General features: G+C 40.6%; 2 protein-coding genes across 4 annotated transcripts; one reads left to right on the forward strand and one right to left on the reverse strand.

The window, feature by feature from the left end:
• Positions 1-22,864: 22,864 nt before the first annotated feature.
• On the reverse strand, positions 22,865-32,901 carry TMEM130 (transmembrane protein 130). Its single transcript, XM_041401857.1, has 8 exons — positions 32,775-32,901; positions 30,052-30,342; positions 28,451-28,619; positions 27,892-28,061; positions 27,159-27,243; positions 25,290-25,492; positions 24,186-24,298; positions 22,865-23,437 (listed from the first exon to the last, which is right to left on the reverse strand). Exons 1-8 carry the CDS (start codon positions 32,842-32,844, stop codon positions 23,261-23,263), a joined length of 1,278 nt encoding a protein of 425 aa, XP_041257791.1. The 5' UTR covers positions 32,845-32,901; the 3' UTR covers positions 22,865-23,260.
• A 910-nt stretch (positions 32,902-33,811) lies between these two features.
• LOC121334459 (transformation/transcription domain associated protein) lies at positions 33,812-110,469 on the forward strand. Of its 3 annotated transcripts, none has more exons than XM_041401632.1 (72): positions 33,812-33,969; positions 34,172-34,246; positions 34,785-34,935; positions 35,292-35,341; positions 36,239-36,349; positions 36,901-37,005; positions 37,611-37,694; positions 38,436-38,492; positions 39,090-39,215; positions 39,539-39,616; positions 39,845-39,933; positions 40,807-40,903; positions 41,270-41,408; positions 41,906-41,984; positions 42,882-43,116; positions 43,868-44,195; positions 44,308-44,405; positions 45,075-45,269; positions 45,806-45,997; positions 47,408-47,573; positions 48,819-49,075; positions 49,670-49,870; positions 51,693-51,871; positions 52,871-53,070; positions 53,823-54,040; positions 54,160-54,357; positions 54,797-55,057; positions 56,009-56,170; positions 56,481-56,577; positions 57,027-57,148; positions 58,577-58,747; positions 59,463-59,531; positions 63,221-63,340; positions 63,659-63,778; positions 64,123-64,287; positions 64,690-64,871; positions 65,143-65,341; positions 65,760-65,888; positions 66,496-66,762; positions 67,289-67,495; positions 68,370-68,528; positions 68,615-68,749; positions 68,922-69,032; positions 69,864-70,010; positions 70,322-70,535; positions 71,225-71,350; positions 73,019-73,165; positions 74,347-74,549; positions 75,225-75,346; positions 76,279-76,492; positions 77,295-77,474; positions 77,800-77,946; positions 78,565-78,684; positions 78,976-79,263; positions 79,820-79,957; positions 80,336-80,448; positions 80,959-81,094; positions 83,428-83,619; positions 85,472-85,667; positions 86,286-86,551; positions 87,291-87,391; positions 89,560-89,761; positions 90,893-91,057; positions 93,823-93,913; positions 95,377-95,576; positions 96,332-96,593; positions 103,070-103,295; positions 103,674-103,891; positions 104,610-104,794; positions 106,933-107,136; positions 108,136-108,330; positions 109,163-110,469. In XM_041401632.1, exons 3-72 carry the CDS (start codon positions 34,836-34,838, stop codon positions 109,445-109,447), a joined length of 11,541 nt encoding a protein of 3,846 aa, XP_041257566.1. In that variant the 5' UTR covers positions 33,812-33,969; positions 34,172-34,246; positions 34,785-34,835; the 3' UTR covers positions 109,448-110,469. The 3 variants fall into 3 exon arrangements, with proteins under 3 accessions (XP_041257566.1, XP_041257568.1, XP_041257567.1); XM_041401634.1 differs by having other exon boundaries at positions 51,693-51,844; XM_041401633.1 differs by lacking the exon at positions 34,172-34,246.
• The last annotated feature ends 33,710 nt before the right edge of the window (positions 110,470-144,179 follow it).

The following is a 144,179-nucleotide window of genomic DNA, read 5'->3' on the forward strand; positions in this document are numbered from 1 at the left end:
GATTTTATGTTTCCTCTCTGCATCTTTCTGCAGAGATCACGGGTCTGTTCCAGCCTGCAGTGGCACAGCCTGGCTGTTGTGTTCTATGTTTGTAGTTTTAGAGACTTTTGCAAGAGTTTAATAATTTGGGCAATAATTATTTTTGTTTCAAATTTGTTTTATGGAAAAATGAAGTTTTGGGTGAAATGTAGGCTTGTTTGAAGCAAATGCAGTCTTCTATCTGCTTCTGCTGCCTGAGAACTGAGTAATTTTTTTAATGTTAAATATTTTTGTTTCCTGCTTTGAAACCAGGCTTCCTCTTAGAAGTTAGATCAATGTACTCTTGTGAAAATAAAAAACCTGCCTAGATGCAAAAAAAATGCATTTTAATATCAATTGAACAGAACTTATTCTAACTAAAATAGAATCTTGTTTATTTGTTTCGCTGTTTTCAAGACCCCATTTCATGCTCAGTTTTTGACTGCATGAAGATAGAGAAAACAGTAAATACCTGATTCTACAGAAAAATAATGGTGAAACTTAGGTTTATTTAGTCTGCATTGGCTCACAGGAACCTGTTTTCCCTTTCTGGGCCAAGCACAGCAGAGGGCAGGAAGGCAGCAGAGCCTGGCCCCTCACTGTGACACTGGATTTTGGCCAAGAGCCCGCACTGTGCAGATTTGGAAGCCTCCTCAGCTCTGCTGATTTCCACAGAGCCACTTTGAACACCCAGTGGGAAAACTCACGCAATGAAGCACATCTCTATGTCTCCGCAGCCCCTGAATCTGCTCTGTAAATCTCTTCGTTATCATTGTATCAGTTTAATTACAGACTTTCAGCAGAGGCTGACATGCAACAGGAGGGCAAATTGCGCCTTGGTTTTCCGGGATTGCTCACTCCCAGCAGGGGACTCCAGGCACAGATGGTGGCTTTGGCCGGTGGCTCCAGCGCCGCCTTCCCGTGCGCAGCATCCCGGCGGCTCCGAGCGCAGAGCGAGCCCGGAGTGATGCAAAAGCAGCCCTGGGCACGGAGATGATGAGCACTGAGACAGCTCGCTGCAAGCTCTGCCTCTAATGATGTAGAGAAATGACTAATGCTGCGAGTTCCAGAATACAAACTCCAGAGGTATCAGGAGTGCTAAAAAAAAAAAAACAAAAAAACTTTCTGACAAAGAGGTCAGGAGGATATTGGTTCTGAGGAGGGTTTGGATTCAGCAGCGTTTTTCCTTAAGCATGTTTAGGTTCTTGCAAGGTCAGAGCTTTGCTGAATATTTCTATTTATTATTTGTGTCTTGCTAGTTGCTATGTACTGCAGTTGTATACAGGATCTGTTGTGCTGGGGGTGTTTGAACATGAGAGAAAAGTAAAGATATATTTGAGGAATGTATTAGGAGTGTACTTAACCCTACATTATCTCGGCTCTGGAACTTGCATGAAGTAAACTTTTATGGGTAATTAACTTTTCTGAGCATTACAAAGCCAATATTTGAGTGTGTATTTATGGTGTTTTTTATACTGAAGAGGTAGAATTCCCCTTTGTAATTCTTTGTCCCAGGAGACACTTACAGAAACTGAGTTACAGGGGTTTGAGAAACCCAGACTGAGGTGCTGGGACTTCAGTGATGCTTCCTGGTATGCTGGAGAGACTGATAGGAAAACTGTGGCCATTCTTGCAGACATACAAAGTTAAAGAAATCACCACTTTTGAATTGGGAAGGTATTTTTCCTGTGCATTCCCCAAATGCTGTTAGGTGCTGCACATCCTAAGGCTGCCCACCCCACTGATTCTCTAACCCTGCAATCCCAGTGAATTTAGAAAAAAGCCCAGTGGGTAGATAATTCAGCTTTCTGTGTCTGCAGGTGAAATGCCATAACTTGATGTCAGTCCTTCTGCCACCAGGACTATGATTCTATTTGCAATTACATCTGCACCTCCACAGCGCTGGAAAACACGGTCAGCAGCAGATCTCCTCTGCCCTGAGATCTTTGCAACATGCCCCAAACCCACCCAGAAACTTCCAGCAATGGCAAATGCTATTATAGCATTGCTTGGTTTCACAAGACATTGCTCCGTGGGTGACACCCTCCAGACAATAAAAGGGTTGGCTTTGGCATATAAAGCTCTTCCTGTTTAGGATCCTGGGTGCCTGGGCACCGACTCATCTCAAGCTGACAGCTGGCGTCGATGACTATTTGAGAAACTTAGGCCTTGGGTACACAGAGATACAGCACTTTTGTTTTTCATGTCTACTTCTCCTCACATCTATCCATCTCAACAGTGATGTTATTTCTGGCCTTCATTGTTTTGTTTCTGCTTTCAGCAAATAACAGAAGAGAAAGGTCTGTGACAATTTTAGGAAGCTTTATAGAAGGAGGTTATTGATGGCTGCTACTTCTTCCACGGGCACTTGGAGAAATCCTTGAAATGATGTTTGCTGGCGTTGTGAAACGAATTATTACTATGGTAACAGCTGCTGAAATGTTACAGGAAAGTTTAGCTCTACTTTTCCTTTTTTTTTTTTGTTTATATGCTGACATGAAATCTTGTAGCCTTATTGCCAAGATGGTGGCCTATTTGTTATGCACCTCAGAAAAAAAGAAATAGGAGAAAGCTTGTCAAAATCTCCATATTCAGGATCTGAGCAGCAGCAGAAATAAACACCCTTCTACCTAAATAAACTAAAAATTGGGGAAGAAGGATCTATGCACATTGAATGGAGGAATCTTATTTTAAATGCTAGTGATTTTTTAAATTAAAGTATTATTTCATACTGGATTGATATCCCAATTCTACAGTTATAACTGTGCTTGAGCTAAAAAATAAATTGCCTTTACAGTATAATTTTCATCTTTTTCCCAGCAGGGCCAAATCTGCTGTTTGGTCTGTGGGTAAGCAGTAAAGAAGAGCTGAATGCTCTGCCTGCTCATTCTGGGGCTGATTTGGCACAAAATGTTACATCCTCCTTGCTGGAATAAATGGTCCTAAATTATCAGAAGTGTAAATGTCTGCATGACCACACAAGGGACAAGAAAGTAAGCTCTGGGCCTCTAAGTGTAGAAGTCTCAGTTTAGTATCACAGTGGACACTAAAGGACATGAAGTGTGGAAGTTCAAAACAAAAGTTGATAAAAGTTTATTGCAGCCTTTCTTAAGTGAGAAGAAAAGGTTTCCTCATTCAGCTCTGGCATGTAAATGATGAGGACATAGAAGTGGTTGACAGTGGAGGTAGACACAAAGAAGTAAATGGGCTGTCTTCAACATCCAGATGTAATGTCCATCATGGACAGACCCCAGCCCTGGCAACTCATCCTCCTGTAAGGGTGAAAGGAACCTTGCCAAGCCAGGTCATTTATCTGTTGTGAAGTAGAGTCTGCACTTGTGAGCACCTTCTGCACTCAGGAAATTTCAGCACTGACTCAGTTATGAAAGTAGCTTGAGAAATATGGAGCTGTTTTTCCTTATGAGATTGGAGAAGCTTTGTAATGAAGAAATGTACCCACTGTGCTGGGTACATTGCAAGCTCTGCACAGTGGTTTTCACTGCTCATTCTGGAAGAGCAGTGGAATCCAAGTCAAGGGCAGAAGCTCTTTTTAGCACAGAGATTGCTGATGCTGGTGCTCATGACCAAAATAGGATGTCAGACTCTTAGGTTTTCTCCAGGACACTTGATTTATTACATGTTGCATTGCCAGAAACAAACCCATGCATCTGAACAAGGTGGAACATCACAGTCTCTGAGTTTCAAAACTCAAAGGTGGGGCCAGCCCCAGTGTTGCAGGTGATACCAACCCAGGAGCCTTTGTCCAGGTGTCACCAGCCTTGGACCCCCAGAGTTTGGGCCACATGATATCCTTTCTTCTCCAGGCTGTATTAGCACTTGCAGAGCTGCTGTGGAAGTGTAAAACCTGCCATGTGTAGTGTAATGACAGACAGTTCAACTTAACTTTCCTTATTTTTCACTAGTATTTTTGGATTAGGACAATGTCAGGAAGATGTTATTGAAGACACAGCAATCTCAAGAGAACTGAGGGCAGCTCTGAGTGTAGGCAGTGTGAGCACAGTCCTGCTGCTTAACCACAGATGTGGGGAAAATCCTGCAAAGGGACATGGTTTAAGGATCTAAACCCAGGTTTGAGACAGAAATTTATCATGGCAGTGGGGAGTGAGGCAAAATGGAGTCTGCTCCCTGGAGTGTTCTCTTGGAGTGTTTCTGGGAATGTTTGGACAAGCTGATGCACAACTTCACATCTTGTGAGGCTCAGCCTTGGTTCAGTGGCCTGACCCTGATGTGTTAAAAAGTTATTGAGGTGTTTTATCATATAACTTCTCTCTGAAATTCCAGCCAGACTTACTGTATATGCAAGTAGCAGCTAAGTAGAAGCCTTCATCTCAAGGAATGACTGCTGCTCTGTCCTTTCCTAAATCGCATCTTTAATGCGCTTTTTAAAACCTTTTGTGATGGTTAAGGTGATGGGCTTTGTCCTAAGCCACAATCACTTAGAAACATTTGATTGTATATGACCCTAGCAAACTTTGGGAAATTGCTGGCAGTTTTACTCCATTATTTGGGATCTTAGTCCTGCAGCAGCACAGCACTTCAAGCAATTTTGCTTTGTGTAGCAAAGGCTGCTTGGGGCTGTCTGGCTACTGCTAATTTAAGCAATGGATTGAGGAACTTTGTGCCTGGAAAATGAAAAACTACAAGTGGATCAGACAGTGGGAGGAAAAGTGGGTTTGTGTATGCAAACACCCCAAAGCATTGGCACCAGAGAAGTTTTTTGGCAAATCCTGAACCTTATCCTCTATAAATTTGTGGCAATTAGGAGCAACTCCAGTGAATTAAATGGGATTATTCATGTAAATAGAGATGAGATCATATTTATGCTTCTGTGCCACTAGTCTTAGCAGGGAGTGGTTCCTGAACAAAATGAAAAAATGCAGGTTTGAATGCATTTTAACTACCCTTCCTATCACTCCTGCCCCTTTAAATCCAAAATAAAATATTGCATGGAGTGCTTTCATAAATAATTTACTTTCTGCCTGACACCAGTCAGGGAGACATAAAGATTTCTGTGTGTGCATGCTGCTTCCAGAGCTCAGCAGTAACTAGATCTGAATTTAAAACAAAAAATCTGAAGACTTTTGTTTTTCTATGAGGATGGAAGAAGTTCAGGGACTTTGAAAGAGTCAATTCAGGCCCCACCACATCAAACACTCTCTGTGGTGCTTAAAAAAGCACTGTTCATTCATGCTGAACCCCCAGATGGGAGAGGGATGACGTGAGGAGAACCGGCCTTGTGGTTAAGGAGCTGGGTGGAACTCCTGGGATTTTGGCTCAAGCCTCTGCTCTGCTCTAGGTGATGTTGGCCAGACACAATGCACTCCTGTGCTGAGATTTCCAGGCTACTTCCAAACAAGCTGGGAAGCAGAATAGCTGCATTGATATGCTGTGTTCTGGAAAGATACCTGCTGCCCACTGGGGCTTAGCTAACACAACGGGTGTGTCTTGTTTTCCCAAATGACTGTGCAAAATTGCCAAATTTCCACTTTTCAGAGGGAGAGTAATTACTGGGTGAGTTGTGGAGTTGGGAGGTGTTTTTCCAGAAGTCTTTTATGACCTTGGGCAAAACACTTAGGCAGAAATGTAGTGAAGTATTAAAGCATTTCAGTCCTATTGAGGACTTATCTCTGGTTCATTTCAGAGGGATTTAGGGTTCCACTTTCTATTTAAGTACCTAAATTTTTTTGTGATCCATAAAAATCTTCAAGTTTCTCTTTGGGAAAAAAGGGAATAATAAAATATCTTGTCTCACAGGGGTGTTTTGAGAAGAAATTAAAGATTGTGAAAAAACAAAAAAAAAAAAGACTATGAGGCTATGTAGATGTGATAGAGAGAATGATCATGTAAATCAAATCCTGGAATACACACTTGGCATGAGTGTTGTACAAGTGTTTCCATGCTGGCAAAAGCACCCGGCCCACAGTGCACAAAGTTAATTCTGTAATTTACAGCAAACCTCTGGAAAAACATTTCTTTCACTTAAAAAATCCAAAAAACTCTGCCTGTGGCGTGGCATCTGGAACATGCTTAGCAAGCAGCAGGAGCTCTTTATAATTCATCAAAAAGGCCACACAGATAATGAGACAAGGTTCCTCACTGTAGCTAAATATTTCTTCCCAATGCTGCTTCAAAACCAAAAGTACCAGGGTGGTGGGCGTGGGGAAGCCTTGCTCCAGCCCCAGGGTCTGCTGCGCCCCAGGCAGGAGCAGTGCCCAGAGCTGGGCTCGTGTCTGGGGCCACCATTTGTCCCCCAACTCCAGGGATGCTCCAGCACAAAGTACCAAACCATAAATCTCTCCTGCCCGGCTCTGGCACAGAATTTGGGCTGAAGTGACCAAACTGAAGCTAAATGAGCTTCAAAAAGCTGTCAGAGCTGTCTTGGGAGCTCTGCTGCTGCCCTCTGCCACCACTGTGCTTTCAGCTGGGCTGGGTGGGAGAGTTGTCTGGCTCCAGACAGACCCAGAAAATGATTTGGGAGAGAGGACAAGCTGGGTTTGGGCTTGTTTTTTTTTTTTTTCTAGGAGACACTGTGGACAGGGCTGAGCTGAGCCTGCCTATGGCCCTGGGGAAAGAAAACGTCTGTGGGAAATGATGCTTTCACTTGGCACTGTTTCCAGTGGGAATCAGCAAGGATTTCAAAGATGTTCCCCCTGATGTGCTAAAGCTTAGCTTAAAAAACCAGAGAGATGAAAGGGCAGCCTCCTCTGGCGTGCACTGAGATGTGACAGGGAGAGTGGCTGCTGCTGCACTGAGCTGTAATGAGCTCCTGTAAAGGGAGTCACAAGCACTAAAAAGTCAAATGAGCAGGAAGGACTGTGGGCAGGGTGATTCCAGCCATTCCAGGGCTGCCTGGGCACATGGTGCCTTCAGTGTCTGCCCCTTTGTATGGCTCTGGAATTCCATGGGCTTGGGGGGGCCTCTGAGGTGTCTGGGGAGAGAGAGAGGGAGAATTGCTGTACCCCAGAGGCTTGCTCTGCATTTTGGCCACCTTCCCTCACTGTGTTTGTTCGTTTTTTTTCTTTGTCTTTAAATGCAAACTGCAGAGACTTTGATACTCTAACAGAAGAGGAAAGTGAGGCTCCTGTACTCCACTGAAAAGCTGTTAGGTTATTTCCTACTCTTACAGCTGTCTTTTCCAGTCTGCTGTAACTGTGGCTGAAGCTGTAATGCAGAGATAGGGAATTTTCCATCATGTTGTGTGAATCTGGGAGGGTTGTGAGACTCTAATTCTGCAAGCTTTTAGCACAATCTCTTTGTGGGGTTCTGTGTCTCTGTTCTCCTACCTGTATTGTGGCAATTGTAGGTATAGTGTGTGTTTATAGCAATAATTCTTTTTCCTTTTCTCCTGTTTAGTTTCATGAATCTGTTAGAAATTAGTAAGAAAGACTAGGAAATTGCCCCATCCCTCTGTCTGTGGGCTATGATGTCAAATGGAAAAGGGCACCAAAGGAGTAAACAGAACAGTGGAGAGTATGAGGGGATGGAAGTGCTTCCACCTGCTCTGCTTTCCCTGTGGAAGCTCTGCATCTAGTGGTAAACTAAGAATGGGAGAAGCAACATTACAGAGATGTGTATGAATTACTTGCTTATAGTTGAAAGCAGAGGTTTCCCTTTCTCCTCTGTCAGTTTGGAGCATGCCTTATGGCCTCAATAACACTGACTGAGAGATGTAAAATCCTGTCTTGATAAATGATGATAAATGGCTCTCAGTGATTAGGAATGGGACTACCTTCATGTCTGGGGTAAGCAACCTCCATCTGCACACAGTGGGGATGGAGGAGTTATTGTGGCAATAACCTGTTGAGCCACCGCTTTTTATTGTACAATTATTTGTGTTCAGGTCTGATGCCTAAATAATGTGCAATACTGAAACCTTGCAAAAAAAGGAAATGAATGCAGAGAGCATTGCTTCACATGGCAGAATGTCCCTGCTGAATAAAATCTATAGCTATTTCCCTTAAGCTCTAGTTAATAAGGTTTAAAAAATGATGGCTGGACTCCTCAGGGGCTGACATCTGAGTGCAGTTCAGAGGAGTAGCCTGAAGTTCAGACACTGCTCTGAAGTCTCTCAACCATTTGAATGCCATAGGGTCTTCAAACCTGAGCTGAAAACCCTGTGAGGACACACTTCTCAGGTACCCCCTGAAGCAAAGGCATGCAGAACTCATGCCATTTCAAGCCTGAAAACAGAAGTTTGTGGTGTGTTGGTAATAGGCAGAGTTTTAGGGCGGAGGAGCATCTTAATGACTGGTTTCAAACAATGGAAGATCTCACCTTTGTTTAAAGTATGGAGTGTGCAAAACTTCTTAATAACAAATGAGGGAGGGCTTTGCAGCCTGTCCCTATTTATGCAATGTTCATCTGCCTTATTACCTATCCTGTTTAGTGTAGGGCTGGCTATCATACCCCAGCCCAGTGTCAGCACCCTAACACAAAGATAAAACACACTCCCATGTCTGAACTGCTGGGATTTCTCTAGGTTTCTCAAATAGCACAGGCACATCCTTCAGCACACAGCGCCCCAGGGTCCAGGGCTTTTACATGGACTGAGAAACAGGCAGGGCCCTCCTCCAGGGCAGCAACAGCCACACCCCTTGGATGTGGTGCACACATGCCTGCGGGACATGACCTGGTCACAGATAGATCTGGGCTGTGGCTTTCCACAAGACAGCACCCTTAGGAGGCATGGCAGGTTTCCATAACAGATCCACTTTCAGTAGGAACCTTCTATTCTGATGAGATTCTATTTTTTTTTTTTTTTTTTTTTTTTTTTTTCTTTATGAGAGTGAGTGAGCAAGCAAGCCACACAGAGCCTAGCAGCTCTTGATTTCTGGATTGCATTCCTCAGCACAAGAGCTGGCAGGCTGTCAAGGATAGTCTTTAAGTATGCACATATATTTTTGCAAATTGGACACTAAATATCTTAGCAGAAACCTGGTACAAATGGGAGATGTTTCCAATCAAAAGTCAACATGCTGCTGATCCAGCTCACCTCTGTATCTTGCCTTTGGGGAGTAAACACATTGAAGTACCTGTGTTACATGAGAGGACAGATAAAGGAATTGGGTGGTTGGGACCATTACTTGTTGACTCACGTGCCTCTCAAGCTGTCATGGTTCCTGCACCAGCCCTGCAGCACACTGCTCAAAATTCCAGCTTTATCCCCTTTCCCATCCCTGGTTTATCTCCAGTCTCCTGTCCTGGGAGTCCTTTGACACCAGTGTGAGTTCTGAAAAATCTTTGTCTGAAACATCATTTAGACAATTTAGAAATTGTGTGACTAAATTGTGTGACTATGTGTCAGATCTGTGAATGTTGTCTGGGGCTTTGAAAAAAAGTACACATGAAGGAGCGAGAAGGAAGTGTATGAAAATCCTTGCCTTGGGTTTAAACAACGATGACTAAGGATTGTCTATGCAGGAGTTTCCTGTGCAGTGAGGTAGGTTTAGATGTGAAATGCTTTACTTAGCTGCCACTTCCATCTGCAGTGTCTGGATCTATCCCTCCCACAGGTTTCTGAGGTAGGAGCATAGAGGAGTTTTTCAGGGATAAGAAAGTGGCACCTGAGGTGCTGTTAATGGAGACCTTGCACAGACTGTACACAAAACTGGAAATTCCTGTTCCTGGGCATTGCTGAAAAATGTGTGTTCTTTAGAATATTGGAACAGAGACTGGGAGAGTTCATCTGCAGTGCTTATGGGGCAGTCAGAGGCAGGTGGAACATGCCCCTTATCATAGGATCCACATATATGTTTACTGTATGTCTCTAGAGCTTTGTATTCTAAGAGCACCTTTGCTGCTTGCCTTGAGTTACTGGCAGACCTGCAGTGCCTCCAAATACCTGAGATTGTACAGCTAGCATGGTACTCTGACAAACATTCTTAATAACTTGTTACTAAAGTCTGAAAGGGCAAAGAACTGCAAAGGTGCATTCAAAATAAATGAAATTCTGCAGTTCTAAGTTGTTTATTTCACAAAAACCATCTTGATAAGCAGGAAAGTAGAAGGACAACTTTCCAAAGCAGATGTAGGGTTGTTCCTGGCAGGACCCCTCCTACATTATTGGCTTTCAGAACTGCCCATGGCCTTACGTGCTCTCTGGACTTCTGAAAATGTCCATGCCCTATTGACACAATTTTTTGGTAAAAGATAAAAATGCTTTATTGTGTACACTTTCCTCTCAATCCACTAAAACAAAGCCCCTTTTTTTGTTTTGTTTTCTTGTGAGATGGTCTATGTGACATTCATCTTCCAGGCTGTGACATTAAATGCTGTATTCAGGTATTAGAGAGAGGAAGATAATGTCAACAGCAGCTATCAGTACTTCAGCTTTCAGAATATTTTGAGGATTCTCAGGCAAACTGAATTCAAGGTGTTGGAATGTGAGGACCCTTGTTTTCCTCCCTCCCCTCATAGTGTCTCTGACTCTTGCAGAGTGCCAGAGCTCATCCTCCTTGAATCCAGGGAGAGAAGGTGAGGAGTTGTTTCAGTGCACCTTCCTGGATCCTTGATGCACTCTTGAAGGGTCTTTGATTGCAGTGTTATTTCCTCTCAGAGCTGATGTGATTCTCTCTGTGCCACAATAAAACTTAACAATCTTTTTTCCCTTTCAAGAGAAAGGAAGCAATTTCAAAAAATATATAGCCACATATATCCCCAGCATTTCTAGGCGAAAAAATATATCACATTTAAACTGTTGTGGCTTTGGCTCTGCAGGCTTTCCCACATCTGAACAATACAGTGTCATGCTCCAAAACTTCATGAGCTATAAGATTCAGTGCTGGGTTGGTAACTTATATGTTGTATTTTTTGAAATGTTGCAGTGTTGTATATCATTGGAAAGAGAAAATACTTGTTTGTCCTCTGATACGGAGCACTGATTTGTAGCCTTGTCATATTTGAATTAGAAATATTTTAACTTGTGGCACTCACCAACATATAAAAAGTATATTAGATTATCTTAGAATGCTTTTATGGCTCCATGTGAGTAAGTCGGCAGATGGTACAAAGGCACTCAGTTATAATGTTAAAGGAATGTAAAAAATTGTCTTGTTTAAAATAAGAAAGTAAATTCTCTACAACACTTTCACAAGTGTGCTATGTGCTGCATAGATAAAGGAGTGAATGTGAATCCTTAATGCCATGCCTGCCTTAGAAACTCAAGTTTCAAAATCTCAAAATCCCATGAAAGTAGTAATGTTGTCCCACATGTACACTGAGAAAACATTTGCATTCCATGGCTCTGTATCTGTCTTGAAGATCAATGTGCATATGCAGGTACAGGCCATGTTCAGAGAGTACATGAGTTAGGGAAACATATCCAGCTGCTGTGAAATCAGGCAAAATTTGCAGCACACAAATTAGGTGGAAATTTTCCAGATTTGTATATAAAACCAGCATACTCAAGAGCTTTGGAACTAAACAAGCCCCATCTGTTTTAAAAATTATACAGCACTATGAAACAGCCACAGTATACATCAAAATTCAGGTTGTTGTATAAGAAACAGCAATTTCTAGGGTAGAAAGAAGTTTTCCAAAAAATGATTTTGTATGTCTCTTCTAGAAGTAGTTGATTAAATGCACTCATTGCCTTAAACAGTATACTAAGTTTTCCATGTTAATTGTGAACTATTTCCAAGACTGATTCTCTGATGGATGTGTTCCCTCACACCTTATGGCTGAGCTTTTATTAGCTGGTGGGTCCTGCTGAGCTAGGAGGGGGAATGGCACCAGCCATGCCATGGTTGGCGTTGAGTGAGAATTTCCAGTGATATATGTATTTTCCACTGTCTGTGTCACATAACTGGTCTTCCTGGGACACAAGGAGGAGAAAGAAGGTGGTCAGAAGCAGTCATCATAGATTGAAGAAGCAGGCCTGACTGACCTGATTGCCTTCAGTGATGAACCAACAGCATTTGTGGATGGGTGAGGAGCCTGCCTGTCATTTACCTTGACTTCAGCAAGGCTTTCATCAGTCTCCCAGACACTCTGGGCAGTGTGGGACATTACATTCTGGATGGACAGAGAGCTCAACAGATGGACAGAGAACTCAAAGAACCAGATAACTTAGTTCATTGACCCCAGGCACACCCATAGGCATATACCAAGTGTGGCACTCTGGTATCTGTCCTGGGACCTGTCCTGTTCGTGACCTTACCAGTGACCTGGGAGAGGGGATGGAGCATGCTTTTGTCCAGTTTTCAGGCGGCACCAATTTCCAGGTGCTATCTGTCTGTAGCTTGAGGGCAAACCAGCCATTCAGAGGGACCCTGACAGGCTGAAAGGCCAGCAGGAGCCATACAAAAGTCAATAAAGATCAATACAAACTCTTCATGTGGGAAGAAAAAGCCCCGTAACAGTAAAGACTCCAAAAGGCAGAGCCAGACTCTTCAGTGTAATTGGTGGAAGGATCAGAGACAGCAGGCATAAACTGTACAAGAGAGATTCACACTGAGTGTAAGGAAAACTGTTTTCCCCAGGATGACGCTCAAGCAGTAGAGCAGGCTGCTAGAAGGGCTGTGAAGTTTCCATTCTTGGAAGCCTTCAAGACCCGACTGGACAAAGCTCTGAGCCACCTGGTCTGACCTCAGGCTGGCAGTGCTTTGAGCAGCAGGTTGCACATGGAGATTTCCTGGGCTGCCCTCCAACCTGAATTACCCTCTGTGATCCTCTAAGAGCTGAACATTTGGGATTGAATATTTTTTAGTCTTTTTAGGTGATGTAAACCAGAGCTGACCACAGGGGAGTCAGACCTTCATATATTAACCTAGGATTTGGTATCTCAAGTCTCCCAAAGAGTCTGGGACATAACAGGAGATGCAGCTCTGTAAAATGACAAACTTGCTGTACATTTATTGACTGAGTCTAACAGGCCTGCTCAGCTCTGTTTTCTCTCAAGTATCTCTGCTGGCTCAAACACTGGAATGTGTTACTATAATAAACAGGTGGCCACTCATCTGGGGTTTGCAGCAGGGCATCTGTATGTTCATTTTATCCAGGAGACACTATTGCCTGAATTACTGATAGTAGATTTGCTGTTCTAGCAAGAGAAGGAAGAAAACAGAAAAGTTGACTCAAAGCTCCTGTAAACAATTAGTAGCAAGTAGACCAGGGTGTGAACTGAGAGCACATCAGCTAACGCCCTGAATTCCTCTGTGTGAAGCAGCTGACTTCATCCAGAAGGTGCAGCCAGCAGGTTCAGCTGAGCAGACAGAAGAAGCTACAGATGCATGTGTTCCTCAGCGCTGCTGTGCCAGAGGCTGCTGCCCCTTCCTCTTTGCTAGCAGAAGGGTTTTGCCCAAGCACAGACAACTTTGGCCAGGCAACATCAGCAGAGGTGGCACAAAGTGGCCGTGTGGTGTAAGCTGCTCCCAGGGGACAGCTGATGTGGCTCAGGGAATGCTCCCGTGGGCTGCTCAGGGTGGCAGAGCCAGTGCAGGGACAGGTGCCAGCAGCACCTTGCATGGAGGAGCATCTACCTGGAAAAGGAGAGGAACAGATGAGCTGTGAGTTCACACCCCTCTCGCTGAGCATTGGCTTTGTCACTTCCAGAGGGTGATTAGGTCGCTGTGTCACTGCCAGTGAGCGACGGCACCCACCCACATTTTCTGAAATGTTGTACACAGGCCTTGATTATCATTGTCTTCCTCACTGACTCTCAAGAGTATGAATGTTTTACAGAAGTACAGATGTTAACCAGAAAATTCCGAAGTTGTAGAATTGCCTCATACTTATAATGCTTTTAGCTTCACTTTGATATTTCCCTGAAGGATGCAATGCCTTCTTACATCTTTTTCTGGACAGAAAGTCCCTTTCTAATGTCCTTATACTGCTTCTTCTTTTCTTTTTTTTCTTTTGTTCTTTTTTTTCTTTTTCTTTTTCTTTTTCTTTTTTTTTTTTTTTTAATTTAAAAGCTTGCTTTGGGAGTTGTTTCACCTTATATGACAGTAAGTCCCCACGAATTATTTCACTTTTACATAATGTGCACATCTGTGTTCTGTCTGTGGTGTGAAAACCAGCAGAATGCTGGCTGTTAATAACAGTACAGTATCTCATATATGTTAAAAACATATGTCCACTGCTTTCCTATTGCCCCTATGACACTCCCCAAAGTCATTGACAATTCATCATCTTGTAGTAACTCCTAATGAGCAGCATGCGTGGGGTGAATTCCTGATGGTTTAGTATGGCTGTTGAGCATCCTCACTGGCCCTTCTGTCCTGAAGAGTTCTGTACTCTAAGGACAGTTTCAGTTCACCTGTCACCCAGCTGTGACCGCCTCTGCAACAGGCATGGCAAGTATTGAACAGGCTCCATTTGATCAAAAATAGGCTCTAAGGGTAGGATCTCTTGATGATTATTTGTGGCAGACATTTACTTGTCCTGCAGTGACATGGGAGAACAGTTCCTTAAATCACAGGACTGTCAGCAGCTGCAGACATCTGTGGATGTGGCATCTGTAATCTCTCCTCTCAGACCTTGACATTGCTGCTTAATCTCGTCCATTTGCGACTACACTTTCATTTTTATTTTATTTTTTTTTATAGGAGTCATATAAAATCCACTGCAGGAAGAAATCACTGCACATTTCTCATTTGAATGGCAGTAGATGCTGCAGGAATACATGTATATGCTTGGATATGTGTATCTATACACACACATATATATATATGTAAATAAAACCACAGGAAGCTCATTGCAAACATTACCACATACTGTGAGGCTAAATGGAGGCAATAGATATAGAGGCATGGGAAGGAGGTGTTGAGTTTTCAGGGGGTACAATAAGGAAAAGTTGATGTGCCTTGGTGTCCTGGTGGTGACACCCATGAGAGCCCAACACATGCCTCAAGGACAACACTCCCAGAGAGGTGCAATCGCTCCCTATTAAAGTGCTCATTGTTTTGGAACACAGGACTTCCTTTACTGATCAAAGAGCTGCCTTTGATTAATCAGTTTTGAAATGAATGAATTTCTAAGTTTTTATTTTTCGCTTTTCTTAGGGGAAATATTTCAAAAGCCTTTTGATCCTTGGTGATAGGCATTTAGTAAAAGGCAGGAACGCTTTTACAAAAAGAACCCAGGAATTCTTGTTGTAAAGGGTAACGTGTATCAGAAAACATTCAGAACATGTTCAGCAGGTCTGTTGGCTCCAGCAGACCCCTGCACACTCGCAGAATTGCTCTTATGCTCATTCTTTAACAGGATCAACGGTTTTAAAAGGTAAAATCAGGCTGCTGGTCTGGAAAAAAAAGGGGCAATATCTACTTTAAAGGTCAGAAAATATTAATGTGGCATCTAACACTAACAGAGTACAGGCAGCACAAATCTCTACAAATAGGCATCCTGCTGGTAACCAATTGAAATGTAGGAGGTAGTTAATGTCTTTCAATTGTAAGTGTCATTTGATCCCCAGGGAGACATTTAATGGATGGTATTTTCCTACTGAGTCTTGTCTTTTCCTTCTGTACTTCATTAGTAATAGTTCAGGGTCCTCATGTTAATAAAAAATGTATGCGCTGCTTACCTGATTTTTCACATTTCACACACTGTATTAGGAAAATTGATGTTTTTCTTACAGAATTAAATAGAATAATTTACCTTTAATTATACCGTGTCTTCTTGTCTGCAAGCAGGTTTTCTCCACTACTTATTAAGCCAAAGAGAAGGATAGAACAGAACAGAAAAGATAACAGTACCTGAATAAAACAATGGCTATTTGCAAATCAGCTTCCTGTGAAAGTTTCCCCCCTCCCCATCCAAGCTGTGTGGTCTGGACTGGTCTTGGGAATTGTCCAGAATGCAGGGCCTATCTCAGGTGTCTGTGGGAAATGGATGCCTCACTTCTGCTGTGGAGGTGGACCTCTGATATGGAACACCCATTTAGTGAGTATGAATAATTTTATCCATAAGTGGAATCTTGCAGTTGTTTGACAGGGTAGAGCATTGATATCCTACTGCCATTAAAGGGGAAAAAAAAATCACTGAACGAACTCAAAATTCCACAAGTAGAGCTACCTGGAGTAATTTCAGGTTCCAAACTCAAGCTGTTTCCCTCCAAGTGTTTCCCTGGTGGCTCAGGGAGTCTATACTGACCCATCTCTCTTCCCCGGGATCAGGGGCTGGCATTCATTTTCTGATACTGTCTTGGGTGACTTCTGTCACGTTTTCACAGTGTTTTAACTCAAACTTACTGTCTGGAAATCTTGATGAACTCCCCAATAAGCAGATAATTTAGTAACAGAAACCTCTTACTTTAATGATCTGACTAAATACAAAAACCCAGTCCAACATGCAAATAAAGAGCCTCCAGGAGCTGTTCTGTGTTGATGGGGTTCAGTTCAGAAGTGCAGCTCAATCCATGTTAGTGACTGCAGTGTTCCTGCGTGGGGCACTTGCCTGGGATGGCAGAGAACAGGCCATGCTGTCTGTCATAAACCAGCCCCCTGTGACCCACAAAAATACTCTGGATTCATTGCAAGTGAATTCATTGAGGGTGGGAAAAACCTGATGGTGGCTAAAAAGTGGTTTTTTTTGAGTAAGACATGAGCTCTGCAGGTGCAGGAGCACACTGCACATGTACAGTGTGGTCCTGAGCACTGGCTCTTCTGCTGCTCAGCTTTCCATCGGGACTTTCCACACCACAGGGAGCTGCTCCTCCTGTGTTTGCACTGACACATGTGTCTGACTGCTCTGCTGGAGCAGAATCAAGCGACCAGTTTCAATATTGACTTGTTTTTGTAAAGTTGAGCATGTTGTGTTTCGTTACATAGCTTGCAGTGGTGAGAGAAATCCATTAAACTTGAAGCTAATTAGTATGGGAAGATTGTAATTTATTGAGATTGCCTGAATGGAAGTAAGGGCATTGCAATTTAATTAGCAAGTACATTTGGATTTTTAGATTATTTTTCCTTTTTGATTTTATTCAAAATATTGTAAGTGCTTTGCATATAATGAAAGAAGAATAGATTAAGGACAGGCAACTGAAAAGACATTAAAAACCTATGGCATAATATTAATTTTTTTGCTATTAAGTGTGTGCTTTTGATCAGATAAGAGAACTTTTATTGCTGTGGTCTATTCTCATTTTGTATCTTAATTATGCCTGAAAAGATTCCTTAAATGACAAAGCCCTAATTTATATTACCACAAAGGACCAGTCTTAGAGAGTTATTAAACCAGAACGTGCCTGTTTGTTCCTCCTTCTGCTTCCCTGCTTCTGAGACCTTCCACTGAAGTCATGGGCACCTTCAGGTGATTTCCATAAATATTTACACTCAGATGTGTTTTATTCTGTGGGCTGCTCTCATTGTTTTCCTTAATTCAAGTCATTGTAGATTGAAACTCCACTAACATCACTACTTCTCCAAATGAAAAATGATGGGACAAGAGGAAATGGCCTCAAGTTGCACCAAAAAAAGGTTTTAATTGGATATTAGAAAAGATTTCTTCACCAAAAGTTTGTCAAGCCCTGGAATAGGCTGCCCAGGAAAGCAGTGGAGTCCCCATCCCTGGAGGGCTTTAAAGGATATGTGAATGTGGCGCCTGGGGATGTGATTCATCGGTGGCCTTGGAGGTGCTGGGGGAAAGGTCAGACTTCATGATCTTGTTTCCAGCATCAGTGGTTCTAGAATTCACAGCTGCTCTCCTCCATGGAGAGTGAAGCTGCTGCTGCTCACAGGATGGACCTTGTTCCTCAGTTCCTAATCATGCAGCGTGTTGTACTGAGGGATGGTGGGATGGGGCACTGAAGAGCACTGGACAAAGCAGAGAAAATTCTCTCTGAGGAGCATGCAGCATGCTCAGTCCATCCATCCATCCATCCATCCATCCATCCATCCATCCATCCATCCATCCATCCATCCATCCATCCATCCATCCATCCATCCATCCACCCATCATTGCCTCCCAGTGAAGGACACAAGCCTTGCACAGGACAGGACAGCATTTTGCCACAGTGTTGACCCCGACCTTCGGGGCAGTGATGACCCTGAGCGTGGTCTCAGGGCTGCACGGGGCGCCACCGCACCCTCGCCGCTGTTTTGCGGGACGGCGGCCGCCCCTCAGCCCGTCCCGTGCCCCGTCTCCCGTCCCCAGTGTCCCGTGCCCCGTGTCCCGTGCCCCGTCTCCCGTGCCCCGTGTCCCGTGCCGCCGCCATGGCTCTGAGGCGGCTGAGGGAGATCCCCGCGCGGCGGGGGCCCCCTGCCGGCCGGCTGGTGCGCGGCGGGGCCCGGCCTGGGCCCGGAGTCGGCCCCGCTCCGCAGGCCGCAGCAAACCCCCGAGCCCGCCGGGGAAATAAACTCTAATAGAGCCTTTTTAAACCCTCCGGGGTAGATAAACCCTCTGATACCTTTTAGTGCCAGCGAGGAAGGTGTTGCTTTATTTTTGCTCAAGAGAGGTGTGTGTGTGTGTCTGTGTGGCCGACAAAATTTTCCAGCCTCCACACAAGGTGCTGATATAAAACTTCTTCACCTGCGGCAAAATTTTCCAGCCTCCACACAAGGTGCTGATACAAAACTTCTTCACCTGTTTGTGTATTTTTAGTAAACAAAGAGATTAATGTTCACTGATTCCAAATCACACAATTCGTTCATGAATTAGTATTCTGTCCTCTCTTGGTTATGGATTTCTCACTGTTCCTGCTAATTCATATTTTTAGTCTTTTTAGTATCTTTTTTCCTTCAGCAGGGATTTTCCAACACAAATACACTGAGTCTTTGTTATCTTCTTCTTTACCTTCTGGTTCCTGAAAAACATCTATGTGGTCCATAAATTTTTCACTTCTCGTATCCGATTTCAACAATACATCACTCTCTCCCAGGCCTTGCTCACTGAAGCATATCAAAGATAGATAAGCAAAACTTTAAGTTTCTGTAATTTCCCCAAGCTGTATTCCCCCAATACAAATTTAGCCCATGCTAAATTTTGGCTAAAAGTAATTTAATACATTGCTTATAATTAATACACTGGTTATGATTAAATAAAACCAATTAATTTAAATTAATTAAAGCCATTAATTAAAAATTAGAAAAGTTGTATAATTTCCAACAGAAGAACAAGGATTTGGTAGATGGTTGTAATCTTTTTAATCTGGAATTTTATGCAGGTATTTGCAGCTGCCTGTGCTCGAGCAAGCTCCATATCTCTGCACGGCTCCCTTCTGCCTCCTGTGAACAGTGATAATATCACTTCTCTGCCTCCCAAGACTGCTGTGAGCAAATGCATTAGAAAATAATTTGGCTGGGCTAGTCTTTTCTCTAGTGCTCTAGTATGATTTGCTCCTGTAGTTGGGAGAGTTGTACGACTGCAGTATTTTATAAAACACCATTTAGAGGCAGGGGATTCTCCACCCCTCAGGTGAGACCCCACCTGCAGAGCTGCCCCCAGCTCTGGGGGCCCAGCACAGGAAGGACCTGGAGCTGTTGGATGAATCCAGAGGCGATCACTACAGGGATCAGAGGAATGGAGCAACCCTGCTGTGAGGAAAGGCTGAGAGAACTGGGATTGTTCAGCCCGGAAGAGGGAAGGCTTTGGGCTGACCTGATTCCCCTACCTGAAGGGAGATGATGAGAGAGGTGGAGAGAGTACTTTTTACAAGAACATGTAGTGACAGGACAAGGCAGAATGGCTTCAAACTGACAGAGAGGAGGTTTAATTTAGACACCAGAAAAGAATTGTTTACTGTGAGGGTGTTGAGGCCCTGACACAGGCCCAGAGTTGTGGATGCCCCATCCCTGGAAATGCTCAAGGTCAGGTTGGTCAGGTTGGATGGGACTTGTAGCAACCTCATCTGGTGCAACCATGGCAGGGGTGTGGAACTAAATGATCTTTAAGGTCCTTTCCAACACAGGCCATTCTATGACTTCATGATTCCATGATCTGCTGTGACTGCTCTCTTTGTCCACACTGCTGTAGGAGTTACACATGCTGGTGATGAGTATACCAGCTCTGAAAGAAGTTTCTGAAACTTCTGTGTTCTCCACTTTCGTGGCTGCAGTTTAAAAATCCACATTTGTAGTGCACGGTGTGCTGTCAAAGCTGAGATCTGCAGGATCTGAGCAATTTTGTGACAGCTGCAGGATGGCATTTCAGTTTCCACGGAAACTAGCACAAAAATCAAGGTGAAGTGTCGGCTGATTATCTAATAATAAAGCTGAGCATTTAAATATGAAGTTCTTCACCTTCCTTTTGCTGAGAAAACCTCTGTTCCTACAGCACCCAGCAAATGCTACAGAGGCCTCGTGTGGTCACAGCTTGGGCTGTGTAATCTCCTTTCCAGAGAGGACAGACAAAATTCAGCCTTGACCCATTCAGCCACGGAGCCTTATGCTCTGCTTTTAAGATAAAAGGCTGATTTGTCCTCACAATTACTGCACAAACCAACACCATTGTTTATATGACAAATTACAGAGTAAAAGAAGTTCTTTTGCTTTGCTGTGTGTTTTTCTACTGTGCATTTCCAAAACCTTTCTGTGCTCAAATGCATTTCCTTGTAAAAAGTTCTCATTGCATACATTTTTTATCTGCCCACACTCTTGCTTATCGCCTGAATTTAATGGCTCTTTGGCTTTGCACTCACTGGACTCTTGTTTTGAGTCAGTGAGTTTGATCCTTGTGCTGAACATTCCTTTTTCAGGTCATTGATTTCTAAGGTTAACAAAATGAATCCTCCTCCTGATCCTTGCTACGTCCCACTAATCTCATTGCTATATCCTGAACTGCTCAATTACCTTTTGTCTTCAATTTCAGATGCATTTATCAAACCCACAGAGCAGTCTTTTGTGCAGGAAGCAGTTTCATATTGGATTCAAGAACATATTCGTGTGAATATTTCTCATACTTATATTTCAATTTGCGAAGGCTGTTTAAATTTTCTTGGTTAATTGGCTTCTTGACATACCCTTTTAAGTGTACTTTCTCCACTGCTTATTTTTTGCCAGAGATGTCTTTCTTTCTAACCTCTATTCTTGTCTGCTCTTGAAGAAGTGTCTTCCAGTATTTGATACTGTTGACTTTCTACTTTGCAGCACCTTATCTTTTCTACCCTCCTGAATAATTTGATTCATTTGCCATCCTTTCTTCACTCCACACACAGGCAGAGTAAGAGCCAATGTTCTTTTGAAGGACATTTGTTCTGTTTTTCTCAGTAGGAAATTGGGGATTTTCTTAGGCCTGTCTTTTGTATCTCTAACTCCATGTCCCACTTTTTTGATGGGGGTTGATGCCTACTTTGCCAGATTTGGCATGATCAGTGGTATCTTGGCTTATACATATGGAGGAGAACACAAATGCAAAAAGCCAAAGCAGCAAAGTTCATGGCCTAAGTCCCCATGCCACTCTGGATCACCTGGGTATTAATTCAAAAGGGGGCCAAAGCATAAGTCTTGTTCCTTTCAAATTACCTGTTTGAAACCCAAAGGATGCCAGTTTCATGTATCTATAACTGAGTCTGCTCTCACAGATATTGTCTTTGCTAGTAGTACAATATGGAGAAGAAAGGGCTTTTTACACATCCATTAACATGTCAATGGGTTGTCTTTAAGTGTATTGCAACAGCAAGGGCCACATGTCTTTCACAAATGTAATAAAAGAAGCCCAAAACCAATTCTGGCTGCAGAAACCCCTGTGCAGTCTCAGGACTCTGTCATTCTGAGCTGCATTTTGCATATCAGAAATCTCTTCTTTCCACTGCCCAAGGACCATGTAGCCATTTCCAAACTACACTGACATCCCAGAACAAGTCACTGCCTTTGGCAGTGGCTCAGAGGGGTGAGATCTCAGGAATAAACAATGAATCTAAAGCTCTCAGGCACAGTAGCTTCTTTGCTAAAGAGAGGCACATTCTTAGCAGTAACTGAATATGGCTGAAGATAAGAGTTTGATACCAGAGCACTGAGAAAGAATACAAAGAACACCACTCTCAATCAACAAGCTTGCTTAGAAATATCATTTCTAAGGAAGAAAAGCTGAAAGAAGTTCTGCTTTGGAAGGGACCTTTTGACAAAAGCTTGGGTTTATAGGATTTGTTATCTTACATGATCCTATTCTATTTTAAATGTATTGAATTAAGGGTCATGTAATTTCTTTCACATAAGAACTGAAGATCTGGGCTCCTCTGAGGAAGCATAGAAGTTGAACATGTGAGATGAGTACCCCAAAAACCTCACGGTAAATCCCCTCACATTCAGACAATTACCTTCTCATCATTTGAGATAACATGAAAAACCTTAAGTCCACAATACCTGTAACATATGCTTTAAACAGAGGTGGGGAGGGTGTGTCACATTTAAAAAAAGAAGTGGACACAAAGGCACTTCTGTTTAAAAGCCTCCAGGGTACTCTCAAATGCCAGTGGGCAAAGCCTGGCTGAGCAGGAAGCTGATAGTAGATGATAGTCTGCAGCAGGCATGGAGTTTATACAGCCTTGAACATTGATTAAAAATTTCAATTAAATATGTTTTGCTGAACAGATTTGAGCTACTAGTTGTTGCTTTTTTTGGAAGAGGACCTTTGATGGCTAATTGGGGAGCAATATGAAGTATAAAAGAAACATGAATAGCCTAAAAATAAAGCTAGTTATACAGATTAGAGTGGTATTCCATTTTAGAAAGTGGTGGGCATATGGAGGTTTATGCAGCACCAAAATACTGCTAGCAGGTGAGCATGTCACTGCCACTGCAGTCTGACAGAAGTCCATTAGCTTAAAAAGGGGTTTTTTAAGACAGGGAAAAGGACAACATAATTAGGTAGTCTGGTTCATTGGAAACACCTGTTTTCAATGTGGACACATCAGTTCCTTGATAGAAGAAATGCACATTCAACAGTATTTTGGGTGACTTCCATTTCCAGTAATGCTGTTGTACATAGGAAAGGAGGTATGTTTGTCTTAGGCATTTTCTTCTTTGGAACAGAGAACAGAAGGAACAGAGAAATTACAAGAGGTAGTGAATTTAGCAAACCTGCACATAAAACAATCTTTCATAAGAATAAAATGCTGCATTTACAGCTGTAAATGTACACACCCGTATAAGTTAAAAATACAAAGCTACTTTTACTGTGTTTCTTGTTCTTTTTAAGTTCAGAAAATGAAGTACTCAAGTGCTGGACTTAAAGTGCTGAACCTCATTGCATTGGCAGAACCAAACCATTCATGCAGCACCAGGCTTTTGACTTAGCCTAAGTGAGAAAGTTAGACAGTGCAACCAAAGTGCAATTGTGTTCTTCACAGTGTGTACATTTTGACTGGCTTGTAAAGTGAATGTAGAAGTTCATGACTCTCCCAGGCATCTTCTTTTGATGGTTGAAGAAAACACGATCTGCAACATACTGGGCCACAGCCTGACTTGGAATGATTAGACCGGTGTTCATCCGACAGTGGAGAAAAGTCAAAGTCAGCTACCTGGGAAAGGAACATCAAAAAGATAATTTTTAGTTCAGCTCCCACTGGCTCAAATCCAGCAAGAGCACATTGGGCTACAAATGGCACTTGGTCCTCAACCATTTTCACTCAGTCACTAACTTCAAATAGGCTTCTGATTTATACCTGCTGTGCACATGGCTTATAGACAGTGTCTCTAGAGGTATATAATTTATACTGTGGCACAATGTAAAGGGTATTAGGTACTTTCCAAAGTATCATGAAAGCTACTTTTGATTTAAGAACTCATGCTTATTGCAAGCACCTTTTGTAGCAAGTGAAAGTATATTAGAAATGGTGGAGAGGTGGGGAGATGAAGGCCACATACAAGGGGTAGGTAACAATTTAGGGCTGCTTTAGGTTTATTTTTATTATCCTGTACCCTCTTGCACTGTCTCCTTGCTTTCTTTCATGTAACTACTCTGAGACAGATCCTCTCGAATGGATACTTCAATGCAAGCATCTGCTTGGGAATATTAAAAAACTGCCCATTATTATTCTGGCAATTCAGAGCTCTCTGCATCAAGCCAGAAGCATGGCTGTTTCTTCATCTGCCTACACTGCTTGGATTTTTTTTTTTTTTTTTTTGTGGAACAGATCACAATTAGCAGGGAAATTCTCCCTCCCACTCTGTTTGTCTGGGGATTAAAGAATCTTTCATATCAGATACCTTTCATGGCTGAAAGCTACCTAATTACTATCCCAGCTCAAAGTAAGAGTAACTGAATACCTCCACGAGATCTTTTTGTTGTGTGTGACTTCGAAAAGTCATGTACAGCACCAGTATTAGCATCACTGAAACCAGAGCAGTGCAGAGCAGGACAAAGAAAGCTGGGTGGATTCCTAGGAAGAAGCACAAGGAGGCATTTCTGGAGTGACACAATACCCCAGAAAAAGGCAACAGTGAGAAGGAAACAATAATGAAATTTTAGGAGTATTTTTAGAAAAAGGAATCTGTGTAAGAAGGAATAAACTTTTCAGCTCCAATCACTCCAGGTGTTTCTGAAATCTCAGGAGTGGGAGAGGGGTTTGTAAGGGTCTTTCCCTTTATGCCCTCTTTTGCACTGAAGACCCTAGAAACCTCTACCCAGTTACATATGTTACCCCTGACTCCCCAGAGTGTTTGGGGTACCCCAAGACGATGGGAAGGACTCTCACCTCCCCAGCAGCCAAGAGCCTCCAGCACAGAGGATTCAGCCCTGCATGCACACCAGTGGAGTGAGCTGCCCTGTGTGTACACAGCTGGCTCACAGTGACATGGTGTGTCACTGTGTCACTCTGTGTCACAGCCTGGCTGTGCCCCGTCCTCTTCCCCTGGCCACCTAACCACTCTCCCAGGTGGTTTAGGGACCCAAGAGGGCCATGTGTGACCACACATGGGGGAGCCAGCTGGGGTCACTGGCAGGAGGGACAGAGACTTGGAATGAAACAGAGGCCTAGAAAAATCTACCCTCAAAATTCCATAACTGAACTAAGCAAAAAGAATTGAGACTGTTTAATTAAGGTAGCATTTCAGATGCTTATGTTTTCCTAGTTATCCTCTCTAACTACAAAAGCTGGACTATTTAAACTGAAAAATATTTCGTCTAAGTAATACAGCCTTCCCAGTGTACTTAGTAGCTTCAAGACACTCTTGGGACTGAGGGTTCAGCAGAACACAAGAAGCTCAGGGCAATTGCAGCAGGCACATTATAAATTCTCATTCCCCTTTTAATTCCTCTCATTTTAGGGATCTACACCACATTCCTGAAACCTCATCTGCAGGCTGGTTAATCCATGCTTGTTCCTAACCTGTTTGGCACTCTCCGTGCTGCTCAGACTCCCTGCCCCTCACCTGCTGGCCGCACTTTGATCCCGTGGTAGGTCTGCAGCATTGTCGCGCCGTTCTCCACCCTGACACTGAGGCAATACTGCCCCGCGTCCCTGAAGGTGTGGCTGAGGTTGTAGCAGGAGCCACTGATCTCCACCAGATGGCATTTGTCACCTTCAAGTGGAATGCACTCGGATTTTATAAGCCAGCATAATGCCAGTGGTGGGCTGAAACGACAAGAGCAAAAAGGCAAAATAAAAAAAAAGGTGAAAACTCTGCACAGAATTTCAGCAAAGAGCTTGGTTAAAATAGCAGAATAATTTTTAAACTAATGAAGTTAATTTAAATACAAATTAAGAAATAACAAACTGCATTGTTGTTTGGTTTATAGCATATGCCAAATGAAAAAGTTCTTTGTGATGCTTCTATAAAGGCAGGTCTTTCAGCTGAGAGCTGAATACCTGCAAGGGTCATCAGTGGGCCACTGGGTGTAGAAAACTCCGTAGTCCTTCCAATAAAGTCCTATCCAATAAAGATAAAAGGAATCTTTTTTCCTGCACTTCCAAGGGAAGGTATTTTTTTCTTTGTCCTTCTCACACAGAGACCACTGTCTGTACCACCCAAGACTGTTTTATTTAAAACACCCTGCACATGAACCTGGAAAGAATATAAGATGAGCTCTGCACAAAGGACTAGTAGATGGAAAATGTAAGTACATTTCAAGGATCACAGCATTCCCTTACAATAACAAAAGGGTTTTTATTTGCTATCCAGCAATTTAGTGCACTTCATGGCCATGTGGCTTCTCACCACATCTAATTGAAGCCTTTTATTTACCTTTCCAGATCCCTGTTTCAACTGATTCTGCTTGAACTCACCTTATGCACTATAGACTTTGATTCTGACAACAGACAGAGCTTTTCTTTACCCTATTTTATTAGTTTTTTGTTTCTTATCTCATTACAACATTCTTTGCTAAGGAAAGCATCATGTTTATGTGTTTAGCTCATTTTCTAGCTTTGTTTTTGATAACCCATCTCTTTGTCCCTGCAGCTCTATCTTAAACTCCTCTTGCATCAGCCCCAGTCCTATGACTAGGAGGTCACCAAGCCTGCTCTTAGTGATCTCAGGTTTGCCTGTCACAGTATTTGGCTGTTCCCCTTTACTGGGATGCCATCTCCAGTTCCCATTCCTGCCAATATGCCTTTCACTTTCTGAATGGAAACTGTGCTGCTTTTTCTGTTGGGACTGTTTATGCCTTTGCTAAATGATTCTGTTTGGGTGCTGCTCACTCCAAAACTCCAGTGTGCTCTAATGCTGCAACTTGAGGGAGCTTGTGCTAGGACTGAGGTGCTCACAACCCTCCTATTTTTCTATGATCCTTGCTGCATGGGGCTTCTGTGTCTTGTTCATCTTGTGGCAATCTGAACTTTGCCAGAATCACTACCCAAACCTATTAATCCCCGATGCCAGTCAGACTTTGCTGCTATGCAACAGGGCTTGGAATATATTTCAATTTAATAACAGGGAAATTGATGAAGGAGAAAAGTTCACAAAGAAGATTTCAGATGTATTTTCCCCCACTATTTCTCTGGCTACTTGTCTTTTAACATTACCTTTACCAAGACTGAAAAAAAAAAAGGCATTTGCTTTACCTAAGAGGATTCTACTTTTCTGTAAAGATGCAGGGTCTTTCAGGCTCTTAGAGCTCATGGCATTTTAAGTCAGGAAAGTGCAATATTCAGCACTATTTTTGAGGGGGAAGGAGGTGGTTCTGGTTTTTTAAAAATAATTGTTCTGTGGGGTTCAACAGACTATTTTTAGTAAACATTGGGGAAAAACACTTAAAGAGACAATTATGGGGGGGGGGAAGAAGTTGTGTTTGCTACTTACGTGCCATTGATATGAAGAGATAAATTCAAGTTTTCCATTACGTGAGTCTCTCTGGAGCCCACTATGTTAATACTTTTAACAGCATCTGAGAAGAAATGAAAAGCCAAGGATGTCACACTACACATGTAAACTTAAGTCTCACTGGTTTCCCAGTGAAGGTTTGTTTCCACAGCATAGACTTGCAGGTTTGAGCTTCATCAGTCACACAAATAATACTATTTTTCTCACACCCCAAAAGGAAACCTACCACTAGAGATGTTGTAAGTTTCCTGACTTTTTGTCTGATTCCTTTTTATATGCATAATCAACTTTATTAATTATTTACATTTTTAATTCTGTGTTTATTTACTCTTGAAGCTGATCAAATCAATGAGACTTTCCTAATGCTTGATTTAACGGATTTATTGTTTAGGGATAGCTGGTGTAAATTGAACATATCCAGCATAAGTTACCATGAACACTTTGTTGTTTGAATTGTATGTAAGACTTTTATAAAAGACAGTAAAATTGTCTGCAGATTAAAAAGAAACTGAAGATTTTATCTGTTTTCACCGATTTTTCCACCCTAGAAGAGCACGCAGTCAATTCTGCAATTGAAATACTTCTCCGAATGATGTTGACCAGTCCTTGCAGGTGAAACAATGTTGAAGTTGTGTTACCACATCAAAGCTAGATTGTATCTGTACATGCAGGGCTAGTTCTGCATTGGAGGTGCAAAATGTTTCATAATTACCCAAGAGCTCCAGAGCTGTGGTAAAATCACCAGTTTTCTGCATCATTTCTCTCTCGTGTATGATGCTTCCAGTCTGCTCCCACTCAGCTACGACCTTCAGATGGACCGTGCGGTTCCCCCTGGAGGAGCAGTTGCAGTAGACAAAGGGCTCCTTGGTAATCTGGTAAACTCTGTGTGCAACAGGAGAACATTTAGCATCAAAACTGCCTTTTACCAAGTGCTTGCATATTTCTGGTTTAAAAAGGGACAAGTTCTAATATATTTTCTTTACAGACAACGTTCCAGTGGCTGCGATTCTAATACTACTTTTTGTCCATATAAACGAGGATTTATGTCTGTGGCATTACCTATAGAACTACAATTAGTGCAAGATCCAGAGTTAATCTCCACATGTTTAATTAAAGAAACTAAAAAAAAGAATTCACAAAATTTATGAAAACAACATTTATAGCCTGCAGACTATTGGCTAACTGATTTTATTGGGATTTTTTTCTAGATGAACATCTGCATCAGAGCCATCCTGAATACTCATTAAAGCAAACAGAGTAACCACACCTACCCATCTCCAAAATCCCAGTTGTAGACAAATGATGCTGACTTGAAGTAATGACTTGGGTCATGAAGAGAGAAAGAAATCCGGGTCACTGTGTCTGTGGAGGAGCTAGAACCATGTGTGGTAACTCTGCTGTCTTCTATCTGGGCTATGGTGAGGTTCCCTGTGATAAATTCTGAAGAATAAAAGAGGGGAAGGAAGAATGACAACATATGTGACAGAAGAATGACAGCATGTATGGCAGCATATGTGACAGAAGAATTGCAGCATGCTTCTACAGTATGCTCTGTGTGTGCATGAAAACATTCTTTCAGATGTACTGGGTAAGTCTTGCTGTGTCCCAGTCCAAGTGGTTAAGTGTATTTTACATCTATTACTCAGTGTTGTCATGCATGTGAATGAGGCAGTGAATGAAAATATTTATTGAGGGTTATACAATGGGTCATGATAAAACATCAATAGAACTAAGATAAATAATCCTGGACTGATTGAGCTCAATATAAACTTTTACTATTTATTTTAAAATAACTGGTATCAATATCAAGCATCTAGTTTCAGAGTCAGGCCAGTACACATGCTCATCATGTCTGGGATGGTGGTTTTTGTTTGTTTTGTGGAGTTTTTTAATGTAGCTTTTTTTCCCCCCTTAGTTTTAGCTATTTCTACAGAAATTGAAGATTTGACTACCATGAATAACAGACGTGCTATATATTGTGAATACAGAAAGGGGGGATGTTTTTGTCAGTGAGAGGTTCTTTGTTGGACAGTGAGTGGCAAGGACTGATCTAAAAAAATCCTCTCTAACCTATGATCAAAGAGATATGATGAGACACCAGCTCATTATAAAATTAATGGGCTATTGATTACCAGTAACAGACTCTTATCCTGTTAACAATTCATTAAACCTGGTTAACAGTTTTTTTGGTGATGCACAAATAATAATTGCAGTTACTGTTGGAATGGGGCTGTCAATCCCTGTATCAGAGATTTGGTTAACCATAGCACACCAGTGGTTAATTTGTAAATAAAAAAGCATATTTATGGTTATGAATATTCTCAAAAAACTGAAGTTGGACTTAGCAACATTTAGAAATGCAGCCATGACTTCAGATCCAATTTCAGCACACTCAGACAGACCTTTAAAAGAAAATGTAATGCTCTGCTGTGCTGATGGGCTAAGATTTGCTGTGTCATGCAACAGGGAAAAGCAGCAGATTGGCACTGCTGATGGTCGTCCTAACTTTAGGTCTAGAAATGCTGGGAGGCAGTAAAAGAAGCATTGTTCTAGGAGTTTGGACATCACTGACCCATGCTGATATGTGAACTGCAGCTGCTGAAGCATCTGGTTTCCAGTTCAGTTTCTCTAAGTGACAGAGGCAGGAAAACATGGGCAGCACCACACTTTGCTCCTGGGTGTAGAGAGACTAGAGCGTGGCTGTAAAGGTACTGATTGCACCACGCCCCCAAAGCCACCTTCAGCCACAGGGCTACAAACCAAACTGCTGTCAGAAGCCATATCTACGCTGGCTTTCTCCCTGATGCTGCAGGGGCATGTATACTGAGTTCCTGGAGAGGTACAGGGTGTAAAGCCATTTTGCCCATTTTACCTGTAATCTGGAGCACGGTGATGTTTCTTGCAATCGGCCGACACAACCAACAGTTTTTGTGAGTCACCCAGACAGACACAGGGAAAGTGCCAGGGAATTCACCAGTCACATTAATTATGGAATTAAACTGCTGCTCGGATTTCTCTATCAGAATCAGAGGAGCATAGACCCAGTTAAAGTGATACCAGTTTGATGTGACATTTTCGTTCTTCGTTCTTAGCCTGGCTTGAACAGTAGCTTGAGCTCCCGTTGTGATGGGACCATTGTTGGTTATTTCCAGACTATACAACTCTGTGGAAAGCACAAGAAAATAAGTAAACCAAACCTTTTTATATGGCATTTAAAATTTCATTTATTTATTTATACATTTGAATTAGTCAGCTCTAGTAATATGACTTACAATGACACTTATCCCAGCAAAGAATTTACCACCATAATTTTTTACTGTTTAAAATCTGGAACAGAAACTGTTGCGTGTGTATATGTGTTCAAATAAATAGCAGTAAACAACATGTCAGACTGGGTGCTAGAAATGTTCATAGTAGAAGACAGCTTCAGTCCAGGACATCACAAAATCTTTGATGAGGTTTTACACCCAGAGCTGGGTGCTGGCTATAGGTTCATTGTCACTAATGATCTAATGTGATCACTAGACTTCCAGCTACTGGAAGAGGCTCAGCTCTAATCTCTGTCCTAATGATGTAAACTTTCAAACTCAGGTGAGATTTCATTCACTAGATGCCTTTGCCAGCTCTGTTGAAAAGTTTATCTAACTTTCCTCATAAGTAAACATAAAAAAACTCAGTAAAAGCATTTTCTGTGCTATGGTCCACCGTAAATTTCCTTTTCCAGGGAAGGACCAGAAGTCCTAAGGCAAATAAAAGATGTACCATGCTGTAGTGGCAGCTCAGTTGCTGTCCACAGGGACCTGGACAAGCTGAAAAAGTGGGCCCATGGGAACCTCATGGGGTTGAACAAGGCTGAGTGCAAGGTGCTGCAACTGGATTGGGGTAACCCCTGGTGTTCAGTACAGACTGGGGGATAAAGGGATAGAGAAGGACTTGGGGGTACTGGTGGATGAAAATGTGGATTTGAGCCAACAACAAAAAAAAAAAAACCAGCCAGCAGGTTGAGGGAGATGTTGTTTCACAATGAGGGTGGTGAAACACTGGCACAGGTTGCCCAGTATAAACATCCATGGTCAGGTTGGACTGAGCTCTGAGCTACCTGACCTAGCTGAAGATGTCTCTGCTTGTAGCAGGGGGTTAAACTTGGTGATCTTGAAAGGTCCCTTCCAACCCAAACCATGCTATGATTCTATGAGACATCAAGGCATGAGAGGTGCAGGACCTGTGATGCTGAGCCAGCTCTGCTGCTCTGAATGACTCACCATTATCTTCTCTGCCATGTTTACTCAAATTACTTCAGATTTCCAACTACTGCAATAGACAGTGTGGAGTTTTGTGGAAAGAATACATTAAATTAAAAAAAAAAAAAAAAAAAAAAAAAGCAGTGCAGAAGCATTAAAGAATGTGCGTGTGTTAAACAACAAAATCAACCCCCAAGCCCCAAAACAAAAGGAAAAGCAAAATAGCTGTGGATTGGGACAGAGCTGGGAGCAGGACCCGAAGTTCCCTGTATCAGAGCTCTGCCTGGCTCTCCTCTCATCAGCAGTGCTGGGCAGAGCAGCAGAGCTGGGGGGCTCTAAGGCAGGTGCCTTTCCTTATCCCCTCTTTCAGCAGCCACCAGAATGCTACCAGGCACCTGAATCTCTGACCTTTAGAAACTGCATTTCTCACTCATCCATGGCCTCTGATATGAAGGGAGCACGGGGCTAGCTAACTCCTGTGCTAGCTTTTCTGCACCCATCATCTTGGGATGAGATGAAAGAGATGGCATTTTCGTGCCTGCATTTTATTTTACAGATCACAGATGCCGAACAATTCTGGAGGCAGAAGAACTGTGAGAAATGAACTGTAACGCTACTGCCTGAGAAAGAACTCCACTGTTCCCATTTCACAGCACAAGAAATGGCCCTGAGTTCAATTTTCTGAGTTAAAAGAGAAATGCTTGTGATTTGATGAAATCTGGCAGAGGGAGGTTTCATGTCTCTAGAAGATTCAGGCTATGTTCCACTTAGTTCCAGCAGAATTCAGGGAAAAAATAGCTGACTACCTCATGCTTATCTAGCCCTTCTCCTTGGAGGATATCGCGGTGCTTTACAAATCAGGGCCATATCATTCCAACAGCTGCAGCAGCTGGGTTCAGTGGCTAACCCAAGGTCACCCAGGGAGTGACCGGCACAGCAAAACACTCCATCCAATTCAGGGATTTCTCCGACCTCTCTCTGCAGAGCGGAGCTCTGCGAGTGCCACAGCGAGGGACAGCAGCTGCCCATGTGCCCTGTGACCTGCGGCGTGGGGTCAGCGGGTGAATCAGAAGTGCAGCTTTTGGGTCAGAAATGCAAATCAGAACCCCGGCTTCCCGGGGTGCCCCACCTTCACTGCAGGCACCAAGATCGCAGAGCTGGAGAATAAAGTCTGGAGAGGTGGGAGCGTGCCCAGAGCTGCTTCCATCCCTTGTCACATCTATCAGGCTCGGGCAGGGAACCACCCCCATCCGTGATGCAGCTCACTCCTGAGGTCTGAGCCCTCGCCCCCAGCACCCCGCGCCCCTCGCCCTCTCCCCAGCGGCGATGCCAGCGCAGACCGGCGACCCCTTACCTGCGGCCGGGGAGCGAGCGCGGCCGAGCTGCAGCTGCAGCAGCAGCAGCGCGCAGAGCAGCCGCCGCATGCTGGGGAAGCGGGGACGGGCTCTGGGGCCGGCTCTCGAAGCGGGAGCGGCTCTGGGCGCGCTGGGGCCGCGCTGCCCCGCGGCACTGCGGCTCCGTGTCCGCGGCCCCGGGACGCTCCCCCGCGGCAGCGCCCAGCCCGCCTCTCCCGGGGGCAGTTCCTGCGGGATCGCGCTGCCTGCGCCACCGGGATGCAAAGCCGCCGGCGGTTTCTACAAATAGTCAATAAAAACCACAAATGCCTCCCATCTGCCGAGAGCGTGAGGACATCCCGGAGCGTTTGGGAAGGGGTTTGTGCTGCTCTTTGGTTGCGGCAAGCACATATAAAGTATTCCTGCGGTGGCGCGGGGATGCCTCTGCGGGGACAGTTCGGCTGCTGTTACCGGTCCCGCAGCGCTGCGAACGGCCTGTAACGGGTGCGCTGCTGGAGAGGAGCGACAGCAAAAGCGCCGGAATGTGGTTTTCTAGTGTTCTTTTTTTCTTGCTTTATTTTGTTTTTTCCTGTTTTGTTTTGTACATTTGGGTTTTCATTCGTTTACTTTTATTTTTTTTGTTTTCTTAAACTCAACATTCGAAGCTCTTTCTCGCTCGCTCTTCTGGCGGATCAGTCTCTCTGCGCGCTTCGTTTCCGGTGGTGCCGCCGCTCCCCCGGGTTCACCGGCGGGGCGGAGCGGGCCCTGCGCTGGCCGGAGGCACCGGCCGCGGCCGCCCCTGCCCCGGTAACTCCTCTCCGGCTGTTACCGGCGACCGCGGCGGTAGCGGAGCCTCCGGGGACGCGGGGACGGGCGGGGCCGGCCTCAGGCAGCGGCCGCCGGCAGCGCCCCGGCGGGGCGGGTCAAGGCGGGGCTGTGCGAGGGTCGCGGGACCGGCGGTGCGAACCGCGCCCGTCTCCGCCCGGGGAGAGGCGCGGAAGGCGGTGTCGTGCCCGTCTCCGCCCGGGGAGAGGCGCGGAAGGCGGTGTCGTGCCCGTCTCCGCCCGGGGAGAGGCGCGGGAGGCGGCACCGGGAGGAGGCGGCCGGAACTGAGCTCGGGCGCTTCCGTTGCGCCCATGCGCTGCCGCCGGCCTCCGGGAGCAACAAAGGAGGGAGCCGGGGGGCCGCGGCCGGGCGGTCCCGGGGAGCCGCGGGGTGAGGAGCGCGGCGGCGGCGCCCCGGTGGGGCCCGGGCCTGGGCGCGGTGGAGCGGGGCGGGGGGAGGCGGGACCGGCGCGCTGCGGGCCGGAGGGGGCGGCCGGAGCCCCGCCGGAGGCCTGGGGCCGAGCGCGGCACCGGGAAGGGCTGAGGGACGGGGGAAACGCCACTGCGGCCGCTCACGGTGCCCGTGTTCGCAGGGCGGAGATGGGCTCGGCGTGACGACGCCCTGGCGGCGGGGAGCGACCCGGGCGAGCAGCGCTGCGGCGGGGAAGGTGAGGGGCGCGGGGTCCCGGGCTGGCTCGGCCGGATCTGGCCGGGAGCAAAACTGACAGGGACCCCCCAGGGGAGGAGGGAAGATCGCCGGTGTCTCAAGCTAGATGTGATTTTAGGCTTTTTTACGAGCGAGACAGGCAGCTTGTGGCGGCAGGACAGCTGCAGGCGGTCCTGGGAGCGAGTCCCGCAGGGAGTGTCCGGGGGTCGCTGTAAGTTTGGGGCAGAAGGCAGGGGATGACAGGGGTGCGGTGTCGGGAGCATCCCCGAGCCTGGAGCCTGCTGCTGGGAGAGAGGAAACCGCGCAGAACACGTGAATGTTTGTGCTCAATAACCCCTTTCATCTGTTAGTGCAGTCCTGTCACAGTGAGTGCTGTACGTGCTTGGTGTTGTGTTTGTAAGCCCTAAGTAAATGTTACAGTTGTGTTTTTTTGGAAAAGGTGGTCCTCTTCAGTATGTTAGAAGAATGGATGGAGATGATGGGATAGCTGCTGTTTACAAGCTGTGTAAACTAACAAATACTTCTGTATTCTTTTGTAGGTGTGTTGATCTTGATTTTATGTACTGAAAGCTGATCTTTACTCCTCCAAGATGGCATTTGTTTCAGCACAAGGGCCTACGGTGGTGGACCAAACCACTTTGATGAAAAAATACCTTCAGTTTGTGGCTGCTCTTACAGATGTCAATACACGTAAGAGACTTTTTTCTTCTTGTAAATTGCAGCTCTTCAGTAGTTTGTTTCACAAGCGTTGCAGACTTGTTCAACTGATGAAAGAGACAGTGAAATCTGTCAAATTCACTTTGAAATTTGAGTTTCGATTTTTGAAGAAGCAAAATGATGAGAAACATTTGCATGAGCCAAAGTGAGTGAGCTGTGTGTGTGTGTGCAGTTGTGTGGTGGTTGTTTGAGAGAACTGTGTGTCTTATAATTGGGCAGTGATAGCTAAACTGATAAGATCTGATTGCTTCTTTGATCAATGAGTTTGTTGTTTTCCTTCATGACCTAGCTTTACACTCACATTTTTCTGCTTGAATTTTCATTTTCAGCTGATGAAACCAAATTGAAAATGATGCAAGAAGTCAGTGAGAATTTTGAGGTAAATAAAAAGATAATAACCCCAAGCAACAAAACCCCATCAAAACCCCCCTAACTTTCTGCAATGGCAGACTTTCTTGTGCTTAATGTATATGAATTGAATTTCTGATGTTATGTAGTTAAAATATTAATAGTAGTATCCTGTGACTAATGATTTATGTGGTTACAAGTCATTGATTCTAGGTTTGTATTTAGGAATTAACCAGGTTGTTGAAGAATTACATTTGGACTTAGTGAGCTTTCATTGCCAAATTCTTTAAGTATTTAAATAAAAGTGAAGTAAGAAATTTTTCTTCTGTTTTTTGAATTATGTGAAATGTCTGTATTTAGTGCTTTCTTTTATTTAGTTCAAATGTGTATTGTGCTCTTGTGAAAGAGGAGTTGTCAGGTGCAGAATCTGACATCAGGAGTGGAGATGTCTCCAGGGACATCTTTTGCATGGTGATGGACCATCTTTTTAGATGAGCAGCAGAGAAAATGTGAAACACAAGTTAACCCAGCCTTGTGTTAGCAGAAATTATACTTTAGTTGAATACTTAGTTGTTACGTGCCTGTTGTTACAGAAAACGAAAAATGATTCTTCTGGAGTTTATCTGCTTAAACTATTTCTGAAACAATTTATCTGACTAAAATAATAGTTTTAACTGCTTAGGCTGGTGATATGTTAGAATCTGAAGACTTAGTTGATTTTCTTTGCTCTTCCCTTCAGTAGGGAAGGGCTCATATTTGTTTTGCTAATGTTCTCTTGGAACTCACGTGGTTCTGTAGTGTCAGCAGATACTTAGTCACTGAATCTATTCAAAATTCACTGGAAATGTTTAATAGTGGCTTTGAATGTAACTGGGTATAATCTGTGTGATGTCTATTTTATAACCCCCCATTTTTTGTGCTTAATTAGAATGTGACATCATCCCCTCAATATTCTACATTCCTGGAACACATCATCCCTCGGTTTCTCACCTTTCTGCAGGATGGGGAAGTTCAGTTTCTGCAGGAGAAGCCAGCACAGGTAAACTGTGTGGAGCATCTCCTGCCTTTTTGCTGTCCTTGATTAACCTAATGAACTGATTTAAGACTTGTTAAAAATAATCTGTCATTTGGAGTGGAGCTGAAAAAGTCCTGTTTCTAAATAAGTTACTTATAAACTTTTGCTATTCTGGGCTTCTGTGAAAAAGGAGGAAAAGTAGGTGCAACAGAATTGGCTTTCTTTGTGAAATACTACACATTGTTACAAATTACTGACTTTACTGAAGGTTAGGAATGAAAGGCAAAAGTTGAATCTTTGTCATTAAATACTTGAAATTGCATTCCTTAAAAAAAGTCTAATTTTTCAGCTGTAAATTAGCTAAATTTGCCTCATTCACATAGGTGGGTAGTAGAAAGAGTTATGTCTTTGTATACAAGCCTATGTTTACATGAAATAAAATGGCTTTTTTTCTATTTCAGTATGTAGAATTATTAAGCTGAAAAAGATGCTGCAACTAATTGTTGGGTTTTGTGGCCTTTTCAAAAAGTTCTGTCATATCATTATTTTTGTTTTTCCTTTATTTTTTTTTATAGCAACTCCGGAAGCTTGTGCTTGAAATAATTCACAGAATACCAACAAATGAACATCTTCGTCTTCATACTAAAAATATTCTGTCTGTGATGTTCAGATTTCTAGAGGTATTTTTTACTTCCTCTTAAAACTGTCAGAAACTTTCAGAAATATTTTCCTCTACTTTCTTCATCTCCAAAGTTTGCTGGGGGTAGGATTTTCAATCTGTGCTGTGCTGCTGGAGCAGGAATGGAAAGACATTCTGTTTTAAGCTTCACCCATGCCCTCTCTTACCATCTACAGGTTTTCTGCATGTTCTCTTCTGCCCTTTAGAAACTTGGATTTTACAAATGCAGGGAGCTGTTCTCATGCTGGGCAGGATTTTCTGGCAGATAGCTTATTTTTGAGAGCTTGTTTTCTATCTGGGAATTCACAACACTGTCATTGGAAGCTCACATGGAGGTCTCTTTTTGAGGGGCAGTGGGAACAGATCTGATGGTACGGAGTGGTGGAAATGTCTGGGTTTTATTCCCTCAGGGTGGATTTAATTTCAGCCGTAGTCTAGGGCTGCAGGGTATCCAAGGAAAGGCATCTTGCTCACACAAACCCATATTGATGGGGCACTTCAGATTGTTGAGAAGAATATGATTTTAAAGGGTTTTGAAGTACCCGCTGAGTAGTTGGAGAATTCAGCAGTTAGCTCACTAAAAAGTTTCTTTCTTTTTTTTTCCAGACAGAGAATGAAGAAAATGTACTGATTTGCTTAAGAATAATTATTGAATTGCACAAACAGTTCCGACCAGCAATCACTCAAGAAGTAAGTCATAACTCTTGTTACATGGTATAAAACCTGCTGCCATGCTCTTCAGAATTGCTATTTTGTTTAACTGGGTTGATTGGTTTGTTTCGCTGTTATCCTTTTATGTTGCCTGACCTGTTGTCATAACCATATGTTTAATTTTATTTCCTTTTTTTAATATTAAAGTGATTTTTGAAAGATTGCATAATGGTAGCACTCCTGGGGAAAAAACCAAACTGTTAAAGTTTTGTTGTACTTGGTATAAATGTTTATGGACAATATGAGCAGTCTGAGGAATAAAATTCCCACACAAAGGAAGAGAATTTATGCCTTTTTAGTTTGTAAAGGAAAATGCTGAAAAGGAATTTACCCTGATTGACTTCCCCCTGCCTCCCCTTTTTTCTCTTGTGACTCATCAAGGGAAATTTGGAAGTTTGCATTCTTATTCTCTTGCTTTTTGCCTTGATTTTCTTTTCGGAAGACTTAGTTGTTTCATAGTAATTATACCTAACAACACTGTATTGGAACTCTGTAGAGATGATAGGTAGATCAGATTCTTTCCAAGTGAAATTTGAATTAATGCTAACTACGCAGAAGGTAGGAGAACACTTTCAGATTATTTTCAGTTATCATGAAAAATATGCTGTACTGGTGAGTAGAGATTCGATGTATTTGTACTGTTAAAACAGAATTCTAAAATTGTGGTTCTAAAATTATCTTTTAAAAATTTTTTATGGCAACTGACTTCTTCCTTCCTAGATTCATCATTTTTTGGACTTTGTGAAACAGATTTACAAGGAACTTCCAAAAGTAGTGGTAAGCTTTTTATTTCTTAAATTGCCCTTGCTATAGTCAGAAAATTAGTTTTTGTTTCTTAATTTTATCTCTAATAAGAGATACTGACATAATTATTTTGCATCTGGTGATACAAAGTAAATATAGTTTTAGTGAATCTAGTTATCAAAACTATGTTTAAAAATGGAGACATTTAGATTTTGATTTGGAAAACCTTGTGTTTCTGGCACGCTGTTAGTGGTAGAAGATGGAGGTGAGCTGGAGTTCTGAAGCAGGGTGAGGTTGGCTGCAGTTGTCTCCAGGTACCCAAATGCATCAGTTTTGAGGGAAGGGTGAGGTCATGAAGGGAGGCTCCAGTCTGATCCTCCCTCCCTGATACAGTGTAACTTTGGGATGTTTCCTTTAGCAGAAGAGCCACCTTGGCTGGGGGAGCTTTTCTGCTGCTCTGTCCAGGGGGAGAGCTTGCAGGGTGTGTGTCTGGCCCGGGCAGTGCAAACATCCCTGCCGGGAGGAGAAAACTGCTCCAGGGGAGAGTTAAATGGGGCAGTTCTGAGGAGATGGATGGCCTTTCCCCTGCTGCTGGCATTGTGATATTTTTCTTCTGCTCTTTGCTTGTAGAATCGGTACTTTGAGAACCCTCAGGTGATTCCAGAGAACACTGTTCCCACTCCTGAGATGGTTGGCATGATTACAACCATTGTGGTGAAGGTGAACCCTGAGCGAGAGGACAGTGAGACGAGGACAGTGAGTGTTCTGACTGCTCTTAGCTGGGGGACTGTCTGGAGCACAGGACCACAGACCATAATGCCAGAAATAACAGACTTCCTTTTTGCTTGTTTTCATTATCAAAACTTTTCTGTAGAAGCTGAGTGAAACTTTCCAGGTATTTTCTATGCAGCTGTAATTACAGGATTTTATTTAATGTAATACACAATGCTTTTGTGTTTTGAAGATGTTATTGTTAAATATAGTGCTACTAAAATGAGCAGTTTCTGTAAAAATGTGCTTTACATACTCTTTTGAATTAATAATTAGACTGTTTATAAAGCTTGTATTCTTTCTTTCAGCATTCAATAATTCCCAGAGGATCTTTATCACTAAAGGTCTTGGCTGAGCTACCTATTATTGTTGTTCTCATGTATCAGGTTAGTACACTTCAGTATTTTGCATGTAAATACTTCATTACTGGGTGGCTCATGTAACTTCTGTTGGCTATCATATTAGTAAAAATTTATATGATATACTTTTGAAATTAAAATATCTAAAAATAAAGCTGGTGAGATATAGTAATTTTTTTTTTCTCATTAGCTCTCCAGTAATTTGACTGCAAGTGTGACTTTTGAATTTTTCTAATAATACTTTCTTTTTTTAAGCTCTACAAACTGAACATTCATAATGTAGTAGCTGAATTTGTGCCCTTGATTATGAACACTATTATAATACAAGTTTCTGCTCAAGCAAGGTAAGAGCATTTAATGGTATTTTGATGATATTTGAGATAGGTTTAAGTAGTTTATCATTCAATGTTGCTCAAAGTATTTTTGTCTTCTGTCTTGTGATTTTTCATTCTAATCTTATGCTTTTAATCTCAAAAGTAGCAACGATTATTTGACTAAAAATCACCAAGTTTCTGTAGGTGAAGTTATTGACATTATATGTCATTGGTAAAGTCCATAGTTGTGCAGTAGGTTCCAGTTTATTATTTGATAATGAGTAAATATAATAAAAATTATGATTTGATAATTTTTTTAAAATAGAGTTTCTGACAAAAATCCACATTGTCACAGACAGTGATGAAGACCCTGGCAGTGTGGACACTTGTCATTGTACCTTTTTCCATACCATCAATGATAGATCTATGCTCTTCAAGGTGTAGCTTATATGAAGCCTTGTGATGTTGCAGGGATAGGCACTGCTTTCCTTGCCTCAGAGGGGAATGTTTCTGGAGAGCAGCAAGTGGTTCTGGTCAGGCCAGTGGGAGCAAGATCTCTGCTTTCCCTGTCTGCCTGGGTGACCTGGTTAAGTGGTTGGAGCTTGAGAGAGACAGACAAGTCTGTGGGAGGGAATATTGCTTGGAAAAAAAATTGGCCCCATTTAGGGGAGCTGAGCCAAATGCGTGCTGCTTTGTTGGCTTGGCTTTCTGTAGAAAGGTGCTGCTGGGAATTTGAGTGGCAGAGGGCTGGTTGAAAATTGGCTCTTCCAGAGAGATTGTATTCTTTTAAGAAGCAAGAACTTCACTACAAGATGATGTAATTTGAAACTTCACTGAATTTTTCTGAGTGAAGGTACTGAAGGGGAGGAATAAAATCGTAACCACTGTTCCCTTTAATTTCAGACAACATAAACTTTATAACAAGGAGTTATATGCTGATTTCATTGCTGCTCAGATTAAAACATTGTCTTTCTTGGCTTACATCATCAGAATTTACCAGGTAAGATGAATTTTTAATACTTCGGTACTTAATGCACGGGGTTTCTAGTTGCTTTATGTCAGGCAAGTGACCTGCATGTCTGCAGTGCATCAGGGGTTGGAGATGGGAGCATTTGTTTAGAGTATCTGGAGGTGGAGCTGTACTTGATTATCCTTTCAAAAGTTTCCTCATGTGAATACAGGGTAAAAATATGCCATTCCCCCTCCCTGGGCATATATGGAATGACTGCTGTGTTTTTGTTTTAGGATTAGATTTTGCAAGAGAAACTAGTGAATTTTAATGGAGTACTATTTTGCAAATGTAACACAAACCTTAAGAATAGAGCGTTTTAGTAGTTGTACTCATGTTACTCTTTTTTTGTTACAGGAATTAGTGGCTAAATATTCTCAGCAAATGGTAAAAGGAATGTTGCAGCTGCTCTCCAATTGTCCAGCTGAAACAGCACACCTCAGGAAGGAGCTCCTGATTGCTGCTAAGCACATCCTCACAACAGACCTAAGGAGCCGTATGTAGCACTCCTTATAAGTGTACCTGTAAACTAGAAAGATTTCTGCCATTGCTGTCAATTTTAGAGGCATATTACTTACTTGTATTGGACTATCACAAGATGCCAGGCCAAATAGAATTGTTGTGTGCAGGGTTGCCCGATTTGTCATTTCCAGTAACTCATTAGTTATAGACAAAAAGTTTTTCAAAGTTGTAAATAACCTGAGCACTTTTTTTCTCTTTGCAAATGTAATTGGCTTTGACTGGGTACTGCAGTGTTACTCAAGGGACAAGTGTCAGTGGAGTAGACAGTCATAAGAGATTTTTTGGAAATTTCCTTGTAAATGGCACTGCCTTTTATAAGCTTCAGGAATTAATTTGGGGATAAAATCACTTTCTAACTTCAGGTTTAAATACTGAAGTTAAATGATCTAATGCTTAACTATCTTATTTTGATTATTTCCTTTGCCAGTTGTTGTGTATGGCTTTTTAATTTTTCTATTTTTTAAATTCTAGAGTTTATTCCATGCATGGACAAGCTGTTTGATGAATCTATACTGATTGGCTCTGGATACACTGCCCGGGAGACGCTGAGGTATGAGAAAGTTCTGAGTAATGATCTGAGTGCCTGCCAGGGCTGCTTACTTTGGAAATTATTAATATTTACAGCAGCTTCTGTATAGGGTCCTAAATCTTTGCTTCCAGTAACTAATTTTATTAGATTGTTTTTTATTGGCAGAGCTTCTGCTCCTGTAATGGTGGCTTTTGTTTAACACTTTCATGGCACAGCATGGTAATGTGAGTGTAGGGCAAAATAAGAGAAATGGGTGAATGAAGATGATTTCAGTTTTTTGAATTGTGGAGGATGACCAAAACAGAGAAACCAGCTCAGTATCTGCCCAGTATTTCATGAAACATTTGAAATCTTATATCTGGTGTAAAATGTGAATGAGATTTAAATCTTTTGTCAATGAATACTTTAAAACATACTTGTTTGCAACTGAAAAAGTAAATGGAGAGAATACCTAACTTTCTATGTCTTCAATAGTCTAAATCCGAACTTCTTTTTCTCTAAGTATCAAGTGTACCTTATTGACAACATGTATTAGATTTAGAAGTATTTTCTCTGCTATATTAATTTATGATTAATTATGAAACAGATTACCAGCACTGCTCAGAATGTGGCTAACATGCATGTTAACTGCACGTAGATGAAAATATGTGGTGGGGTGTTCTGCAGTGAAGGAAGAAAGATCAGAGAAGCAGTACCACAGTTGTGGGATAGATTGCTGCATCATTGGTTAAATTGCACAGGTTAAATTCCCTTGTGTAACTGAAAAAGCCTTGTGAACTCTAGGTTTGCATATGGAAATAGAAAACTTACATTGAGAAATTTGGAAGTACCTCCAGGCAGTAACTATTTGTTTAGTCAAATTAAGAACATTTTTAGTTGTGTTCAATGTGTTTTCCTCGTTCCTTGTTTTGGCTGTAGACCCCTTGCATACAGCACCCTGGCAGACCTGGTGCATCACGTCCGGCAGCATTTGCCTCTCAATGACCTCTCCCTGGCTGTCCAGCTGTTTGCCAAGAACATTGATGATGAATCCTTGCCAAGCAGTATCCAGACCATGTCTTGCAAGCTCCTGCTAAATTTGGTAGACTGTATCCGCTCTAAAAGTGAACAGGAAAATGGAAATGGTAGAGACATCCTTATGAGAATGCTGGAGGTATTGATTTGTTTAAAGCATTTGATAATTGCTTGGATATCCTGTTTTGTAGTGTGTTGTCAATCACATTCTCCTTCAGAAATGGGAATATATAGGAACAGCCCGTGTACTGTATTTCACTTCAGTGCTTCACAGAAGGGCTCTTTAAAATGCTCTGCAGCTGGGATAATATCTCAAGTGTAGTGGAGATGCTTTGTCAACTCAGCTTCATTCAGTGGCTAGTTTCAAAGCAGGAAATTTAATGCCTGTTTTGAGTAGCTTGGGTTTTTGAAAATAATTTTATTTTAAACTTTAGTTATATTTTTTTTTTTGTTGTGTAGGAGTATGCAAGAATTGTATTTTTTTTAATGCCTTCCAGTTATGTTATGTTTTTTTTTTTTAAGCCCTGAAAGAGGGTCTTTGCACACGTCCTTGGCATGGCACAATACAATCTGTACAATTAGAAATATCTGCTCTTTGAAGACCTAATGATCCTTTTTAAGGATCTTTATATGGAATGATTTTTTTTGTATTTTTGAAAATCAGGGATGCACTAGATGTTTGAAGAAGGCAAACTAGTTTATTGATACACTTAAAAATGTTTGCTGTCATTTGAATGACTTCAAAAATAGCTGAAAGTTTTATTGATCTCAGTCTGCTGATTTGAAATACCAGTGCTATTAAACTTAGGATGATTTTTGAAGAAGCAACTTGTTTTCTTTCTCTTTCCCCCCTCCCTGCTGTTTGATCTGCCTCTCCTCCTTTGCCTTAGGTGTTTGTTCTGAAATTCCACACCATAGCACGCTACCAGCTGTCTGTCATCTTTAAGAAGTGCAAGCCCCAGTCCGAGCTGGGGGCGGCTGAAGCTGCCTTACCTGGAGTGCCCACAGCAGCAAATGCAGCCCCTGTTCCTGTCCCATCTCCTGCCCCAGCCACTCCCGTGGCCCCTGCACCTGTACCTGTGTTTGAAAAACAAGGAGAGAAAGAAAAGGAAGACAAGCAGACATTTCAGGTCACGGATTGCCGGAGCTTAGTGAAAACTTTGGTCTGTGGGGTCAAGACGATCACGTGGGGCATCACCTCGTGCAAAGCTCCTGGTGGTAAAACTGCATATTTAATTGCATTTATCTCTCATAATTCTGCAGAAAAAAGCCTCTCTAGAATGAAAGCAAATAGTATTTTTAATGCTTAACTATCTTATTTTTCTTTCAGAAGCACAATTCATTCCTAATAAGCAGTTGCAACCTAAGGAGACTCAAATCTATATAAAACTGGTGAAATATGCAATGCAAGCGTTAGATATTTATCAGGTATGAAACCTGCCCACACAGCATTTCTATTTGTGCAGTTACTGTATGTTACATCTTTTAATAAGGATTTATTTGTCAGCTAAAACACAGATTACACCTATAGTATATTTTCACTAAGTCTTTAATTGGTACCACAACTATTGAGAAAGGCTCAATATGAAGAATAAATTTCAAAAGTGAATTTCAACATACTTACTATTTGCAAGCAACAGGTTATTTTCTCAACAGCCATTTTTGTCTGTTCATGCAGGCAGGTCAGACTGCAAATAATAGTTTTTCATGTAGTGAATTAAATCTTTCCTTGAAAGAGATAGTTTAGCTAACAGTTGAAGCATTCATGTGTCTGTGTTTTCTGTAGTTACACAAAGCACTAATGAAATGTAAATGTGTTTGATTGGGTATTAAGTAATTTAAAAATACACTGATATCTCCTATTGTTGTTTTTCTCCATTTCTAACTTCCCAGTTTTAAAATCTGTTCTGAAAACACTCACTTTTTGTATTTTTAGTATTTTTGTCATGGTTGGCTCTTGTGCCCAACTTCTATTTGTGGGGGCTTGCATGTAAAACCCATAACATCTCGGTTACTTTCAAAAGCTATTTTAAGACTAATGGAGACTGAGCTACTCAAATTCTGTAACCAATGTATGTGTTTTCTCCATTGCTGTAGGTGCAAATAGCAGGAAATGGGCAGACATATGTTCGAGTAGCAAACTGTCAGACAGTCAGGATGAAAGAGGAAAAGGAGGTTCTGGAGCATTTTGCTGGTGTGTTCACAATGATGAACCCTTTAACTTTTAAAGAAATCTTTCAAACTACTGTTCCTTATATGGTGGAGAGGATCTCTAAAAACTATGCTCTTCAGGTATGTTGCTGTTTACTTTTTAAATTGATAATGAGCAGCATGTAGGAAAGAGTTTATGCCGTGAGGTACACATGACTGATGTAGAATTATAAATATTGATATTGAAATTAGCATGTGAGATTTGAAGCAGTCTATATAAAGAGTAGTCTATGAAAATCAGGTAAAAATGGATTTTCAAAAAACCTTATCTAAGTAATGCAATACAAACACGAACACTTCAGTTTAGAAGATATGAATGGGATTATTCTTGAAAAGTACTGAGCATTATGGACTTGTTGTTTTGTTCAGCTTGTTGTTCTAATGTTCTGCTGTTTTACAGAATGCAAATCCTATAATATCCATTGAAAATTTAACCTGAGGCTTCAGCGTTAAGCTACACACATGGTTGTTTTCCACTGAGGACAAACAGAATCATTTGGGTAGCAGTGGAGATGGGGAAAGAAATTTGTCTTAGGTTTTTTTTTAATGGATAGTGCATTATCCTTTTGTTCTTTTTATTACAGTAGTAATAAGTTCTTTGTGGTTTCCTTTTATAGATTGTTGCCAATTCTTTCTTGGCAAACCCTACTACCTCTGCTCTCTTTGCAACCATTTTGGTGGAGTATCTTCTGGATCGTCTGCCAGAAATGGGCTCTAATGTGGAACTCTCCAATCTGTATCTCAAGCTGTTCAAGTTAGTTTTTGGCTCAGTTTCACTATTTGCAGCTGAAAATGAGCAAATGCTGAAGGTAAAGGTCATTTGTTTTAAAAATAAGCCAGCTTTAAAAACAACACTCCTAAGGGTTGTGCACAGTCTAACATTTGAGAGTAATTAAATAGTGCTTCAAACATTAGTGACACATCTCCATTTTTTTTTCCCAAATTCCAAGTACGTTGTCTTGTTTATAAGAGATGGTTTCTGTGAATATTTTCATCATGTTTGAAACTATGGAGTGATGTACTAATTCTGAGTATAAATGGCTGATACATGACTGTGGTCTGTGATTGCTATAAGCCCATATAACTTCATGGTCAGGACATGCCTAAATTCTTGCATGTTTTCTCTCTTTGTAACTGTATTAACTTAAGAGTTTTGCTTGGATTGAAAGCACTTTTTTGTGTGTTGGTGAATCTTGTTCACTCATGTCATATTCAGTGACGTGGACCTCTTGAGTTAGATTTTTTTATGCTCCTGGGAAATCTGGGCTTATAGGAATCCTATTCTTTCTACTGACATTTTCTATTCCAAGGATCTATTTATGTTGATGAGATCATCTCATTATTCAGTGAATTTAGAAATGCTGAGCTTGTAGCAAGGTGCACTTTGCTCATAAAAGCAGCAGCTGCCTGTATCTAGAAAAGACATTAAGAATTTAATGGAACACTGATTGTCCTCTCATACTTTCTCTTGTTTTAATTCCTTGTTCTTTGTACCAAACAAAATTCTGATACAGGTAACTGTAGAACAGAGGGGGATTACCAATTTCCCAGAATCTTTGAAAATTAGCAGTAATATGAAGCAATATTCATATAATCTTGCTTTAATTCTTGCAGTTTGTCATCAGAATCAAGGTCATTTGGATTTTATAAGATGGTGATGAAGTTTGAAGAGTATAATTTACTACCTTCACAGTTTCATGCTTCTGTTACTTTGTTTTGTTTCTGCAGGATGAATGGTAGGGGCCTTGGGCAGACAATTTAATTGAATGATGAAGGCTGTTTGCAGCATTTGCATAGCAATGTAGAAAGCTTTTTAGATGTTAATAATATCCAGACATGTTGCTTTTTGTATCTGGTCTATGAGAATACGGGTATTTATCAACTATTTTTAATGAATCTTGCAAGATGTTCATGTCCTCTGCTCAAGGCCACCAGCTCCATAGCCTGTTTTACTTGAGAGAGTTTGCTTTCAAAATGAAATTTTACCATTCACAACAATTAAGAACTAACAATGAAATTAGATCAGGAGTAAATTAATATTGTTAGGTGTCCTCTCTTTCATTCTGACTCCTCAGATTTCTGCTCTCCCTTCCCAGGTACTTGAGAGGAAATATTTCCTCATTGTGTCAGATTTGCAGAATCCCATGCTAAACTCTTGTACAGTATGATGATGACAAAATTGATATTTTATTAATCCTCAAACTTTATTTTCTTTATAGCCACACTTGCACAAGATTGTGAACAGCTCTATGGAACTTGCACAGACTGCCAAAGAGCCCTATAACTATTTCCTGCTGCTCAGAGCACTGTTCAGGTCTATTGGAGGAGGCAGTCATGATCTGTTATACCAAGAATTCTTGCCGCTGTTACCAAACTTACTGCAAGGTAGAGCAACGCCTTCCTTCCCTGCTCCAGCTTCTGATTTTTTTATGTGAATAGTAGTAATAAAGTTATATTATGTAGTTGAAAACCACTCAAAACTAAAACCCTACCTCTAATAAGTAGTTTCTGATTTTGAGTTCAGTGATTGATTAAAATACCTTGAGTGTGCTTGTTTTCATTTACTGTCAGCTGCTTCAGGCTCCATAGTTTTGGCTGCGTCACAATTTCTGCTGCTTGTTTTTCTTCTTTTCATTGTGGGGCTGTTGGGGTTTTCTTGTTTGTTTCTTTTACTTGTTTGTTTTTTTTTGCAATGGGTAACTTTGTTGGCATAAAGCATTTGGGGGATGAGTGAGTAGGCGAAGCAACGTTGCCAGGCCATTGCTGGTTTTGTGGGGAGAGCACGGCAGTGAAGCTCTGGCTGTTCTGCAGTTTAGGGCATGTGTGTGCACTTGCAAGGGCATGATAAATAGAAATTCAAGTAGTGCTAGACTGCAAAGAGAAATGGAAATAACAATCAGTTTGATTAATTGAGCATTTATGCTTGCAAGAACTGTGTTCCAGAAATACTGAGAGTGAGCAAGAAAATGTGGAGAGCTACTTAAACCTAAGGACAAGCTAATCAAAACTATTCCAGGACTGTAGACTGGTTCAGATCTACAGCTGTAGGGACAGTTTTTATTGTAGTTAGCAAATATATATGTTATCAATAAATCATTATGTAAAACTCATGTCAGTAGATTTATAGACTATGTCTATATCTTTATGGGGAGATCTAAATCTTTATGGGGAGAAAAATCACTTGGGGAGGGTGCTTAGTCTGTATGGGGCAATTAATGCGCTTGAACTCACTCAATGTTTCTTTCCAGGATTCAAAATATTTTTAAAAAAGTTCTGTGAGGGTTTATTTTTTATTGTTAGAAGGCTGAGGTTTGAGTCAAATTATCGTTTTTCTTTTCTATCTGCAGTATTCAAATACTGCCTTATTGAGTCTAATATAAAACTTTAAAATATGTAGAGGTGCTTTTTCTTCTATATGTGTGTACATAAAAAAGGCATTCACTGCCTGACATCCTTAGATGTAAGTTAGAATAATGAATGGTATTAATATTTTGTAAATCCATTCTTTACAGAGCTGTAAGCTCTACAGTGTTTAAAGACGTCAGGCTCTTCTGAATTGAGGAAATAGCAATTTTGAAGAGCAAACTGTGTCTTTTTCCTGTGAGTGTATAACTTATCCGTAACTTTCAGGACTTAATATGTTGCAAAGTGGCCTTCACAAACAGCACATGAAAGACTTGTTTGTGGAGCTCTGCCTCACTGTGCCCGTTCGTCTGAGCTCGCTGCTGCCTTATCTGCCAATGCTCATGGACCCCTTGGTGTCAGCCCTCAATGGATCCCAGACCCTGGTTAGCCAGGGCTTAAGAACTCTGGAATTGTGTGTGGATAACTTGCAGCCAGACTTTCTGTATGACCACATTCAGCCAGTTCGAGCTGAGCTCATGCAGGTAAATGTGCTGTTTCCTCTTAGACCACAAGAGGTCATTGATTTGCTGAATAATATCAGAAATTTGTGTGAAGCTTTGGTTACAAAAACATGAAAAATCTGTCATGAAACCCATACCAGTCTGATGTGAGTGTAGAAGGATAGTTGGTGTTGTGCCAAAACTATGAAAATTTAGAAGTGAATTAATTGTTTCTCCTATATACTTTGTTAAATGGTTACATTCTATTTACTTTATTTGCTTCTGTATTTCAAAACTAGCTCTGATCTTAATTCAGTTCAGCCTTAACTGGCTTGCTTTTTAAATTAACAATGTTGTTTAATATTTATCATAAACATGAAACTACACTCCAAGATAGCAAAGATTTTGTAGCTGATGACAGTAGTCTAAATCTAAAACTGCATTTAGGACTACCCTGTTACAAAGCACTTGGGCTGTTATGAACTGAGACTGCTGATACTCAGCCTTGATAAGGAACTTATGCAGGGTCAGTTACCCAAATACAAGAATCAAGTGTTTTCCTTAACTTTTTTTTTACATTACAACTTGAACAATGTTGAAGTAAGCCTGGCCTGCCTGTGTACCTTAAACCCCCAGGCTCTGTGGCGAACCCTGCGCAATCCTGCTGACAGCATCTCCCATGTGGCTTATCGTGTGCTTGGGAAATTTGGTGGAAGTAACAGGAAGATGTTGAAGGAATCACAGAAACTACAATATGTGGTCACAGAAATCCAAGGACCCAGTATTACAATTGAATTTTCAGACTGTAAAGCATCCATTCAGCTCCCAATGGAAAAGGTAAGGGCTTAAGTTACTTTCAATGCTGAGAAACTAACTTTAAAAATATCTGTCTGGAAGTTCTTTTGTGATTTCTCCTATAAACTGTGTAAGATTTCACCCCCAAAATTACAGATTTAGGCATGCTGTACTGCTCTTACAAAGTGATAGGCTAGGGAGCTAAAGTGGCCCAAATAAATGTTTTCACAGAATGAGTAAGGTTGGAACTCCTGGTATATTGCTTAGGTTAGGAGAAGGAATCTCATCTAAAAGTCCCTATTTGCTTTTTGAAATGTATCAGAAATTTACTGTAGAAGTTCTTCAGTGGTGGTTATTCTCATGACTCCAGTGATTTGGTTTTGTTTGTTGTCTCTAGAAGCACTTTGTACTGTACTGGCTTTCATCTGGCAGTAACGGTGTATCACAAGTGCTTAGTTCTCACTAATTACAGCAATCTAATTTCTGAGACTGAAGCTGGATTTGGAGATAATTTGGTCTGTGGAGTTTTAAGGCTTACCTTTTCAATTAGACTTTCATAAGTAGATACCATCTGAATGTGATAAGCAATTTTCTTCACTGACAGCGGCTCTCTGGCTCCATCCAGCCAACAGGATTAAAAATAGCTTGGAAAAGTGATTCTTAAAATGCAGATTTACTGATTTCTCTACCGATTTCAGCTGTACTGAAGCTGATTTATTGAATACGTATAAATACTGTAGCTGCTGACATTTACCTGTCCTGCTAGGCTTAATTAAAACTAAGTTTTCCAAAGGATTTTAGCATCTGGCATTGATATGGAGCAATCTTCCGCTGCTCGATGTTGACCAAGAAAATGTTATCTGCTGACCATTTTGTATGTAAGAAAAGGAAATGCCAAAGTAAAAATGAAAAAAAAAGTGGAATAAATTGAAAACAAGAAATCCTTTTTTTCTTTTAATGCATTGGTAGACTTTTGTGGCCTGTACAAAACTAATTTTTCTTTTCATTGAGATGCTGTGATAAAAACTTAGGATGACAATAACTTAAGTAAGTGGAAATGCTAGGGAAGGAAAATGCCCACTTTACAGCAGGGGCTTTTTCTGCATAAACTTAATAAGCATGGATGGTTAGATTTTACTTGCAATTGATAATTCCTTTTTTTATGCATTCCAGAACAATTTGTGCATGTTTTTTTTTAACTTAATGCCATCTCATTTATCTTCCTGTCTTTTGTGGGAGAAGGATAGAAATTAGGCAGTTGTACTTTTATGTATTATCTTTATATATATAAGCACAAAATAGAAATTTCCCAAAGAGATGTACTCCCCTTTTTTAATCATCTTAATGTCTTAAAAGATTGATTAGAAGTATTCTCGAATGTATTAAATCTTCTTGCAATGGAAGAGTACTATTTCCATTAAATAACTGTTGTTTAGAAGTTGCTTGCAGGGACGTTTCATCATGCATGGAAAGGTACCATTTATATATGGGTATAAATGCATTGTATACATACAGTGTAAAGGGATTAGACACAGCAATTATTGCTGAAGGCAAGACAAGGGAAATTACTTTTTGGGAAAGGGGAGGGACACAGTGAGGGTTTACCTCACTCATAACTTGAAATGCTTTCTGACTGTGGAGGTATTTGCCATGAAACTTGGCAAGTACAAAACCACAGAAAACACCATGGCATTTTCAAGCCACACTCTCAGGCTCTCTCTGCATTTCCTAACTCGGGCAGTCCAACCTGTGCCTACACTGAAAGCTACTTTTAATATATATTAATGATACCATTCCTTTGATTAATGACCTTGTGGTAAATGCCAAGAGTAAGAGGTGTGTGGATTCTCTTGTCCCATTCCAGGCAATCGAGACGGCCCTGGACTGTCTGAAGAGCGCCAACACGGAGCCCTATTACCGCAGGCAGGCCTGGGAGGTCATCAAGTGCTTCCTGGTGGCCATGATGAGCCTGGATGATAACAAACATGCATTGTACCAGCTCCTTGCACACCCCAAGTATGACAATTCTCTAAACGTAAATGTGTATGTAAAATTTATGGTGTCTTTGGAGCAATCTAGTTTAGAGACAATAATTAGTCTGTGCAATTCATGGGGTTTTTGCCTGCTGATGAAAAGTTTTGTTAGCATGTTTTTTAATGCCAGTGACATGTTAATGTTTCATAGTTTAATTTTCTTTCCCTAATTACAGCCCAGTGTATAATCTATTACATATGATCAATATGATTAATTTTAGTTTCATATATTTAAATAATTGGAATATTCTGGTGCTTAATTGTATTTTAGAGATTAATTTAGATTGTGACATTTTGTATGTACATGTAAGCTTTTACTTAAGTGAAAGTGAAAGGGAAAATTCAGTTTCATTTAGTGACTAAGCTATAGCATAGTCACACGCAGCCTCTGTTTATCTTGGTGTGGGAGCCTTTTCTAGGAGGTTTTCTTACATGTTTTGCAATTTTAGTCATTGATATTTCACGAGTTTATTGCTTTTAGACAACCTTAACATCTTTTGCCCAAGAAGTGTGGGCTGACTTTGACTCTTGCAATGCAGTAAGTGTAGCTAAAGAGCATAGTAGCTTTCACAGTTTGGGCTTGTTAGACTTGACATAAATATAGCTTTGCAATGAATAAGTTTTGTTGGGCAGTGATTTGATAAATAATGTTTCAATCGTTCAAGATTAAAATCAAATGTCATTTTAAAAAAGGGAAAAATGTCAAAATATTGAAAATGACATTCTGTAATTGAGTTGCAGTGTGAAGCCTGTATACCTATTATTGTACATACGTGGCTTCTTCTGAACCACTCTTTTAAATGTTCCTGATGAAATTGAGCTATCCATCATGCTGGAGACCAGTGGCTGACAAAATTAATTCGTACTGAGCAAACTGGTCTAGCTCTACCAAATTGAGGGTAAAACAGGAGGTGGAGAAGGAGTTAGGTATGGACAGCAAACTTTGAATGCAGTTTGAGCTGGGGGTGCTGCAGTTCGGGGTTCTGTTGAGCACAGCCTTGTGTTTCAGCTTCACAGAGAAATCCATCCCCAGCGTGATCATCTCGCACCGCTACAAGGCCCAGGACACCCCGGCACGCAAGACGTTCGAGCAGGCCCTGACCGGGGCCTTCATGTCGGCCGTCATCAAGGACCTGCGGCCCAGCGCCCTGCCCTTCGTGGCCAGCCTCATCCGCCACTACACCATGGTGGCCGTGGCTCAGCAGTGCGGTGAGTGAGGGCACGCAGCTCCTGGGGCCTCCTGGGCACAGCTCGGTGCTTTTACACACGCTGCTTGTTTTAAAAATCACAATATTGCAGTTGCGTCTGGGTAACTGCACTGGATTTTTGTTTGACGGTCGAATTGTGTTTTAATTCTTTACAGCAGTGGGAATTATTAAACAAATTTTAAAAGGCAATCAGTTACCTAATAATGCTCTGTAAATGCTACAGCAATGAAATAATTGCAGCATGGAACAGCTTATACAGTTCCAAAGCGTTTGTGTAACGTAATACTCACAGTACTATTTGCAGATGGTCTTTAATTAGGTTGTTTCCAGTTGTGGTTTTGAAGGACCTTTAGGGGAACTAAGTAAATGCTGGAGCATTGCAGTGTCTTATATCCCAAGAAGAAAACTTTTTGTTTGGGCTGTATGACAAATAATTTGGTAAAAGGCATATTATAAGCATATCACTCTGCATTGTCACATTAATGTAACTGATTCTTCATTCTTAATTAATCTTCTTGCAGTGCGTAGTCTAGTGTATAGAAGAAAATGTTCAAGTAGATGTAATCTTTTTTCCTTCTAGAAGTGAAGGATGCCTTATAATCCATTTATATGCAAATAGGCACAGGGCTTACTGGTTTTGCCATGAGCTAGTCCGAGGAGTAGTAAAATCTAATTAAAAGACTATTCATATTGAAATATCCATTGTTTTATCTTTATTTTCCCTCCCCTCCCATTCCCTGTTACAAATTCCAGGTCCTTTCTTGCTGCAGTGCTATCAGGTTGGGAGCCAGCCTAGCACAGCCATGTTTCACAGTGAAGAAAATGGGTCAAAAGGCATGGATCCCTTGGTGCTTATTGATGCCATAGCCATCTGCATGGCATATGAGGAGAAGGAGCTCTGCAAAATAGGAGAGGTGGCCCTAGCAGTGATATTTGATGTTGCAAGCATCATCTTGGGTTCAAAGGAAAGGGTAAGATTTTCAAAAGTGTATTGAAATGATTGAGTTTCAGCCAATGCCATTTTGCTTCTAAAATTTTGGAGTCTACCAAAAGCTGAGAAAAGGAGACTGACCAATTTCTTTGTTTCCAGGCATGTCAGCTTCCCTTGTTTTCATACATTGTGGAACGTTTATGTGCTTGCTGTTACGAGCAAGCTTGGTATGCTAAACTAGGAGGTGTTGTGTCCATTAAATTTCTTATGGAACGGCTGCCACTGATCTGGGTCCTCCAGAACCAGCAGACTTTCCTGAAGGCACTTCTCTTCGTTATGATGGACCTAACTGGAGAGGTATGAATTTTATCAAATCGAATTTTATCAAATAGTGTGGGGAAAATTTCTGGCCTTAAATTCACACAGATTGAACTCATAGTAATCTTGATTTTGCTGAACTTCAGAATGTGTTTTACCTGCAAGAGTTAGTGAATTCTAGTCATTTTAACTCAATTCAAGATCTGAAGTTAGAAATGAGGTCATATTTTTCCACTTAACTTTGCTGAAGTTTTTGAGACTACACTTGCTGCTTTCAGAGTAGAAATGTGCATGTAGATCACAAAAGAACACAGATTCACTGTCATTTACCACGGAATCCCTCCAGGGAATCCCTAAGCTTAGTTGGAAATTGAAATCACAGGATTCATCAAAATCAAATTCTAAGTTGATGAGTAATGTGTAGATTTGTGATCTTAGTTCTGTACTTAGCTGATAAAAATGATCTCTGATGCCTCAGGTTTCCAATGGAGCAGTTGCTATGGCAAAGACCACATTAGAACAGCTCTTGATTAGATGTGCAACTCCTTTAAAAGATGAAGAAAAAACAGAAGAAATCCTTGCAGCACAGGAAAAGTCTTTCCATCATGTCACACATGACCTTGTTCGAGAAGTGACCTCTCCAAACTCCACTGTGAGAAAACAAGCCATGCATTCCTTGCAAGTGCTTGCACAGGTCACTGGGAAAAGTGTCACAGTCATCATGGAGCCACATAAAGAGGTAAGCAGAAATACTTACTGAACCCCATCTTAAAGTTGTTTTCCAGTTTGGATTTGCAGAAATGCTTTCTTGGTATGTTTTTGCACACTAGTGAATTAAGTTCATAGTGTTTTGATAGCATGTTTGTCATTTGCTAAGTTTTGTTGTTCAAACATACACAATGGCTGGAGCAGTACAGAGATTCATACAGGCTCTGCCTGACTCTTAGCCAGTATTTATGCTGTCTTCAGGATGATTTACTTCCTTAAATTATGGGCTGCTCATCCTGCCACCAATCAGACAGGCTAGGCCATATTGCAGTACATTTTGATACTCTGTTTTGTTATTCTCTAAATATGTGGCATTATTGCTATGACTTTCCCTATCCAGAAAGAGACTATAAAATTCAAAGCTGGTTGAATAGCTTTTGGCTGGATACTCCTTAAAACTGATATTGTTTAGTCTTTTGGAAGAGAATTGAATACACATAAGTCTTAAGGTCCATGACAACATTCCAGATTATGCTGAGAAGCTCCCTAGTTATATCTTTGCTAAAGCTGTTTAGTGAGGAAAGTGAGAAGTTGATGTAATGGAAAAAAGTTACACTAACTTTATTTGTTTTCTGATGTTTTAGGAGCTTAAAATATTCTTGTTACTTGACTGTTTGAAATGCTTCAGTCTATGAATTTCTTTGTTGTTCATGATGTTAGTGTGAAGTTCTTAAATATCACTGATCTGTTCACAGAGAATATGTTTTAATTACAGCTACTGTAATTAGTTAAACTGTTTTGCAAACTGACTGTGAATCAAAGTAATTCAGAGAATTTCCTCTAGCTTAATTTTTGCTCAAGACACATGTGAAGCGACAGTAGAAAATTGATAGAAATCTAGAGCCATGACTAATGGGGTCTTCTTGGTCTGTGGGGTCATTTCAATAGCTGCTAATTCAGTAATCTGTATTACATCATGTAGGTACTCCAGGACATGGTTCCTCCTAAAAAACATTTGCTTCGGCACCAACCTGCAAACGCCCAGATTGGCTTGATGGAGGGAAATACATTTTGCACAACTCTGCAGCCCAGATTGTTTACAATGGATCTGAATGTTGTAGAACACAAGGTTTTCTACACAGAGGTACTTTGTTTTTATGTTCTCATCTTTGAATGTAGATGTTTCTGTATGATGGCATTAGTACTTTCATTGTTAAAAATACATATTTTTCTTTTTGCATTTTAAACTTTGACTGAAATGCAAGAATTTCTGTTTTGAAACATCAAGTGAAGTCTGCTTTGCCTGCAGCAGTCAATGCAGAAGATCCTCTGGTTTTGAGTTTAGACAAAAACAAAATGCAGTAGATGAAAAGCTGTCTGTAAAGGTGGGGGTGAGATAGTGGTGTTTCAAATGTGAGTAGCAATATTAAAATGACTGTGTGTTTTTTTCCTAGTTACTGAATTTGTGTGAGGCTGAAGATGCTGCCCTAATGAAACTGCCGTGCTACAAAAGTCTTCCATCACTTGTACCTCTGCGAATTGCAGCCTTAAGTAAGTTAAACCTCCTAAACAAGACTTGATGCAGTTAAGTGTCCTTGTGAGCAATGGGCAGTCTGCTTCCTGAGATCAGCAGAAAACCTGAGCACTGGAAGACTGATGACTGCTCTCCTGAGGTTACAGTTTAATGGAGAGAATAATGGGAAAGTATTGCTGCCTTCTTAATGACTAGAATTCAGTTTTCTGAAAGGAACCCAAAATATTTTAAGATTAGTTATGTTATAAAGTATTAGGAAAACTATAGAATGTTAATAGAATTCTCATTCTTTTACTATTTTATGATGCCTGTTGATTCTGGCAATGCATACAGTACTTTAGCTGTCTGCAATTTGAGATGACATAAAAAGAAACTATAAGAGAATCAGTGTAGAATTAGGGTTTATTTTCTTCTCTCCTTTGAAATTGAGTTAACAAAGAGAACAAATTTACTTTGATATTTGCAGATGCTCTAGCTGCCTGCAATTACTTGCCTCAGTCAAGAGAGAAGATCATTGCTGCACTTTTCAAGGCACTGAATTCAACAAATAACGAGCTGCAGGAGGCAGGAGAAGCATGCATGAGAAAGGTGACTGTATTAAAACAACATTCCTTTTGAGGCCATTGTTCTCTCTGCTTTACTTCCTTGGTACAAGACTTCTTGGGAAAGTTGTCTACAGGAAATATTGTTGCTCTGTTCAGCTTTTGTTAGTGATGCTGATAAAAGTTTGTGTCAGATGTGTTTGTTTGCAATTTGAACTTTTCCATAAAGAATTATCCAGGTTGCAATTAAGAATTATAAGCTTTTGGATAAGGACCATGGTTAATCTTTCAGTATTTCTGTGCAGTCTTTCCCTCTTTCTGTTGGACTAGTCTTTGTAAATGGGTCTTCTTTTCTAGACAGCTTCAGTCCTTCTCAGCTGTTTTGCAGGCTTGGCTTTATTGTAAAAGCTCCTCCCATGTTTTGTTTGTGTTCCTAAAAGAAGTGGTGGAGATCCCATAGTTGGTTTTGGAAAAGTAAAGCTGGACAGCAGAGTTAGACCTGCATCACAGTGTGATGGTTACCTTAAGGAACAGGACACTGGCTGTCCTGTTTGAGGTCAGAATTAGTGTCCCTGCCTTACACTGCCCTGTCTGACCTGTGGATGCTACATTATCATCTCTAAAAGCTGGAAGGACAGGGAAAGGATATTCTTTCATTGCCATTTGTTGTTCAATAGCTGTGCCTAATTCTGTTTCAGCATGATTTTAATTCCATTCTTCTAAATTAAAAAAAAAAAAGCTAATGAAATTACTTACAACCTCTTTGCAATGCTGGGTGGATGGGCTGACATAGAACAGAGAATGTAACTGCAGTAATATTGGTGGTTTGCATTTGTTTGTGCCATTGACTGGCCAGAGGTTGTGTGACTTTTCATGTCACTGTGATCATGAGAGAGAATGTACTTATCATTTATGGCTTGTTAACACACAGTTGAGTTGAGGGGTAGCAAATAGGGGTTGTTCTGACCTATACATCAGATTTGTCTGGTTGTTTTTTTTTTTTCCCCTGGGATAAACTCTTGCCCACAGGATATTTGGTTATGACAGGAAATATTCTCTCTGGCTACTTGCAGCCAGGCTCTTTTGACCTTTTCTGTTGCTCAGGATGCATGCAGATTGTAACATAGGAATTTGCTCTGTTCCCTTCAGCCAGATTCACAGGCAGTTCTTAACAGAGTGTCTAAGTAATTTGTTCATAGCTGTGTATTTAATTTATAGCTGTAGCAGATTTTCAGTCTGTCTGTAATTACAATCTCCTACTTGATTATTTTATGGAATGTCCTACTGTGTGTCACAAATACCTTGGTGCTTCCCAAATCCATCTTGTCACTGTGTCAATTTCCAGCGTTAGATTGTATTGTATTGAAGGCACAAAATAAAAGAAGTCAAGTCAGCTGAATCTATTTTAAGAAAAATGCTTGCACAAAAGTCACGTCCCTCTCCACCTGTATCTTAATTGTGCACTGTCTTGCAGTTCTTGGAAGGAGCTACCATAGAAGTTGATCAAATCCATACCCACATGAGACCATTGCTGATGATGCTGGGAGACTATCGGAGTCTGACCCTCAACGTTGTGAATCGTCTGACATCAGTCACTAGACTTTTCCCAAACTCTTTCAATGATAAATTCTGTGATCAGATGATGGTAAGCCCATCCAAGTTTTTATTGTAGCTCTTCCAGAAGAAATTTTCTTCTGGCTACTATTTTTATTGGTGAAAAATCAAATAAGTTCAGTAGTGACTCAATGTATATGTTGGAAGTAAAAGATTTTTGTTTCACTATTAATAAAAAACCCCAATTTCTTTAAACATTTTGAATAAATTGCTAAAGGACTACTAAACCAAAAAGTTAAGAGATATTATTTTTTAGTGAAGACATAACTAGTTATGCTAAGGTTTGTTTGGACAAATTTATCTTTAAGCAAGGTGCCACTTTCACCTTTAACAATTTTACTTCTCAATGCACTTAATCTGTTTTGGTGCTTTCTTGATTTATAAAATTTTGGGAGGTATTGTTCTCTGTATTTGCAGTGATTAAACTGAATATGTGAATTCTTTATCCCCTTAGCATGAATATTTAAGTATTTAAATGCATAGACATCAAGCAAATCATCAAAGAGTGTAAGACTATCAGATTTAAGTTTTTTGTATATATATGTACTTATAATCCCTGCTTTCTTGAATATGGAGAGGACTTCTAGCAACAGTAAAATTTTCAACTTGAGGGAATGTAAATAATGATAATTCTTCCCTTTGTTTCCTTCAAAGAATTATTTCTTCCTCTATATTTTCTCTTGTAGCATATGCTAAAATGGAACAGTCTAATTAGAAGAATAATATTAATTATCCTTTCTTTGTAGCAACACCTGCGTAAATGGATGGAAGTTGTAGTTATTACACACAAAGGTGGACAACGGAGTGATGGAAATGTAAGTTAATGAATGCTTTTGTGTGAGAAGAGAACAAATAAATATTATTAATGTTTTGGAATTAAAGAACTCATTCAGTTGTAAATGTTGCCATAACTGATTACACACTGATGCTTTGTTGCAAGCTAACAGACTTGTTGAATTGAATATAGAATATTGAATATCTGTTAGAAGTCTCAGTAAGAGGAGCTTCTTATCTGCTGACAGTGGTTACTTTAGAGACTGTTCTGGGCTAGTGTGGCAGCAGCTCAAGCATTTGTATTTCTTTTCCCCCTCAGGATTTTCTGCTTAGAAATCTGTTCTTCACTGGAATGGCTGATGAGCTCAACAGCATAATCCCCCATTTTTTATTAATATGTTTGATGTTCATAATATAGCCTTTTGAAAATTATACTTAATGATAACATAATCCCAGTTAATTTAAAATTTAATTTATTTAAACCAAGTTCAATATTTACTAGTTGGGATCACATTAAAATCACTCTCCCAGTGAAACTAATGGCCTCAGTGTAGAAACAGGGGAAGCTGATCAGTTCTCTTATAAATGGAAAACTGTGCAGTGTAATGTCAGTACTGTGTGCTCTTAGCAATACTGATGGGAATTCCTGCTTCAGTGCAGCTTCCTGTGCATTACCAGAGGTCCCACAATTCTATTAATGTTTTACTAAATGCTTTTATTAAATGTTGAAATTTATGATTGCACCTAAGAAAAAACGGGGGGAATTCTATTAAAGTCTTTGTTTCTCAAATTAGAATGAAATTACATTGGCTTTTTATTTCCCTCAAAACATGGAAATGGCTTAATGGCTTTTCATTTCTCTTTCCTGTCTTTGCAAGGAGAGCTTTTAATCTGAATTTGGGCATTGCTTTATATTAGACCTAGATGTTCTCTAATGAAGTAGAATAAGATTGCTTTCTTATGTTTTAACTAAAACACTGTGCATTCTTCAGTTAACCTCATTTTATTCATGCCAGAGTAGTTCTAAGGCCTTCATGTACTTTTGGGATTCACTTTTCCTCAAATATGATGATTACAGATATCTTGCAGATCTTTTTGTAGCAATAATCTTTTAAACCACAATGTGGCACCTCCAGAACTGTTTTTATTTGTCACTAAGTCATGTTTAGCTGGGAATTCCCCTGCTTTTGATGTTTTCTGTGTAGTTATGTGTTTAGAGAGATATGTTGATTGGGGAGTGCACATCTCGAGGGACAAGAGATGTCTGGAAACATTTCAAGTAGAATTGTGTCAATGCAAAGCTGATTGTATATTACTCTTCTGCTTCCTAGTTGTTGCTCCAAAGTTTCCTTAAAAATAAAAACTCTTAAGAAACTGCAGGAGCACACAGCTTGGTCTTTGTACAGTTGCTGTGGCAGGCTGTGTTCATGTGTCTGTATGTATATTGTGCTGTTGAAAACCAGGGATGGTGAAACTGGTGATCAGTTATTGCAGCTGGCATTTCACTTTCTCTCCTGTCTTCACGATCCTAGTGAGATTCCAGCCTCTGAGGCACTCATTAAAAGCAGTGTTGGGGAGTAGACTGGATCATTCAGACTCTGTGGTTGAGTAGAGGAGCTGCTGAGTACTCAGTGGAGAGCAGAACTGAACATCAGGAAAGTCTGATGTTCCCTCCCTGTGCTGGTGCTGTTCCAAGAATTCCATACTTTTCCAGCAGCATGGGATGAAGGTGCCCTTTGATGATGGTGTCAGGCAGTTCTCCAGCATTGTGCAGATAAAGGCTGGTCAGCAAAGCCTCTTACAGAATAGTTAAAAGGTCTGTGGAGTGAATTTTCATATGAAAATGGTGACTACAGACAAACTGAAAAATTAGTTAGAAATGCTGCATAGTTATGACTGTTGTAAAGATCCACACTGGTATCAGAATAACTAAGCCTTGTTCACCTAAATAATTTATGACAGTCCTGCTGTGATCCTGAGCTGTGATCTGGCTGTTTAGAAAAATGAGCAAATTAAAATGTAATATATTAAGTAGTGATTAAAATCTAATTCATTGGTCCAGGGAATAAAATATTTGATTTAAATATTTCTTCCTCTCTTCCTTGTCTCTCCAAGGAAAGGCATGGGATTTCAGGTCATGTCTGGTAATTTAAGGAATAAGCTTTGAGTAGATGGTTGCCTCCAGCTGCTTTTTGTGAGAGGATGGAAATTTCCATGGTGGAAATTCTGCATTACAGCCTAGGAGGAGTTTAGAGGACTTTGTAACTTGGTAGTTCAAGTACTGAAAATGGTTTTGTAATAGATGGTGGCCAAATTTGTCTTCAAAGATGCTAAAATGTTGTTTCCACTGACTTAAAAAACTTTATCTTTTTATTCCCTTCAAATATTTGAGAAGCTATGTCTGATCAATGTAAAAGTGGAAAAAAGGATTAATTTCATCCTAGTTCTTAGGAGGACAATTTGGAGCATATGAGATGCTCATTGTCTCCATTCCTTCCGTTTGAGATGAGGAAGTAACTGAGCTGAAGTTAGACTGCAGCCTGAAGAATGGCATGTGCTGATTTGTACATTTCTTTGATATTTTTGTGGGCTTTTTCCTTTCATGCTGTGACTTCTGTTTTGGTTCAGCCTGCCACGGAAGGGGTAGAGGTGAGAAACTCAGTGCAGGCACCAGGAACTTTTTTTGTTGTCATGGTTTCTTTTGTTGTTGTTTAGTTTGGTTTTATTTTTTCTTTTAACTTGTGGTTTGTTAGTTTTATCTTTGTGTTTTGGGCACAGTGCACTGTGCCTTTGAGTGCAGTGCTGTGAATTGTCTTCTCAGTATGTGCAGAGCTGTTTTGATCACGTTGCAGTTAAGGATGTTGAGCATGTTTGTACCAGGAAGAGCAGGATTTTTAGTTTCTGTGAAGGCATAAGTGGTTTCAAAAGGTTTTTATGTATTCTCAGCCCTGCACTTCAGTCCATGAGAGGGGTCTTGTGGGGTCTGTCTGGGCAGATCAGGTTAAAGGAGTGGAGCCCAATGCTTTGTGTTTAAATTCAGTTGAAAAAATGTAATGCACTCGATAAAATCATCTTGGCTACTGGAACTTGGTTTTAGAGAGATGGTGAGGGTAGTTTCGTTGTTTTGTTTCTTCCTTTCCCTTTTCTTACTGAAGGAAATCTCCACTTTAGCTAGCTGAAATAGTCTCTATTTAAATCACACAGTGGAAAAAAATGCAGAATGATTTTGGACTCCTGGAGAATTTCATATCTAGTGGGAGAAGAGGGCTGACTTTATAGTAACCAGCTGTTTGTGAGACAGGCTGAACAGTGCTGTGACAAAGCTGAATCTCTCTTCCTGTATAACCTGGGGGTGTGGGTTGTATAGCAGAAATGGTTTAGGGGGAAGGTCTGGCTGTTTGAGGCTTGACCCACTTGGTGTAGAGCAGTGAGCACTCTGTAACTCCCCCATCAGCAGTGTCATTACAGTGTTTAGCTCTTACCTGTAAAACACCACTCCACTGGCAAGAAAAATAAAATTTAAACCATGATATTACCAGAGAGGGTAGGGCAGACTTCCACAGGTGCAATTTCTCGTGCATTATGGTAAGTAGATGCTGTGTATATATTGACCTTTTGCATTTGGCTGCTGGCTATGCTAATACAGAGGGAAAAAAAGAAGTAAGATGTGTGATACTGTTTTTGTACATTATAGCCAGTAACATTTATTTGTGTTTCTTTGTATCTGTAGGAAATGAAGATTTGTTCAGCAATTATAAATTTATTCCATCTGATCCCAGCTGCCCCACAGACTCTGGTTAAGCCTCTTCTGGAAGTTGTTATGAAAACAGAACGAGCAATGTTAATTGAGGTAAAAGTGGAAGTTAACATTGCTGAAATTTTTGCTTTATAGTCTTAAACATTAGTGTATGATAATTATAATATTTTAAATATGGTGTGAGAACATTTGATGCTAAAATATGCTCTTCAAGCCTTTAGGAGGTATTAACATTTGCCTTACACCCTTAGAAGTGAAGTTTTGAAAGTATCAATAAATCTCATCATGCAAGTTCTGAACATTTTGTATCTATATAAATGCCAAGTCAAATGTATTTTTCTGAGTGGTAGTAAATTAGTGGGAAATACTCTACACTCTGCATTTTTAATTTAAGGTTTATGAATTTTTCAGGCTGGCAGTCCATTCAGAGAACCACTGATAAAGTTTTTGACACGTCATCCATCCCAGACTGTGGAGTTGTTCATGATGGAAGCCACTTTAAATGATCCACAGTGGAGCAGAATGTTTATGGTAAGCTGTGTGGGGAGAGGAGCCAGAAAAAACCCCTCAACTTGACAAATCTGATTAACACCTTTTGCATATTTTTTGCTTGTATGTCCTCATAGTCCTTAATCGTGGTCTTACTCGTGACTGCAGGGTTCCTGTTCCTGGTTTTGTATTTGTTTGTCCTGAAGTGTTGATTTTATACCTTTCCAGATCATGTAAGGCTATTACTGAAGTGTAGATGTTATTTTTATATACATGAAATACAACCTCTGCAACTTTAGTGTGGAACATAAAAGCTACAGGATGATATAGTCGCTTGGTATTTTGGCTTTTAAAGGTTATTAAAATTATTTCTTCCCCTTTTACAGAGTTTCTTGAAACATAAAGATGCCAAACCTCTGCGGGATGTACTGGCAGCTAATCCCAACCGATTTATCACCCTGCTGCTGCCCGTGGGTGCCCAGGCAGCCGTGAGACCTGGCTCCCCCAGCACCACCACCATGCGTCTTGACCTGCAGTTCCAGGCTATCAAGGTATTCATTTATCTTGTTTGTCTCTGCACTGGGTAGCTGAAACCTCTTCAGCTACAAGCCTCTTACATCCAGGCTTTCAGTGAGAGTGTGTGTGTATTACAGCTCATAGAAAACCACTTGTAAAAATGTGGAGTGTTTGTAGCCAGAGCTGCTTTGAGAAGGGAAAAGAGACTCAAATTATTTCTGCTTTTTTTGTCAATTTGGATACAAGAGGACAGCATGACAACAGAAACAGAAATTTATTTTTTAAAATCTAAACTATTTTGTATTTCACTCTTTTGTTTTGCTGTTGAATATTTTAGCACCCCTAATTGACCTTAAGCGAGTGCTCATATATCATTGTTCCTCCTGACAGATCTCTTGTGTGTTGACTGTGCATTTGTCTTGTTTTGCTTTGGACAGATCATAAGTATTATTGTTAAGAATGATGAATGTTGGTTAGCAAATCAACACTCCTTGGTGAATCAGCTGAAACGTGTATGGGTGAGTGAAGCTTTTCAGGAGAGACATAGGAAGGAGAATATGGCTGCAACAAACTGGAAAGAGCCCAAGCTGTTGGCCTATTGCTTACTGAATTACTGCAAGTACGTAAAAATCTTTAGTTTCTAGACCCTGCATGTATTTTTTGAATTTTAATTTTGAAAGTAATGTAAAGGTATATAGGCCTACTAAAAATGGTTTGCAGTTATTGAAGAGAAAGTGTAATATATCTCATAATACTGCTATTAGATTTAAAACCATGCCTGTGGTGCTGGCTGCTCTTGCTTCTCTGATCCTTTAAAAGATTAATTTCATCAGCATAGTAGTTTGTGTATTTTTTTTCACAGAAGCTTTGTGTTTTATGTGTTTTCACAGGAGGAATTATGGTGATATAGAGTTACTTTTCCAGTTGCTTCGAGCTTTTACAGGCCGATTTCTCTGCAATATGACTTTCTTAAAGGAATACATGGAAGAAGAGATCCCCAAAAACTACAGTATCCCCCAAAAACGGGCTTTGTTCTTCCGGTTTGTAGACTTGAATGACCCAAACTTTGGAGATGAGCTCAAAGCCAAGGTAACTAAAGCAATTAAATCAAAGAGGCATGGTATTTAGGTTTAATTTTCTTCTTGGGAGCTAGGGCAACAAAACTCCCTTACTTAAATGTCAACGAGTTTGATAATTGGCAGAGTCATTTGGGTGAAAATATCATACCTGAAAAAGAGCAATAATAAACAGAGACAGCAATTCATCTTGTGTTCAATGCTGGCTGCTTTAGTTTACACTTTCTAAGAATCTATGCCCTTGGAAGGAAAAAAGAGGGGAAAAAAATTGGTGTGTGTCTTTTTTCTTGGAGTTTTATGTATAGTTTCCTTGTGTAACTCAGTGAGTTTGTCCAACATGCAGGTTTGTGTGTGAGACTACTTGAATGAATGTTGCTGCCATTAGAAGAATATAATAGTACAGTAAAACTTGCTGTGTTTATATTCTGTAGGTGCTGCAACATATCCTGAATCCTGCTTTCTTGTACAGTTTTGAAAAAGGAGAAGGTGAACAGCTGTTAGGCCCCCCAAACCCAGAAGGAGATAATCCAGAAAGCATTACTAGTGTTTTTATAACAAAGGTAATCTGTTTACATTGAAGTATTTGAAAATTAAAACAAAAAGTTGTTCCTCTCATTTGACTTCTCATCCTGATTTGATTTAGTTGTTCTGTTCTGAATATTATGGTTATGTTGAATTGCTTCATAATGTTGAATGTGAGATCCATTAGTCATCAGTAGGATGGGACTACAATTTTCAGTTTATGCTGTTTTCAGATCTCTGGAATGTGGCTTTAGCAATGGGCCTTACTTGGCTATAATCCTGGTGCTTTTTATGAGGAAAGCTTTCCATGACCCAGCATCAGTGTCTTTCAATTCACTGCTATTTCATGGAATCAGTCAGAAGTTATAAAACAAATGTTGAAGATGAGGGTTGAGGTATTTTCTTTATTTCTTTTCATAGGTTAGCAGTTTGGGAGTTCCCAGATATGCTCATTATTTAAAGGTTCATACTTCAGGAGGATGTTTTGTGGCTACTAAACTGAGTCAAGAAAGCAATTACAATTAGTTCTTAGTCTTCTTAAAAACCGCTCAAAAAGCAAAAAATTGGTACTTTGCCTTTATAATAATAAAAGTTATTTTTTTTTGCCGACTTCATTCTCTCTTCTTTGATCCTGCCTGGAACTAGGTACTTGATCCAGAAAAACAGGCTGATATGCTGGATTCTCTGAGGATCTACCTGCTGCAGTTTGCCACGCTGCTGGTGGAGCATGCCCCCCATCACATCCACGACAACAACAAGAACAGGAACAGCAAACTGCGGCGCCTGATGACCTTTGCCTGGCCTTGCCTCCTGTCCAAGGCCTGCGTGGACCCAGCCTGCAAGTACAGTGGCCACTTGCTCTTGGCACACATCATTGCCAAGTTTGCCATTCACAAGAAGATTGTTCTGCAGGTATTGACCACGGGCTTGTGTTAAGTTCATGGAGTGCTTTCTGTTTTTGTAAGATTCAGGGTAGAAGCTGCACAGTGGTTTTGAATGCTGAGTATAATTGAAGCACCACAAACAAATGCAGAAGCAGCAGGCCAAATGTTTAATACAGATTTTCTTGGGAATAGGAGAGTATAGAAAGGAGCAGGAAGGGTAAGTAAGACAAGTAGACGTTTTGGTTGAATTAACAAAATTGGGAATGTTTCTTTGTTTAAGAGACAGACCCTTCGGTTAAGACACAATGTGGGGACTAAGGGAAAACTTCAAATTGGACAGAGGAGAGGGAAGAAGAAAAGGGAATAGAAAGGAAACAGAAGTATATGCTCTATGCTTCTGCTGCTGATGTATCATGATATTTCTAATAAATTATGGGCCTTTAGTGAAAAATTGTGTTCTTAGAAAAACGTGTTGTAGTTTCCCTTTCTTTCTAAATGCTTTGTTTTTGTAAATGCATGCAGTATTAATGTTGATGAGAAGCTCTGCTGTTCAGGTTTTTCACAGCCTTCTCAAAGCTCATGCAATGGAAGCCCGGGCTATTGTCAGGCAGGCCATGGCTATCCTGACTCCAGCTGTGCCTGCTCGAATGGAGGATGGACACCAGATGCTCACTCACTGGACACGAAAAATCATTGTGGAAGAGGGCCATACAGTGCCCCAACTAGTACATATTTTGCACTTGATAGTGCAACATTTCAAGGTACTTGTACTGTTACTGGGTACTCTCTGTATCTCCTGTATCAAGGAAGTAAACAGTTTGATTAGAAAAACAGCATAATCTGATTTATTTGGTTTAGGTTCAAAATGCATAATTTGTCTGTAAAGATACTTATGTATAACTGAATACAACTGTTTAATAGCAAGTAATTTATTAAGCTTTGTCATGATTGAAGTTAGAACTCCAAATGTCACGTTAGAATCTGCAAGATGAATTCATTGCACATGCATTAGCAGTGTCCTTTAACAGGTCTGTGAAGATTCTCTAAGAGTTCTTTAAACAGAGTGCAGAACCATATTCTTTGCCATCTTCCAGTAATCCTTTTTTGTTTGGCTTTATATATTCTGTGGGATTAGCCAGATCACTTTTATTTGCAGCCCGGGTATGTTGGGAAACATTAAACAAATGGGGGAATGGTGCAGAATGTCAACATAGGAACATTTTTGAAAACACATATTAAAATGCAATCCAAAGGGACAGATAATACACATTTTTCAGGAACTGATGCCTCAAAAATTTTTGAAAGAATGTCTGAGTGTGTTCAAATGTGAGTTGAAGCTCTTTAAAAGGCATGGAAAAAAAATTGTATGATTGGTCCTTGAGAAAAACTATGAGTCTTAAAAAGAACATGTTCATTTGAGTGCATGAAATCAGTAGTCACTATTGAAAGTTGTAGCCAAAATACTATTTTCCATGCACCAGTTACTTTTCCATATTGCAAAATTTGAAGTGGTACTGGTTTAGCAAACTTTGGGATTGATGGCTGTTTTGCAATTTTGCTTTATTTCAACCTTGTAGGTTTTGTGTAGAATGTTACTGATTAATGACTAACATTTCTGTGAAACCATTTTTTAAGGTTTATTATCCTGTGAGACATCACTTGGTTCAGCATATGGTTAGTGCCATGCAGAGACTGGGCTTCACTCCCAGTGTTACAATAGAGCAAAGAAAATTAGCTGTGGATCTTGCTGAAGTTGTTATTAAATGGGAATTGCAAAGAATCAAAGACCAGCAGGTAGGAAATCAAAATAAATGGGTAAAGATTGAACTGTTCCACAGTTTAATGTCCTTTTTTTAACATGCACATTGCTGATATTTCAGCCAGATTCAGATATGGATTCAAGTGCAAGTGGAGAAGGAGCAAGTTCTGCCTCATCTGCAGTTAAAAGAGGATTGTCTGTGGATTCTGGCCAAGAAGTAAAACGATTCAGGACAGCTACAGGAGCAATAAGTGCTGTAAGAGAAAATCAGGATTTGTTCAGAGACTCTAAGTAGTGTAATTGTTTTTTCCACATGACTCGAAACTCCCTAAATGGAAGGTTTTAGCTTTAGCAAGTATTTTAAATCTGTTCTTGTTGTTTTCCTCCTCCAGTCTGGCTGATGGCTTTGGTGTTTTGTGTGCATGCAGGTGTTTGGACGGAGCCAGTCCTTGCCAGGAGCTGATGCCCTCCTTGCCAAGCCCATTGACAAGCAGCACACAGACACTGTTGTGAATTTCCTCATTAGAATTGCTTGCCAGGTACTGTGGTTACTCTGATATGCAGATACCAGTGGGGAGTAGCAGCCAAACCCATAAACTCCTCTTTTCACACCGGTCCTTTAGGCTTGGATTATTCTAATGTTTCTGTTTTCAAGATAAATTTACATATTTGGGCGATGCTGCACTGTATGTTTGTTCTGTTGCCTAGGTTAAATGTCAAGAATACTTCATCCCAAAATTTTTAGAGAGTTTATAGGGAATGGCTGTATCCAGGGGTAATGATTGTATATTTATTTTCAAAATCCTATACAAGGAATTACTTTCCTGCAGCATGTAGTGCTAAAGTTTTTCCACCAAATTTGGAGGGAATTAACTTTTCTAGAATGGGACAAATTATCTAGGTGTACCTCCAGGCTGACAAATTTTATAGCTTCTGCTCCTGCAGCAGACTCAGCTGGTAAGTAGCATGGGATTTTATATCCCACTGTCCATTGCACAAAGTAGATGTGCTCTTATGTATAAAGATGAGTTGAGTAAAGAGCTGCACATATTTGTGGATACCTTGCAAACAGTAAAGATTAACCATGTTGAGTATGTTCAGAGTTGCAGTAAAGGATGGCATGAAACTTTTGTTTAAATACACCTTTGATGGGTGATTTGGGTTAATTAGCAAGCAATTTAGACACCAGTTCTGTGTTTACTATTAGTTGTCAGCTTTTTATGCATTAAATGCTGTGTGACTGTACTGATAAAACTACTTAAGCTCAACCATTTCAGAAATAAGAAATTACATGCTTGCATGGAATGAATAATAAATTAATGACTTGGTTCCAAAAGGGTGTCATTTTGTTAACTCTGATTAATTGCTAGGTAAATGACAACTCCAACACTGCTGGATCCCCTGGGGAGTTGCTGTCTCGTCGCTGTGTCAACCTTCTGAAAACAGCTTTGAGGCCAGACATGTGGCCCAAGTCAGAGCTGAAGTTGCAGTGGTTTGATAAGCTGCTCATGACTGTGGTAGGTAACATTCTAGTCCTGTAGGTCTTTAGGTTTCCCTGGCATGTGGGATGATTGAATACCAGTCATATCTGGATATAGATTTTTACAGTACTAATCTTTTCTTTGTAGTGAAATAAATAAGTTGTTAAGTGTGTGAATTGCAGCAGTGGTTGTAATTTGTAGAGCTGCAGTACTGACTGGTTGGTGTGGTTTGTTTATTTTTGGGGGTTTTTTTCTTAGTAGGTTTTAACAGATTTGATCTGAGTTTAGTAGTCAGTGTAATTCTTGTTTACCCCTACTCACTGCCTTTTGGTATGCTTTCTCTTTAGGAGCAGCCCAATCAGGCCAACTTTGCCAACATTTGCACTGGCTTAGAGGTGTTAAGCTTCCTGTTGACTGTGCTACAGCCCCCTGCTATCCTGAGCAGCTTCAAACCCCTCCAAAGAGGGGTAGCAGCCTGTATGACCTGTGGGAACACCAAGGTTTTGAGAGCTGTCCACAGTTTGCTGTCTCGCTTGATGGGAATTTTCCCCACAGAACCAAGTGAGTGGTGTTTGCTTCCTCCTTTTATCTTTTATTGCTGCATAACTTAAGTGGTTGAGGGGTGGGATAAAGCACTCTTTGGAATGTGCTAATATTCTGTTTTATGATTTCTGCCTTTAATGGTCCATTTTAGCTTGCACTTTCAACCTCTGATTAACAAAGGAAAAGCTGAAAGAAGTAATCATGTGGAATACATCATTATCCATTGACATAAAAGCTTAATAACCTGTGGCTGTCATGACTTTAGTTCAAGAAATGCATGCTATAAATTTAATGTATTTTTGCAATTAGAATTTTTCAGTTTCAGAAGTGCAATTTTTTAGTTATTAAGTTTTGCTGTTTTGCTGAAACAAGGAAGGGGATAAGTGTAAAAAAGAAAGGTAGTAAGTAATATGCTGTGTCTTAATAGAAACTAATTTAGATAATATTTTCTTGGAAAAAAAGTAAATCAGTAATGTAAGACTGCTCATCAAATTGAGTGACTCAGAAGAAGTGGTACACCATTATCAAAGACATACTGGTATAATAAAGAGGTTTATATAAATGAAGGATCTGCTTGTGTCACCTTAGATTGTTGGCAGTGTAAGACTCCAGTGATGTTTTAGTGACTGTTCATTGACAGTGTAATTGTTCTTTGCCTGTTCTGTGGGTAATGTTACCAAAACTAAACATACCTCTGAACTCTGCAGGTACCTCAAGTGTAGCTTCCAAGTATGAAGAGCTGGAGTGCCTTTATGCTGCAGTTGGGAAGGTTATTTATGAGGGACTGACTAATTATGAAAAAGCCACCAATGCCAACCCTTCCCAGCTCTTTGGTAGGTGTCCCACACCCCTGGCAGCTCTGTGGGAATGTCCCTGAATGAGTCATGTCTTTGTCAGAAGTTTCCTTTTCCACAAGGAAATTGCAATCTGATCTGATGCAGAGGAAGCTGTGAGAAGCATTTCAAGCTAACTTGAGAGATGAGCTTGGGATGTCATGTCTGTGGAGAAAGGGAATGGAGGGGGGTTCATTGTGTTCTGTCTGCTCCCTGAAGTCACTTGGGAGCAATTTTTGGAGATGGGGAGCTGTACATCTGCTAGGTAGCCTTTTGTATTCACAGTGCATAGGGAAAAGGTGCAGTGTTGATATTAGCCAAAAAATAAAGTAAAAGTTACTGGCAGCTTCTTACATGGAAAAAAACCAAATCCTGCAGGTCCTCTGAGATAGAACAGTTCAAGGAATCTGTGTAGAATATTATGTGTTCCTGCCTTTCTTGTTAATTTTTTTAAGCCTCATTTATTAGCTGATTTAGATAGTGTATTAAGATGTATGTATTTATAGGTCTTAAACTCTCAGTAATCAAGAAATTACAAAAATGTTATTCTTTTTGTGTGACAAAATCTGAATTTTTGATATAGACCATTCTGAAGAGCAGAAATGTTTTTCTTGTTTTTTTTTGTACTTACTGAACTGCTAGACAACTCAGCTACATAATAGAGTGACAAAGATATATAGGAATAATAGAGTTTGGCCCAGAACTAGTTGTGTTGGTAATACAGACCTGAAATTGTACAATGTTGGAAAACCTGCTGATTTAAATGGCAAATGTCCTTCACTGTTCTGTTCTGTGAGCTGTGTAGATGGCTGTAATTTTACCTTGGGAATTGCCTATTTGTCAGATGTCAGGACGTGCTTTACATCAAACTAACCATGAAAGATGTTTCTTACATTTTGTCCAGAGCTCCCTTAAAAGCAGCACCACAATCAAGCTGTCAGGACGTGCATTTTGCAGTAATTCTGTGGCTCAGAGGCTGAGCTTTATGGGCCAGATTTTGTGCCCATCTGATTAGAAAAAGAAATCAAAACTTTGGCAGGAGCCATTCAATGACCAGAGCGTGCTTCTGCTGATATGCTGTGTAGGTACACTGAATTAGAAAGTTGTAGTAGGTTTTTTTTAGTAGGTATAATTTTACACGATGTGTGTGCTTTTGTTTTTAAGGGTTAAGTAGTCAACTTGGGTTAACTTCTTCAATCTACAGCAACTGATTTATTAAACTTCAAAAAATTTCTAGGTTAGAAAATCCAAGTTATGATTTCTTAATTACTAAACCCTACTAGTAGGGTTAATTACTAGACCTGCTAATTTAAAAGTTTTTCTACTTTTTGCTGCTAAAATAAATACGCAATATCAGGAGTAGTTACATTTTTTTAAGGTCTTGGGGAAGTATTCCTTCTCAATCCCTTTCTTCCTGTCCTCCCTTTTTCTTCTTGCTGTTCATCACACACTTCTGTACAAAACTTTGAAATATTGTGATTAGTGCAAAAGTAACCTTTTAGACTTAGTCTAAGGACTAAAGTTGAGACTGAAATTTTTCTCCAAATCTCTCCAGATTTCTAATGTTGGTAGTCTGGGTAGTCCCATCCTTCTTTCATGGCATCTTTACCTTACTCAGGTCATGCTCAAGAGAAGTTTAAATTCCTGAAACCTTGTTTTTATCTCTAGGGACTCTGATGATTCTGAAATCTGCATGCAGCAACAACCCCAGCTACATTGACAGGCTGATCTCAGTTTTCATGAGGTCCCTGCAGAAGATGGTCAGGGAACACCTGAACCCACAGGCCACAGCAGGAGCAGCAGAAGCAAACACAGGTATTACCTTGTACAGTCTGGTAATGATTAGAAGTGTTGGAAAGTATTAAATATCTTCATCCTACAGGGATTCAAATGACTCTGCAGTTTGTGTGCATTATAACTTGTTAAAAAATACTTCAGCCTTAGTGAGTAGTGCTACTGAAGTATTGAGAGCTAAAAATGCACTTATGATTTCCAGTTACCTGCTTAATATATGAATTTCAGTATTAGCCCAACCTTTTCAGTGCAGGGTTAGTGAAGCATTTGTTGAGCTGCAGCATAAATAGAATTACTGAAATTCTTCAAAACTTTAGAGGATTGAGGGGAGAGGGGCTGAATTTTTTTGATTGCTCTGTGCTTTCACTTTTTATTTTACTCCTTCCTATTTTATAATATTGGAGCAAATGTGTTTGAATTAACTTGTTGGAGTTGATGCTTTTGCTATTACTCTTAAAATAGCATCTCTTTCAGTCAGTATAATTCTGTCTGTTGTCCAATGAATTAGAAAAAATCAGATCTTCTTGTAGAAGAAAATTCAGTGCTGGTAAAGGGCCCTGTAATTTACTAATGAATAAGCTACTGGAGTAAACACTTTGAAAGAATTATTGCTGTTAGATTCCCAGCCCAAACTTTAATTAGGTAAATGAGAACCTTGTAAATTCTGTTAACACTGAGAAACAATTGGAAAATTTTTAAACTTCATAGATAAGCAAGTCAGGAAATGAGCTGAACCGAATTAGAGAATTAGCTGCATCACAGACAATTTCCTTCACGGAGTTAATTGCAGTTTTTCAGCATTAGGGGTCTGTAATACCTTCTACTAAACATCTGCAGGAAGGAAAAAACAGGCTTGCCTTTAGGATTTTGAATGGATTTGGTTCTGAAAGAAGTCACAGAATCATAGAATGATTTGGGATAGAAGGAGTCTTAAAGATCATCTAATTCCAACCCCTAGCCATGGGCAGGGGCACCTTCCACTAGACAGTTGCTGATGGCCCATCCAAGCTGGCCTTGGGTTGTGCCTTAGTTGTGTAGGAATGTAAAGTAGTAACTCTGAACACACTAGCTCTGGGGATATGTTTCCAGGCATTAGATGATGCTGATATTTTTAAAATTACAGCATCTTATCTGGAAAGTTTTTTTCCTAGGTGGTTCATAGGTGCATGCACAACTGTAACCCTTTTTTTTTGCATCCACAGCAGGTACAAGTGAACTGGTAATGCTGAGTCTGGATCTTGTAAAAACTCGCCTGGCTGTGATGAGCATGGAAATGAGGAAAAATTTTATACAAGCCATTCTAACATCTCTCATTGAAAAATCCACTGATGCCAAAATTCTTCGTGCTGTGGTAAAAATAGTGGAGGAGTGGGTGAAGAACAATTCCCCAATGGCAGCTAATCAGGTAAATTGAGTAGATGAAGTCATTATTGCACTCAAACACTAAATAACTATGGTTGGCCAATATAATTCATCAGTTTTGACAATGAGGTTTGTAATGATCTATTATATATGTTTAGATGCCCTTGATGGTGTTTAGACTATTTTCATTCCCTGTGAAAATAGCTGCATCTATAGGTACTTGGCATTTTATAGGCTTATATTTGGTGTTTGATCTCAAATGCTGTTTTGTGCTTTGAAGTTTTAAAATATATTTCACAATAACCTGGATAGAAAGACTCTTCAGGAGGAAGATGACTAATGCTGGTATAAATTGTGTTACTCTGTAACATTTTGTGGCCTCTTCAATCTGCCATATTTTTGTGAACAGTTGAGCTCTTTACAACCCAGTGCTGTACAAAAGGACCTACACTTTTTATAATATACATCAGAGCTTTTTAGCCCCTGAACAAGTTAAACTTATTTTTAGTCACAATTTTAAAATTCTCCAGCACATATTAGAAGGATAAGTGCTTGAGTTATTTTTCCTTTTAAGAACTACAACCTACCAAGCTCTTTTGCAGTACTTTAGAAGCAAAAGAGTCATGTAAAGAGTGGCTGAGTTGTAGTTTGAATGTGCTAGTTCTCTGCATGTTTTAAGATGAATTGACAAAATTAATCATGTGTTCTTTTACCACAGACACCTACTCTCCGGGAGAAGTCCATTTTACTGGTGAAAATGATGACTTACATTGAAAAGCGTTTTCCAGAAGACCTTGAATTAAATGCTCAGTTCTTAGACCTTGTTAACTACGTCTATAGGTAATTATAGCAATTAATCATTTATTGCAGCTTATTGGTTCATAATTTGTCCCATATATGAACTTTATAACATGTCATCAATCCTCTTTGGTCTGAATTAAGGGATTTTTTTTTTCCCTAAAATGCAAAAAATATGCACAGTGCATATTTATGGAATGCAATTTGAAAACAGAAGTTCCTTAGTCAATTCCCTTTACTGAGACCACAGTGCATATTTATGGAATGCAATTTGAAAACAGAAGTTCCTTAGTAAGGATTTTTACTTTTGGCACTGATAAAATACCTCCACCCCAACTTCATTCTTTCCCAAGATAGCAAGGCATCCTTGTAGCTGACTGTATTCTCAACACTGTGGTTACAGTTAAGATCTATCTTTTCACATTCATAGGATATGAATGATTATTTTTCCTTGAAAAGATTATTTTTCCTTGAAACTCAATTGTAAATTACACTTTCAGGAGAGTTACTTTTGCTAGGTGGACTTGGAGATTTGAATCACAATGAAATAAATAAAATAGTCACCTTATCAACAAATGTGAAGTATTTAATGGTGTGCTGCTGCTTCACATTATTTTGCAATCACTTTGCTGTTGTACTCTGCTGATTCACTGTGCAAAACATTCGTGTGCACAGAGTGCTCAGAAAGTTTTATCAATCAATGACATTTGTCATTTCAAACAGCATACAGATGTAGCTCAGTGTTTCACAATTATGATAAGATCTTGTCCTGAAAGAGTATTTCTGATAGTTCTGGGCAGTTTTACAACAAACAGCTGTATTTTCTTTGCTGTTTCTCTCAAAAACTATGCCTGGATGTTCGTCACGTGTGAGTTTTTACAGAATGTCATCTCTTGGGAATTTTACTGCATTATGCAAAACCTAGGAGTCTTCTCTTTCTAATGGCTCTGTTACTTCATCTTGATTCATTTTAGGGATGAGAATCTTTCTGGGAGTGAACTTACAGCTAAACTGGAGCCAGCATTTCTCTCTGGTTTGCGCTGTGCCCAGCCACTCATCCGAGCCAAATTCTTTGAGGTCTTTGACAATTCCATGAAACGTCGCGTCTATGAGCGCTTGCTTTATGTGACCTGTTCCCAAAACTGGGAAGCCATGGGAAATCACTTCTGGATAAAGCAGTGCATCGAGGTAGGGAAACTACTTGTATCAGAAATGCAATTAGAAATGTGTTTTAGTCCTTATTTTAACTTTTTGTGTGTAAAAGCAATAGAGTGTATTGTCTGTATCAAAGCTGAAAATACCAAGTCTGCTGCCTCAGCTCCTGTGGTGCTTAAAAATATATATAATGGCTAAACAGTGAAATGCTGACGCTTGGGAAGTGGCTTTAATACAAATGTTTATAATCTATTTTCTCTGCCAAAAGCTTAATGACCAGGTTAATACTTCTTAAGGAAAACAATCTCTTATAATTGATAATGACTATGGAAAAAACCCCAAGAATTGTTATAGGAGAAGATTCCTAGAAAACTGTTAAAGCTGGAATGTTTCCTAACAGTATGACAGCTGTTAGGTGGGATTACTTTGAAATGAAATTGCATCTTTGCCTGGGTTATTTAAAATAAAATGGGACAAAACCTTCTATTTTATGCTTTAATTTGCATATTAAAGCATGAATTTAAAGTGACCGTGAACATCCGTTTTAGGATAACAAAGTCTGTATTTATTAGCAGATTGAGGGCACTTAATACATGTGTTAAAAAGTATAAAATTTATAGAATCTCCTAGCCTTTAGGTCTAGGAGATTCTATTAATAAAGATGATAAAAAGGCCTTAAACTTACTATAGCAACTTTTATCTTGTTTTTAAGTATTAAACTTAAATATATTTAAATATTAAACTTAAAACATATTTTAAGAATTAGTGATGTTGTCTTTGAAGTTCTGCAGTAAAGTGCATGCTCAAAAACTCTTGTTACTTCTCCACATGGTAGCTGCTGTTGGCAGTGTGTGAGAGGAACACCACGATTGGCACCAGCTGCCAGGGGGCCATGCTGCCCTCCATCACCAATGTCATCAACCTTGCTGACAGCCACGACAGGGCAGCCTTTGCCATGGTCACACACGTCAAGCAAGAGCCTCGGGAGAGGGAGAACAGCGAGTCCAAAGAGGAGGTAACTGACAGAAAATACTGTGCAGCAAGCAGTCTTTTGGATGGAATTCAGCTCTTCCTAGTTTCTCACCAGATAGCTGTGGAGAATGAGTGATGGAGATGATGTGTGCAGATTGGTCATGTCTCCTGTGGTTTAAGCATGCGTGGGTCTCTCAGATCTCCCATTCATTCATTCAGCACTCTAGGCAATTACAGATCTGAGCCTGAAGAACAAAACAGTGAGGCTGAAATAAATTGATCAGGAGGGTGTTTTCTATTGTGGAAAATAAGCAAAAGTACACAGAAGATGTCTATTTTTACGTACTGTGTTGTTTATTTCTGTGTAGGATGTTGAAATAGACATTGAATTGGCTCCAGGAGATCAGACCAGCACTCCCAAAACGAAGGAACTTTCAGAGAAGGACATTGGCAACCAGCTGCACATGCTGACCAACCGGCACGACAAATTCCTCGACTCCCTTCGGGAAGTGAAGGTGGGTGCAGGACAAACCACTTTAATTCTAAAACTTCTAACTGATCTGAAGTGGGTTTTTTTTTCCTTTTTCTATCTCACACTTCTCATTTTTTAGCTGAGTTTTCTTATGTAGACATCTCTTACAATATGTAGTTTCTTATTTGCCTATGGTAAAAAATTTGTAAGCCTTCGCTTTGTTGCTAGTTATAACTGTATACCTTTCCTACAAAATTAAATATCATCCTTCTTCACCATAAGTATATTTTAACAGTTCAGTTTAGAAACTAGTGATGACAAACACAGGGTATAGGATCAAAAATGTATATCAGCATCTTATGATTAAATAATTGCTAAGAAAATAATTTAGCTGAAAGCTATGTTTAAATAACTCCACACTAGCAACAGCTCTATCCAATTAACCTCATTATTCTTATTACCAAGATGATCAACATCTGCCCTTTTTCCTTCTTTTTTTTGATGGTTACAGTAATGAATCAGAGTCTTGATCAACATGAAAATAGGATTAAATTTTTCTTGAAAAGACATTAGTATTACTACTGAAACAACTGTATGACTGAACTGTTTTGCCACAGGATTAATTGTATTTTCCTATTTCTGTACATTTGTCTGTTTCCAGACGGGAGCATTGCTGAGTGCCTTTGTTCAGTTATGTCATATTTCTACACCTTTGGCAGAGAAGACTTGGATACAGCTATTTTCACGACTTTGGAAGATCTTGTCTGACAGACAGCAACATGTGAGAACCTCTCTCTCCCATTTGCAGATTCCTCTTTGTAAATGACTGCTGTTACAGGAAGATGTGTTTGTGTGGTGACTTTGTTTACTGGCTTTGAAATATTTGCCATTCTCAGACTGTTGAATGCTGTGTACCTGTATCAATACATCTTTTGAAAGAAATAGGGCCTTTCATTTTACAAAGAGAAATGTGCTTATTGAAGGGTTGTTCCCTGTACTGAAGAGATGTTAAATCTTATTTCTCGAATTGAATAATCTGAATACACAGCTAATATTATGTTTTTTCTTCTAGGCTCTAGCAGGTGAAATAAGCCCTTTCTTGTGCAGTGGAAGCCATCAGGTGCAGCGAGATTGCCAGCCAAGTGCCCTGAACTGCTTTGTGGAAGCAATGTCACAGTGTGTTCCTCCCATTCCCATCAGACCTTGTGTCCTGAAATACTTGGGTAAAACTCACAACCTCTGGTTTCGTTCTACACTCATGCTGGAACACCAAGCGTTTGAAAAAGGACTCAGTCTGCAGATCAAGCCTAAACAGACAACAGAATTTTATGAGCAGGAAAGCATAACTCCTCCTCAACAGGTAGTGTTATATTTATTGAAATATCTCATGAAATATGAAGAGAAAAACCTAACACTGACAAGTCCTCCACTAAACCATGTCCCCAGGTGTCACATTTTATATGTATTTTAAATACCTCCAAGGGCAGTGACTCTAGCATTACCCTGGGCAGCCTGCTCCAGTGCTTTACAATCTTTTCACTGAAGACATGTTTCATAATATCAAATCTAAACCTCCCCTGGTGCAACTTGAAGCTGTTTCCTCTTGTCCTATTGTATTATTGACTTGTTGAAAAATTTTTGTGTTTTATGATTTGATCTGTTATGTTAGGGAAGGCAGGCAAGAGTCAGTGTACAAGCCTTAGGATGTTTTTGTCATGCAGTGTTGTTCTCAGTACATGGTTGTTACTAATTCCTTGCCTTGTAGAGTTTTAAAGAGAGTTTTCATGAGTTTTATAAGCACTTCTCTATTCCATGTCTCTCTCAGCTTGCCTCAGTGTACAATGTGGCATTTGCTACCTACTGTGATTTATAAAGACAGCTTAACTGTGGAGAAATATGTGTTCTTAACCTTGCAGGAAATCCTGGATTCCCTTGCTGAGCTCTACTCTTTGTTACAAGAAGAGGATATGTGGGCTGGGCTGTGGCAGAAACGCTGCAAATTCCCAGAGACAGCAACAGCCATTGCCTATGAACAGCACGGCTTTTTTGAACAGGTACAGTCTTGATTTTAGAAATTATCTGAGTAGCTCTACTGTCAGGATGAATATTCTGGTCAGCAGGAAAAACCTCTGAATATTAATTATTAACTTCAGTCTCCTCAAATGGAAAGAGCAATGGCTTCTCTGCTGTCTACAGTAGTAGTTTGAGGCCTTTTAATACTGAGGTAAGGTGAAATTTTTGTGCACACCCATCAGATTTTCATGACATTTGTCAAGCTGTCAAATAATAGCTATATTCAGAAATGAATTTAACACACTTGACTTTTTTTTTTAAGTCTATGAAGGTTTTCTTATCACTTGTTCTTAAAAATAGAGTATTGAGTTATTGTGCACATAGCAGATGGAAACCTGGAATGGTTGAATTTTCTTTAGGCACAAGAAACTTATGAAAAAGCAATGGAGAAGGCTAAAAAAGAGCACGAAAGGAGCAACGCTTCCCCTTCCATCTTCCCTGAGTACCAGCTCTGGGAAGACCACTGGATTCGGTAAGACTTGGAAGCTGACGTGGAACAAGACTTTTCACCCTGCAATAGAAGCAAAATACCCTGCTCTTGGTTTAAAGCATTAGTTATGAGAATAAACTTACTTCAGGACTTAGCTCAGATACAGGGAAAACCTGAGGGAGTAAAAAAAGCTATTTTGTATTCCCTTAACAGAGCCTCAGAAGTGATATGCCTGAATTGCTGTAAAAATGTAATTTGCTATTGGTGGAAACAGACTGGAGCTAAAATTTGTTTTTCCTATTTAAAATGGTTGTTCTGGGAGACACAAAATGCAGCTCTTCCCTGTTCACAGATTTCTGTATTATAACTGATAATAAGTAAATAAAAAAAAGTCTTCCCATCTGAATAAAACTTCTGCAATGCTTGCAAAGCTGTTTGTAGACAAACAAATATGTGGATAATATTCTGATACACAAACATTTAATGTCACTTTTATTGAAGTTTTGGGGTTATTTTCTGTAACAGAATTGACACTGCATTTGGTTTTCTTAGTTGCTCAAAAGAGTTGAACCAGTGGGAGCCTTTGACAGAATATGGCCAGTCCAAAGGTCACATAAATCCTTACCTAGTGCTGAAGTGTGCGTGGAGGGTCTCCAACTGGATTGCTATGAAGGAGGCTCTGGTGCAGGTGAGTGAGGGCTTTTTGTGCTCATGTTTAGTTTCTCCTCATCCTGCCTTGGGTATCTTCATCCCAACTGCTTTAAGAACCATCCCATGAGAATAAGCTGGTGGTTTTTGCTCTTGAGGCTGCTGTAAACTGCCAGGCTGCATGGACATCTTGAGCTTCTTGGGGCCAGTTGTAGACTTCTGTTGGAGCTGCCACTAGATTGTCTGGAATTTTTTTTAAGTGTTGTATTTGGTGTCATTAATATAAAGATGATGTAAAACATGGGGTTTATTGTGTGTTTTGATTAGGTTTTTCTTTGGTTTGTTTTTTCTGTTTTGTTTTAATTTTAAGGAAATGTATTCTCTCTTCATGGTAGGTAGAGTTGTTCATCTGTGATGAATTAATATAGAAATATTAACCAGATGTAAAACTGAAATCTAAGAGGTGAGAATACAGCATTAAATCACAGGTGGAAAGGAGCTTGCAGATATTTCTTGCACTGTTGTATAAAGGGACAATACTGGAATTACTCTGCTAAAGATGCCAGAATTTGCAATAAAAGGGTGAAGTACGTATTTAAAATGCAATGTGAAGCCAAATGTCTGAGCAGCACACTGCACATGCAACAAAAACTGTCTTATGGGTGCTATTTACATTTTAATTAATTTCTTTTGTTCTTATATCACTTAGTATTCTGTGTCCTATTTAAGTATGCAACTTCAGAGGCTAAGTATAGAAATACTTGAGAAACCTTTAAATCCTAAAATAAGAACTATACTGTACAGTATATTATAAGCCTTGGGCTTGAAGAGAGTGAAATAGATCATATCTGACAGCTTCTGGTTTTGGACAATTGCAAGTTGAGTGGAAGTGACAACCCTGAGTAAGTGCTGATATGCTGTAGCTGCAGTTGTATTAAATGAGGTATTTTCAGTAATGAGACATTTATTTTATGACTGAGGAGAAGATGCTGCTGAAGCCATAAATGGAGCCTTTGTGACTCTACTCAGGTTCTTGTAAAAGTGTCAGCACATGTTTGCATAAATATTGGGATCTGAAAGAATAATTGATTCTATGCTGCTGTACCTCACTACTGCAATTTTATTGATATTCTTTAATGTGGCTGTTTTTTGTCAAGTTCCATGGTTGATTCACAAGAGAGGCCAGAGACTATGGCAAATAACTATCAGTTTTTGTAAATCTTTGTGAAAGATTTTTAATAATCTACCCATTAAAGTTGAGCTATTAAAACAGCAAGTAGCCTTTGATAGGACCCAAGACTCATTTCCATTTGCTCACACTGCCATTGTGTTTAATGATCCAGTAGATAACATAATAAAGAAGGAGATTATTTTCACAGTGTAAGTGTAAGGATGCTACCTGGCACTTTCTCTTTGCTGGCTCAGGCGTAAAAGTCAGTTGAGGATAACAGGAATAACAATTGTAATGGTCACTATACAGTTTGTCAGCAGGAGGATAATCCAGGGGGATTTCTCTGTTGCACATCAAACCATAAAGGGCTTGTTGTAAAGTGGAGGAAAAAGAGGTGAGAAAGATGTAGATTAAAGGCCTGCAGCGTCAGCTGGTGAGCACTGGTTCAGTTTGTTGCAAAGTGCTCACAGAATTTAGGTGCTGCACAATTCAAGTGCTTTTCTTGGTTTAGTTGCCATATTTCTACCGTTCCAGAATTCTGAGGAAGTGGTTTAAAATTATTTTATAAATTATTTTAGCACTGTGACCTGTCTTTGCACCTGTGCTCAGGAATTACTTTAACATAAATGAGAAGTTGGTTGTGATTACTTGAAAAAATATCAGCTGTTTATTTTCATAAACTTAGCAATGCCCTAGAGCAGACAGGGAGTACAATGCTGCATGATGGGGGACAGGTAGGCACAGGATGCTTTTATGTGGGAAGTTGCCATTACGTGTTCTGGAGCCCCTGAAGCATTTCAGACATGGTGTGTGTTATCTGCTGGGAATAATCTTCTGGCTTTGTGCAGGGTGAATTGTTTGCTGTGAGCTTCCTGCTCCTCTGGCAGGGCTGCTTTGGGCTGGCTCAGCTCTTTGAGATGCATTACAGTTGTCAGAGTAAAAATACCCCAGCAGCAGCTTGGGCATGGGCACTTCTACTCTTGTGCTGAATTGGCAATTTGTGTGCTAGCCTGCCCTTGCCAGTAACTTTGGGAGAACTGAAACTCCTCTAGTGACATAAATTTTAATACTTCAATCTGATGTTCTTAAAAAATGAGATTATTTTTAAAACATCAAAGCTGTTTGTTTAAGAAGGCTTAAAAAAAATTAACTGTTTGAGTAACAACAATCTTAACTGGATGTTTTTCCTATTCCACGACCAGGTGGAACTGAGTTGTCCAAAGGAGATGGCCTGGAAGGTGAACATGTACAGGGGGTACCTGGCCATCTGCCACCCCGAGGAGCAGCAGCTGAACTTCATCGAGCGCCTGGTGGAGATGGCGAGCAGCCTGGCCATCCGCGAGTGGCGGCGCCTGCCCCACGTCGTGTCCCACGTCCACACCCCCCTGCTCCAGGTAACAACAGAGCTCTTCTTTCCTGTTGTCCTCCAGTAGCAGAACTTTCAGTAGCTGCAAGTGTGAAATATTTTAGTGTATATAATATATATATAGTGCTGATAGTTTTTGCATCATGGTATTTCTTTGTTCGAAGTTGCAGAATGTGTGTTTCTGTTTTTTCAAAGTACTTGTTGCTTATCAGGAAGAGCTTGTTAGTGATTAAACCCACCTTTCTTCAGATCTCCAGGAATATTTTTGGGAAGCACCTGGCACAATTGTGATTATATGGAATATGTAGTTTAACTATTACATGAAATGACATAACATGTATTAGAAGGTGAAAAATTAATGGTTGTGTCCTTTGAAACTTTCACACAAATTTTACCATAACAAAAATAGATTTCTCTTTCCTTTTGAAATGTATAAAATATCAACACCCTGTTGTTTTCTCTTGGATTTAATAATGTATATAATTAATGTTGCAACTGTAAGAGAAGAATTTTGGAGAGTAGATGTTTTATTGACAAGTATAAGCCAACAGAAGTAGAGGCCTAAATCCATCTTTAAAAAATCTGATTTGGCCTAGAGTTACTTTCAGAAGATTCTTGAAAATGAACCTTATCTGCTTTGTTCTGTGTGGAACCAGTGTGGAAGTGGGGCTGCGGCAGGATTGTGCTGGGCTTGGCAGTGTGGGATTTAGGCAAAACATTCCATTCTTTGACATTTAGGTTTTGTACCTGTTTAGATACCCTATAAATATATGCCTGACAAAGCCCTTGTTCCTGTGGAGGAAACCTTTCATCTCCAGGGGAGAAATTGTGGGATATCTCAGTTTTCATTTCTTGATGGGCCATTACTCAGAGATCTGACACTGAGCCCTGCCTGTGTCAGTGCAGAGGACTTTGCTTTGAGTTCTCTTTGATACAGAGGCCTCTGTGATCCTGTCTAAGATCGGTGGTTTCACTCTGGGTGTGTGTTCATAACCAATCTACATGGTATAAGAAGGGACCTCTATAAAATGATTGTTCCTGTGGGAAGAGCACACACAGCAGCTCATACCTTAAAATTTTTATAATTTAAATTGATGTGTCAGATAAAGTCAATGAATATGGAAGTTTTGTCCGTATTCAGAAGAAGTTATCAAGTAAATAGGTACAATTTGTGAGCTCACACAATACCATTAGATGGCTTCTCAATTAATGTAATTCCTTCCTGCTAAGATTTCACCCGTATTTCATATTGGCCCCCCTCACCCACTCAAGAATGGCAGCATCTGCAGCAGGAAGATTAATATTGCTAAATAAAGTATTTAAGTGCTTTCAGATATCAATTAAAACAAGCTTTTAAAACAATCTAATATGTATATATCCTTCATGAAGGAATGATAAATTAGTCAGTGACTGACAGAGGTACAAATGCAGCCTAGAATTTGCACTGCAGTAATTACTTTTTTTAAAATATCAGATAGTATGTGATTAAATACCCATGAGAAAATTAAATTTATGTGATGAATGGGTGTAGGATGAAGGTTAAGCTATTGTGAGAGCTGATACAGAGATGATTGTAGGAAAATATTACTTTAATTTATTTTGTTTCAAGAGATTTCACTCTATAAATTTGGACTGCCTTTTTTTTTCTCAAATAGTTATCTCATATGGTTGATTAACAGTGAATACAACTGTTATCTTCCAAGTGGTAGCTTAGAGAATACTACACTGGCTTTATTGTACTACAGGTAATTAAATTCCATTAAAGTTTGTGGGCCTTTTCTTCAGGTGGTTGAAGTTTTAACAAACTGTCTGCTGCCTTTAGTGGGTTCAAGACTGCTGCCATCTTCTGTTTGTTCCTTATTTATATTTATGTTTTCTAGGCAGCACAGCAAATAATTGAACTTCAGGAAGCAGCCCAAATAAACGCGGGATTGCAACCAACTAATCTGGGGAGGAACAACAGCTTACATGATATGAAGACTGTTGTCAAGACTTGGAGGAACAGGTTGCCTATCGTGTCAGATGATTTATCCCACTGGAGCAGCATTTTCATGTGGAGACAGCATCATTACCAGGGTAAGTCTTGCCTGGTCTAGCATGCATTCATCATAGAATTTTCCAGACAACACATATTGTATTTGTAGGGATCCCTGTGGCAGGGAGGACTGGTGAATCTGACTCCATGTTCTCAGAAGGTTAATTTATTATTTTATGATGCTATATTATATTAAAGAATACTATACTATACTATACTAAAGAATATAGAAAGGATACTTACAGAATGCTAAAAAGATAATAATGAAAACTCGTGACTCTCTCCAGAGTCCCGACACAGCTTGGCACTGATTGGCCAATGAGTCAAAATAACTCATACCAGAAACCAATGAAACAATCTCCAAACACATTCCACACACGAGCACAACACAGGAGAAGCAAATGAGATGAGGATTGTTTTCCTTTTTCTCTGAGGCTTCTCAGCTTCCCAGGAGAAAAATCCCGGGCAAAGGGATTTTTCAGAGAATATGAATGCCACAAACAGATAAGTTCTTGGTGGCTTGATTTTGGCGAGTTTTAGTTTTTATTCAATTTCCATTGAAATCTTTGACTATCTTAAGACATGTATGTTGCTGTGTAAGGTGCTGCTCTCTGTGTAACGCCATTCCCAATGGCAAACACTTCACCTTGCCTTTGCAGCCATTGTGACTGCATATGAGAACAGCTCCCAGCACGACCCCAGCTCCAACAACGCCATGCTGGGCGTTCACGCCTCGGCCTCGGCCATCATCCAGTACGGGAAGATCGCGCGGAAGCAAGGGCTGGTCAACGTGGCCCTGGACATCCTGAGCCGCATCCACACCATCCCCACCGTGCCCATCGTGGACTGCTTCCAGAAGATCCGGCAGCAGGTCAAGTGCTACCTGCAGCTGGCTGGAGTCATGGGCAAAAATGAGTGCATGCAGGTAGGGCAGCTTTGTTCCTGAAGCTTTGTTGGGACTCGTGGGGTTACAGGAGCCATCGGATGCATTGATCTAAACAAGCTGCTTGCATCCAGAACAGGGGCTGAGTCACCTTGGCCGTGTTATACCCTGCAGGGAGTGTTGTTTTGAGTCATGCTGTCAGTCCAAAGCAGTTAATGTCCTCTGTGAACTGGATATTGTGAATATATTAAAATATGTATTCAATATATGAAAAATCAGCTGGATATAGTAAAAAGCAGCTGACCCAGAAGTAAAGTGGGAGTAGGTTTTTTGAAATCTTACAAGATGGATAAATGGAAGGACTTTGAAAATGGCATTATTTGTAGTGGGATAAAACAACACGGAGTGTCTGACTCATGAGTGGTGGATGCTGTCAAACTGAAGTAAAATTGTACGTGTTGAAAAGGAAAAAGTGTGATTTCAGGCAAAACCCACTGGCATGTGGTTGATGAGCAAATGAACCTTGTAATATAACATAAGTATAATTATAACATAAACAAGGTGGGAAGATAACCTGCTAAATGCTGTCTGTAGTATTTGATTTGCATAGGCCAGTGGAAACTTAAAATTGTCAGTCAGTATTTTTTAAAATCAAAATTAAATACTTGAAAATCATGCTATTTAAATTTCAAGAGAATATTTTGACTGTTGTTTTATGGCACTTTCATTTAACAAAGCCTTCCCTTTTAAAAGACTTTTCTCACTAAGGCTTATTTAACAGGGTCTTGAAGTTATTGAATCAACCAATCTGAAGTACTTCACCAAGGAGATGACTGCAGAGTTTTATGCTTTAAAGGGAATGTTCTTGGCACAGATTAACAAGTGAGTATGCTGGCTGCAAGAGGCACTAGCACACATCTGAAAAAAAATGCAGCTGAAGTATTCAACACAATATTTGAGCAGAAAAGCCATTCCATATCTTTATACCAGCCTAAAATTTCTCACTCCTGTGTAAGAAAGTAAAAGTATCTGTGAGAGTTCCTTTGCAGTTTGGAGATGTAATGATTGGTCCTATATTGAAGCCTTGTAGGGCAGTAATGGTTTTGCTTTCCACTGACAGGCATTTTTTACTATTCTGAGGAAGATCTCTCTTTAATTCAATAAATAAATATCTCATCAGTCAAATTTTGTTTGGTGATGCCAAAAAGACCCCTTCAAATTTCAAGAGCACTTAGTGGGCAGGGGATTTAATGACAGTTTTGCTATGTGTTACATATGGGTGGAATAATTCCTTTACCACTGCATTGTGGCCACTTACAGAATGAAATCCATCAGGGCTCAAGCTGTACACTGCAACCTCACATAGCAATTCAAGTCAGGAAATGATGAATATCTTCTGTGGCTGCAAGAGAATTTTAAATAGGCAGAATGCAATTACTTGGATGGAAAGTACATTGGGCTTTTACATGGTCATTGGCTTAATTGTAGTTGAGATGTAAAGAGAAGAAAGTGTGCCTCCCGCATATTGTTAAATTTAAAAAAATTCTTGCAGAGAATTGTCTCTGTTTGTTCCTTCAGGATAAAATGGATAATGGTTTCTGTTCAAAAATATGGTTCTGATGTACTTACAGTTTCTTAATCTTAGTAAAAGCCACAAAAGCATTTTTTAGCACTGTAGTTAAGGCCAGGAATTTAGGAAATTTTCAGTTAGGACCAGTGGCAGTGTTGAACCTGAAAATGGGACTGCTGATTGATTACCTGTGTGTCAACAAAACTGAAGTTAAAGGTCACCTCTGTTCCTGCATCCTCCTGTGCTGCCCATTGGCTGGGCAAGGTGATAGAAACCATTTAAAAATATCACCTCAGGTGTCAAGAGTGATGGATTGTAGAGCGGGAGAAAAGAAAACGGGCAGAGAAGTCCCTTTCTTATAAAGGAGCAGTAGTGATACAAAGTCATCCATCAGGCTGCTGCTGGGCTGGTTCACTTCCAACCTTCATCCAGGCTGAAGAAGCTTCTGAAAGCAAGGACATGAATGTAGCACAAAAACCAACACATGACAGACAAAACTGTTTTCCTTTTTAGATTCGTGCCTCAGTATCTGGTCATTTTAATTTAGTATTCCAATCCCCCACGCTAATATTGTTATGCTAAAAATACATTGCAGGTAGTTTAAAAAAATGAGTCAAACAAGCATCATGTTACTTTGATATAGGTTATTTCAGTGCTTACTCTGCAAGGGAGAAGTGAAGCTCTTTCTGTTTATAAAGAGTCTTGAAAATCTTTAAGTTTCTTCTTCTTGGTAATGCTCACGTGAGTTTTCTCATCCTTTATTTTTATGCCTAAGAAGTAACACAGATTCCAGGGCTGTATATATATTCAGATGAATCATGCCAAATTTTGGACTTGTGACACTTGAGGAAACATGGAGAAAACCTCAGAAGTAACAAACAAATAATCTTTTAGTTACCCAGAACTGTGTGGTTAACTTCAAATTCTTTCACTTTTCCTGTTGGAAAAAAAGAAACTTTTACAGCTGTGGGGATGAGGAACTGACTGTTTCCAGAAAATGTTGATTATAAATTTTTTCATGACTTCTCTGGAAAAGGAATTAAATAAGATCCATTCCTCTAAAAGATAACTTAAATAACATCTTCCCAGTGTTGCTTTATTCTTTTTCTGCCCAGGGGAACAGCATGTTTAAATGATTTTGCTTCACTCCCCTTGTGTTATTATTTGCTCTTCTTTCCCCCAGTTTCACTGCTTGGGTTTCCACTGCAGTGTACTTGGAGTTTTCTTTCTTGTTTTAAGGGAGTATGTGAGATTTTTAACACTTACGAAACTGTTTTCATTATGAAGCATTTACTTTTGTTGGTGCTGAACTTTAAGGAAAGCAATGACAAATCAGTTGTAAGGGACCTTATTAGAGAACTTAACAAAAGTATCACTGAATATTAAGAAACTAATTGCTTGCTCTATCAGAAATCTGATTTACACTAGCAAGCAGTGACTAAACTATATAAAACTCACATTCCTACTTGTCACCACGCAGGTCTGAAGAAGCAAACAAAGCTTTTTCTGCAGCTGTGCAAATGCACGACGTGCTGGTGAAAGCGTGGGCCATGTGGGGGGATTACCTGGAGAACATCTTTGTGAAGGAGAGGCAGCTGCACCTTGGGGTGTCTGCCATCACCTGCTACCTGCACGCCTGTCGCCACCAGAACGAGAGCAAATCCAGGAAATACTTAGCAAAGGTGAGGTCTGGGTTGTTAAAAAAATAAACACCAGGGCTCCACCCTCTTGGGGAGGGCTGGGATGATGTTCAGTACTCAAGTTTTTGCAATTAGAGAAAGAGTTACTGAGGGAAGGCTTTAATGTAGATGGAGGGGCTGTGTGTGATTGCTCGTAACGCATTTTGGGGTTTTTAGTGTCAGTGGGATGTCTGGGTTTTCCTTTAGATGTGGAACCTTTCTGTAGGAGGAAAGTGGCAAATCACATCTAGCATTTCTACTACGTAGTGTGGTGGAATACTTGCAAAAAGGCATCCTTTGGTGCTTTAAAAAGTAACATATGTTGAGGGCTGTTTATCATTACTATGGATAAACAGTATTGATGTTTACATAAGTATTGCATTTTATTCCAGATGAGCCTTTTTTGTACAGTTTTACTCTGAAATTCAGCAAAATTTTGGCCAAAAAAAGCTATTTGTGTTGTATGTTTCTCAGTTTGGGGATATTTGATCTCTCTCATGGACAAAGTGAAAAAATTTTAGCAGACCAGGGAAGAACCAATTTGTTCTGACCATGAAACAAATACAGAAAATATTGTTTGAGATTAAAGGTGGCCTCAACAGCACTCTGAAGTTTATTATTCTCCCTTTCTGGTTGCATAATAGTTAATGAGTTTTAATATAAATATTTATATAATATATAATATGCTTAATATATTTACATTTAAATTAAACTGGGGGTGGACAGTTCAAATAATTAAGAACACCCAGAGAAATAATCAAGTTGTTGTATCAAGGTTCATTTATCTTAGTTGCATATTTTAGGTTCTATAAAATTGCCTAAATTTTTATCCAGACCCCCAGCCAAAATCCCAAAGAATTTCTGGAATACAGTCATGTTCGTTTGCTCGTTTCTGCCTTATTTCATTGTAAGGAGTACACTTACATTTATTTTTTACATCCTTTAAATATTATTTCTGAGGGGAAAAAATAGCATTGGCCAGGCACAATGAATGGAAGCTCTTGTCTTTGAGGCAGCTTTAACAGTTCCAAGGACTCCACAATCTTATTAATAAAATATCTCTGCTTTTGTGCATTGTAATGATTGATGTGTCTTAAATTTAAGCACTGAGAGAGCCTCGAAATTCTCTTCTAGGTTCTTTGGCTGCTGAGTTTTGATGATGACAAGAACACCTTGGCAGATGCAGTGGACAAGTACTGTATTGGTGTCCCACCCATCCAGTGGCTGGCCTGGATCCCACAGCTGCTGACCTGCCTGGTTGGCTCAGAGGGCAAACTCCTGCTCAACCTCATCAGTCAGGTGCTGAAGATAATCTCTAATTCTTTATGGTCTGTAATCTTCATTTGTGAGGTGACACATGAATATTTTTAAAGCAAATTACAAAAATGCCAAGCTTTAAAAATTGTATTGTTTGCAACTGTTGATGTGTTAAAAAATGGTAATTTCTGCTTTTAAGCAGGATATTTTAAATTTACATAAAGTGAGTTTTGCTCACTTTATTTAAATAAAGTGAGTTTTACTTACTGAGATTAAATCCAGTGAAACTGTGTTCCTATTTGTATGAGGCATTATAGCTCTCCCTCTGGAATTCTATTTAATGTATTTTTGTGAATGAGAACACATAAAATACATAACTAAAAATGCTTGTAACATAGGAGTAAAGAATGGTTAGCTTTAGTAGCTAAAGGGCAAACTCTGAAAGTGCTTTGGTGTTTGTTCATTCTGGTTGATATAAAACAGTTGTGAAGTCCCATTAATGCACAGGTGGCCATGGGAAGCTCTCACAGTACCTGAATTCCAGGCCTGCACTGCTCCACTGTTTCCTGGAAAGTGGCACGGGACAGCTGTTGTGCTGAATTCCTCACAGAACTCCTTTCTTTCCCTCCCCTCTTGCTTTTTGAGATATGGAATTCTGACCATGCAGGTCCCTTCCAGTTCAGGGTATTCTATGATCCTGTGAGACCGAGTTCCTTTTATCCTATCCCCTGTCCTTGCTCTTTCAGACCTCTGAGGGTGTGAGCTTTTGTAGCTAGAGAATGTCCATTTCTGTTGGCATGGGTGAACACAGCTCTGGATATGTCTGTGTGTGCAGAGCTACTCATGTTCCCTTCCCTCCCTCTTCATAAAATTTAAATGTAACTTTGAAGAGACCGTGCTGCTAAGCAGCTTAAGATGCCAACGTAGGTAAGGCAAACTTTGATGGGTATGGCTTGGTATTGTCTGGCAACGCCACTGTGCTCTACTGTCTTCTGGCACAAAATACTAATTTCAGCACTTTGCAGACACTTTTTTATTTATTGAGATCTGTATAAAATTTGTAGAAGTGAGTGCTTGCTCAGAAGTCATACACTAGTTGGAGCTTAGACTTGTAAATATCACAGATACTCCTGTTTGTCTTACCTTTAAACTTCAGGTACATAGAAAAAGCATTAAATCAAAAAATACCATATTTTCTGTGTTACTGTTTTAAAACTCCACAATTCTCTTCAAATAACTTTTGAGTTACTGCATGAGGCATGTGTGTGTCAGTTTAGCAATCTGTCATAAACACCAGATTACTGAATGCTTCAATCCCATTAGTATATTTCCACCACTTACCATATCCATTTGGATGGAGAAAGGATCTATGATTTAGTAAAATTGTGGCTGAAGAAGCCTCAAATGATGTCTTAAGATGTGCTCTATTGGTGACCATATCTCAAAAAGCAAGGTCCCTTCCAGTTCAGGGTATTCTATGATCCTGTGAGACCGAGTTCCTTTTATCCTATCCCCTGTCCTTGCTCTTTCAGACCTCTGAGGGTGTGAGCTTTTGTAGCTAGAGAATGTCCATTTCTGTTGGCATGGGTGAACACAGCTCTGGATATGTCTGTGTGTGCAGAGCTACTCATGTTCCCTTCCCTCCCTCTTCATAAAATTTAAATGTAACTTTGAAGAGACTGTGCTGCTAAGCAGCTTAAGATGCCAACGTAGGTAAGGCAAACTTTGATGGGTATGGCTTGGTATTGTCTGGCAACATCACTGTGCTCTACTGTCTTCTGGCACAAAATACTAATTTCAACACTTTGCAGACACTTTTTTATTTATTGAGATCTGTATAAAATTTGTAGAAGTGAGTGCTTGCTCAGAAGTCATACACTAGTTGGAGCTTAGACTTGTAAATATCACAGATACTCCTGTTTGTCTTACCTTTAAACTTCAGGTACATAGAAAAAGCATTAAATCAAAAAATACCATATTTTCTGTGTTACTGTTTTAAAACTCCACAATTCTCTTCAAATAACTTTTGAGTTACTGCATGAGGCATGTGTGTGTCAGTTTAGCAATCTGTCATAAACATCAGATTACTGAATGCTTCAATCCCATTGCTATATTTCCACCACTTACCATATCCATTTGGATGGAGAAAGGATCTATGATTTAGTAAAATTGTGGCTGAAGAAGCCTCAAATGATGTCTTAAGATGTGCTCTATTGCAGGTAGTATACACATGGTTTCTTTCCTTTAACAGATACTGAGATTTACAGATTTAAATGGGATGCTGAATGTCAACATCTCTTTAGGGTTGTTTTTTTTAATGGAAGCCATAAAATCCTGGTTTTATTTTGGGTGCAGTTGGTATCCCCTTACATTAAGTGCCACAATTAGGTGGAGTAAAGTTACTCTCTAATGGGCTTTCTTATCAAGTATTGTGGGGCTTGCTGGGAATTGTGGCCTAATTTAAAGACTAACTGCTGTCATTATGTCTGTATTTTCTTCCATTATGCACATGAGTAAGATCTTTGAGCTGGCCCAGCTGGAGCTCTGACATTATGCTGCTTTCAGGTTTATTAGGCAATATGATCTGGAAACCCTAATTAGGTAATGTCTTAACAGTGTGTGCAGGGAGCTACCAATTCATCCTCTTTGGGTTCCTGTTACTGAAAGAATCTTTAATTTCCATAAGCTGTTATTTAACACAAAGAGCTGATTATTCCTGAATTGGACTCATTTACAAGAGAATCTGTCTGTGTTGATGTGATCTCTAGTCGGTATTCCTTAACTGAGAAATGTGTATCTCCAAATAGGTGGGAAGAGTCTATCCCCAGGCTGTTTATTTCCCTATCAGGACCCTCTATTTGACCTTGAAGATAGAACAGCGAGAGCGCTACAAGAGTGGTGAGTTTGGTCCTCATGGATTTGTTTGGACTCTTTGGAACTTAATTGTTAGGTTAAGTTTCACTGGATATTACAGAGAGAAGAGATCCTCTAGAAAACATACCAGCTTAGCAAGGCTAAGGAAGAAAACTCTTGATAACCTCTGCTTGCATTGATTTGTTTCTGTCAAGTTCAACCTGCAGATGGCTTGAGCTGTCTTGAATTTTCTTGCATAAAATACTCACCAAGAGGAATTCCATCCCCTTCATTGTCATATCACCTTAATTATTGAGAATCACATGTTCTTTACTGGATGTTTTTCTTGATAAATTTGTGGAGAAGTAGAAAATTCTTGGTTTACAAATACAGAATGTCACTGTTTTCTAAGATTCTCTTGACTGATTTTTATTGGAAGCATGAACCATGCAACATTTAGGAGCCACACTTGAAAAAAATTGTGTCTCCATAATACCTTCTTATGGTGAATTTTCAAGTAAAATGAGCATCTCAGATTATACCAGATAAAAGCAATGCTGGCTTTGAGAAATGTTTGGGAGATGGGGAAAGCATTCAGCAACTTGCACAACAACTGTTTTCCCAAGAACAAATCACATCTGGAATAGTTCTGTCAAATGATTCCACAGAATTTAGTTGTTCTTTTGTCCCACATAATTTCCTGGGAATCCTGGGAGAGCTACTTGAAGAACTCTCATTTCAGTTCTGTGTTCTTTATTACAAAGTACATTGTTTATTTAATTGCCCTTTCCATTTGGGAATTAGTTCACTAAACTTCTGTATAAAATTTGAAAGGGCACTAATTAAATAATGTTTTATTTTTGTTTGGGTACTCTTTTGCAGAAGGAGATGCCCACATACCCTCATAATTTATTTTTTCCAGCAATATTAAAATGTTTCCCTGTAGGTTCTGCCAAAAACCACTGCTGGGTGGGTGGGTTATGTGAGTTACTGGGGGTCATCTGATAAAGCAAAACTGCTTAATCACTGTCTGATGGAGTTGTCATGCTAGGGATGGTTTGTCCTAAAAGATACAGACTATGGCAATTTCTGTTGTTGGCATCAAAACATTTATTCTTTAGTTATATGTGGAAGGTCTCCCCAAAAGGGTTGTGAAAAAATGACACCTAATTCAAATAGTTTGATCCTATATGAAATAATGTCTGTTACTTCAAGAGTATAGGTTGGTGATGTAAAAGCTACACCTCCTATGTGTTTTTGAAGAGTGTTTATTTTGCTTTAATGTTGGGAAGTCTGTACCACTAAATAGCATTTGGTGCAGAGTTTTCTCTAACAAACCCCAATTTTCTTTCTAAAAAATTTCTTTCTGAAACTCAGTAAGGAATACATAATTAATATTTAATGTAAATCTCAAGCCAATTCTTGGAACAATTTATTTTATTTCAAACAGACACATACCAAGTTCATGAAAGGTCATTCTTATTTCCTTTTTCATGTTTACTTTCCAGATTCAGGGCAACAGCAGCCGAGTTCAGTTGGAAATCAGTCCCACTCTGCCTCAGACCCCGGGCCCATCAGAGCCACTGCCCCAATGTGGAGATGCAGCAGGATCATGCACATGCAGCGGGAATTGCACCCGACCCTTCTGTCCTCTCTGGAAGGCATTGTGGATCAGATGGTCTGGTTCAGAGAGAATTGGCACGAGGAGGTATTTGGCTTCAATGCACCTTCAGTGTATGGATCATCTAAGGGAAAGTTAACTGCAAAATATTTACCCAGAATTAATTTTAAACATCAAAGCATAACTGTTTGTTTTGATTAGTAAACTGATGTTTGTGGAACTGACTGTTCTGATTGGAGTTTCAGGATCTTGATTATTTCTGGAAGCAGTACAAGGGTTTTGCAGAACTGTTAATGTGATGAATGCCTCTAGGATTTAAGCTGTTGCTCATACTAACTGAAAATGTATATTCTTACGCTAAGTGTCAGAGATACCAGTTTCCTTTTTGATCTGGTGGTCTGTGACAGGTGGTGATTGTTACCTGAAATTTGCATTGCAACAGAGAGCAGATGGACCTGCCACTCTGCTGTTCCTTGCCTCCCAAAGTGTTGGACTACTGTTCTGTCTGCCTAGCACAGTGTTTATTTGAAGGTTTCCTCATGTCACCTTTTTTTTCATAGATCTCAAAATATGAAATCTAAAAGTTACCTGCTGTTGAAAGAGCAAGTTGTCCTCTGTGAAGCAGCATTTCCCCTGCTCAGTTTGTTTGTTTGCAACGCTAATGAAATTCAGTGCTGTCATTCTGATTGACCCTCTGATGCAGTTTAATAGTAGAGCTTTAAGCAGATATTTCTGAGAGCATAATTCTACTATATAAAATGCACTGGGAATGAATATTTGGTGTCAAATCAGAAGGCCTGATCTTCCTGACTATTTTGTTTTTTTCTGTTTTTCATTCTTAGGTGCTCAGACAACTGCAGCAGGGCTTGGCCAAGTGCTACTCTGTTGCCTTTGAGAAAAGTGGAGCCGTTTCAGATGCCAAAATCACTCCTCATACACTGAATTTTGTCAAGAAGTTAGTCAGCACCTTTGGAGTAGGTCTTGAGAATGTCTCTAATGTGTCCACCATGTTCTCTAGTGCAGCCTCAGAGTCACTAGCTAGGAGAGCACAGGCAACAGCTCAAGACCCCGTGTTCCAGAAGTTAAAAGGCCAATTTACAACAGGTAAATGTTTAAATGTTTTTAAATGTTGTTTTTAATCTCAAGAAAATTTCCCCCCACAGTTCAGCTGTGAGGGCATTCTGCTTTCTTTCCTGAGAGAAAATTTAGAAAATGGTACTTTCCTGTCATTCAGCAAACCTGAAAATGTTTTTTTCCTGTCTTTTGTGCAGTAATAAATGTACTTCAAATGGGAAACAGACATCAACCTAGAGAATAAATATATTGTTGTATTTTTATTATTGAAAACTGTGGTTTGATCACATATGTGTTTAAAGATAAATTAGATTACTTCAGTGTAATGTTTTTGCAATTTGAACAGAACTGCTGGCTGTGTGTGAGGGACAATAATGATCTCTGACTCTCTGTGATGCCAGAATTTAATGAAATTTTCACCCCAGAACTCCAAACTGATGATTTTATGTGAAGTCTTTAAAACAGCCTACTTCTGATGAGTAAGATTACTTTAGTGTTTTGGGTAACTAGATTATAAAAATTCTATTACCCAAATTTACATCATTGGTAAATTGAATCAATAACTTTAATCAGATCTAATAAAAAAAGATACTTAAGGGAAGTAGCTTTTTTGCTTCATTCATTTTCTTTTAACCAGTGGTTACATATCTGAGTATCTGATCTTGATTTGAAATTCTTAACAAAACCTTGTTTACAAGCTTGATTTGTTTGGTGAAATGTGTTAAGGCCACGCAGCTCATACCTGACAGAAAGTGTTTTGGGTTGCCAGAATTTTGAGTTTTGCATAAATTCCTTGGCTTTTCTTTAAACGTAACTGAGAGTGTTTGACAAGTAGACTTGGGGTGTTTTTTCAAGCATTTTGCTGATAATATTGTGAAAGTAAGGGAACTGATGGGAATCCTGTGGAAGTGACTGAGTTGTAGAAGTGACCTACATACCTCGTGCACGCCATGCATTGCACGGTGTCCTTTCTGAGGCACAGCAGTTGCATGACAGCAGATAATGAAAGTCCTGAACCATATGATTAAATTTTTACTGGATGAAGTGTACTAGGGAGGGAAATGGAAGTAGGAACACTTTGTGTGCCTTTAATGGGAGCGTACAGGGGGGAAAAAAATCATTGTATAATGATTAATGGGGTGAAATTTCGCCAGTCCAAGTACTGGATTCTGTACCTAGAGAAGAGGAATAATGGCAGGTACAGGTGTAATGGTGAGAGGAGAGCAGCCCTGGATCAGGGATCTGGGGATGGTTGTTGTAGATCCCTTCCAGCTAAATACCTCTACATTAAATGCAAGTTTGGACTTGATTTTGGTTTTTAATCATGGTTTATAGTCTTTACATTGCAACAGTGGTATAGCCACTTATTTATTGCTGTAAGTGTTGTTGATATGCTTGGTTGGATTTGAGTTATTTTTGGTCTGTCACAGTAGCTCCTACTTCCTTTCCTGTGAGCATCAGAGAGCTCTGGAGTTTCCAAGGTGTAAAGGAAAAGTAAATACAACGCCAGACTACAGTCTGCAATATCTGAAGTAATATTTCAAAACATTTCTAGAGAAACATTTAAGAAAGCTTAATTATGATTCAGTTACCACTTTTAGTTAAAAAGTGGAGAGGATTTCCAGTATTTTTTATGCTGTTTTTATTTTTTGCATATCTTTGTGATATATAAATGGCTGTTAAGGTTTTCAGATGTTCTCTCTTAATTAAAAAATTATATGGAACAACATATAAACCAAAGTATGACATAGGCCTGGTCATAAAAATCATGTAAAGTCATCAAATGCAAAGTGTTTCTTAGTAAACTTCAGTTAAGTAACAGTAATTACTTTCTTTTATTTGAAGATTTCATGTTTTATTTTTCAAGTGCAATGAAATATGAATGTCTGCAGGATACACATAATTATTTTGCTTAGTGTTGGATTAGATTTTATTTTAATCTATTACATTCAGTGTTTATATTTACAAATTAAATGTGGGAAAACAGAAGAAATTAAACCAATCAGCATATTTAATAATTTCTGTGATTTAATTCGTTATGCAGAAAATGAAAATAAGTTTTTTATTGATTTTGCAATAACAGTAAAATGTATGTAAATAACTGAATAGGATTGTAATTACTGTACTGAAGATTGCAAGGGTTTTTTAAACATTACAAGAAACCAATTGTAGAATATGCCTGATGTGTCCTTCTGTCACACCACAATGTTCATGTTTGTTTTTCCTGTTCTCAGTATCAGTTGCATTTGGATGATGGACAGATAATTACAGTGGTTGCCTTTCATTTCAAAAGCGTCCAAGCTAAGGAGCTGTCTTGGAGTAAACTTTTTGTCAGTTATTCCCAGATTAATGTTGACAGCTATGGTTTATAGACACTTTAAGCAGGGTGTGGTTGCATAATCCTTTCCATCAACATCAGAATGTGTTTTGATTCCTGTTTGGAGCCACTGGAGACTCACACCATTTCTTATATTCTGAATTCTTTGTCTGTAGCAGTCTGGACTGTTGGAGCTGTGATAGGTCATCTTTATCTATCCTAATGTTATATTATAAAAACAAATTTTACTTTGAATTTTTTTTCTAGAACTTGAAATGCACAGTTCTTTGACCATCTGTTCTTTGTTCTTTCCTTTTCTGCTAAACCTTTTGACATCAAAGAAAAGAAAATGCTGAAAAATGCTCCCTTTGAGAGCTCTCTCAGCAGTGAAACAGCAGAAAAGCTGCCTCAATTGTCCTTTTGTGGGCAGATGATAGTTTAGAGTTTGGATCAGCTTCTTTCTGCAACCATCTCTACTCTCAAGCTGAATATGAATGGAGAGCTCCAAAATACCCCCTTGAAGGGCATGGTAATTTCCTTGAGACTCTGTGCCCCAGCACAATGAATCCTTCGCTGTGCTGGTGTGCTAGTCAGGAGGAAGCTCTTGAAACCCAAGTGTGGCTCTGAACTGTTAGGAGGGGACAGGGGGAAGAGCTCTGTTCATTTTCAGCCTTTTTGAGGGTTTTGTTTCCTTTTGCTCAAGAGTGAGCATTGTGTACTTTGGTAGCTCTTTCTTTGCTTCCATTGTAATTTTTAGGTAACAGGATGTTATGCAGAAAATCCAGATAAAGAGATGTATGATATTTGACCTTGGTGTCTGGTACATGCAGTCTTGGTTTTCTGGAGCTGAGTGATAAACCAGAAGTCCTCTTCCATATTTCTGCTTTCCTCTCACTGAGATTTTTCATCTTTACTGTTTTTTTTTCCAAAAGTTCTTGTGAGATTGGAGAGAAGTTTTGGGAAGCAGAATATGTAAATGTTTGAATAATAGCTTCAAAAGCAAGACAGCACTTCAATTTTGGAGAATGCTTGGATCTTCTTCAATGTCATGGGCATAAAGAATTGTCCTGCTCCATGAAACTAAGCTTGCCACTCAGTCCTCAGGGACACCTTACATGATTAGTGTCTTGGCTTTTTAGCTGGAGATTCTTGAGATGTGAACCTTTAATGGAATCAGGCTTTTCCTATGGTCAGAATTATCTTTAAAATCTTCAAATGAATGGTTTCTTGCTCTAACAGCATTAATAGCCTGTTGCCTTTGATCAGAACTATTTTCTTCCAGTGTAGCATAAGTTTTTTTTTATATAGTTCTGGAGTCTTAGTTTGGAGGTATTCTTTGTTTTCTTAATGCCATGTTAATGTGGTGTAGGTCAAGGGGACTGGGGGGGACAGAGGATTTGATACTCTAATTTTGCTACTCAAGTGTGGTTTTGATGTTTCCTCCTGAGGTGTGCTGGTACAGCCTTCAATCCAAGTGTGTTAAGAGGCATCAGGATTTTTTTTAGGTCTGGGGAGAAGATTGTTCCCCATTTCTCCTTCCATTGAGAGTGGCAAGAAACTTCAGCAGCATTGAGAAGAGAGAGCAAACTGCATCCACTGCAGTCTCTGCCATGGCCTTCTGTGAAAATCCCTATTAAGGATGAGGGGGAAAGCTTCCCGTCCTTTTTGGAAATAGGTGGTGCAAGTAGTGAGGTACTTCAGACCAGTGTGTGTTAGCTTGAGAAAGGTGTTTTCCAGTACTAAATACTGAAGGAATGGATTTTTTTTTTTTAGACAATACCACTGTTTATATAGATTAAGATGTCTGCAAAGCAGAGGGACTTTGTACACAAATAATGTTTGGTCTTGTATTTCCCTTTGTTCCAGCTGAAGTGATTTTTCTTCTCAGATGGGTTCTCTGTGACACGAGCAGAAAGACTAATTGAACTCTCTGTGTTTCCCATCTGCCACTGGGAAACAAAAGAACAACAAAAACCCTAAAATAGGCATTCAGCAAACTAGAGCTGCTCTTGTGGTGACTTTTTTTTTCTAAGGAAAATATATTGATACATGCTTTTACCTCTTGGCTGATTCACATTAGCACAAAAACTAGTTGCAGTTTGTGGGTACTTTCCTGCACTTCAGAGATTTGGGAGATAAATGATGCAATAATTTTGCCACTTTGATGAAATGATTTACTCCCACTGCTCACTAGAGGGTAGGCTTGGGATTTTAATAAGAGTATTTTACAGTGATATTGCAGTAGATGCACTGCCCACAGCAGGCAGAAAAAGAAAAGGGAATATTACATCCATAAATATGAAACTGTATTTTTCATTATAGACTTTTTTTCTTACAGAAGTGGAAAGGATTTTGTATGAGCTGGCTTTTTGCTCTGTTTTAGGCTGGTAAACTTAGGTCTTTCACTGAAAGGTTTTAGCATGTCAGTTTATGGTGGATACACAGTGAAATATGTTGAGTTACATGTTCTCTGATATTTATTTGAGTAATAGAAGAGCAAAATGAAAGCAATCCTGAAGTGCATTGTTTTATTTGGCATTAGAATCCTGGATTAAAGAAAAGAACGTAGGAGAGTGTATGTGTAGAATGACAGGAACTCTGCTGACTAAATGAATATTTTAAATTGTTTGTAGGAGTAAGTCTTTTGGACTTACAAAACAGAGTTTTGAGTGGTTTAATTGTGGTTGAAAAAACTTTCATAATGCAGTAATTGCTGTGTGCACATACTTAATTCACTCTTGGCACACTTGCAGGCAGATGCTTGTAGCATATTTATGTGGTCAAATTTTCTGAACAGTGCTCATGTTTGTTTGTTTTTTGGTATTTTTTTCAACTTAGGAAAATATTGAGTGTATATGACATACTGAAATGGAGGTTCTGCAAGAAAATTTAAACTAATTTTTAAGTCTTAATTTACCACTGTGTTGAATAATACTGAAGATTCTGTTCTGCTCTAGCTGTAAAACTCAGAAGTACTTAATTGTCATTCTGGGTTTTTTTTCAGTTGCTTTTTCACTTGAAACATGTTGAGCTCAAAATGGCATCTTCTAGGGAGTGAAGAAGAGTTAAAAATTCAAGTCTGTTGGTTAACTTGCATAGTTTGGGATGCCATAACTAACGAGGTTTACAGAGAGCAGTTTGTCTTCTTATCCAAGTGTGTTTAATCTTTCATTGTTGTGGCACTGAAGTGCTGAGCCATCATTTCATGTGTGTGGTTTATTCATTTTCCCTCTTTTGGGAAATTCAAAGAAATTTATTTATTTATTATTTGCTTTGTCTGAAACTGTAGTGAGAGCAGTGTTGGGAAGATGGTGTTGGTGTGGCCCAGAAAATGCTCAGTATTGCAGTGATTTCTGTTACAGAATTCCTTGCATAATGTACTGAAGTCCATATATTGACCTTGAGAAAGTTCCTTCTTCACCTGCATGTGGATTAAAGGAGATATTCTCACTCTGTGGTACTGTTGACATTGCAGTGGAAAGAGCAGGCTGCATAATATTGTCATTTTTCTTGGGCTTCTGTGGCTGTTCTTCTTGTAGTGTCTTTCAGTTGTTGTCTAAGGAAAGAATAAGAATTTTCTTGCAGTTGAGAATAGTAATAATAACAATTTTCTTATTTGTCCTGCAGTTCCTCATGGATTCTACATTGTATCCTCAGTTGGGGCTCTTTCATTTGTTATGGGAGTAAAAAGTCTCCACTTATTTTAAATAAATAAGTGACTTAATGAAACAGGTAGAAAATTATAGTGCTGTAAAGTAAGCCTACTTTTCATCTTCCACTGAGTGGTCTGATGTAATAATTTGGGGTGTTAGTGCTTTCTTTCTATGCAGTATGTCTGGTTGCAGTATATAGAGAATTCAATACAGTAATAGTATTTAAATTTTTCACTATATGCTTTTCAATGTTTGTGTGACTCTAAAAGAGGAAAATCTTAGGCAGTTTGTTATGTACTAAATAACAGAATATTTTAGAGTTGTATACAGAAAAGAAGTAGCAGATTCTGACAGGTTTAAGTCATTATTCTATATAATGCTAGGACTTTGCAAAAAGGTTTTCTATAGAAAATTGAAATATTCAACAGAGCCTGTCTTTTAAAGGCAGTTCAGATTAGTGGGAGTGTGAGTGTTGGGCTTGCACTACTGAATTGGGTGATTTGTTTTTGTTTGGCTTTTTTTTTTTTTTTTTTTAGATTTTGACTTCAGTGTGCCAGGATCGATGAAACTCCACAACCTTATCTCCAAACTAAAGAAATGGATCAAAATTCTGGAGGCCAAAACTAAACAGCTTCCAAAGTTCTTCCTCATAGAGGAAAAGTGCCGCTTTCTAAGTAACTTCTCAGCTCAAACTGCAGAAGTAGAGATACCTGGAGAATTCCTTATGCCAAAGCCAACACATTACTACATCAAGATAGCAAGGTAACCTAAAAATTCCCTTTGGTAGCTGTAATTCTGGAAACAGAGAAGAAAATTAAAGCCTCATCCATCCATCCATCCATCCATCCATCCATCCATCCATCCATCCATCCATCCACTCTGCAAAAGTAGATAGAGATTTTATAGTAGATAAATATTTTATATATGTGTATTACATATATACATATACATATGTAGTCAAACTTGGGTGTAAGACCTTTTTAATTTATCCTCCTTCAATAACTTTACGTTTGATCACTAAACACCTGCACTGTTCAGAGCGGATTTGGTTTTCTTGTACAATGCTGTGAGTTGATCGTAATCACTGGAGATGCTGTTGTTCAAAAGAGTCACCAAGCTCTCTCTGAATGCTCCTGGCAGGTTCATGCCCAGGGTGGAGATAGTGCAGAAGCACAACACGGCCGCCCGCAGGCTGTACATCCGCGGGCACAACGGGAAGATCTACCCCTACCTGGTGATGAACGACGCCTGCCTGACGGAGTCGCGCCGCGAGGAGCGCGTCCTGCAGCTGCTCCGCCTCCTCAACCCCTGCCTGGAGAAGAGGAAGGAGACCACCAAAAGACATTTGTTCTTCACAGGTACTGAAAAGAGACAGAGCTGTGTTGTTTTTAAATGTAAGTTGCGCTCAAGGGTTATAATGGCTGGAGGTTTTTGAATATTCAGAAGGTAAATTCACATCTGTCTGGGTGGTTCGTCTTGTTTGGAGCTGTAGCACCCCTCTGGGGGAGTGCAGCTCATTGTGTGGGGTCTGGGGTGTTTTTAGAAATGCTTATGTGCCTTGTTTATGATATCAAGTGCATTTGTGAATATTTGAGGCAGGGATGCCCACTGGGCCTGTTGGTGTGGAAATGGCCACACATACTTCATAGCAAACTTTGAGAGACAACTGAAGAGGGACAGAACAAAACCTTTTCTCCCTGAGTTGTGATGTAGGAATATTGAATTTCTTTTTTGTCTTCCACATAACACTGAAGAAATACTTTTTATTTTTGCTGCTGAATTTCATCTAAACAAAGTGTTACCCTCTTTCCTGAAGGTAAAGAAAAATAGGAAGAATGATGAATACTCAATTTTTTTTTTTAAATACCACTGATATTTCTACTAAGATTAAAAAAAAAACCCTTACTTTAATTCTTTTTTAGCTGAGCTCATAAATTAGTTATGAGCACAGCATTAAAGTTTTCTGTTGATAGGCTCCCGCTGATTATCAGGGTTGTGTTTTGAGGGCTGGTGCGTCAGCCTTTGGGCTCTGATGAACTCAGATTTGCTTTGCTCTGTGCCCCGCCCCGTGTGCAGTGCCGCGGGTGGTGGCGGTGTCCCCGCAGATGCGGCTGGTGGAGGACAACCCCTCCTCGCTGTCCCTGGTGGAGATCTACAAACAGCGCTGCGCCAAGAAGGGCATCGAGCACGACAACCCCATCTCCCGCTACTACGACCGGCTGGCCACGGTGCAGGCCCGGGGCACGCAGGCCAGTCACCAGGTACTGCAGCACGGGGTCAGCACAGGGGGGTGCCCTGCTGTGCCCTGCCCGGGCACTTCCATCCAGGGCTGTGCCCTGAGCCCTGCTGTGCCCTGCCCTGCCCTGCCCGGGCACTTCCATCCAGGGCTGTGCCCTGAGCCCTGCCCTGCCCCGGGCACTTCCATCCAGGGCTGTGCCCTGAGCCCTGCCCTGCCCCGGACAATTCCATCCAGGGCTGTGCCCTGAGCCCTGCTGTGCCCTGCTGTGCCCTGCCCCGGGCACTTCCATCCAGGGCTGTGCCCTGAGCCCTGCTGTGCCCTGCCCCGGGCACTTCCATCCAGGGCTGTGCCCTGAGCCCTACTGTGCCCTGCTGTGCCCTGCCCCGGGCACTTCCATCCAGGGCTGTGCCCTGAGCCCTGCCCTGCCCCGGACAACTCCATCCAGGGCTGTGCCCTGAGCCCTACTGTGCCCTGCTGTGCCCTGCCCCGGGCACTTCCATCCAGGGCTGTGCCCTGAGCCCTGCGCTTCCCTGCCCCGGGCACTTCCATCCAGGGTTGTGCCCTGAGCCCTGCCCTGCCTCCCCCCGGGCACTTCCATCCAATGCTGTGCCCTGAGCCCTGCCCTGCCCTGGGCAATTCTGTCCCTGGGTCATTTCATCCAGGGCTTTCCCCAGCACCTTGCCCTACGTGGGCAATTCCATCCCTGGGCCATGTCATCCAGGGCTTCCCCCAGCACCCTGCCCTGCCCAGGCAATTCCATCCCTGGGCAATTCCATCCAAGGCTTTCCCCAGCATCCTGCCCTGCCCAATTCCATCCAAGGCATTCCCCAGCACCCTGCCCTGCCCAGTTTCATCCCAGGCTTTCCCCAGCACCCTGCCCTGCCCAGGCAATTCCATCCCTGGGCAATTCCATCCAAGGCTTTCCCCAGCACCCTGCCCTGCCCAATTTCATCCCAGGCTTTCCCCAGCACTCTGCTGTGCCTTGGCAAATCCCCCCAGAGCTTCTTCAGAATTTAGGAAGTTCATTATATACTAAATAACAGAATATTTTGGAGTTTAGAAAAGAGGTAGCAGATATAAGTTATTGTTATATATAAAGGTAGGACTTTGCTAAAAGGTTGTCTATAGAAAATATTGAAATATTGAGCAGAGCCTGTCTTTTAAAGGCAGTTCAGCTTAGCAGGGATGTGTGTGTTTGGTAGATGTCATTAGATGTCAGACAGGTACACAGTGCCTGGGTGATGGTTCGATTTTTTGCATGTGTTTTGACTTTGCATAATGAGAACTCTATATCTCTTCAGAGTTTTAGGTGATCTTGGAATGATATTTGATTTAAAAAAAACTGTATTTGTATTGCTGGAAGTTGTTTTGGGTAAATGCAACTGAAAACAGGCAGGGTGCTGATTGATTTTTTTTTTTTTTTTTTTTTGCTCTCTTGTTTAGTGCTTTAAATATAATTAATTGACAGCATGGGAAGCAGCATTTCTAATTTACATAAGAAGCTACAGCATGGTATGTGAGGCAGGCTTCCCATGTTCTTCTATTATTTCTCTTAAAATTGCCAGTGGATCCATTCATCCAAGCCAAACAGAAGTAGTTGGGCAATCTCACCTAATAAATGAAGTACTCAGAAAGAGCAAAGCTCTCTCTCTGTAACCTCCACCAAACAACCAGTTGTGATGTATAAGGTGGTTTTATGGTGTTTTTTTTTTCAGTTAGGGCTAGTGCAAATTCATAGATAAAATGCCAGTCCCATTCCAAATACAGCTATTAGAAAATACACAGTAAATATGTATTTCAGACACAGTCTAAACAGTTCTCAGACTTGGTTACAAAATAAAAATGGAAGTGCTGTGTAACACTTGTTTCTATTTTCAGAATTCTTACATTTGAAACTTTAACAGACCTTTAATTGAACTCAACATGACTATCCTGCTTTCTGGTGTTACAGAACAGATCCTTCTTTTTCTAACTAATTAGGCCTAGTATATGCTATAGTAATTAAATATTTTGGTAGATTTTTCTTTTTTTTTTGTTTTTATTTTCCTAAAACGAGATACAGCAATTACGAGCAGATTGTTGGTTGCTTTAGGTCGATTTGTCTGTTGCTAAGAAGTGCATTAAAAATGCCTTTTTCCAAGTAACCCTTTTGCTGTGCAGGTTCTCAGAGACATCCTGAAGGAGGTGCAGAGTAACATGGTGCCTCGCAGCATGCTCAAGGAGTGGGCTCTGCACACCTTCCCCAACGCCACGGATTACTGGACCTTCCGGAAGATGTTCACCATCCAGCTAGCCCTCATTGGCTTTGCAGAATTCATCTTTCACCTGAACAGGCTCAACCCTGAGATGCTGCAGATTGCCCAGGTATGCTTCAGTTTGCTCATTCTCTCGTCTGGGATCAGGTGGGTATTTGCACTGTGCTTTTGAAATGAGTCCAAGTTCAATATAGATAATTATCAGTGCATTTCAGTAGGCTTTTTATTTCTGTGTGATTGCACATCCTGGAGGGAGTACTTTAACCTGCAGTCCCTGTGGACATCAATGCTGCCTTCTGTGGTGAGAGTTTAGAACTTTATGAAATTGTTCTTAGATATTTGAACTCTTCATGTAAATGACTGATAAGTCTCTCTTTATAGTCTTCTTTCAAATATATTGCTTTCAAAATAGCTTTGTATTAAATCAGTTAGGTGTAAGAAAAATAAAATACAGAGCTTCATTTTCTTAAAGGGCTATACCCCTTTTCAAATACATTCTCTTTTGAGCATATCCATCAAGCTACAACTCCTATTAATCATGATTTTTCTGTTTTAAGACGATATTTAAAATGGGGTTTGCCACCTTAAAAAAGAGCAAAGGTGGTATTTCTTAAAGTCTTAATGTCACTTTTAAGTATGGAGAGCTATAGCCTGTAGAGTAATTAGGGTTTTTTGATCCCTCTATTAAGTGTTCAGCTGTTTACCCACAGTAAACCTTGGACACCCAGAGATCTATTGGCAGTGACTCCATACAGATCAGGATCCAGAGGAATCTACTTCTTAAGTTTGGTATTACATGTTTTTAGTGAGGGGTTTGGACACAACATTTTGAGAGAAATACTTACCTTTGTGCATGCCAAAGAATCTACTCCTTAAGTTTGGTATTACATGTATTTAGTGAGGGGTTTGGACACAATATTTTGAGAGAAATACTTACCTTTGTGCATGCCATTATTTATAACTTCATTCCTCAAAAGTTATTTGGCTAAACAAGTGAAACGCTTTTGAAGCACTGTTGGAACTCAGACACAAAATCCAACTGCTTTTGTTTCCATGGAGGAAGATCGGTTCCTTTAATTGCCTTTGTGCATGTTTCTGTTAATCCCAGGACACTGGCAAGCTCAACGTGGCGTACTTTCGCTTTGACATTAACGATGCCACGGGGGATCTGGATGCCAATCGCCCGGTTCCCTTCCGGCTCACCCCCAACATCTCGGAATTCCTCACCACCATCGGGGTGTCAGGGCCCCTCACTGCATCCATGATTGCAGTAGCTCGCTGCTTTGCACAGCCAAACTTCAAGGTTTGTATGCCTTTTTTTTTTGCAGGTTTGTATTTGGCAATTTATAAATAAAACAGCACTTTTTTGGTAAAGGTAGGAACTAAATGATGGTGAGTAAAATTTTACCCTGAGGTCATCACAAAGGCCAGCTGAAATGTTGGAAATGTTTGGAAATGTTTTATGTTATCTGTAAACATTTAATTTGACTCAGACTGGACACATAAAAGTTTGCTTTACAAGCTTGAGACTGTTGGAGTTGGCAGACTAATACCAGTAACTCAGTTCAGTGATGAGAAAAACTAGGAAAGTATTTGTTGCAGGCATTTCTTTTTCATCCAAAGGTAGAACTGGCCTATATAATATATATGTGTATATATATTAGATACATATGTATGGATGTTGTAGTCAGTGTTCTTTCCCTGTGAAGCAGAAAATAATATTCCCCGAGAGTGTAATGACTGCAAAAAAAACCCTTCAGCTCTTCAAAGTACTCCAGATCTTTTCCCAAGACTTCTGTCTGTGCGTGTGTTGTAGAAGCCATGAATTTAGTGGAGTAATTTAAAAATAGGATGTGCACAACTGTGTGTCAATATCTTAATATATGTTATTAATTTCTGTAGGAGCCATTGTGTTGTGTTTTTGTAATGGAAACTTTTTGTGAAAAGAAATATCTGGAGAGGAAATAATAAAGATGTTTGGAAGCCATACTCACCTTGAAAAGTCTGAAATTGCAATGTGACACCGAAAGTGTCAAAATACTGTCCACTAAAATCTAGTTACAATTCTGTAATCAGATAGAACCTGATTGTTCCTTGGAATAAGTGCAATAATCTGATTTTTCTTCTTCACATAGGTTGATGGCATCCTAAAAACTGTGCTGAGGGATGAAATCATCGCGTGGCACAAAAAAACCCAAGAGGACACCTCGTCTCCACTGTCAGCAGCTGGGCAGCCCGAGAACATGGACAGCCAGCAGCTGGTTTCCCTGGTGCAGAAAGCTGTGACTGCCATCATGACTCGCCTCCACAACCTCGCCCAGTTTGAGGGAGGGGAAAGCAAAGTCAACACTCTGGTGGCAGCTGCAAACAGCCTGGACAACCTCTGCCGGATGGACCCTGCCTGGCACCCCTGGCTGTGACGTGAAGCTTTCAACAGTTTGTGGGGGGTTTGTTGGTTTTGTTGGTTTTGGGTTTTGTTTTGGTTTTTTTTTTTTTTTTTCCTGTTGCTGTTTTTATTTCCTCCCGTTGTTTGTGGTGTGAGCCATATTTTGTGTTAAGAAAATGTGAAAAGAGCTTTCCAGACGATGGCTTACCTGTCACACTGCGTTTTGTCAGTTTTCATTCTAGCTGTGTTTACAGTAGTATGGTGTTTTTACTGGTTTTAATTTCATGAGGAGACATTTCCTCCTGTTTATGCAGTTGATATGCAACAGCAGCTTTTGCAAATAGATTAAAATGAAGAGAGAAAAATAATATACAGAAAAATCTAATTTTATGATGAAGACTATGAAACTAGCATTGTTAGATTTAGGGTCTGCCATTCCTAATAACCTGCAGTATATGAATTTTTTATACAATAGTAATTACTACAAAAAGAGAAAAATACAGTAATCCCAGTTACTGAGTTTTCCTCTATGAAATTTTCCTTAATCACTCTCTTCGTGATGCCAAATTGGAGGCACAGATAAATGCTCTTAACTTTTAAGTTTGCTTCAAATTTACATGAGCAATGTTGCTTTGTACAGACAATTTTGTACCAAATGTTATAGAGGTGAGATTTTGTTAGGCACTGAGAAAATGATGATCAAATTGTGCTGACTTTTCCTGGAGCACAAGCTATGTACAGTAAAAGTGTAAACCATTTAGAGTATTTGGTTTAGCTGTGGACAGTGTTTGGGGAGAAGTTTAAAAAAGGATGGAAAAAGTCATCCTTTGATACCTGTATTTGTCTGTAATAGAGAAAAAATGAAATCTTATCAAGTTCCCTTTACTGTTTAGACTTACAGTAGCTTCTTTAGAATGAATCTGTTCCTTTGTAATTTAAGAAGAGCAGTTTAATGTTTCACTTGTCTTTCTGTTGTGTTAGCATTTTTATAAAACTTCGGTGTTGACAATGTTAAATTTGTACAGAGTGATTTTTCCAAATAAATATTTTATAAAACTCTCTGTAGTATTAACTTTATTTTTAATATTTTTAATATTATCCTATGAGTATGATTTTGCCTCATTGTATGATGGATGAAACAAGCATGGCCCTTCATTCCCATGCTTGGTGCTCCTTTTGTATGAAGGAGAGTATTGCTCTATGGCACTATGTACAAGGGGAAGCTGAAATAAATGTGTACTAAGGACTATATAAGGATTTGGAAAACAAACATCCTTTTTTTTTTTTTTTTTTTGCAAAGACTTACTTCCTTAACAAAATCATGTTGGCAAGAATAATCTTATAAAACATAGCACTTCCTGCATGTGTCACAACATGCTCTGTCTGCAGTCATTCACAACTGAGCTCAGTGCTTTCATGACTTGAAGGGAATTGTTGCCTTCCCTTTTTTGAAGATTGTAATATTTGCAGCTGTGAAATACAGCACACACTGCACAGAGGAGATGCAGGATCATTTCTCATTTGCACCTCTTGGATATGTCTGAGAGATGACAGCGTTCCCTGACAGGAAGTCATCAGATAATTCAGCCACTTTTCTGTCCGTGATAGAAATCTTAATGGGAAAATGCGAATGTGAGTTAAGAGACAAACTTTGTTGTCTTTAGATTTGTGACATCTCTCTTGCTCTTGGCATCATCTCAGATATACTCCTGAAAGAAGACTTGGGGTGTGAGGGAGCAGAGAGTTATTTTAATGAGTTCCCTGATGGTGTTAATGTGCAAATGTTAATACCTGGTGCTCTTCTTTCACAAGCATATGCCGTGGATGCACCTCAGTTTGTGAGAAGGCTTACACAGTCTTAACCCAGAGTTTCACCACCAGCTCCAGGAGATAAATCTGAAAGCTTTTAGTTATACCTGAGCATTCTTCAGAGCCTGGGGGATATCTGACATCTCTTGTATCAGCAGCAGCTGTCCATTAGCAGGAAGGTGGTTTGACAAAGTACAGGGTAGGAAGTTCCTGATTATCTTCACGAACGTGTGACATCTATCTTAGCTGCATTTAATTTTTTATGACTGTAGATAAGGGTTGCCTCTGTCTTGTTAGAGATCCATGCTCAGAATGCATCTTGCTGAGCAGATACTGGAAAGTGAACTACATTAAATGTCAATTCACTCTAAGTATTCCCTTCAAGGTTTCTTCCCTCAGATTAGATATTACACAAAAAAAGCCAATGTCATTACTCTGTAAAATCAAACACTCAAGAGAGGTCAAATCTAAAATTCTCTCTGAAATTTGTGTGTATGAGCATTATGCCATTCTGAAAGTTCCTCCTGTTGTGTTTGTTTTTTAACCTCTGTAGAGTTATGGACAGGTTTCACCAGATCTTCGTGAGGGTAACTGGTCACAAGTCCTTGACACCAAAGTTGTGCCAGCCATAATTCTGTATACAATACAGAGATATACATGTTGGTAGGCTTTGGCACATTTACCTGTGTTGGTGTGAACTGGGCACTCTGGGAGGTCACTCAAGGTACAGAAATACTAATAACTAAGAAGCAAGTTGGCATGAATACCTGGATAAAAATGTAAGCTGTGGAGATTATATGGAGAATAAATTGTTGTCAGGTTTCTCAAATTACACTGTTTTATCTCCTGACTTGTAATCATGTTTTACTCTGTCTTTATTAGATGATGCTGCTGCAATTTAACTTTTTATTATTACACTCTGCTCTCAAAGTAGATTATGAGAACTTGTTTGCTTAAGTGAATTGTACTCTGAAACAAAAGCCTTTAACAGTTGAGTGTTTGAGTCCACCCTCTGAAAGTGGTGTGCCACTTTCCTCTCCTGTAATTGGGCTGTCCATGAATTGTCAGGTACAGAGTGAGCAAGGGATTAGTTATTACTGGAAGATGATGACTCAAAGTGTTTCAGGGGCTGACAATGAAAGCTCTGTTTCATAATGGCAGTGGAATAAAGTTGCTTTTAAGGCTCTGATCTGTTTCAAATATGATGTATGAAATGTTCCTTTGTGGTGTAGAAGCCTGTTCAGAGAGAAGATTTCGCACTCACAGGAGCTTTTAATCAGCTCAGTGTGGGTGCATTTCACATTTAAGAGGTTCAAGAGAGCACATGTGAAACAACTGGTGACTTGTATGTGGTTTATCATCATTGTCCCTTGACTGTGTTGGGTCTCGCTGTCCCTGTGTGCATGAGCTGTGAGCCAAAGGGCAGTGTCACCTCACCTGGGACCTCCAGGTGCTGAAATGCAGGAAAAAAAAAAAAAAAAAAAAGAGGAAGTCTGTGAAATTGGTAACTTAGACTTTCATCTCTTCACTGTGGCTTTTTCGTCTTTAAATGAGCATTGCCTTTCCCTGAGAGCTCCAAGCATGGGTTGTGCTCCCTCTCTGCCTTCAAACTTCTCCCTCCCCTGTTATAATCCAATGCTTTACTCTGAGAAATATTTTTATTTCTTCCAATTCCCCCCAGAAAACACCACATAGGATTGGAGCATGCAGGTTCCAGCTGGGGCCCCTCAGCTGCTCGGGAGCTGCTGGCACTGCATCCCCCCTGTCCCTGGGTGATCCCTGCCAGCCCTGGGGACAGAAACCCTGGCGAGGGAAAGGAAGGGAAGGGATGGCTGATGGGCACCATTCTGTGCTGCCCCTGCCCTTCTCCAAGGGGAGGGACCGAGTGGAATCCTCTGCAAAACCAGGGAATTTTAGGCAAGGAAGCAGGAGAACTGGCAGAGGTGAAGCTGAGCCTAGGGAAACAGGAAGAAAGAGGCTGCCCTAAGATTTGTTTCTTTGTTTGTTTCCTCTCAAGGATGGAATTTCATGTTAATTGCCAGCAAATGGAGTGGAATCCCCCAGCCCAGACTGGCTGAGGACAGTGAGCAGCCTGGTAAATGTTTTCTGCTGGGGTAATGTGCTCTGATGGCTGGGTCTGGCTCAGAACATTGTCAGGGAAACTTTTGGTGAGGGATGTTTTGGTGTTACAAAATGCATTTTTATTTGTTTGTTTTGTTTGGGGTGTTTTTGTCCTTTGGTGATGCTTTTCACTCCGACTCCACTGGAGGACTACATGTGGTTAATGTAGTCTTTGAAAATCCATCTTGAGTGAGCTATAAACCCGTGCTGACCTTGTCTGGCCTGGAGGATCATGCCATGCTGCTTGTAAGAAATGAGGTGGCAGAGCTGGCTGTGTCTGTGCTTCCAAGGGAGAAGCACTAACCAGTGTGGGCACCTCTCCCTGCCCCCTGTTTTGGCAGTTCATTTCTTATTGTGCTCAGCAACACAAACCTCATTAGAGCTTTGTGTGAACTCTTATCTTGCCATTTAATCCACAATGGTTGGATTTCTTGGAAGAAAACACTTAACTGTCACAGAAATCATCTGTCATAACAAAGCACTGGTACAAGCCCATTTCCAATCCACCTGGTTCTTGTGTTGAACATGCTGTAGACGTTTGGTATGTTTGGAGGTGCTATTAGCTTTGGCTTGTTAAATTCATGTGCTCCACACCCTAATACCAGGCTTCACTTGCTGCCTGCGACCTGATTTTTTTTTTTTTTTTTTTTTTTTTGGGGAAAGGATATTTATCCAGGCTGTAAAATACTGTCAGGATTGCAGGATTATACCTTAATCAATCATTGCTTACCCTCAGTCCAGCCCCTGAGAACTGTTACAGTACCAGCTATATTAGAGAAGCTTGCTCAGCCTGAGATCTGGGAAAGGACAGACCTTTGCTGGCTCTTTGTTTCTCTTGTTACTAACACATTAATTACTGTCTCTCTCCACTCCTTGCTGCTGTTTGTAAGAAAGTGGCATTAAAGAACCTATTCTGCTTATTCAGCAAGAGTTCTCATCAGCAGCAATTCGTAAACCACTTTGGAGTGGGTCAGTATTGCTCTACCATCCCTTGAAATGGCACAGAACTTTTAATTGAGGTCTGGTGGTGTCACTGAAATGTTGTTTCTTTGTGTAATAGCTGCCCCTATTCCTTTCTGTAATACAAAAAAATAGCCATTATCAAGTAGAGAAAGATGCCATATTAATATTCTGTAAATTAACAGCATCCATTATTAAAAAGTCTGGTTTTTAACCTCTCATGCAGTACACTATGCTACCATTTATTTTTTAGCTTAAGCATGTGAAGGAACTACTCCCCATCTTTGTGAGTTTCTGTGGAGGATTGGAACTTCAGGGTTCCTTGTCCAACTCTGTGTGTGGTGCAAACCCTCTGGTATGAAGTAAATCTGTGGGGGAAAATTGATATTTTTGATACTTAGGATGTGTATCTGTGTTGTAAAACATAGTGGCTTTGCGAGTGAAAAGGAGTATCTCCAAGTTAAAACAATTTTCTTGCCTTTCTTGTTTAGGTACTGCAGTCTGGGTGGTCCAAACTCAATTTTGCTGGGATTAAATTAATTTAGAGAAAGTTTTCTGGGACAGTGTCCAAAATTCTGTGATCTCCCACAACCCCTTTGCCCTCTTCCCCCTTCCACTCTATGTGCCTGGCAGAGACAAACAGGCAGAGACAAAAGGCAGGGACATGCACAGACCCACAGGAGATGGCACAGTGACAGTAAAACTGAGGCAGGTCAGATGAATTTGCCCTGGGGGCTGGATCTGGTTTCCAGATGTGGAGCTGGATGCACCCTGTGTGAGATGTGCTGCCCTTGCTTTAGCCTTTGGAAACTTCTGGAGAGAAAAGAAAATTTCTCACTGTGGCCCGTAAACTCTCGGTGAAAGTGTTGGGATTCTTTTGTATTCTGGAAATGGATCAAAAATGGAAGATTTATGAAACACAGAAAAAGAAGAACTGGAATGTTGGGGACCCTTCCTTTGACCACCTACTACCCGCTTTTGATCTGGTGATTTGGGGAAAATAAAGACTCAAACTTCCTGAGCCCTTCACAGTCTCGCAAAAAAATAAACATTAATTTGGGGTGAAATGATGACTAGCTTGTCTCTGCTTTGACTGTTTCACTGAGCTGGTATGTTGTGAATGAGGTAACCACTGAAAGTGCCAAAATGCTTGTTTTATTCCTGCTGTGACAGATGTGATGCTGTGGAGCTGTGGGATGGCTCAGCACAGATATGAATTCTGTGTGCAGCTCTCAGGCTGTCAGTCATGCAGGGAAAGACTCCTAGCTCCGTTTAGGTTTCCTTCATGTGTATCTTTTTAGGCATTATGTGTACTGTGGGATTCATCTGTTCTTTTCTATGACCTGAACTATTTTGCTGTAGTAATAGTTACATCCAAGGGTGCTCAGCCTCCTTTGTAGCACTCTTCTGTAAATCCTCTTGGAAGGAGAACTCAGCTTTGGTAACTGTGTCTTTAACCCACACATGGTTTTTTTGTGAAATAAGTTCATAGACTGACACAAAACTTATTCTTTAGAGGGGCTGATTTAATGTCAATGTAACTCAATTTAGTGTCTAAACGCCCACTTCTTAATCTGAGGTTTTATTTTAGAAAACAGTTTGTAACTTTTTAGGCTGTTTCTGAATAAGACTGGATGCTTGGTTAGGCTGTGCTTGTGTAGCTCTTGGTATTTATTGCAGCATGACAAGCAATGCTTGAAAAGAGGATTTTCACCAATTTTTAGTCCTGTCTTTGTAAAATATCAGAACCATAGATTTCAGGGGTTTTGAAGAGCAACATACACAGAATTAATGGCATAATCCCTCATTCCAGATTCCAACAAGACAAAACACTGTGATGCATTTCCTTTGCAATGAAAAATACTGCCTTTAGCTTCTCACTGTTTCTCTTAGTTTCAAATGTTGTTCAGTCAAAGAATGGCCTTGAGTTTTCTAAAGAGCTTTGTCAGATCACAGTCTGAAAAACCTCACTATTATTTACACAGACCTACATGTAGATGCAAAATTGGAATTACCCCCTGCCTGCAGATCGTTCTTGGAGGAATGCAGCTGAATGGTTCCAAACTCAGTTTGCAGTTCCTACTGCAAATGTGGGGATGTGAGAGAAACTCTGACACCTGCCAGCCATGGCACAGGCTGGCAAACGCCAGGATCTGTTTTGTGTTTCCCATTGACTCACTTTGTCACCATGGTTGAGTTACTTCACTCCATCCTCCTTCACATTTCCCTGCTACTCTTTTACATTTTTCTTAAAGGAAAAGCTAGAACAGAGCTTGGCACAAGGCAGGACCATGTCTTTTAGTGTCCCTGCTGTGTAAATAATGTGTTGCTCTTCAGCTGTGATTAGTTTCATCACTCAGGAACTGGATACACACAGAAAAGAAATGTTACCCCTTTTACCTTTAGCAGAATTGCTCCCATTTAATTTATCTGTGTTTGGCACTTTTGAGGTATTCTACTTTTCCTAGAGTGGAAGAAAACACAAAGAGATTAATTGCCTTAGCTGCAAAATTTTTCTGCTCTGTATTTGCAAATTTGGTTAACAATTATATTCCTATTTTTCCTGAACCAATGGTAAGAACTGCACACTTGGAACTGTGTGATTCACCTCTCCATATTCTTCTACTGTTATTCAAAAGGAGCAGGGATAAATGCTCTCAGTTGAAGCAGTAGATTACAGAACATGAATCAGTGATAAAAATGTGCAAATGGACCTGACATCAGTGGTGTAGCTGAAATATTTTTTCATGATTGCTCTTAGGGATTTGCAGTATCTGTCCCCGCCATCTTTAATGGGTAGCTGCTCATGAATCAAATAATACAATTTCAGTCAAGAAGCAACCTGCCAGTGGGAGGAAGTGTATGAACATAAATTACATAATTATTATTCCACTTGCTTCCATGCATTTAATCACAAAACAGCAGAAGCCTGAAGATACAAAATAAACTTTAAAGGTGTCATAATCTTAAACAACAGTAGCAACACATCAACAAGTGCCCTGTAAAATAGAAAAAGATTAGTAAAAGAGTGACACTTCTTAATTAATTTTCCTCTTTTGTGATCATTAGGCAATAACACTAAATTAACTTAATGTATTTGCTTACCAAGTCGATAATTCTTGAAGCAAAGCTGCAGAGAGAGCTGGAAACTTATTGGGATATGAGGATGGTACTTCCTCTTATTAGAGGAGAAGAAAAAAGAGGGGATTTTATCTATATTTTCTTAGGGCAGCCCTCCCTGTGTGATAGATATAACTCGCAGTGATGTCTGCCTGAATTTGCAGAGAGCCTGCAACAACAGACCTGAGGGGAAAAGTGCTTCATCTTTTTGGAAGTGGTTGCTGACACCAAGGCCAGTCATGGCTTTTTTTCCTTGTGAACTGTGTTCCTGTTTATGAAAGAAGAGCAAGAGTCATGCAGTGGGTTCTCATCATCAAGCAACACAATTTCTTTTGCAGTCAGTCAATAATCAAAATAAAATTAATTCTTCTTGCCCATGAATGAATATCTCCAAGCTTTTCCCTTTTTCTGGGTACATTTCAAATATTTAGCTTGCCTTGGAGGTACAGGAGGCAGAACAAACATTCAGTGCTTGCGTGTGGCCGTGGGTGTTTCTTTTGCAGTGGATTACAAGCAGCGCACCTTGGACTAGAGACACTGGCCTAGGGAAGAGGATATTTCAGATTTAGATGTTTTGGATATTTAGCTATGGCACAGTGTGTTTGCCATTTTTGCTCCTTCAGCAGTGATTTTGGCTGTTTGCTGGTTTCTCCCTGGGCTGAGCCATCCTGGTGCCTGCGAACCAGAGCCTGTCCCTTGTCCCCGAGGCCGAGGGCTCCGCGCCACCCCCGGCTCAGTGGCAATGTCACATTGTCCCTGCAGGACCTGCCACCCCAGCTCAGCCTGGTGAGGGTCAGACTCACCACAGGTGGCGGAGCAAGAGGGGAATTTGTGCCCAGTGCTCTGGGGTGGATGTGGCCCTGAGGGCACCCTGCGGGAGGAACACGGGATGGGATGGCAGCAGAGCTGGCTCAGGACTCAACTGCATCCCAGAAAACGACCCTGGGATCTTATTTTTGTTACTTTAATTCTGTATACATCACAAACAAACAAGCCATAATGGGAAAACCATTTTATCAATATCCTGTGTCAATGATATGGAGATTAAGGGCAGCTGGATTCCAGCACAAGCACAAAATGTTGGGCAGAGCATTCCTATGCAATTTAATCCTTTAATCCATGCAGTAAATAAATGTTTTTGATCTGAAACACAATCACTTTGATTACAGCAGCAGAGGGGCACATTTTTTATTCTGCATATTTCTTATTTTGCTATGTGGACTAAATAGGAAAAAGACTGATGGGGGAGGTTTGGGAGAGTAGGGCCTATAAATGCCCTACTGGTATTTAGACAAATTAATCTGTGGGCAAGGGCACTGTCATTAGCAGAACAGACCAAGGCTCAGTGTCTTGTCACCCATCTCTCAAGTATGATAAGTATTCTCCCAGAAGGATTTTGTTTTCAGAAATTTTGCTTTCAGAAAGCAATATAATTGCTGTTCTTTTTTAAAACTATCTTCAAATTAAAACAATTTTGTTTTTTTAAAAGTTCAATGCATTTTATACGGAAAATTTTACCTTCAAACTCTAAAAATAGTAAAACTAAATTTTTAATTTTTTTTTCAATTCAACCAGACACAGTCAACTGCAACTTTTTTGATGGGATGCTGTTGGGATGTTCTCAATGTTACAAGCACTTCATTTTCATGTCAAATTAATACCAAACCTTATGGTTTTTTTAAATGGTAAAAAAAATAGAACATTTGGGCTTTGTTCCCATGCTAGTGTTGACTTACATTTTCAGCTGACCTACAGCTGGTATTTAAAGGAGCCTTATGCTTTGGGGCTGCCCAATTAAAATAATTGGGTACAGCACAGACCCTTCTACACTGATGGGGGAGCAGATCACTGTAATTAAAGGTGGTGAGTTATTTTGAGAGTATGAATTTACATGAGGTAAAAAAAAAAAAAAACCCAAAAGATTTTTGGGCAGTGATGCATTTAACAAAGAATTTGAAAAGTTCATTCAGAAAATGATGAATCTTTGCACATCCTGAGTGCAGCACTAAGTGAATAAAGCAGGATTCACTGTTCCCAGACTATGTGGAGGTACTTATGGGGTGTCACTGTCATGTTTTCTGGAAAAATCCCTTGCCCAGGATTTCTTCCCTAGGAAGGTGAGAAGCCTCAGAAAAAAAGGAAAACAATAATTATCTGATTTGCTTCTCCTGTGTTTTGCTGCTTAAGAATGTGCTAGGTGATTGTTTCATTGGTTTCACGAGAATTGTTTTTACTCAATGACCAACCACGGTCAAGCTGAGTCAAGACTCTGGAAGAGAGAGTCATGACTTTTTGTTTAGTATTTTTTCTTTCTTGCTTTCGATCTGTGTCCTTTCTGTATTCTTTAGTACAGTTTGGTATAGTTTTAGTATAACATTCTATAATATAATATAATATCATAAAATAATAAATTAGCTTTCTAAGACCAGGAAGTCAGATTCCTTCCTTTCCACCCCTTTGTGGGGGTCCCAGAAAAGACAAGAGTGGGGTATGTATAAAAACTAAAGGAATGAGGGAATTGAGATGGTTCATTGCAAGCTCCTCAGCCCTGGCTGTTAATTGCAGTGGGAGCCCTGTCCAGATTCTCTGCCAGAACTGCCTCCTTGCAGGGATGGAGCTGGGAAACTCCAGGGACAGAGCTGATGGGCTGAAAGTGCAGGAGAGTTTGAGTGGGATGGATTATAAAAATCTAGTTAAATTAATTGAGATCTATATGGGGCAGGCCTTTGAGCATCTCCTCAGTAAATATTGGCAGGATTTAGGGACTTGAGTTTAGTTTGTCCTTCACAGACACCTCTTGGCATCTCTGCTTTGTGTTTGCAGTGTGGCTCTTGAGAACTCCTGGGTTTTAGCTACCTCTTGCTAATGACAGTGGTACACTTCAGAAATCTCAAGTTTATTCTTGATTTGCTCTAGTCCATTTTATTAAAAGGGCCACTGGGCCCCTTAAAACAAATTTTACTGTCCAATGTTTGTGCCTGATTTTTCTCTTTCTTAGTTTTGCATCCCAAACCTGTTGCCCTTTTCCAAAATTCAGAAAATATCATCCTAAATCACATGTGGATCCAAGCTTGGTGGCTCTTGGGAGTTTATTTAAATTATAATTTGTTTGTAATATCCTTTTACTTGAAATGTTATGGAGAATATTATTTCCATTTATTTTTCTTTAAAGAGAAAAAATAAAATGTTGTGGATCCAACTTTATTTTTAAGACAATAATTAATTATATTTTGATTTTTGAATTATCAATCCCTTGTGATATCTCACATAGATTTTTTTAAGTGTAGAGCTTAAACTTTTTGTGAAACAACTGTCATTTTCTTTATCTACATGCTGCCCACTACAATGGGGTTTTTATTCATCTGAGCTGTCCCAAAAGTAAATAGTCAAGTGATGAGGCACTTTCCTCAGAAATCCAGAGGGGCTTTTTAGTATAATTTTTTAAAATGTAATATTTTAAGTCTGGTTTTCCTTCCTAGGAGCTATAAAACATACCTGTTTACAGATATGTTTGGAATTCTGTGGACTAATGATTTGAAAGTGCTATCACAGGAAAACAATGGTGTTGCACAATAGTTGACTCCCCCAGGAAATTGCAGAGCTATCTCAGTGCTCAGGAGGTTTAAAACTGTCAGTGCTTGGTAAAGATGAGTAATAGCAATCCTAGGTGTTCTCAGCCTTGAGTTTTAAAATTGTTTTCAACTCTCAATGCAAATGTCCCTTTCAAGGTGAAAAATGTCACACCAGAAAGGCTGAAAAGTTTCCAGGCAATTACACTGGTGAATAAGTGTGTATGGGTTCTTGATAACTTCAAAATAAGCTCTTTTAAAATAAATAATACTAGTGAAAAAGACAAGAGGCCCTTGTAATTTATATATGGGTAGAGTGGAGAAAATAAAGCACTGAGTAAATCTGTAAGGCTATTTACTGATTGCTCAAGTCTAGAAATGATTTTTTCAGTTCTGCACTGAGGTTGCCCCTACAGACCAGCTCCACCAAGGGTGTCAGGTGTTATGTAATGACATGATCTAATCTCAGTCAGTGATGCTCAAAGCCCCAGATTTCATTTTAAATTGAATATAATACAAACCAGTATTAATAGGCAGCAGCCCATCCACAGTTTATCTCTTGTTAATTTGACAGAATATATAAGCAGCAAACACAGTTCACTTTTTTCTCAGCTACAGCTCTCTGCTGTAGAGAATATGAAGTCTTTCACAATAATCTTTTTCATGCTCATGTTATACCTGTTCAACAGATGCAAAAAGCCTCCTTTTGTCTTTTCCTGGCAATTTTAGGAAGTTTAAAGTCAGAGACACACAAAGAGTGCTGTTACTGCTGTAATTGCTACTCAGAAAATGAAGGTTAATATTTCAGAGGACAGGCAGGAGTTTGTTTGATGCATGTGGTGATTTTCAGAATTTTCTCTTGGCATATGATGGTTGGTTGATGGGCACCCAAATGGCAACATATTAATGTTTGACACAACTGAGATTTAATAGCTGTGTTGTCCCTCTGTAGAAAATAAGAATCCTTGTATGTCAGGAAACAAACATAATTCCTTGAAACTATTGTTTGTAGGCACTTCGAAAATTACTTTTTAATCCCTGTTTAGCAAATTCCCTTATGCAAAAGAGAATTTTTATTATTTAAACAATTATTATTAATTAATATGAATTTAAATTTTAAATAACCAATTTCCAAAGAAATATCTACACCTTACTGCAATTCTTTCTCCCATCATTATCCTTTAGGGGAATAGTACATAGTGTGCCTGGCGAAAACTGAAAGCACTATTAGCAAACTGCATCGTGTCTACAAGGAAAGGGGGCATATTTAGATGCTTTAAAAATGGCAGAAATAAATGTGGTGTCATTTGAAATCAGGCACAGATTTGTAATCTAAATGGAAAGAGCAAATATTTCTTTTAACATTGTGACTCTGATGCATAATAGGTAAAAGAGCTGAAAATACAAATTTAAAGCAACATTTCTTTAGGCAAAAAGGAGCAAAGTGGGATTAAAGCAGGTAAAGGAAGTACATAAATGGACAACTGGAGGAAAGAATTATGTGAATCATGTATTACAGACAACTTTCAGAGATATGAGGCTCTACAACCATTTTTATCCAGTGCTTTATGGCTGCAGTCTGGAAAATTGCTCACACACGTATAACATGGAAGCAATTCCATTGCTCTCAGTGAGTCAGAAGAAAATGGGACAGCCATATGTGAATATGTTTTCCAGCTTGGAGCTATCAGAGTCTCCTTTGTGCCTGTTCAAAGCATCCAGTGAAGTCAGTGGGAATTTGGGCCAGTTGGAGATTTCATCTGGAGTTCATTTGGAGCAGTCTCACAGCAGAGCTTGTGTTTCCTTTCAGGATGTAACTCGCACAAAAAGAAAAATCAGGCATCATTTCACCCTTTCATGTGGTCTTTTCAGGACAAAACACATTCTGATTGCTGCTCAGGAGGGAGACCTCAGGCACACCATGGCTTCACCTGCAGGGATTTACCCTCCCAGCTCTCTGGACTGCAAAGCTGTGAGAGCATGGCCAGGCAAGCCTTATGCCAAAGACAGTGCTGGCTGCTGAATCTCTTCTTCAAAGTTGAAATTTGGGCTTCCTGACCACATGGTGAGTGCCACGAATGGGCTGATGCCAGTTTAGAAACTTCTTGTCCTGAATCCTCCCTGCCTGGGGTGAGCACACCTGTGTGTAACCAAACTAACCACCCTCCACTTGTTTCCAAATCTGGCTTGGGAAGGACAAGCCCTGGGTGAGCTTGGTGTGGTGAGGTGGTTTGAAACAATGGGCCAAATATGGCCACTTGCTGAATTATTTGTAGTACAGCTGAAAAGAGTAAAGATATCAATGTCTGGGTATCACTGCTCTAGTCCTGAAAATGCTAACTGTGATTTCAGTTACAATTCTTACCTTTAAGGATCAATGAATGGTGTGTATAAAATTGCAAGCTGTTTCCATTATAACTTATCAACAGAATAATATTTGTATTTTCTCACAAGTGTCTCCTTTTTGCCTGTGAGAAAAAAAAAGAAAGAGTTTAAAAGTATTTTTCCCAAAGGAATAATTTTTCATGATATATTCACTTAAAAGCAGCACCTATCATGAAAACATCATTCCTTACCTACCAATTACCTAGAGTCAGTGAATTGAAAGCTCACTGTACATTCCTACCATGAGCAGATCAACACCATGCATCTCTGAAGCAGTGCATTGATATGGACCTATTTAGATTTTTATCAATTTCAGCTATGTGTAACCATTTTATTATAATTGACCTGGGTTTGTTTCTACATGTCTCCCTCATTAAAATGTATAGCACCTGGGCTAATGGATTTTGTTTCTATCAAGATATAATGAGGACTGGCATATCTGCATATTCTCTGAGTGCACCAAGAGCAGAGACAAATACTCCATTTTATTACCATCTGACAGAGACATAATGATTGCTGAGAAACTCATTACCATCATATTATGCAATGATTTAACTCAAAAACCTTGCTGTGCTGCAGCCTGGCAGTGGTAGAGCAGTTGGAGATGCCTGGTTTTGTGTTTGAATAGTGTGAGCTGAGCCTGTTCCCTTCACCCGTGTGCTGCACACAGCCCATTTGCTTTGCAGATTTCTGACTGACTTTGAGTGTATTTCATTGCTGTGTAATTAAGGAATATCACTGAAAGGTCGGAAAAGCACACCTGGTGAAGATACAGGTAGTGAAGGGAGTTGGTGCTAGAGGGAGAACTAAATATTTTTTTCCTTCTCTCTCAGTTCTCCCTCATTTCCACACCCCAAAACATTGTGGTTTACAGGTGAGGCACCTTGGCTCCTCCTCTTCTGAGGCAGCTGCTGAGAGGGTTCCAGCAGCTCTTGGTCAACTTTTCTGCAGCTTTGCAGATACAGACAGGCACTTAGTGATAAAAGCCTTTCAGCTGCAATTTGTGTCTTCGTTCTCTGTACAAGTTTCCCCTTCCAAATGGTGATGCTGAGCTGATTCCTTCAGAGCTCAGTTTAGTGCAGAGGACCGTGACAGAAAATGTCACTGAGCACAGTTTATCATCTGAACACAAAACCCCTCAGTAATGCAAAATAACACGGTTCAGCCGGCAAATGCTGGCTGCAGTCACTCTGCTTCCATGCTACACAGGGGTGCACTGATAATTTGTCTCTGTCACCTGAGACAGGAGGTCCTTAAGTGTTCTAAATACCTATATAATAGTCAAGAAGGTTCTAGTCAAGTTCCAACCCCTTCCAGCCTGTTTGACAAATTCACCTCAAGGTTTAACATTTCACTGTATGTGAAGGGGTGGGAGCAATGTCCCCATTTCTCCTTCCAATGTGTAGAATCCACAATGCTGAAATATGTTAAAGGGTTTATTCTTTCTTATATATATCTATAGAGAAATGCACAATTTTAACAGGGGAGGGTAAGAGAGTTTTGGTATTATGTAAACTTTTTCAAGTTCAGACATTGTGTTAGCATTTCAAGTTTCGAACCCTGAGCAGCACTAACCAAGTGTCAAGGTGGACACGTGTTTGGTATGGTAGTGTTGTTTTATATCACTGGACAGCTTCTTCAGCCACTTGGATCCCTTTGAAAGGAATTTGTTCTTTTAAGTAAATTCAGTTACTAAAGAAACATACAGGGTGTTCACACCACAAAGATGTGATTTATTTGGTAGGTGAGAGGAGGAGTGATTTAGAAATGTAGAAATCCAACTTTAGCCATTTGATTTCAGTACTGTAAAGTCAATGGATGGAGATTAGTCCCTGTATGCAGAAAGAATAATGCCAGGGATGATTAATAAACCTGTTTCCATCTGATCAGCAATGAGAACTTTGCAATACAAAAGTCTATAAAAACTAAATTAAATCCTGAGCTTGTTTACCTGTGTTTTAGTATTTACAAAGGAGGGTGGGTAAACTTCTTCTGTTTATGGACATTGGTGAGCAAGTTAACAGGTTCAAATGCCTGCTGAAAAAGGTAATGTGAGATTGATAAAATAGGTCATGCATACCTGAAAATAAATGCAAAGCTTTCTCCATATTCAGTGCTTGATCATGTAAGTAATTTAGCTGTGTTGTATCATAGAATTGTGAGCACAGGATTTCACCTGGGAGAGCTGCTGTGGGTTTATAGAGCAGGTTTCCCAGTTGGAAAATGAACCATATGGTGCATATGTCAAACTCAGGGAAGGAGGTAAACCTTACAGAGACCTAACAGATTCACTCTTAATTAAGATCAGATGGTGCCTGCCATTAATCAGGATACCCAAGCAGTCTATCTATGGATCTTGGGTGTGAAATTGTTGTATGAGCAAACTCCTGCAGTCACCTGGAATCAGTGGAGTTTCACTGTTGTGGATGAATGCTCAACATGACCCTTTGTGCTGGGGGAATTCCTGTGAGTGGAGAGGGGAACATCTCTGGACAAGCCATGTGTCTGCCTGAGCTTGGAGGAGGAGAGCTCACAGAGCAGCAGGGAGCTGGGAAGAGCTGTGTGTGATGGAACTTGTTTCTAGAGAGCAAAAAGGGTGAGATCCCTTAATTTCTCCTTGCTGTTTCCATCTAGCTCCTTGCTCTTCACTGTGCATTCAGACTCCAGAATGCACAAAGGATTTTCAGTCTGTTGTAAAAGGCTATTTGCTCTTGAAAACAAAAGATTATTTTACATAAATGGTGATGCGTATAAACCAAAGAGATCTAAAAGTCCTTAGTGGTCTACAGATGCCACCAGTCCTCAACTGCTAAGTTTTGTTTTATTTTCTGCATACATTTAATCCAGCCCCAGCTGGCTCAAAATCATTCAGCAATATTGTGTCAGTCCACAAAGGCTGGGACTCTTCTCACCCAGTGGGTACCATCAGGCTGGGATGTCCTCATCACTGACATAAGCAAAGAAATGTTTCTTTTGTAGGGCAACTTATGAGGAAAAGTTTAAACCACACTCCTCTGGAAGAGTCTGTAGGTAATAGTTACTAGCCAGCTTTGGCACTGAGGCTGTGGAACGACTTTCTTTTTTCACAGTATTTTTTTCTTCCCTGTAGCTTTATCTGCACTTTGGAGAAGGCAGTGACTCTCTCCATGTCTTATATCCAGCAGTATGGATTGTGCAAGAAATTTTGCCATACTGAGAAGCAAAACACAGTTGTGCACAGAATTATTTCCAACAAATCAGAGGATTGCTGTCCCAACACAAAAATTTGGAGCTCAAACGCTTCCCCACCTTGCATTACTCTTGCACACGGAATCCCATGTTGATTGTATTGACTGGAAGGAAATAAGGTCACTGCACAGTGAGGCATTGAGCTTATTACTGATGTTTTAAAGGATTGTTTTCCTTAGGTAAGTACAAGGATGTTGGTAGCTAAAACATATCGTGTGTTTGTTTTGGGTAAACATTTTGCTGTAATTCAATTTATAAGAGGGATCTTTCTTTTAAAAGCACTGGACATGTCTGCATACTAATAAGAGATCATGTTCTTTAGCTCTACATACTGGAGAGCCTGAAAACAGGTAATTTAAGTACAGGAGAAGCATTTTTACAGTGTAATTATGAAATAAAAAAGACAGCACCCAAAACAACCGGGGTGCTGATTTTGGAAACCTCCTTTCTTTGGAAACAAGAGCTGTGTTCATTCTTGTGTTTCTTGGGTTGGAAGACTAATAAGTTTAAATGTAAAACATAAATAAACCATAAGATAGAGGAAACCAGTGAAAATACCTATAGCTGTGCAAACTTCAGAAGGATGAGAATTGTTGTTTCCCCAGGACAGGTTTGCGTCTACAATGTGCCAAAAGGGGTTTGTTGTTGTTGCTGGGGTTTTTGTGGGTTTTTAAAAAATCTTTTTTTTGTTCCTCAATTGTGAACAAAGCAGGAAGTTACTCTGTAGTGAACAATATTTGATGTGGCAGCCAATTTGTGGTAAGAATAAATTCTGAGGGAAATCCTTTTACATCTATAAGCATTCAATCCTCGTTCCAGAGTTTGCTAAGTGATTCTTTCCACTGTTATACACAGATAAACTGTTTAACATGAATTCCTACCTCAGAGGCTGTGTTTGCACAGCTCAGGGAAGGCCTGACACCAAACCTTTTACTCCAGATCAGCATTAGGGAAACTTTCTTCACGAAAGGGAGGTCAGGAACTGAAATAGGATGCCCAGGGCGGAATCCCCATCCCTGGAAGTTGAAAAGGCACCGTGGATGTGGCACCTGGGGACACGGTGGTGCTGGGTGAAGGTTGGACTCAAAGGTCTTGGAGATGTTTTCCAGCCCAGATGATTCCAGGAGGCTGCAGGTGCCCGTGGCCGTGTCCCACCCGTGCCAGGCTCCCTGTGGCCCCCGGGCAGAGCCAGGGCGTGGAGCTGTGTCCTGCAGGGTCCCTGGGGACACGGCACAGAGCCACAGGCGGACCCTGCGCTGGTGGTTTCCCTTCCCCAGTGGCACCCTGGAACAGAGCAGGGCGTTCTGTTCTTTATTTGCTGAGTTTTCATTGTCTGTGGTTTAGGAGAGCTCCAGTTTGCTCTGCAGGTCTGTTTTGTGAGTCAGTCAGAAAGTGTGTTCCTGAATCTGATAAAGAAAAGGCCTGTCCCTGCTGTGAAAGATGAGCCTGATTCACAGCCCTCTTGTGCTCTTGGAAGTATTTCCATTGATTGCAGCAGGCTTGGGTCTATTCTTATTTCTGTGAAAATTCTGAAATAAATGAAGCTGCTTTAGGTCATTGGGAATGAAGGATAGCAGCTGTAGGTAGAGTGTTATTACTGTGCTGCCAATAACCTCCAGCTGCATTAAAGCTGTCACAGGGTGTCCATGGGAAATAGTTCTTTTTGTGTGGGACAGATGATTTCAGAGTTCCATATGATTTTTTTTTTGGCTTTTCACTTCTGGTTTGTCCTGGTTTCTCTGAGGTTCCTGTTTTTTTGTTCTTTTTCCTCCCATTGGAGTTCTGGTCACCCAGGGAGGCAGCAGCTCATTAGGGATCCTGCTCTATTCCAAAGTTTGGCTTTTCACCTGGAGTCGTGGGCTGACTCTGGCTGGACACCAGCTGCCCAATAAAGCTGGTTTATCACTTCCCTCCTCAGGTGAACAGGGGAGAGAAAATATAAAAAAAAGGTTCGTGGATCTAGATAAGGACAGGGAGGGATTACTCAACAATTGCTGTCATGGGCAAAACAGACTTGATTGGGGAAATAAGTTTAATTATGAAGATTTCAGGAGTCACATGATTTAAAAAAGCTCATTCTCTCTTGCATTTCCTCCTCCTTTTTCTCTGTATGATGAGGGCCAAGTTGGAAAATTAAATTCTCCTTTATTTAATCACAGAGTGTGGCACAGTGATGGGCTGGTGATGCTGTCAGTGCCTTGGCTCTGGAGCAGTGAAGTCAGCCCAAAAGAACAGTATGAGCTGTTCATGCTGGACCTCCTCAGTCTTCATCTCCTCTGCTGAGACAGGTGTCACTCAATGCCAGGAGCAGTGAATGGCTTTGATGATGTGGAGACTTCTAAATGAGGAACATGAACAAGACTCCTTGCTCAGAGACATTTCAAAGTGTCCATTTGTCATTGTTACTGCCTAGGATTTGGATCAGAGAAAATCTCTGTCTTTACTAGAATTCTTATTGTCTTGATCATCAAAATCAGTAACTTAATATCTTAGCCTAAGAAATAATGGCAAAAACATGAGCTGTAGGCTGTAGCCAGTCTTCCCCCCCCCAAAAAGACTGGTTTTTCTTACTTTTATTAATATTTTTTTTAATATAAACTCTGTTGTACTGCCTGGCTCAGTGCTGTGGAAGAGTCTTGCTGGAGCACCTGGGCTCCCAAACAGCCTGAGCACAGAGGCTGCAACCACCTCAATAATTCCTGCTTTTGGGACACAGCGGAGACTTCCCTGCCCACCCAGCTGCAGGAATTGCACCCAGACCTACAAATCCACATAGAGACAAAGCTCATCTGCCTCCTGCAGCTCAGCTTTCTACTGAGCCCAGTTAATTATCCTTCTGACATGGTCCCTTCCTCGCCATGGTTTTCCAGCCCTGAATTCCCCACAGGGTTTGCAGCATTCAGGAACCTGCCTGTTTGAGAGCTGCTGTCAGGGAATATCTGTGTTGCACTGACTCTCAGGGGAGCAGTCAGGGGCAGGCATTTCTGTAACGATGCCATTAATTGTCTCAATCATAGGAGTGAGGTTTCACACACACTTTGAGCCAGCACAAGCAGATGTTACTGCCAAGATCACCAGTTCAACCCACGCTATGCTCCTGGCTACTTTTTCCCATCCCAGAATTGCCCTCTTTGGTAAACTTTATTGTTTTCATTCAGGTAAGTTCCCTACGTGGCCACACAGATACTTGTCAGCAGGGCTGGAGGAGTGGAGCTGAGAACAAACAGCTGGAATCACAGGGGAGGGTAGGACTACCTCTTGTGGTGCCTGTCCTAGCTTAAGTTGGCTTAAAGTATATGTGAAACTACTGCCTCACATAAAATAGTTCTGTTTTACGTCCTGTTCCTTTAGTTCTTCATGGGGCTCCCTCTTCAAAGTGCCTGTGCTGCAACGTGTGGTTGGAAGAGTTGAGTGAGACACTGTTATGCATTGAAGATGGGCTCAGTTAATCAGAGTTTGAAAAAGGATTGGATCTTCTCTTACAAGCTGAGAAATCTATAGTTTATTGCAGGGATAGAGTGGGGGAAGCAGCTCTGAAGGCATTTTAAAAATGCATCATCTGGAAGCATGGGTTTCCCTGGACTCTTGGCTTGCTTCTCCCAGGAGAATTATTGGCTGGTCAACACTCTTGACTCTGTAGCAGCACTGAGAATTTAGGTAGGTTTTGAGTTGTTTTATGATATCCATGGCTGTTCTGTCTCTGGCTTTGGATTTGGGAGAAAGAAGGAAGATGGTGTGAGGCCACCTCAGCTCCCTGTCTTAGCTGAACAAGCTTTTGCTGCCCTGTGGATGCTGAAACACCACCCAGGGCTGGGATGCTGCCAGCTGGAGAGGTGTGGGGACACTGGGACAGCCTGGGAGCTCTGCCCCACGAGCTGGGACTGCAAGGGGCACCTTGGTTTGTCTCCTTCTGCTTCCTGCATGGCTCAGGCTGTGAGGGAGCTCTCTCATTCTCATGCAGGGCCACCTTTACTCAGCCTCACCAGCAACGTCACTGCAACTCAGTTTTAATTGGCCAATTTTTTAAAAGCTGCCACAGTCTTTGGGCTCCTAATGACTCCTAAAACATGAAACGAATTCCTAGTCACTGAGGCCGAAACAAAAATAAAAAGGAGCTCAGTGCCTTCTCCACTGTGTTCTTCTTGCCTTTTCATGGGTGAATTATTATAAAGGAAGCTATGTATCCCTGGAGACATTCATTATTGTAATGATAACTGGAAAGGGCTTCCTTTGAGGAAATAATAAATGTATCCTGGTTTGATGAACTCCAAGAGAGAAAACTCTGTCCCTCTGCCTGTCCCAGCACGGTGTCCCTCCACGGGGGCCTGATGATTTTGATGTGGAGAACAAGGGAGAAGCTGCTTCTCCCAGCACCCATCTCTGGCTGTGTTTGGGACTCCAAATGGGAGCCCAAAGGGGAGGTAACAGAGCTGGGAAATGCATTTACCTCCCTCTAGGTGCCACCTGCTGTCCCCTCCCATGTGGGGACCCTGCCAGGGCAGAGTGGGCACAGCAGCACAGCAGTGGGGAAGGGGCAGTGAGATGTTTTCAGCTTGCTTTGGGAGGCTCCTGGCTGCTGAGGGAGAGAATGGAGCTCAGGGGAGAGCTCTGTGAGCTTGAGAAGCAGAAATTCTAGAAGAGCAGCCACTCCAATGCTTTTCTGCATTCAGGAGCATTTCAGAAGGAAACCTTGGAGGGTTCCTCTTCCTTTTTCTAAGCTCCACAGCCTCAAGCCTGGCTCTCATTCCTCTGAACCAGCTGTAAATGGGGAGTGCTGGTAGACAGGGCAGGAAGGATAACCATGGGAAAACAGTTTGGATGAAATCATCTTCCTTTGTGTGCACATCTTCTTCTGGGGACCTTTTGGACAGTTTGGGTCATTTATTGAGGAGTATTCACCCAGGGCTGTATTGGGGTATTTAGGTTTTGTTTAAAGTGAGCTGGGGAAATGTATCAGTTCCAGCAGGGAGAGCAGAGAACCATGCAGAGTGTATGGCTGACTGGAAAAAAAAAAATTAAAATAATTAAAGGAAATCACTGACCTTGGATTAAATGTTGCTGTCAGCTGCTCAGAGCATGGAGCTTTGCATAGCTGTGGGGTGATTATGCAGATCAAATGCACAACCAACCAGAAAATAGGAATTCTGTTTTGTAAAAAGCTAGAACTGTGCAACAGTGCCACAACAGCATCTCTGCACTCAGGGTGGCTGGGGCAGGGCTCCTTCAGTCTGTATCAATAAGCTACACACACAGAGGCCAATCAAAATTCTCCTTCGTTCAAAATCCTTTTATTCTAGATAAAAAATTTCATGGTTAATCATCATTATCTTGTTCCCTTGCTAGGTAATTAGTATTGCATTGTTGCTTTGTGCCTTTCCCTATGTTCCCTTCATGTTAGAGAAGTTTAATTGACATTAAAAGAAGAGGAAATTAAAGGGATTTTAATCAGTTGGTCTGTTCTATCTGTTTTAAAAAGAAAAGCTGGAGTAATAGAAAAATAGGCTGGTGTCTATGCTCTCTTATCATCCATTTTGCTGTTCATTACTGAATTGATGAGAATGTCTGCTTTGCATATTTAATCATAGACCTGCTTAAAATACAGCTGGGGTTTCTTCCTGTTAGTGCTTTCCTAGGCAGCACTACAGGTGTCAACAGGCTTTTGCCTAACTGTTATCTCAAATTTTTCAGTTTTCACTCAGAAACCAACACTGTGAAGTGAAATATGGGCACTTACTGTGGTTTTCTCAGAATATTCTTTGATACATAGAGTAAGATTTTGTCTCATAAAGAGCTAAGTAAGAAAATAATGTTATCTGTAAGAACTCTTCAAATCTACATTTAAAACATAAGAGTTTGCTTGAAGCTCTTTACTTGGAGATTTTCTGAACTAGGACTTTTGTGCATTAAGCTTGCAGAATCTATAAATGCCCAATGTCTGAGTTATAAAATAGTTAGTAAACTTACACTGAAGGCAGCAAGAGAGTAGTACAGGTCACAAAAAAAGAACATTTGGACTATATTAAATATTCAAATCGTGACAAATTTTGAAAACACTCAAAATAATAAACCCTTTCTAGATTTTGACTCAACAACCTAAAACAAGTTTAATGTATTGTACTGACCTGGATGAAAACAGAAACAATTGGTCTCATTTTTCTTAAGCAAAGGTGCTGAAGAGCTGTTATTGTTTGTCAGTTTTTCCTATTGGGAAAAGCAAAAATGAATTTTAAATGTAGTGTTTATTAGCCTCTCTTCTGAAAATTGCAACAATAAAGAAAATCAAAGAACATTCTTTAAACAGCCTTGGAATAGGAGTTCTGCAACTTATGGTGCACTGTTCAGAGGTGAACTCAAACATGCCACTACCAGGCATTTAATATAAAGCAAATTGTTAGGGACTTTGGGTTGTACACACTGGAACAAGCAGGAAGGCTCCCACAGATTTCACTGTGCTTGGAGTGAGGCAGTGAAAATGAGATCCTGGCAGTTCTCCAGTGTAGGCTGATCCAAAACTCCCATTGCTTCATTAGGGGCAGCATTTTGTGCTAGGTTTTGCTGAGACTTCATTCACACCAAACTTTTATCCTCGAAAGGAAGGAGGGCAGGAGATGCATCTCCTTGGGTCCCTGCTGTTGCTCTGCAGGTGAAAAGCAGTCAAATGCCATGGCTGGGTGTGGCTTTAGCAGCCCGGCTGGTGATGGGAGATGCCCTTCAGGAGCTTTATTGCTCTTTTTTGGGAGGGGAACCTCTCCTGAGCAGGTGCCTACAAGCTCTGAGTGTGAGGAACCTGCAGTGACACACTGGTGGGGACAGGCTGTGGAAATGGTGGATTTGGAGAGGGAGGTGCCTTGCTGACATCCCCTTACTGCCTGTGCTCATCCAGCCACGTCTCCCAGCCACGGAGGTGGGCAGAGTTTTTCTAATCCCAAGGGACAGTGTTTCCATTTCAGACTTTTTTCCTTTCTATTCCTGGCATGTGATAGCAAGTTGGACAAATTGCTTATAAACCTCAAGACCCTCCCTAGGATTTATTGGATCATTGAGCTAAGATTTTCTGGGTCTCAGAGGTCCCTGCAACCCCAAACACCAATGAATCTTCTGTCTGTGGTGAATGTATGAGAGAGGAGATTTCAACCTCTTCTGTAAAAACAGCTACAGCGGAAACTTTGCATAGCACCCATTCTGATTTGTTGTCCATAGACTAAATTCGGAGATCATGTCAGAACTGACAAAAAATAAGCAGCAGGCTTATTTATTTTGTAATTTTGAGATTTGCTGTCCAAAAATGACAACTCAACTGTTCTGATCCTGCTGAAATGAACACAGCCTTCTTTGCCTTGATTTTAGTAAACAAAGGATTGGTTCTTCTGCCTATGTGTTAGTAATTATGAGAGTAATTGTGTGTGACTGTAATTACTCCTGTGCTTAATTTTCATCCTGGTTAAAGGCAGAAGGAAGTTATCAAATAAAAAATGGAAGTGGTTTGTCCCCAGATATGGAATCATGTTCTTGCAATAAAAAAGCTGTCTGATAGACTAGATGAAATGCAGATCTCTTCTGGGAGGCCTTCAGCTATTGTGTGCCTAAAAGGAAGTGTATTCACAATCAAATATATATTCCTCTCAGATTTCATGTTGGGTGTCTTTTGGAGAAGATGCATTTGTCTCTTTGAGGGACATCACCTACATGAAAATCACAAACCCTTGGGAACATGTGTGCTTTCATGTTACAAGTGAATTTGTAAATGAAAGAATGTAAGGACAGGTGCAATGGATTCTCCCAGGTTCCTCTGTAGCATTGGCCATTGCCTCACTGAAAGAGAAAATGTATTTCTGAAACTTTCTTTTCTGAAGCCCTTAATTGGGAGGTCCTTAGATTGATTTAATTTCTGGATCTCCTTATAAATCACTGCCTAGGTGTCGGAAAGCATGGAAGTAATTTAAAAATGCTTTCTTTGACTTATGATAACACTGCTACAGGAGTGAAGATGCTGTCTAAGCTGCCAGGAAACCAGCTCTGTGGATCTGGAGGAGCAGAGTGCCAGCAGTACAGGGTAGTTACAGGTGGAAAAGCCCCCTTCATTTTCAATCCTGTGAGGCCAGCACTAGGACACAGATGCATTCCAGAAGTTCTTTCCTGTTCTTTCTCTTTTGAGTGACTGCAGTCTCTAAGAGGAACATAGACACCACCTTTAGCAAGGGACAAAGAGACAACTGTACTGCTTTTCAGCAAGTGGGAAAATAGAATTACTTGGAAAGGAGATTTGAGGAAAAAGAAGACTCAAACCCACAGACCTTTGGTTAATCAGCCATCTCCATCCAGCAGTATTCCCTCTTACAATCCCTGTGTAGAGTTATTTCCTAGCAATGGCATTGGAGGACATTACACCTCTCTGGTCTTCTCTTTCCCTGTCTTGTTTCTGGGCTGGATAAGCAGAAAGCTTTGCTACAAATTGACAAAAGTCCCAAGGGTTTCATAGCAATCAGCAGCTTCCTGCAGGCTTTGCAGGGTGTCCTGGTGTGAAGCCTGGAATGATGAGAAATTCCCTCTGCACTGATGGCTGGGTCCATGGTCACTGCCCAAGGTCTCCTGGTGGACTCCTGGTGCTCCCTGAAACTCTACTCTTTTGACCTGAAGTTCTCTTTTATTTATTCTGGGATAGGAGCCTTATAATAAAGGCCCTGCACGTCAAATTATCTCAATGAATTAGACCTATAGGAAGCCATTGACAGAAGCCTGTGCTGTGTTAAACCATCATCCCTTCAGGTGTGCCAACTCCACAGCACTTCTCCAGGGCACCACACCACACAGGCTGTGAGCCACAGGGAACTGCACCCTTGGAAACAGAGGTTTTTGCAGTCTGCCCAGTTTCTAGCAGTGCTGGTATGAGCAGGTGGCCTTTGGCAGAGGATCAGGCTGCCCAGGGAGCTGTGCCACCGGGATGCTCTGCCTGTGCCACGAGGGGGAGGCAGATGCTGCTGCATCATCCCCGAGGATGCACTCAGAGATGCATTCCTAGGGACAGGTGAGGTGGGAGGCTGCTGGACTGACTGACACCAGCCCTGTGTGCATCCCGAGGGACAGGTGAGGTGGGAGGCTGCTGGACTGACTGTGACACCAGCCCTGTGTGCATCCTGTGGGACAGGTGAGGTGGGGAGGCTGCTGGAGTGAGTGTGACACCCAGCTCTGTGTGCATCCCGAGGGACAGGTGAGGTGGGAGGCTGCTGGACTGACTGTGACACCAGCCCTGTGTGCATCCTGTGGGACAGGTGAGGTGGGGAGGCTGCTGGAGTGAGTGTGACACCCAGCTCTGTGTGCATCCCGAGGGACAGGTGAGGTGGGAGGCTGCTGGACTGACTGACACCAGCCCTGTGTGCATCCCGAGGGACAGGTGAGGTGGGAGGCTGCTGGACTGACTGACACCAGCAGCCCTGTGATGAGCTCTCCTCTGCAGTCAGACTCACTGTGCTTTCAGCCACAGGCAGTGTCACCGTGTCACCCATGTCACAGGTGGACAGCCTGCCCTCCACAGCTCCACTGTGAGCTCACAAGGCTCTCTGACAGGAGCTGGGTGACAGGACACTCACTGGGTGCCTGTCTCTGGCCCAGTGTGGTCTGTAAGGGGCAAATGCTCCTTCCTCATGTTGTCCCCACACCCCTGGCTGGACAATACCTGGATGGTTACAGCGTTGTTGCTGCTCTGCTGTTCCTCAATGCCCAAAGGAAGCCTGCTGCAGTCCTTCTGTTTCAGGTGCTACAGGTAATTTTTCAGCTCCCCCCACATGGGAACATGCCCTGGGAGCTTGCTCAAGCAGAAGTTTTGCTGTGCTTGCTTAGAGAGCTGTGACCTTTCTTCGGAAATGCAACCATTGCCCTTGGTTTTCAGCAAAGAAAAGATGAGCACATATTTACAACTTCACATAATTATATTTTATGATAACCTGATGCTAATGTGAACACCAAATTGAACATAAGAATCTAATTGTGTACTTCCTGTTGAATAATGCAAGACAGTGGCAGTCATTAGCCTTGTACTGCCTGAGAATGCAAGGCTCTTCCCTTTGGAAAGCACATAAACAGAAGACAAAGAAACAAAATCTTCTCGCAAGGTTGTCATTGTTCCTTTCTCTCAAATCAGCAGCAGTGAATCAGATTCCCAGCACTGAGCACTCTCTGGTGTCTAGATGCTTAAAGAAAGAGTGTCAAACATGTTGTACCAGCTAGCAAGCCATCCTGGCCTCTCTGAAACCAGAGGTTGCACTAAGTGCCCATCTGGTTTTGAAATGCTGACCTTGGTCTGACACTGCACACTCTGGTGGCCTCAGTGGTCCCCCAGGGCTCTGCTAATGTGGCAAAGTGGAAGGACAGGGAAGAAAGGAAACATTTGATGTTGAGTCTGAGGGATAGAAGGAATGAACAGTAGCAAATGGACCAGCACTCTTGGCAACACCACCTGTTTCCAGGTAACCACCTCTATAGCACTCTGCAAAGTGTCAGGGATCGGGTGTCTCCAGGCTCACTCAGATTTGAGTTCAGGACTTGGTGTGAGGTCTTGATTTTCAAACCTCTTTTCAGTAAGGAACCTTCCTGTGGAGAGGGTGGGAAGAAAAAGAAGAATTTTGTTTGAAGCAGAGTGCAAGGCAAAAGAACCTGCAGACCTAGCTCGTTAATGAAATTTGGAAGTGGGCTGCAATGTTTTGACAAGGCTGTCAAAACTATTGTTCTCAAATAACTGACCCAAGCTGTGGTCACTCAGTGTTTCTGCAAATCCAGGCTTTAGTATGGGGCTATTCATCAATTTAGAGAACTGAAATGTAACTGTAAAACAGGAGAAACACACAAAATGGAGTGAAATACCAGATCAAAGGTTTCTTGATTTGTGCCTCAGCCTTCCTTTCTGTCCTGCTGGTGTTCAGGGGGCAAGGGAAGAGAGCAGAGGGCATCTTCCGCCTAATATAATCTCCCAGCAAAGGAGAATTTTCCTCTTTAGCAGGCAGAAGGCTGGGAGAGGGATTAAAAGAGGCCTGAAGGTTATCCTTATCCCCAGTGTTTAGTGCTGGCACTGGGAAGAGTGGCAGGATTTAATTCATGGTGTGCTTCCTTTGTATCTCCCCTGGCAGTCACATTCCACTTACAAACAGTTCTTGCACTATTATATCCACCCTGGTGGGATTCACACTTGGCTGTGGTGGATCCAGGCAGCATCATGCACCTGGATATCCTTCCTGTGTTACAGCAGAGCCTGGTGGCCCATGGATGTGACAAGCCAGCAATGCACAGCCCTGGGCAGGTAAAAGCCATGGAGGAGGAAGGAGTGACTGTCACACACAGATCTAAAAGTTCAGAGAATGTCTTTATGTCTTCTGATTTGCACTGGGAGCACCAGCTGCCAGTGCACAGCAGAGGCAGCTCTGACTCACCATTGTTGCTGTTTCTGGCAATCTCAGTATTTGCAATCACCATTGGGCTAATTGTTATGAGAAGTGCCACTCTGTTCACACTTCTGATGTGTGTTGATTGTAGCTGTAGAACAGAGCAGTTTGTAACCTTCTGCTTCTTGTCTGTATGAAAGGGATGTTTCTTTTCACTCATGTGACAATTGAGAAGTTAAAAGCTGTCTCAGCTGGGGCTGTGCCTGATCTAAGTCCTGTGCCTGCCTTCTTCTGTCATAGAGCTCCCTTTATTCCTTTGGGCAAGCTGTGCAAGCCAGGGTTTGCTTATGTGAACAAGCACGGGCTATTGTGCCTTCAGATTGCAAGGAGGAATTTGTAAGAATTCAGAATGTATGTGTAATTTTCTAGGCTCTGAAAGTGCAAACCATTGCTCCTGAAGTCAATTGAATGCGATTTGAGGTGAATGTGGGCGTGGCAGGAGCGTCAGGCCCTTGGCAGGATCACCTGGCCAGGCTGGCCTCTGTTGGAAGCGCTGTACCCAAAAGTGCTGTGTCCTTCTGTGCCCAGCCTTGAGAGGACAAGAAGGATGTTCCTGGCCAGTTTACAGACTTGGTTTTGTAAATGTGTCTCTGTGATGTGAACACATGGAAGATGAAAGTAGCATAAGTTTGGCTGCTTTTTCCTTGAGCTGAAGGTTGATGATTTGCCATTCAGTCTTATGCAGGGTGTGAGTGGTTTGAGAGAGTTTCTTACGCTTTTCTTTTCCCTCACATTCCTCCTAGACCTGCATAAATCCTAAATTCAAGTCTGATTGGCACAGCCAAGTGCATTTCTTAGATGTAAGTCAGGTGGGCTGTGCTTGGGACTCTGGCATTGCTGACATAGAGCTACTGTCCTTCTCTCTTGTGAGTTACTGCCTGGCTCTGCTGGGTTTTTCCCTGATTTTGGTCAAATGCTTATATCTGATAAAGCTTGTGAGCATTATGAAGATAACCAGCATGATGAGCTCTCCTTGTGTCTGTAGACTGTCTAAAATATGGTCAGTAAGACTTTTCTAAATGGCAAAACCAAGTATCTCAATGTTTCCAGGGCTGCATTTCTATCTGTACTATGTGCAGGTTGCAAGGTGAAGGAGGGTTTTCCTCTGGGGCTGCTTTATGCTATGCTTACCTTTCCCACTCTCTGGTATAAATGGGTTTTTTGGATAAATTTGTATCTCTGAGAAGCTAACTCCCTCTTTTGGCAATTTATCTCACTCTTTTTTTTAGTCTTTCTTTTATTATTTTTTTTCTCCTAACCTGTGCAAGAATAATTTTGCCTTGCTCAATGTCAGATCCTTGAAGAGGAACATTTTAACTATGGTTATTTGAGGATTTTAAAGCAGCAGTTCTGAGGCATATTTAAAAAGAATATTATTTTCCTACCAAGAGAAGGAAGCAATGACTGCACTTTTCTGTCCGATTGCTGGACTCTCTGCCTTCCCAGGTTGAGTCTGCTTGTGCCCTTGTCCCATTTTTGTTATTGCAAATGCTTCTCTTGCAGACTTATTTAGTACTGGTCAGTGTGTCACAATTGCAGTGGTTCCCAGCCATTAATCACCTCTGGAAGTGGAGCTGTGCCATTTCAGTGCTGGGATGGTCCCCACAGCTGGTGTGACACTGCATGTGCTGGTGGCCTCAGCCACTCCTGGCACAAGGCTGGGAGTGCTTCCCTCTGGTGAGCACCTTGCCCTTGTGCCTGCACTGGGACTGCATCCAGCAGAAATCACTCCTCCAGGTCAGCAGGGGCAATTTCCTTACAAGGAAAATTATCCTGGCTGGATGCTTCACCTTGCTCTAGCATAGTTGTGAGTGGCACCAGGGTGATTCCCACTTCTGGAGGGAATTGCCTCAAGGATGTACAGGGCATGAATAACAAGAAGTGGCCAAGCGGCCACTGAACTTCAAATAGGAGGCCAGGTGCTTTTAATAATTCTAGCACATACTTAAATATTTCTGTTAATGTAGATTTTAGTTGTTTAAGACCACATCTCCTTGAAAGACCCTGGGGCTTAGCTCATTTGCTGAGGCTTTCAAGGGAGCTAAGGCAAATGCTCTGATGCCTGTGAAAGTTGTACAAGTCTACAAACAACAAAGTGTAACCTACACAAAACAAAACAAAAAGTACTGCCAGAAAGCACTCTAGGAGATTTAGCAGTAGTATGAATGGAAAAAATTGTGGAAGAGAATGTATCTGATGGACAGCATCACGACCCTTTTTCTGGGAAATGGCTTGAAATGGCATGCAACAACATTTTCTAATCTTTGCAGAGCAGAGAAAAGACTTTCAGCTCACTGCTTGTAGCATTATGTGTTGTGGCTTGGCTTTGTACTGAAATACCAATAATTTAATGTTTAGCTGAGAGTAAATGTCTTTGAAAGCAAGAGGGTGAGAATGGCAGCCTGCAGCCTGGAAGGATTGGTGTGTTAGGTCTGATTTTTATTTGATTTCTGAATATAACGGAAATGGTCTTGATACGTCAATAACCAATAACTTCTCTGAGCTTCTTAAATAAAAAGGGTTAGTGGGTGTTCTGCAGCGTGGCATCTTGTGCATGCACAGCTTTTCTTTGGAAGGTTTTGCCCTTTGTCATTCACATCACACGGTCACTGGAGCACTGTCATTGTTTTTGAAGATGAAGAATTTTTCCTTTCCAAATTATTCCTGCTAATGCTACTTAATTTTTTCAAACAGATCAGTATATTGACTTACTAGCTCTAGTCACAAGAAAGCAGGAGCAGTCCTGTGAACACCAGAGGATAAATCTGTCAGGAGAGGAGCAGGGATTTGTGTTACAGAGAAGTCAATACGAGAGTGTTGTCCTGAAGTCCATAATCCATTTAAGCTCTTGTCTCAACACACATTAGTATGTACATTTTCCTGTGGAGTAATCAGCATTTACCCAGAGACATGTCCCTGCCTTGCAAGGTAGGGACAGCAGGGCAGTGCCTATTTCCAATATGACAAATTTTTTTTCCCCAATATTTAGGAAATATCTATTAATTATTCCACAGCACTTATACATTGACCCTTTTGTTTTCATAATCTCAAGGTATTGAAGAAATTCTGTCTGCATTCCAAACCCATATGAAAAGAGAGACTATTCCTTTATGGAAATATGGCATGCAGTGGGCCAATTATCTTGAAATTATTTTATTTTTTAAATCCTATAAGGGAACTTCAAGCCTACCAGACTCTTAGTACATCATCTAGGGGAAGGGATTGTTTATTTCTCTTGGTTTTGTTTGTTTATTTTCCTGTATCACAGCTTTGCACCAGTAACTTTTGTCATGTTGTTCTCATGAACTAGTGTTATATTCCCATTTCTCCCTCTCTGTTCACCAAAAATGGAGATTCTAGTTAAAAATCCACTCCTCACAAAATGTTTCCAGCTGAGAGACAAATCAGGCCTGTATCATTTTTATTTGTTAGCTGTCAATGTCATTTTCCTCTGAGGTACGTTTTGTAAACCATGGCCATGATTGTTTTGCAGCTATTGCTTTCAGACATGCCATGCACTTCATCTGTCAGAGCCAGGAAATATGTCTTGGCCTAATTATGGTGTTTGTGAGGAACAAACTGATCAACTGAGTTCTAGTTTATTTCCAAAGATAGGTCTGAAATGATGTATGTACATAATGTGGTGGCTTTTTGTGTGGTCAGGGGAGATGACAGTGAAACCTGGGAGGAAGGAAGTGGCATGTGGATGTTGCAGCTCTTGCTGCCGGTTTGTATCTGGCACTGACCAAAGGAAATGGCTGAGGGATATTGGCTGTTTTGCCCCACTTTACTTAACCAGGCCTGTTTTGGCCTCTGGTTTTTGTCAGATGATTAAACTGCAGCACTTGTAGGCAGCTCTCTGCACAGGCACAGCTCTTATAGTTAGTGGAGTATGGGCACAAATGATGACCAAGGTTTGTTTTCAGTCTTGCAAGCATGATTCCTTCTGGAGGCTGATTTTCTGGTTTCTCTTTAGAAACTGCTCCTCATATGTCAGGTTGCTCTGTGCTCTATGTCCTGAACAGTGATTTATTTTACATGTGAAATAGGTAGCACTACTCAAACACTCATTATTTGTTTTGTGTGATAGTGGAAGGGTAAGAGCAGGAAAGCTCCCTCTCTGGGATTTGTCATTGCATTCCCTGGGATAACAGAGCCTCCTTTCCTCCTCTGTATGTCTTGAGGACGAAGTTGAGGGTCTTGCTTGGGTGACCTTTTCACCTGTAGGAAGGGATAAATAAAATCTATGAGAGTTTTATCAGAGTCCATCTGCTAAGGAGAACTTTACAACATTGAGAAGTCAGCTGGATTAAAGGATCAAGATAGCTTTCTGAAATTTCAGGGCTGAGAGTTCTTTTCCTGGCTGTAAATAACCTATTGCAGGCTTATCACAAAGGTATATACCACATAATGGATGGTAGTGAAAATTCAGCCATCAAATTATGAAATAAATAATCTCCAGAAAAAAAACCCATCCTGATACATGCTTCCAATGGGTTCTAGCTAATAGGAAATTCTTCATCCTTTAAACTGGTCTTTCAGTGTGTTCTTTAATGAAATTACCTTTTTATGGAACTGATGGGATGTATGTCTTCACACACAGTGGTAATTCATTGAGGTAGAGTCAGGGACTTTTCTGGAAATGTTGACAATAGAGTGACTCAACTTCCCAGAAAAACACCAATGACCTGCATGGCTTTGGGTTCTGTATTTACAGTGGGCATCTCAAAGGCAAGATTGGCATATTTACATACAAGTGAAGCCTTATACTCAGTGTCTGTTCTTACATTGTTGGTATTTCTGGTCTGTTCCATGCCCGAGGATGGGTGAGAACTCTGCAAAATTCTGCTGCCCATATTTGTCTTGTGAAGTGTAATGAGTGCATTTTCACAAGGCTGTGCTAATGGAGTGAGCTCAGGTTTCTCCTGTGTCAGGGTGAAGTCCTGAGGGTGGCTGTGAGATGTCAGAAATGTTCTCTGGAAGAGGAGAACAAACACAATAATTGTATCCTTTCCCTTACCCAAGTAAAAATGAAGCTAGCCTATTCAGGAGTAAGAGCTTCTCTTTTACTGGAACCTCTGTTTCAGAACAAAATTTCAATCTGAAATAAAAAGCAGAAACATCAATGCTTCCTGCAGTTTGAAAATGAAAAAAAGTGTCAGGTCAGTTCTACCGCTTCTTATTAGGACAATATCAGAATGATTACTCAAATTAAAGAGTTTTAATTGAAATACTGATTTAAACTCACTTTGAATTTGTTATTTAGGTTATGGTGTTTAACTTTTATGCTTACCTATTAATTTCTGAATCTATAGTGACATATACTGAAATGAATCACATTTTCAGCACTGGAGATGCTCTGATAGCCTTGCATAACAAAACAACAGCAAAAAAAAAAAAAAAAGGAATAGTTTTGATTTTGTATTCAATTCCTAACCTATATCTCAGACAAAGCTAACTTCACCAGCTCCTTCTTTATAAATAGAATATGAGGACCATAGAAAACTTCATTCTAAACCAGTGTCCTTGAATCCAGATGAGATGGATTGCTTGACCCTGAGGTTATTTAGGTATCAAGTGTGCAGAAGTGGTTCTTTCTTTGCAGCTTTTGGGAAGTGTCTCTTCCCTGACTCGGGTCTGACCCTTTTGGATCCAGCGTGGGCAGTTCCTGTGCCTGTAAGTGGAAAAAAGCAGCACCCGAGCTCTCTGACACCTCAGCTCTAGTGGTGCCACTGACCATGCCAGAAGCCACTGCAGTATTTAATGTGCCACTCAATCTGTGCACAGCTTTTAAGAAATCAGTGATTTTATATTGCTAAATTCTAGTTGTGTCGAGTGGAAAATGGATGCTCAAGTGAAAATGGCTCTCGTTTTCCCCCACCTTGATATTTTTATTTCCCTTTCTTTCTGATTATTTCACCAAATACCTTCCACTGGCTCATCTTGACCTTTCAAGGACTTGGCATTGCAGCTTCCTTTCCTCCTTAAAAAATCTTCCTGTGGTTTTGAACAATGGGATAGAAGGGGTAGCCAAGACAGCTTGGACAATTAGAGTGATCACCTGTTGTCTTTTATCACTGGTAATTTTTCTCCAGTCAAGCTGCCTATTGTTATTTGTCCCTTTCTTCCCACAGCTACAAAT

Source organism: Onychostruthus taczanowskii, unplaced genomic scaffold (assembly GCF_017590055.1).
Source record: "Onychostruthus taczanowskii isolate IOZ18803 unplaced genomic scaffold, ASM1759005v1 scaffold19, whole genome shotgun sequence".
Classification (NCBI taxonomy): domain Eukaryota; kingdom Metazoa; phylum Chordata; class Aves; order Passeriformes; family Passeridae; genus Onychostruthus; species Onychostruthus taczanowskii.

Bases quoted from the DNA above. Each gene is read 5' to 3' on its own strand.
- LOC121334459 (XM_041401632.1), top strand. From the start codon at position 34,836: ATGGCATTTGTTTCAGCACAAGGGCCTACGGTGGTGGACCAAACCACT. The intron at 40,904-41,269 runs GTAAGATGAATT...TTTTTGTTACAG, and splicing joins ACATCATCAGAATTTACCAG to GAATTAGTGGCTAAATATTC. The intron at 85,668-86,285 runs GTAAGTCTTGCC...TTGCCTTTGCAG, and splicing joins GAGACAGCATCATTACCAGG to CCATTGTGACTGCATATGAG.
- TMEM130 (XM_041401857.1), bottom strand. From the start codon at position 32,844: ATGCGGCGGCTGCTCTGCGCGCTGCTGCTGCTGCAGCTGCAGCTCGGC. The intron at 28,620-30,051 runs GTAAAATGGGCA...TTTATTCTTCAG, and splicing joins CACCGTGCTCCAGATTACAG to AATTTATCACAGGGAACCTC. The intron at 28,062-28,450 runs GTAGGTGTGGTT...TGTTGCACACAG, and splicing joins AACTGGGATTTTGGAGATGG to AGTTTACCAGATTACCAAGG.